Here is a 135,204-nt window from a genome sequence, read left to right on the forward strand (position 1 = left end):
TAGTGGGTGGGGCACAGCGCTGCCAATCTGCTGCACTTCTGTCGGGTGACCATGGACACGCGCTGCCCCACTCTGTGCCTCAGTTTCCCCAGTTACAAGATGGGCTAATGCAACTGCCCTTCTGCGGCACGTTGAGGCCAAGGGACTGGGAAAGTCAAGTGTACTGAACCAGGAGCTCAGTTAGCACCCACTCCCACCAGCATCTACTCATTAGGCTCTGACGGGAGGCCAGGCAGCTGACCGAGGGTGTCAATGAACCGAGCAGGGCTACAGCTGAATACAAACTGACGGGATGAAGCAGGCAAAAGCAGATGCAGTCTGGACTGCTCCCAGTGCTAGAAGCATGTGGGGAAGCCTGTCACGTGATGTAACCCCCACTACAGGCTGGGACCTGCTGGAAGAATACAGTGAAATCCAGTAGAGGGGAAGGAGAGCTGGGGTGGGGGTGGTGAGGCTGGAAAAGCCCCTCCGGGGACCACGCTGTGACAGGGATGACAGACGGGGCCTCCTCGGTGTTACTGAGTCTGGGTTTATCTTGAGGGGAAAACACAGCTCAGCTAAACCCCGGCCCGTTTCTAGATGCAGGACTCCCGTGTGAACAGCGCGGGAGAGCGATTGGTGGATTCTAGGCCCAGCCTCTGCCACGCTCAGTTCAGCTCTATTCCCTTTTCGCTCTGGGCAGCTGGAACTCCCCGATGCGCTGATCTGGGATTTCCAGCCCAACTTGATACCCGCAGTTGCAGAAACCTTCCCAAAGGGGCCTGGTTTCCTGCTTTCCTCAGTGGAAGGCGATGGCACCTGTGCCTGAGCAAGGACTGCAGGATCCAGCCAGATTTCCAACCAGGAGCAGCTTCGTCCCTGAGTCCCTGCCCTGAGCCTTGTCAGGGTGACAAATCACTGAGGTCTCTCCTTCCCTGGGGGAGCTACATTGATCCACACAGGTATGGCTACCCCTTTCCTCCGGCGGCAGCTACAGCTCCGCCCGCCAGCCCCTGGACACAAAACTCACACAGGCACTTCTGGTGCAACAAAAAGCATCCTGTCGGCTGCCCCGATCTCTTTTCCCCCGGGGCAGACCTGGCACGGCACCGCCAGCTCCATACTGGTCCCACCCCAAATCAGGTGCTGCAACTGCTGGCATAGGCGACAACTGCCTTGGGGGCTGCCCTGAATTGTGCCCCTGCTTCAGCAGCCTCTGGATGCACCCAGTGGTGCCAACTCATGCAATTTTCTAAGGAGTTCCGCAATGCTAGGATGTTTTCCTTGCAGCCCCAGCTCCTGGAGTCCTGGGATTATGGGAGATTCGCCACTTGCATTGGAACAGATGTCCATTCCTAGCCCTCCAGCCTGCAGAACTGTGACCCCACACACACACACTGGAGGTTCAGAGAGCACAGAAGGCAAATAAAAGGAACTTCCCACATTTTACTGCTTTAAAATTGTGTGATTTTTAAGCCAATCTCGTGCATTTGGGGCAGGCCAGACTCTTGGTTTTGGAACGCCAGAGGCTGGCAATAGCCCGTCTCTGACCCCTGTCCATCCTTTGGCCAGCTATGGCCCTTCTCCTCCAAACAGCTCCCGGCCTAGAGCAGGGCTTCTCTAGCCAGCTTCCCAACCCGTGAGGTCCTAGGCACTCTCAGGCTAGCTAGCCTACCAGGGACACACCCAGACCCTGTGGGGGTAAGAACACCCCTTTCCGTTTTACTTTCCATCCCCTTTCGAGAGGCCTTTGCATTTCCTGTAACTCAACACACACAGAGCAAAGGTCAGTGGTGCAATCTCTGGGGTTTGCTCGGCACCAGCAAAGCTGCAAACAGCCACCGAGTCCAGCACATACCTCGTACTGAGCTGGGCTCGGCCTGCTGTCCAGGCCCTGAACCCAAGAGTAAAGGCTCCTCTCGGCTAGGGTCAGACGCTCCCTAGAACTCCCTCAATCCTCCTGACCTTCAGCCTCCCACCCCCAGCCCATTGTCCTGGGCTCCTCATGTCCTTCTCTGCCAACTCACCTCGGACCTGACCAACAGTCCTGGACTTCGGAGCCAGACGCTCTTGGCTCTGCTGTGGCTTTCTGATGGCGACAGACGTCCACTGGCTTGAGGATGAGAAAGTCCCAGCTGCTCCCACCCTCTTCTATCACCTTTCTTCCGATGGTTTCCAGCCAGGCGAAATCACATCGCAGAAAAGCGGGACGTCGCGTCCGCTTGTTTCTTGCTGCTGCACGATCCAAGCGCCGTCTGCCCACTGGGCCATCTGGAGAAGGCCGCTGGTTGTAACCAAGCCTTTAAGAGTCTCATGGGCTTTTGCACCCCAACAGAGCGACTGCTCCCGTTCAGAGCTTTCCCAGCCTGTCCACCCACTGGTTTCCAAGCCAAGCTCAGCGGATTGACCAAACCCAGAGTGGAATGCCCCCTCCACGGCGCCATCTGCAGTCCATCAGTGGTATCTCCCTTCATTTCAACCTTGCGTTTCCGCCCCATCGCTCCTTACAAGTGTGGCCATGGGGCAGAGGAATCTCGGGTGTTAGTGGTCGTGGGGAGCGGGTGTCGTATCGCAGACAAGTACTAGCCTAGGGAGAAGGCTATCAGCCTGCCGGAGGAGTCAGAGGGGAATTTCCCCCAGCTAAGCTAACTTCAACCACAATCAGGATGCAGGAGCAATGTGCGGGTGCCTGTGTGAGCCGAGGCTTGCCCTGTTTGTTTGTTTTTCTTGTGCATTTGTCAGACAAAGGAAGAAAGAAGAGACTCCTCCATGTGTCTGGGGTGGCGGGAGCAAATCTGTCACTCGGGGCAACCGTCCAAGATTGTTTCGTTCTCCCAACACCAGGGAACAATTTCTCCCTGGCCCTGGCAAACAAGCCATGATCTAACGCCACATTCTGCCCCGTAGGGCTTGTCTGGGGCAGGACGGGGCTGGGGCCAGGCTGGGAAACAAGGAAAAGGACATTGAGCCACCCTGGGAGCCCCCATTCCTTGCAGGGGCTGGAAAAGGAGCTGAATTCCAGGGCTGAATGAATGAAAGCGATTTTCCAAAGGGTTAATTTCCGGATGCTGCTGGATCTCTCTGCTATTGAGGAAACAACATTAAGGTAAATTAGATCTGATCAGTAGGAATGTCAGACAGTCCAGGCCTCCGGGCCACCAGGTGTTTCAGATCATTGGATCCCAGTGGCCCAGGAATTCTGGGGGCTGTCTCGTAAATTTCTATCCCTGAATCTGCAACCAGACCCAGCTCTGTGTGTCATAGGGACACACATGATGCAGGCATGTGCAGGAGGCAGGGAAAGCTGTGTAAGCAGACAACTTCAGCCTGTCTCTCACACACTCAGGCGTCATACGTGTTCGCAGATGCACGTCAAGCACATGTATGAGTGTGACTCATAGGATCACGCCACTGAGGGCTGGGAAAGACCTGTTAGTCTATCCCTGTACAGGGGACGGATCAGAAACTGTCCCGCACCTTCGCCCAAAAGCTAGCTGGGTGTTCCTCTGCACAGACACCCTGTTAAAGCACATAAGCCCTAAACCCTCCCCAGGATCTAGGCACAGGAGAGCCAGCTGGGTCCCTGTTATACGCAGCCGCATGGGAGCCCAATTGTCAGTCCATCCTTCCAGGGGTCTGCAGGCTCACATGGAACATGGTCTGCCACAGAACCATGCACAAGAAATAGGTGTAAGTGACACTTCGTCCAGGTCTAATGCCTGGAGCCCGTTGTCCCCTGACCCCGGGGCATCCAGATGAGGCAGTCCCAGCACTTTCCTCTGTTTCCCTGTCCCGCCTGCCCCCTGCAGCCAGTTCACCTCTCCCAGGGACACTCGTGCCTTTCTGATCTTTCTCGGGACAGGTAGGATGCTGTGGCATTAGTGACACCCGTTTGCTGCCTTTGGAGATGGCAATCTGGGGTCCAGGTTTCTCAGGGAGTTTTGTGAGCCCAAGGGAGTGTGTGTGTGTGAGAGAGAGAGACACACACACACCCTAAAGCAGGCAAACTGATGGGGACGCCCAATCGGATGAGCAGCAGCTCAGAGGGCTGGATGGGAGCTCAGAAGCACAAGGGAAGGGAGCAGGCAACCATGAGATTCACCTGGCTTTTCCTCTCCCCTCCCATGACCCACACCTGTCTTCCCCATTCCTGCTGGGTGTCATGCGGCTCTTGCTTAAGAGGGTGCAGCCAGCTCCCTGCAGCGCCTAGAGAGGAAGTGGAAAGAGGAGCACTCGCCAGCTGGGATTGGCTCCAGAATAACTGGTCGCTCCCCAGCTGGGTGTAAACAGACTAAATCCCCTTTCTCTTTCTGCTCCAATCAGTCCTACGCGCTGATAGATCGTGGTAACCTGCAGAGGCTGGGAGCCTCATCACAATCAGACTGATAGCCGAGGGTCTTCCCTGGACTTCAGCTTTTTCACCTTGGACCCGGCATTGTGTGCCACGGGGCAGCCTTCCTAGCACAAGCTGTGATTCCAGGGGCGAGAGAAGATGTTTAAATACACCCCGCCGTGGCAGGTCCTCTGTGCCACCCTGGAGCCCAGGGCACAGGTAAGCCCAATGGTGATAGATACTTAGGCTGTTTCTTCATGTGAATCTTCACCGCTGGTGCTAAGAGGAGGCTGTGTGACCTAGTGATTAAAGCAGGGGGAGATGGAACTGTGAGCCAGGACTCCTGGGTCCTACAGCCTTTCGATCCCTGGGCTGGAGTGTGCCCTAGGGTTTTGCTGGGGATCTGGACTCCTGGGTTCTGTTCCTGGGTTCTGTTCTGTTCTTGAGTACAATGTAGAGTTTAGTCCAGGAGTGGGCAACCTATGGCACGTGTGCTGAAGGCAGCACGCGAGCTGATTTTCAGTGGCACTCACACTGCCCGGGGCCTGGCCACTGGTCCGGGGGGCTCTGCATTTTAATTTAATTTTAAATGAAGCTTTTTAAACATTTCAAAAACCTTATTTCCTTTACATACAACAATAGTTTAGTTCTATATTATAGACTTATAGAACGAGACCTTCTAAAAACGTTAACGTATGACTGGCACGTGAAACCTTAAATCAGAGTGAATAAATGAAGACTCGGCACAGCACTTCTGAAAGGTTGCCGACCCCTGAGTTAGTGATTAGAAAAGGGGGGAGACGGAAGCCAGGATGCCTGTGTTTTCTATTCCCATCTCTGGGAAGGAGTGCACCCTCCGAGGTTCAGACTGGGAGCCAGGACTCCTGGGTTCCATTCTTGGCGAGTGTTCTCTAGCAGGTTAAGCAGGGGCCTGGAAATCAGGATTTCAGTGCTCATTCCTGTGCTGGCCCAGTGCTTGGCTGCATTCCACATCAGCTGTTGTTATGTCCAAGTGACCCTGGCTGTCACCAGACAGACTGGTTAGTTCACCGCTCCCCTGGAAGCTGCTGGTGTAAGAGGAGAGCTGGTTGTCCGTGCAGGATCACCTCCCGTGCAGGGAGCCCTGCTGGGATCAGGACTATGCGAACATCAACATCGCACTCACATCAGAGGGACGTGAGAGCCTCAATCGCCTCTCTGGAGCACTGCAGCATAATGGGTGCATCCTTCCTGGACTTACCTGCTGCAGGTGTGTTCTACTCAGACTCCGCTGGCACGCTCACCAGGGCGGCAGGGACCTTCCACCCGCATTCACCTGCTGTATTCAGCCACACACCAGGTACCTTCTGTCTGCCCTACTGTGAAACACTCAGCAGCTGGGAGGTGTCCTCTGCCTGCACTCACCTGCTGCGTTAAGTAGCTGCGCTCCCCTTAAAGCTGTCTGAAATGTCCAGCAGCCACTAGCAGCTTTCTGTGACACACCCCAGGGCTGAGACCCAGAGCATCAGTGACACCTGCTAAGGGGTACAAGAAATCTCAGCACCTGATTTTGAACTAGACACACCCTCGTCCTGAGGGTGCAGTATCTTTCGTACCCATGTTAACAGACAGTGGACTTTGTTTCAGATCCATGAGGAACTAGACCCCATGCTCCCTTCCCAGAACACATCTGCTTCTGCACACTGGAGCCTGAGGCCTGGTCTGCACTACGGGTTTAGGTCCAATTTAGCAGTGTTAGATCGATTTAACCTGCACCCATCCACACGACAAAGCCATTTTTATCAACTTAAAGGGCTCCTGAAATGGATTTCTGTACTCCTCCCCAATGAGGGATTAGTGCTGAAATTGACATCGCCGGGTCGAATTTGGGGTAGCGTGGACACAAGTCAATGGTATTGGCTTCCGGGAGCTATCCCAGAGTGCTCCATTGTGACCACTCTGGACAGCTCTCTCAACTCAGATGCACTGGCCAGGTAGACAGGAAAAGCCCCAGTGAAAAACAAGAGTGACACTCACTAAAAAATCCCTGCCCGAGCTGGGTGAGACCTGGGAGGGGGGAGTGTTTTTTCACCAGGCTCACAGCAGAGCTGGTCAGTCAGAGGGCGTGAGCCTGCCCAAAACACCTGGGATTTTCAACTACAGCTTAGTAAACAAGCCCCGATCTAGGTTTCGGCATTGTTTCTCCCAGGCAAAATGCTTTAAAATGAAAAGGAAAGGCTGGATTCTGCTGTGAGCGGGGATCCTAGCCCGGGAGCGACGCCTAAATCTGATGTCAGCAGCAGTGCTGGGCGCTCTGGGCGCATTGTAGGAAGTGATGGGGGGGCATTGGCTGGGGAGGGGGCATCGTGGTGTTGGTCTCTCGCGCCCAGTCTCTCTCATTTACACACACTGAGAAGAGCTTTGGCCCTGTTTCTCTGCTGAGACGCCACGTTGATGCTCAGCAGTGTCTCCCTAGCCTGGCTGGGGGACGGGTCAGGGCCTGACAGAGGCTGAGGTGTACCTGGCACTGGTCTGAACTTGCTGTTTTCCCTTTCCTCTGTGATGCCCCCATGGGGAGCGGGTTTTCCCCTCTCTTTTTCAGCTTCCAAATGGGGCAGGAAATCAAAACAGGGACGGGATTTTTGTTCAGTGTTTGTGCAGCACCTGGCGCCTGGCTGGGGCTCTCAGGTGCCAGAGTAATAAAAATACTAAGTAATAATCATAATTATAAAGCAACAGAAGAGGCCACAGAACCACCACGGATCAGCTGCTAAGAAACACCAAGCCAGCCCCTGGCCCTGAAGGCATTGGAACATGGGGCTTCTCTGGCCAGGGAGAAGCACAGTGGTGGGGCTGGCCTTAAAGGGGTTAAAGCAGCGTGCCGTTGTCAGGAGGGGGCCCCGGACGGCACTATCAGGCAGCAGCGCTATGTATCAGGAGGCGCTTTGGCTGGTGCCACTGTCAAGTGGCAGGCGGCATGGGGTGCTGCAGTTTACTGCACTAGATGGCACTTCCAGAAAGTGGCGCTGTGAGATTCATGAGGCTTTCCCCCAACCCGGGAACTCAAAGGATGCCAGAGAACACCCCCCGCGCCTGCCCCTGCCGCTGGCTTGTTAGATGGAGGATGCACAGGGGTCCTCTGCAGAGAACGAGGATCAGCATGCCCGTGGAAAGGGGAGGCCTTTCCCCTTAGTCTGACTTCTCCTTTCCCCTTGCAGGTCTTGCCTCCAGGAGATGTGATTTGTTGCCGCGGTTTAGTACAAGCTGCCCAGAAGCACCTCCCGCCAACTGCTCCTTGGCAGAGCAGGGTGATGGTGACAGCACCAGTCCCAGGGGAGGCTTCCAAGTTAGTGCACCATCCTAGGGGGAGGCAAGAGAGGCCAGAGTTTGATTCCCAAGATCCCCAGGATGGCATGGGCTGGGAGCACCAAGGCAGCCAGTGAGAGACTCCTGAGGGACAAACCCTCTCCCAGGAAGCTTTGCAGCTGTTGAGCTGAGTGTTCAGGGGCTAGGGTACCGTGCGTTGGTGAGAGCTCCCATTTCAGCTATGCAAGAGCAAACACTTGGGTTATCAGACATAATACACAGCTGGGATGGGAGGAATCCTGGCCAGAGGGAGACGCCCATAATGTAAACAGGACAGTGCTTGTGCCTGAACCCACCCCACCTCCTCCTGAAGTGTTTGTTAAGGAAGGCCAGTTTGGTACCCTTCAAGGGCTCTTGGACATAGTCCTGCCCTTTCCAGGAATTTGCTTCCTCCTCAGCATTAAGCCATGGGCAAGAAGCTCTGACTACTATGCTCAGGTGTTGGGGCTTTGTTCTGGCATCTCCCACGCACTGGCTGATGCGGCAATGAGCTGTATGATCTCCCAGCCTTTGGGCAATTTATATTACACAGGTGACAGTTACAAGGGTGCAGGTGGCAAATTCCAGATCAAGCTTTGGATCCAAACAACCATCGTCCTTCTCCGGTGCTGGTGCCGTGTGTCGGCGAAGCTCCAAGCACTTTACATAGAGAGAATGTAGCACTTGGCTGGACAGTGGCCACAGGGGCTGCTGAGTAATAGAGGATGTGGTGGTTGGCTGGGCAGTGGCCCCAGGGGCTGCTGGGTAATAGAGAATGTGGTGCTTGGTTTGAGCATTGCACTGATGAACTCACGCTCACAACCCTACTTGTGCGATGGGTCTTCCCTTTTATACAGATGGGGAAACTGAGGCCCAGAGAGGGGAGGGGACTAACCCAAAGTCACAAGGCAAACCTGTGGCAGAGGTAGGGAAAGTATTTTAGCCACAAGATTTCCCTCAAATGCCAGGATGGTTCAGATCTAGGGCTTTGGTAGGGTCAGGATCTAAGAGGGGCTAGTTTGCTGCTGACAGAGAAGGTGATGGATGGTAAGGATGGCATAAATCTTGGCGCCCGTGTCTCTGACAGGGCTGGGAGTAGTTTGCCCAGCAGATGGCTCAGTGCATTCCAGGCTGCAGGACAAAGGATCGAAAGCCACCTCTCGACGCAGCCAATGCGAGGCCTCTGGGAGAAGGGCTGGGCCTGTGGCCCTGGCTCCCGCTCAGTGAATCCCTGCAGTAACTCAACAGCCTGATAGTTCCAGGGTGCTGCAAAGTGCAGGTCATCACGATGAGGTGCACATTGGGGGAGGGAGCAGGGCACTAGCCTCGGGTTCAGCAACCGTTTGCCTCCAACAGTGAGCCCAGGCGAATTCTTGGAATTCCTCCACTGACTTGGGGCCAGGAGCTTATCAGGGCAATGCAGCCCATGGTCTCCTGGCAGCTCCGGCAGCGTCACCCCACCCTGCCTCCAACCCATACCTACGTAGTTCAAAAACGCACTCGTTCACAAACACCAGCCCAGCCGGATGCCCCCTAAGAGGTCTCCATGGGGAACTGGAACGCCGTGCTGGAGGGTCCATTTGACAGTACGTGCATTGTGCTCTCAGTGGGGTGGGAGGGCTGGATTGGGGTGGGGCCTGGATCGGGGTAGACTTTGCAGCTCCTGTATAACTTTCTGCTGCTACTAGTAATATAGCCTGGCTCTTCGATAGTGCTTGTAGCCAGGAGACCCAAACGCTTACACTGTACCGCGTGTGTCGTCTGTACACCAGTCCGGTGTGTGTGAAAATGCTCACATGCGTGCAAACGGGTCTGTGTGTGTGTGTGTGCACCTGTGGGTGTGAGTGTCTGTGTACAGATGCCTGGGGGTGCTCTGTGTGTATGTTTTGGTCAGTGTTCACGCATAAAAGGAGCAAGAACCAAGCCAGTTGTGTTTGTGAAGAGCAGGTGGTGTTAAGTCTGGGGAGGGACCGGGGGCTGCTGGAATAGAGGATGTGGTGCTTGGTCTGGGAAAAGCCCCAGGGGCTTCTGGGAAATACAAGATGCAGAGTTGTGTATGGGCAGTAGGCCCAGGTGGTTCTGGGTAATAGAGGCTGTGATGTTGGGTCTGGGCAAAGGCCGCAGAGACTGTTGGGTACTAGCATGTGCAGCACTTGCTCTGAGCAATGGTCCGAGGGAGTTTGGTGCCATTTCTAATATTCGCAGGGCAGACCCCGAGCAGTCCATGACCGCTACAGAAATGCCAGCACTCTGCCAGGTCGCCCCCTGCTCATCCCTCCCCAGGAACGAGGGGACGGGGCTACTTCTGGCCTCTCCTTGCAGTCGTTCTGCCGACCAGGAGCTGCAGGACAGGAGAAGAGCGCAGTAGGGAGCAGGTCTGGAAAGGGTTGGGTTTTGCCCCACTGCCTCCTTGGTTTCTCTCCCAGGCTTGGGAAGCAGCAATTGAGGTCTTGCTTTTCTTGTCCATGTTGCTGGCAACAATACATTGCTGAGAAAATTATTTCACAGAGTGGGGGCTGCTGTGGGCTGAGTGTGGGGGGGGCCAGTGCAGCCCAGAGCGATGCGCACTGGGTGTCCTGGGGCCACCAGGGCCCAGAGCGATGGAGACCAGGCTGTTGGGGCTAGCGCAGCCCGGAGCAATGGGGACCAGGTGTCCTGGGGCCAGCGTGGCCTGGAGTGATGGGGACCAGGCGTCCTGGGGCCGCAGCAGCCCAGAGCGATGAGCATCGGGTGGCCTGGGGCTGGCGCGGCCCGGAGCGATGGTGAGGAATGTGCTGTAAGAGAAACTGGCCCTGTGACAGGAGGCCCTTTAAATATGAGAAGCCACAATCTCTAATGCTCCTAAACATTCCATGACTCACAGCTGCACCCACCTCTGCCCATCCTGCTGTGCCCCAGCACTCCTGTGGAGCTGCAAGGGGTGAGTCATTGGGCATGCAGTGGTGGGGGCTAGGTCCAATTGCACTGGGATTGACACCCTGTTTTTGCCCAGCACCCATGCGTTATGTCGCACGGTGTGACTCTGCCCTGGCCAGAAGATGAGAGTTTCCCCAGACAGCAGGGTCACCGCCAGGCAGGGATTCCCTCCCTTTTGACTGTACCAAATTCTCCCAGTGAGGGGGGTATGATTTGGTCTGTGGGCTTCTGTCCATGGTCTCTCATCCCCTCCCTCCTTCTTGCCTAGGCTGCCAGTGCTCCGCTTATTCTGCCCCCCAAACTCCAGGGCAGTGAACCCCACAACTAGCAGCAGGGGCAGCTCTAGACATTTTGCCGCCCCAAGCATGGCGTCATGCCGCGGGGGGGCGCTCTGCCGCTCGCCAGTCCCTGGCTCCGGTGGACCTCTCGCAGGCACGCTGCCGAAGGCACCCTACCTGCTGCCCTCCCGGCAACCGGCTGGGGCCTGGAGCCGCCCCTGACTAGCAGAGGCTTGCCCCAAACCTTCCCATCCCCAGCCACGTGCTTTAGTGCTCTCCAGAGAGACTCCTCTTTCAGCCCTGTTTGGAGCCACAGTGCTACCCAGTGACCAGTGCGGGAATCCCCAGGGTGGGGGGGACCTTCCTTGGGGAATCCCACCATCTGCTGGCAATCCCACTCTTAGCATCACCAAACTCCCATTCGCTGTCTGTCCCATCCCCTCTCCTCCTCTCTTCTCATAGGAAGAGCCGAGAATAGAACCCAGGATTCCTGGTGCCGCTGTCCCTTACTGTAAGCATAACTCACATCCCTCCCTCAGCCCCCTGCCCCCAATCCTCTGCTTGATCAGCTCCCCTCACAATGTTCCTCCCTCTGTAATTGAGAAATCTGGCAGGACTAGCAAAAAGCCCTGTTGCTTCCAAAGACAATGGAGGTGGGCATGGGCCTTCCTCGGAGGTAGGTACTGGATCATGAATATCCATCCAAGGGTTAGTGCTTCTTCTCATGCGCCGTTCCCCTGGCTCCCTGGGAGTGGGGCAGGGAGTTTAGGAACCTGACCATTCATTCAGGGGTTGTAGAGGGTGCAGGCCAGGAGTATGGTTGTGACATTCTCCCCTCTCAAAGCACAGAGTGCTGCATGTGTGGCTCCTGTGCAGGTGTGACACATGGGGAGCTGTGTGTGAATCCTGGGTAGGAGATCATACAGGGACATATTTCCTGCCTGCCCACAAGCCAGAAGCAGGGAGCCAGAAGCAGCATAAAACTCTCATGCTCTTTGTTGAGGCTTCCCTTCATAGACCTCACAGCACTTCAGAAAGATGGTTAAGTCTCATTATCCCCATTTTACAGATGGGGAGACTGAGGCACTCAGCTGGGATGTGGCTTGTGTGCAGCCAGCCAGCAGGTCTGTGGTAGAACTGGGCAGAACATATTTCCTGCCATGTCTCACCCCCTTGGCCACACTGCCCCTGGACCAAGATTTCCAAAAGTGATTCGGGACTCCGAGTGCCCAACTTCAGACATCTTACAGGGGCCTGATCTGCTGAGTGCTGTCTGGTAATCGGGCTCCTTTAACGTGTCTAACGCTGAGCACCCCAAATCACTAGTCCCTCGGGTCCTTTCCCATCCAACGCTGCATTGCAACAGTGGGGAATGTTTTCAAAGGCCTGCTTTGGAGTCCCACTGACTTTCAACAGGACTTTACCCCCTGAGGTGCAGATCCTCGAAGGGATTGAAGCACCTGACTCCCGCGCACTTCCCACTGAGGCTCTGGGCTTTGGAAAACGTTCCCGCTCCAGGTGCCTGCTCCAGCTGGCTGCTCACTCCGTGGCAGGGCCGTCGGAGGAACGTGGCGCGTACAATGACGTGTCCTGAGCTGACACCCACACATTCCACAACACCAAAGCCACTCCCAGCAGGGACTTCTGACCCGGGACAGGAGATAAGCTGCAGGTGGGTGATAAGTTTCCAATCTCCGTGGAGTCAGGAGCTATAAAGGAAGGATAATTACCCGTTGGTATGAAATGAGAGAGTCATACAAGAATTCAGCGGAGCATAAACTCTTGGGAACTGCAGGTTGGATTTCAGTTCCTAGTGCACAACGGGCCCAATCCATCCCTGGAGTCAATCACCTTACAGCTGCTGACCCAGGGACTCTCTAAGCAGATCAGTGTCCGTGCAGTGAAAAGCTATGGGAGCCATTCAGACCTGCAAGAAGCTGAGGTGGCTTCAGTGCCAGTGCATTGCCCCACCATTCTCCAGGTGTTGAATTTGACCCTTTCACCTGGGGGCAGGGGCTTCCCAGAAGCTCTGCAGAAATGGCTTCCAAATGAGTCTGAAATAGCTCCAGGGAGTCTTCTGCTCGGAGCAGATGTCCTGCACCAGTCACACAGTAGGAAGGGCTGCAGCTACCATTGCCAGAAAGGGGGTGTTGTAGTTAGAGTAGGGGACTGGGAGTCAGGACTCCTGGGTTCCCCTTCAGGGAAGAGAAGGGGGGTAGTGATTAGGAGTGAGACTCAGCTCTGGGAGGAGAGTGATGTCTAGTGGTTAGAGCAAGACATGAGGCATCCTGGGTTCCATTCTATACCCTAGTATCTTGCGCTACTCTATCAATCTATTTCCCCCACTATAAAATGGGGTGTCATAATATTTACCTAACCTCCAGCTGTATTTGTAAAGCACTCAGCTCCCGCGAGGAACGGCTGTGCAAAGTTCTCTAGTGGCTGGCAGAGCCATCCCTCACATAACTCAAACATGAGGCTTGTTGCTTCTTCGTGCCTGACGTGTTTAAACCCCATGCAATGTCTAGCCTTAGCAGGTGACACCATGTTACTGACTGCAGCAACATCACAGTTGGGAGAGATGCAGCCGCATCAGAGCAGCCCTTTCATTGAGCTGTACAAGGCATTACGAGATTCAGTGGTTGGAAGCTTAAGCTGCAGGCCAGAAATAAGTGGAAATATTTTAAAGTGAGGGGCATTAATCATTGAAATAACTTACCTACGGCGCTGGGGGATCCTCCAGTGCTTGAAGTCTTTATATCAAGACAGGGTATCTTTCCAGGAGTTGCTGGGTGAGTTTCTCTGGCTTGGGTTGTACAGCTGGTCACACTAGATGATCGTAAGGGTCTCTGATGGTGTCAAGACAGGGGTGTAGCCAGGTGGAGGGAACAGGGGGAGTGAGAAAAAAAAAGGTGCCACCCACTGCGGCGCTTTTACTGATGGGGTGGCGCTCCGGGTCTTCAGCAGTACTTCGGCAGCAGGACCTTCACTCGCTCCATGGGTATTTGGCAGTACTTCGGCGGCAGGACCTTCACTCGCTCCATGGGTATTCGGCAGTACTTTGGCGGCAGGACCTTCACTCACTCCGCGGGTCTTTGGTGGTACTTCGGCAGTGGTACCTTCACTCGCTCTGCAGGTCTTTGGCGGTACTTTGGCGGTGGGACCTTTACTCCTCCGCGGGTATTCGGCAGTACTTCGGCAACGGGACCTTCACTCACTCCGCGGGTCTTTGGTGGTACTTTGGCGATGAAGCTTCAGTGCCGCCAAAGACACCTAGAGCTAGTGAAGGGCCTGCCGCTGAAGGGCCGCCAAAGACCTGGAGCACCGCCCCCATCAGTAAAAGCACCACAGTGGGTGGCGCCTTTTTTTTTTGCTCCTGGGAGAGTAAAATTAAAAAGGCGCCACATGTGCTTGGTGGGGGAGCGGCCGCTGCTCCCCCTTCAGCTATGCTACTGCGTCAAGAGCCCATGAACCTTTAGTCAAGGTTGTGAAGAGATGTTGTGAAGGCCAAGACTATAACAGAGTTCAAAAAAGAACTAGATAATTCATGGAGGACAGGTCCTTCAATGGCTATTAGCCAGGATGGGCAGGGATGATGTCCCTAGCCTCTGTTTGCCAGAAGCTGGGAATGGGCGACGGGGGATGGAGCACTTGATGATTCCTTGTTCTGTTCATTCCCTCTGGGGCACCTGGCATTGGCCACTACTGGAAGACAGGATACTGGGCTAGATGGACCTTTGGGGTGACCCTAGGGTGACCAGATGTCCTGATTTTATAGGGAGAGTCCCAATATTTGGGGCTTTTTCTTATATAGATGTCTATTACCCCCCACCCCCTGGCCCAATTTTTCACACTTGCTGTCTGGTCACCCTAGGGGACCCAGTATGGCTGCTCTTATGTTCAAGGTGCAATATACTTACTTTGAGCCTGATGCAAAACCTCCTGAAGCTATTTCTATTAACTTCAGTGGGCATTGGATCAGGGGTTTACTTGATACATGTAATCATGTCTCCTTCTAGTGTCCCCCGCTACTATACCAGCTGGCTACTTACTACCCCTGGATGGAGCGTCCCCTTTAGCTCAAATGGAGAACTCTATTTTTGGTGCTGAACAGTTCAATTCCTGCTAACGTGTGTGGCAAGGTTTGTCACATAGATACATTGGAATCCCAGCCACGCCCCAATACATAAATGAACGCACTGCGTAGATATCTATGGAGCACCCCATCCCTGAGAACTCTGTGCTCCACTAACCGAGCCAGGATGCAATATAGCTCCTGCAACAACAAAGGAGGTAACTCGTTTACAGTCATCGGAGGCTCAGCATAGACTCTCCTGCTGCTGTCGCCACCTTCAGCAGGTTTCATAATGAACAACTGGCATGAGAAGGTATAAAAGCAAGGTCAAGGGCTGGAATTTATTTCTGTTTTGCACGATACTTGGGTTAAAGTTCACTGCATTTTATGAGCCGTTGAACTGTGTTTATGATCCACACCCTTTCAATCATTTCAAATATATATCCTAGTTGCTGGCACTTATCTTTCCCCAGCTCAAGAGGGGGAAATCTGTGAGAGCTACAAAATGTGAACGCTAAATGACGTGCTTTTTCCATCCACAGTTTCATTCCCCTTTGCTGTCTGAGTTTGGTTGTCTTTCCCTGCCTAGGTCTTCTCTGAATATGATCCCCTCCCCTGGTGAGATGCTGTTGCCTGCATTGTGCAGGAGGTCAGACTAGATGATCATAATGGTCCCTTCTGACCTTAAAGTCTATGATTCTATGATTTCTGAACATCCTGTGTTCATAACACACTCATGGGCTAACATAATCATTGTGCTAAGCACCACAGCCACAGAGAACTTTACAGCAGTAGAACGCAGATCCTCCTGCTCCAGACACACAGGTCTGTAGCACTGAGCTAAAGGAGAATCCCTTGTGCCAGCAATGCAGGGCCTATGACACATAGTTGAGCAGTCCTGATTCTCTCCAGTAGAAGGCAGTGATGCTACATACACACCAGCCACTTCCTCAATATCTTTTCATCATATGGTGCCCCAAAATGCCTTCCACAGCATTATGTGGGTTATGGCAGCTGTCACCAGGTGGCGCTGTTCCAAGTTCTGAGTGTGCGAGCAAGTTTTGAGTCTTAAGAAGATATGCAGTGTTGTTGTTAGTTTTGGCTTATGCAAGGTTTTTGTGTAGGGACAGCTTCAGGAGAGAAGGGGCTGTGAGAGCAGCACAAGAATTTGCTGCCTGCTGTGGACTCTGATTTTAGGCAATTCTTGATGCAGAGTTGCTCCCGGGGAAGCAGACATTAGTGTTGGGTTGAGATTCCTGGAGGATTGCCCTGCATGCTCTTTGACCGCCTCTGTTTGGGAACTGCTGTATATGTGTAAATAAGACAAGTTACACTTAGAATAGATCCATATTCTGATTTTGCCTGCACTAGGAAGATGACCTGCAAGGCCCTGGACATCAGCTACTGATCAGCAGAGGAGTAACTCTGGGATCAGAATGGAACACTGGTGTCAGGAGAATGAGCAACATTTTCATACTCATTTGTGACTTCCGCTCCTTGTGTTTCTCTCTAACATGTGACTTCTCTCCCGCTTTAGGGACAGCAAAACGTCTTTCATGCAGAAGACCTTCAGGTGTATGAGGAACCCGCGATTAACCCCACAGGTGAACTGCAGCTCAGAGTCCAGGAAGACGCTTCTGAAGAGTTGACTGAGGAATCACCCCAGGAAATGGACAGAGTCACCAGAAACCTGATCTTCCATATCCCTCACACAACTCCTGAATGCAACACTCACCAAGGCAGCTCGTTTGCAGAACTGAGAGCCGAGAACAGTGATAACGTGTTTGCTCCCTACAGCCAGGGCAACCAGAAGGCTGAAACTAGCCATGACTGGAGACCCAGCTATCTGCCAGAAGACAGATCTGAATTAGCAACAAACTCCCTGGCTGCTGAAAGGGATCTCTGGACTCCACCTCCAGACAGAGAGTCCAAACTAGAGCTCGTGAAGTCGGGGATGTTATATGATGTCAGGGCTTATAGAGAGGAGAGGAAGCCATCCAAGCTGTACTCGGATGATGAAGAAGACCTGAATTACCCACTCACCCATTTGGACATCTCTCCCGAGAAAGCAAAAGAGCTCGAAGAGGAGAGGAAGGAGGTCATCCAAAGCCAGGTGGTGAGGAGAAGCTCCACCGTGGCTGAGAAGCGGAATTGCATGGAGGAGCTGGATTCTCTAAGCACAGGCTCTGCTGGTAGTCATCAGGCTAAGCAGGGAGGAGGCTATGCCACTAGCTTTGCCCTTTGCTTTGATAGCCCTTCCCCAGTGCAAGTGAAGATGCCCGTCAACTCTGAAAACATAGACAGGGAGCAGATCAACTTTGCCGCTGCCCGGCAACAGTTCCTCACGCTGGAAAAGACTAAGCAGCGCTTCCTCTTCAGCCCACGGCAGCAAGTTATGTCTCCAAAGCCAGAATCAATTCAGAACACCTGTGAGGGAGAGTGGCACAGTGCTGAGGCTGTGGTGAAGATGTTTATGGACCATGACGATGCCAACGCACCCAGCCAGAGAGAGATCAACGGGTATGATGTGGTGTACAAGACACCCATGGCTGAGGAGCTGTATGCTCCCAAAACGGCTGGTATAGAAAGGGAAGATCCCAATGGGAGAACAGCCAGCTTGACCAAAGCATCTTCCAGAGATGACCTGGACTCCGGCTTGGGTGAAATGTCCAATGAGTCCAGCGCAGGTTACATTAGCGATGGAAGCATGTCCAATGAGGTCTTCGACACTCAGCTGGATTTCAGAGCCAGCAACCAGGATCCCGCCAAAGAGCTGAAGGCCACGAATGAGACGCCCATTGAACGGGAAATCCGCTTGGCAATGGAGAGGGAGGAAAGCCTACGGAAAGAGAGAGGGATCCAGAGACAGACCAGCAGCAATGAGCTGGTGGAAATCCAGACCAAGCCTCTCCTCTCCACATCTCTATTTTCCTCCAGGAAAGTGAAAGACAAAGGCCGTGTTTCCTTCTACGTCCAGAAGGAGATCGAGCAGGAAACCAAGCGGGAAGAAGATCTGAAGAAAGAAGGGAGGCTACTGGGGATGTATGATAAGGGGACGCAGCAGGAATTGGGTGAGCGCAAGAAAGTGTTCGAGCAGGAGGATGCCTTCCCAGCCCCACACAAAACAGCATTTGCAAAGAAATCAGAGTATCTAATGGGGCCCCTGAATGGCAAATTTGCAGTGCAGCAAGCCATGGATGGCAGCTTCGGCCCCACGGAGAGCACCACAGATGGAAAGAGAGTCCCTAACCACAACATGAATCTAATAAGCTTCCAGGTTTATCAGCCATATTCTATGCTAAACACCAATAAGGGAAGCATGGCGGATGAGCTGCTGTCATGCAATCAGCCGTCTGGCAGCTGCAGCAAATTGGTGGATGAGGATTCCTTCGGGGCAAGGTGCCCCAGCACTACAGAGAGGGCAGATTCCACACCAAATCCGGAGGAGAGGGTCAGGGTGCCCAAGGAATACTTTGCCATTCCGTTCTGGAAACCCAAGATCTCCTTTGTGACTGACCCGGGGACACACGGCCTGCTCGGAAAGGAAAAGATGCTGAAGCCAGCGGGCACCCAAGAGGACCAGTACACCCTGAAGAAGTGCAAGCCCCAGACATCTTGGCTGATCGAGGAGGAGATCCGGAATGCTCTGCAGAGGGAACAGGAGCTGCAGGAACAGCGGAGGCACAGGCTGCTGACTGACAGCTTCTCTCCAGCCCGCAATGACAGCTCTGCCTGGGAGAAGGGCTTCCAGCCTCAGCTTTCATCTCAGAGTTCAGGTGAGGCAAGAGAGACAGAACTATCGGGCTTCGCTCCCCTGGGGTGACATTCACCCCCCTGCAGAGGGCCAGTGTGAGTCCTATGCATCACTAATGTCCTTATGCCCTGGGATTCTTGGTGACAGCAGGGCCCCTTTTATCTGCTCTGGCTGCATAAGGGGGCCTTATGGTGAGTGGAAACAGCCCCAGGAGGATTTTTGCCCCCCGAACACACTCAGGCGACCTCTCCGGCTGGCTCAGTTCCCAGTGTACCAGGTGGAGCCATGGCCAAGAGCTATTATGTGCTTCCAGAGGCCCCTAGGGCACCATGGGAACCATTGGGCAGGTCCCTGCACAGCCCCAGAATTGGGGGAGCATAACCAGCCTATCTCACCTCCCCACCTCCCATCCTTGTCCTAAGCCCAGGAATGGAGTAACTGAGAACCAGGCCTTTAAGATGGTGCACAGAGGTGGTGCTGGCCCCCTGAGCAGAGAGGAGTTTTTCCCTCAATGGACATCCAAGGAGCCTGCAGCCTAAGAGAAGGGCTCACAAGGGGTTAAGCCCTGGGCCCAAACTGAGACCCCAGATCCTTGTTCCCTTACCCCACCCCACCATTTCCCACGTTTGAATTCAAAGTCAAAGTCAATTCTAGAACCAAAGTTCATGGCTCAAGCCCCGTCTCCGGCAAACACGCATCTCCCCAAGGAGCGCCTCCTGGTCTGACTCAGGCAGATGCCACGCCAGGGCACCTTCCCCTGTTTGCTCATTCCTCTCCTGTGTCAGCCTTCTACACCCCTGGGAATCCAGTCACGACTTGCAAACTGCCCAGCTGCGAGCAAACAAACAGAGTAAAGGTTAAAAATGCCATGTCCCCTCACACCTCTGGGACAAACATCCCTGAGAAGGGGAGGGGGGAGCAAAGAAACTCCTCCCTGCAAGGACTTGTTCAGCTCTCCAGTAGGATCCTGTTAGCAAACAATGCCTGGTGTCTCTAGTACACTTAATCCTCCTTAGGCAGGGATTCCATTCCTGCAGCACAGAGCAGCTCGATCCAAAGCCCACTGAGGTCCAAGAGCCTTTCTGTCGATTTCAGTGGGCTTTGGATCCAGCCCAGATTGCCTGGGCGGAGGCTGTGCTGGGGTGGAGAATGCATAGCAGATGGTCTTAATAGAATTAGGGATGGGTCAGAGCAAGAACATCCACCCAAGACTCCTCTGGAAGCTGGGGGTGTTCAGGTGCGGGTCCGAACTCTGGGCCCAGACCAAAGGAAAACTCCTGAGACCTTGCTCCTGTTTTTTATATCCTATGGGCCCAGTGACCTCTGAAAACGCATCCCCTGTATCTCCTCCCTTTGCACGTGTATCTTTCTCTTTAAGCCACCTCAGGCATCGCTGACAGCTACTGGATGATTGAATCCCCCGTCTCTGTCCCTGCCTCGCACCAGTCAGGGACGCCGGGGTCAGCCTCTCCACCTAATGTGCCCAGTCCCTATCAGGGCTACACGGGCAGACACACCTCTGAAACAGCCCATGACGGTCCCACGGGGCCCCCGTGGGACGAGAAGAAGAAGCTGAAGCTGAAAGAAGACAGGAAGGTGAGCACCCCAGGGCCGGCCTGGATCACAGGCACATTCTAGCAGTGGGCTGGGTGTGGGAAGCATGGCAGTGCAGTTGCTCAGGTATAAAAGGCAATGAAATTTTGTCGCCGTCGCTTGTGGTGCTGCCTGTGAGAGGAGAGGCTGAGGCTCCCATGCTGCCCTATTTTATCTGCCACTTGGATGGTTGGACAAGTTGTAGGTTAAGAGACCAGACCAGGGCTTCGGTGACCTGGGTTCTGTTCTGGGCTCTGCTGTGGATTCCCTGGGTGTGACTCAGCTCAGCTCCCTGCCTGTGAAACCTGCCTACCTCCTGGGCCTGCCGGTGCCCATATCAAGCAGGGAGGGAGGCTGGCTAGACGGTGCAGCAGCTGTGCTGCCTGAGGGTCTGTCTGCGCCACAATCAGAGGGGTGATTGCACATGGAGACCTACCCATGCTAGCTTTGATTTCGCTAGCAATAGCAGTGAAGCTGTGGCAGCCTGGGCTAGCCGCTTGAATATGTCCCCCAGGGGCTGAGTGGGCTTGTACCAATGCTGCCACATCATCAGTCCTATTGTTTTTGGAGCTAGGTAGAATCATAGACTATCTAGGGTGACCAGATGTCCCGATTTTATAGGGACAGTCTCGATATTTGGGGCTTTTTCTTATAAAGGCTCCTATTACCCCCCACCTCCTGTCCCGATTTTTCACACCTGCTATCTGGTCACGCTAAGAATATCCTGGTTGGAAGGGACCTCAAGAAGGGATCTAATCCAACCCCCTGCTCAAAGCAGGCCCAACCCCAACTAAATCAGAGTTAGATCAGAGCTAGCTTGGCTACGTCCATGCATGCTGCTGTCACGCCTCTGACGGCAGCGTCGACACACCCTTAGCCACTGCTGCGGTGTGGGTTCTCCTCCACACCCAGAAAGCTCTGCAGCTGGAGCTATGCCTTTGCCCTGTTCCTCCCCACCCACTTTGGGAGGGCTGGCAGTGGGTGGGGTCTGTGCTCCTTTCGTCTGACCCTTTTTTCCCCCTCTTGCAGTATGCGAGCATTGAAGCAAGCAATGACGTCAACGCAGAGGTAAATACATCAGACACTTAAGCCTTGCCTCTGGACTTTCCCTGTCTTCTCAGACCCGCCTCCCTCCCCCCAAATACCCGCTTGGTTCAGACCACGTCTGCATTTGTCTGCATTTCTCCGGCACTCATTTCCACAGCCCCTTCTAGCCAGGATGATTCCAATCACTGAGCAGGCCTCCGAATGTCAGGTCCCGCTCCAACAGGCACTTCAGGAAAGAACTGTGAGGGCACCTCCGTGTGTGGCTGTGGAATGCAAAGGGCAGGGAAAGAGTTAACAGCCTCTCCTTGCGCAGTGTAGCTGCTTTGCTGGCTTTGCATGGAGGAAGTTATTCCATTGTGAGAGGAATAGAATAGAAGTTTTTTTTCTAGCCAGTCTCTCACTCCAAGGTCAGACTGTGCTAGGAGCCAGCCTCAGCCGGGGTGAAGGGAAACTCCAGTGGGTTAACACTAGCAGCGAGTTCATTAGAAATAGGCCCGATCCAAATACCCTTCAGCATTGGGGAACATCAAACAGGAATCCAGCCCCCGGAGGCCGAGAGCCTTCTTGGCCGAGTCCAGGTCTCTGAATGACTTTGAGAAGTCCTGATCTGAGTCTCAATCCAACTCTAGGTTTAATTTTGTGAGCTCAGGCTGTGGGGACCCTTCATTTCTTGGTCCTCTTGGGCATGCATCGCAAAGGCACCATGTTAAATTCCTGAGGTTTCAAGTCATCCGATGGAAAAGGAACGTTACTGAAATATGCCTGAAACAGACAGGGCCTTGAGTCTCTGCTACTCTGCACCTTGTGCTGTTGTTGACATCTGTGCCAAAGGGATGTAAAGGACTACTCAGCTGGAATGGTAGCAGATTATACTCATCGGCCACTGGTGTCAGAGACAGGGCCACCCAGAGATATGGGCAAGAGGGGCAATTTGCCCCAGGCCCCGAAGGGGCCCCCACTAGATTTTTTCAGGGCCCCTGGAGCAGAGTCCTTCACTTCTTCCGCTCCGGGTAGTTGTCAGCAATTCGGTGGTCGGGGGTCCTTCCGCTCCGGGACCCGCCGCCGAAGTGCCCCAAAGACCCGCGGCGGGGGATCCTTCTGGCATTTTGGCCTCGGGGCGGGTCTTCGGTGGCAATTCAACAGCGGTGGTCCCCCACCACCGAAGACCCCAGGCCCCCTGAATCCTCTGGCCGGCCCTGGTCAGAGATGGCACAAGGTGCTGGGCAGCAGTGAACCAGGCCTGTAATGTTCGGTGCCTGTCCACGCAGTGGCTTGGGCCTGACGTACGCTGGAATGTTGCAGAGAGCTGGTCTCTGCTGGGGATGGAAAATTCTTCTCCACACTTCATGGATTACTAAATAGCATCTTCAAACAGCTGAATTGGTCTGACTAAACACAGCACTTAGGCAAGAAAGATGAGAGAGGGGCCTCATGGGAGAGAGGAGTGGGCTCACAGAGACACATCCAAGAGTGAACGCTCCCGGAAAAGAAGAGGAAGGACCTTCTGGTGGTTAGTAGCCTGCAACTTGGGAGTCATGGAGTTTAAAGCCAGCGTGGACCACTAGATCATCTTGTCTAAACTCCTGTATATCACAGGCCAGCACCAACACCCGCACACTAACCCAACAATCGAAATGAGGCCAAAGTATTAGAGCTTACAGGAGACTAGACTGTTATGTGCCACAAGCACAGAAGGAGGAGCTGAGGTGCATCAGTGCCTGAGGCCCTTACAATGGCAGGGAAATAATTAAGTGAGACTCAGAGACAATTTCCTTCTCTGCCACAGACTTCCTGTATGACCTTGGTCAAGTCACTTAGTCTCTCTTTGCCTTAGTTCCACATCTGTAAAACAGGGATAATAGCACTGCCCTGCCTCATAGGGGGTGTTGGGATGATAAATACATTAGAGTGTGAAAAGCTTAGACACTACAGTGTCCAGAGGTTTATAGATGCAGTCACAATTATTCTGACCTCACTTGCTGTCAGTCCATCTGCCCTGTGCAGTAACAGTTAATAGCAGGGTGAGAAATTATTTTGATTAACGCTGTGGATGTAGAAATGTGTAACTAGCCGGTCAGTCTGGCAGATGTGCCTGCTTCAAAAGCAAAACTCCCACCAATTTCAATGGGGACAGGCCTGGCTACCTATCTCCACCTTCCTCTATAAGGGCCTGATGTTGGGATTTTTTAAAAGCAGCCTCCAACTTAACTCTCAAGTGCCCAACTTGAGTCACCACGAGTCACATTCTCCATAAGCTGTGGGTGGTCAACTCTTCTGAAATCAAGACAGAAATGTGTCAAACTGAGCACTCAGAACTTAAGACAATTCAGATCAGTGTGTGCTGCTGAAAATGTTAGGCCTGAGATTTTGGGGGGAGGGTGGAGATGGTGGGAGGAAGGGAAGGTTAAGAAACAAACACAGTCTTATAAAAATAAAAAGCCAGTGCATAGGCATCAGTCTATAATTTTGTGTTTAATTTTAGATTTTAGAAAGCACCAGAGTGACTCGCCACAAGAATGCCATGGCCAAACGCTGGGAATCAGGACAGTTCTTCAACAAAGATAATGCCTGACGAAGCTCTCGCAGCCAAGGGAAGAGCAGTGACCCTGCCAGACTTTGCTTTGTATTTACATTTACTCCGCTTTGGATTCAATCTCTGCTAAGTACAAATCATCCAATTGTTTCTCCACGTGATGATTGTTAAGACTCACGGACTTCTGAAAATTGCATACGTTTCAATCTAAAAAGACTACTGTTAAAAATTTTAGCTTGTGCTTGTATCCCCACCCACCAAAGGAATATTTTTAAGGTGGCGAAATGGATCACTTTAGTTTAATGTTCTCTGCAAGTAGACACAGGCTAGATGAAATGAAACGCGGACTGTAATTTAACTCCAAGCTGTGTCCCCATGGCTGGCAAAAGAAGTTATTTCTGAAGCTGTCTTTAGGTGCTTAGCTACCACGCCATTAGAACTTCCCTTGATAGAGAGATGTCTTTGGATCTTCACAAGCTTCGAAATGGGAACCAGAGAAGAAGCTGATATGATCTGCGGAGATGCAGTGCTATATAGAATATATATATAAATGCTGTTGTTTATTTTGCTAATAATTTATTAAAGAGTCATACCTCCCCTCACTCTTTCCAGCCTGTCTTGTCAATAGAGATGTTCAGGTGAAGTTGTGTTGGGGAATTGAAAGTGTGCGTGTGTTTAGGGAGAATGGGGGGAGGGGAGGGAAAAGTAGAGGAAAGCCCTTGAACTGCAGGGACAAGCTTTCCTGGAGGAAGGGGTAAGTAGGAATTCCCAGGAGGCCTCTTTGTGTCTGGCCCAAGGCATTCAAAAAGTGGAGGTGCTGCCCCACTCACAGGAGTGGGAAAATATAAGCAAACCTCAGAATACTAACTAGGGCTGTCAAGCGCTTAAAAAGAATGAATCGCGCAATTAATTGCGCTGTTGAACAATAATAGAATACTATTTCTTTAAATATTTTTGGATGTTTTCTACGTTTTCAAATGTATTGATTTCAATTACAACACAGAATACAAAGTGTAAAGTGCTCACTTGATATTTATTTTTGATTACTAATATTTGCACTGTAAAAAACAAAAGAAATAGCATTTTTCAATTCATCTCCTACAAGTATTGTAGTGCAACCTCTTTATCATGAAAGTTGAACTTTCAAATGTAGCATTACGTACAAAAAATCACTGCATTCAAAAATAAAACAATGTAAAATTTTAGAGCCTACAAGTCCACTCATACTTCTTGTTCGGCCAATCACTCAGGCAAACAAGTTTGGTTACAATTTGCAGGAGATAATGCTGCCAGCTTTTTGTTTACAATGTCCCCTGAAAGTGAGAACAGGCATTCACATTGCATTGTTGTAGCTGGCATCGCAAGATATTGATGTGCCAGATATGCTAAAGATTCATATGTCCCTGCACACTTCAACCACCATTCCAGAGGACATATGTCCATGCTGATGACAGGTTCTGCTCGATAACAGTCCAAAGCAGAGCGGACTGATGCATGTTCATTTTCATCATCCGAGTCAGATGCCACCAGCAGAAGGTTGATTTTCATTTTTGGTGGTTTGGGTTCCGTAGTTTCTGAATCAGAGTGTTGCTCTTTTAAGACTTCCAAAATCATGCTTTATACCTCATCCCTCTCAGATTTTGGATGGCACTTGAGATTCTTAAACTTTGGGTTGACTGCTGGAGCTATTTTTAGAAATCTCACATTGGTACCTTCTTTGTGTTTTGTGAAATCTGCTGTGAAAGTGTTTTAAAACGAACATGTGCTGGGTCATCATCTGAGACTGCTATAACATGAAACGTATCAGAGGGGTGGCCGTGTTAGTCTGGATCTGTAAAAGCAGCAAAGAATCCTGTGGCACCTAATAGACTAACAGACTTTTTGGACCATGAGCTTTTGAGGGGGGAATACCCACTTCGTCGGATGTATTCACCCACGAATGCTCATGCTCCAAAACATCTGTTAGTCTATAAGGTGCCACAGGATTCTTTATGACATGAAATGCAAGAAAAAAAGAACAGGAGACATACAATTCTCCCCCAAGGTGCTCAGTCACAAATTTAATTAATGCATTTTTTAACGCGCATCATCAGAGGAGAAACATGTCTCTGGAAGGGTGGTTGAAGCATAAAGGGGGCATATGAATGTTTAGCATATCTGGCACATAAACACCTTGCAACGTGGGCTATAAAAGTGCCATGCGAGTGCCTGTTCTCACTTTCAGGTGACATTGTAAATAAGAAACAGACAGCAGTATCTCCTGTAAATGTAAAAACAAACTTGTTTTAGCGACTGACTGAAGAAAAAGTGGGACTGAGTGGACCTGTAGGCTCTAAAGTTTTACCTTGTTTTGTCTGAGTGCGGTTATGTAACAAAAAAAATACATTTGTAAGTTACACTTTCGGGTAAAGAGATTGCACCGCACTACACTACTTGCATGAGGTGAACTGAAAAATACTGTTTCTTTTGTTTATCATTTTTACAGTGCAAATATTTATACTCAAAATTAATATTGTACACTTTGTATTCTGTGTAGGAATAGAATAAATAGATTTGAAAATGCAGAAAAAAATCCAAATATATTTAATACATTTCAGTTGCTGTTCTATTGTTTAACAGTATGATTAATCACGATTAATCTTTTTAATTGTGATTAATTTTTTTGCATTAATCGCGTGAGTTACCTGCGATTAACCGACAACCCTAATACTAACATAACCACTGGCATGTCCATCTTCCAGAAGAAGGATCCCAGTGTGGTGGCCTGACTGTGTTATGTACATCTCACTAGGGGGCTCCAGAGCAGAAGCAAAAGCAGGATTTTCAAGAGGGTGGATACATTTCTTGAAGGAGCCATAGTAGGGAATTCAAGGGCAATAGTAAAAAGTATCCTTACTTAGGGTGAAATTCACCTCTGTGGAGACAGCCCGGTGACAGAGTCAATCTCTCACTTGGTGCTGATTTAAATAACTACACACAGCCCAGAGTAATGGAGAATGGGGCCTGTGGCCCATCCACCAAATTGTCTCACCAGGGAAGGGAGATGGTGGAACAGGCAGAATAATTCAAGATAATTCCTATTGAAGCACTGGCTTGTCACCACTAGAGATTTACATCCAAATTCTGACTAGGGGTAACATTTTCAAAAGCATCCGTGTAATTTAGGAGCCTAAATCCCATTGGTTTTCAATGAGATTTAGGCTCCTAGGGCCCAGATCCTCAAAGGTATTTGTGGGCCAACTCCCTCTGAAATCAATGAGAGGTCGCTGCCTAATACCCTCCAAGAGCCTATGCAGCTTGTGAACATGGGACTCAGGCTCGTGCTACCGGACATCACAAGTGAAATGAGCATGACGTTCTCATTCAAATCAACGCTGCTCCACTCTCTCAAGCCCACCATGCAGCACGACGCTGGCTGTATTTCCGAGGCTCTGGATGGAACTGCTTGGAGGTCAACAGTAGAAATGAATGGGGGAAGCCAATACACCATCTGCTTGGATTAGCCTTTGTCTAAGCCAGCGCTGTCAACCTCAGCTCTAAAGTCAGGCAGAACTTGACAGGAAAGAACAGACTTGTGCGGCTCGGTTACTTTGTGTAACCATTGAGGGCGAACATTCCCTTCTTTCACTGCCCCTTCTGCTTCTCAAGTCTTAAAAGCCGCACCCGGGAGGCCTTGTTTTATTAAATGCCCCACACACAAAAAGAGGAAGGGAAGCTGAGTGTTGCCTGAACTTTTGGGTGTTCTGCTGCAAAGAATGAAATTGTTGTCTCCATTTTGCCCATATTAAACTCAGCAGGGCTCAGAGTGGTAGCCATGTTAGGCTGTACCAGCAAAAACAACGAGGAGTCCTTGTGGCACCTTAGAGACTAACAAAATTTATTTGGGCATAAGCTTTTGTGGGCTAGAACCCACTTCATCAGCTGCATGCTTGCCTCTCCTCTGAGCCAGGAATATGTGTGACCAGTAGGGGGTGTCAAGCCCTATTTATATCTTGCTCCACCACCTATTCTTCCACACACAGCAGCTAGGAAAGCACTGTGTGAGTCCTGTTCCGCATTGTGTGCAGGAGGCTACGTGACAGATCTTTTTTCCATCAAATTCTTGAGCCCTGTGATTTTTTTGAGACATTTGTACTTCAGCCACTTTAATTTGCAACTGTGTACAACTTGGCATGCAAGCAGGTATTGCCTTTTTTAATTTAGATGAGAGCATTTCAGTGATTTGTGTTTTGTTTTTTTAAATACACACAAAATAGAGGGAATTAAATAGACTTTTCAAAAGAAAATAAGGAAGGTAAATTTAATTCTGGGCCTCATAACCCAATCTGAGTCCCTTTAAACCTGCATCCTCATTGCTTTCCTTAAAAAGATGAACTTTCATCAGCCAAGGAAACAGAAAAAAAAATCCCTTGTAATAAATTAAATTTCCTCCTGGAATTCCTCTAGCAATCCTATTAGTGGATCACAAGGATACCCAAATCACCTGTTATCCAAGTACTCTGATTCTCTACATATTGCATGTAGCTCAGAGGCTACCTCTCCTGACTGCGTGGTGTCTGATAGTTCCCCCATCCTCTCAAAAGCTTTAGGAAACCAATAGGGGGGCAACTGACATCACCTTCCAATGCAGGTAACCATTTGTAAACATTCTATCTTGTGTGCACAGAAATCCCATTGATGTCAATGGACTAAGGAGAGAATGTCACGCCCTAAAGAGTAATGTGGTGGAAAGTCTGGAGGTAAGAGATGGTTTGAACAGCATAATGGTTTCTTAGGTATGAGATACAGTATCTGACTTGATTTACTCTGGATAGAGTAACAGAGAACATCTGTGCAACAATCTAAGGGAATGATGTTATTTTGGTCCCCCTGTGTATTCAGAATTGGATGTATTGACATAGACAAATGCATTCCTTTTGCTTAACTTCTTACTCCCTTTAGCCTACAGAGCCAAAACAGCTAGAAGAGTGACTTGGAATTCATTATCGGGGGCTAGCCGTGTCAGTCTGTATCCACAAAAACAAAGAGGAGCCTGGTAGCACCTGCAAGACTACCCAATTTATTTGGGTATAAGCTTTTGTGAGTAAAAACCCCACTTCAGATGACTCCATGCATCTGAAGAAGTGGATTTTTTTTACCCACTAAAGCTTATGCCCAAATAAATTGGTTAGTCTTTCAGGTGCTACCAGGCTCCTCTTTGTTTTTTTAATCCATTCATTGATTGTAGGGCTGGAAAGGACTTTGAGAGGTCATCAGTCCAGTCCCCTGCTCCTTGCTTACTCAGGGCTTGGCTACACTCGAAACTTCAAAGCACTGCCGCGGGAGCGCTTTGAAGTGTGAGTGTGGTCGCAACGCCAGCGCTGGGAGAGAGCTCTCCCAGCACTGCACGTACTCCATCTCCCTGTGGGGATTAGCTTGCAGAGCTGGGAGCTGCGCTCCCAGTGCTGGGGCACTGTTTACACTGGCGCTTTGCAGCGCTGTAACTTGCTGCGCTCAGGGGTGTGTTTTTTCACACCCCTGAGCGAGAAAGTTGCAGCGCTGTAAAGCACCAGCGTAACCAAGGCCTCAGTACCAATCAGTAAATTCACTGACAGCACTGAGACTGCACAGGTGCTAAGTGGCTTAACTGGATGTGTGAATATGCTTATTTTCTCTTCTACAACAAGTAGCAATTAAACTCATGCTATCTACTTCAGCAAATCTAAACAGAATGTGACCAAGGCATGTGAAGTGCACTCAACTAGATGTTTAAGAGCATCATGAGGCTTGAAGAGATGTGATCTGTGACAATCTATATATAACTGCTAGCATATGGAATCAGAAGAAATAAGCTTTGTTAAATGAACCAGTGTTTCTTTCACAACCGTAGCTCCTTTTTGCTACTTCTAGGGCTCTCTTTATGCTATGTTTCCTGCACAAATTTTCTTGCCGATAGAAGTATAAATTATAAAATTCCCATAGAGGTTACTATGTCGCCCCCATCACTGCTGTATCTGAGTGCTATCCAGCCATGCACTAAGTGACATGACTGACATCTGCTACATATGGTTTGTTCTTTCTCTCATCCCATCCCCCAGGGGAGGTTTTGTGTGTGCAGTGTTTGAAGTTTTTTAAATGAACATGCTGCTCTGTGTTTATACCGGAGAAGGTAAGGTCAAAGTGCATCTTGCTCTTGGAGCAGAAGTTTGTGATGATCCTCCAAAAAAATGAATGATCTTTGCTTTCTAGCGCCTTTCTCTAAGTTACCTGTATAGGCTGGCAGTGACTGTAACAGCCTCCATTGTTAAGTGGGCTCTGATGACTCATTGCCCCACCTGGATGTAATGGAGGTAGGAGTGGCTCTAGTCTCTAGGGAGTGGCTATGGAGCCTGGGGAAAAGTTTTGAGCTGCTCTTTATCTTGTTGTTGGCTTTACTTCATTAATAAAGCCAAATCCCCTGGAAAAGGGGGGAGTTTGGATTTCACACTGTGATTGCAGAGCAATTTGGCAAAGGTCCCTGGTTATGCTGCCACATATATAGAATCTATATATATTAACTTATGTTGATGAGATATTAAAAATGCTCCACGCTCTTTTTTTTCAAAATTAAAGGGGTCGAGATTCTGCCATAATGACTCTCCCATCAAGTCTGCAGGCTACGTTCTATAGCATAGGAAAGTTAGGAAATATGAGATATACCCCAAGCTCTGTCACTGATTAGTTATGTATCTTTGGGCAAGTTAGTTCAGTTCTCTTTCAACCCCTGTAGAAAGGGAAGAAAAATTCTTACTCAGCTTTGTAAACTACTTTGAGATCTATGGATTAAAAGCTGCTATGTAGAAGACTGGATCCTACAATGAGATCCACCCACATAGATCTTCATGTCTATGTAGAATCCCACTGCAGTCAGATGGACTTCATATGGCTAGATTCCTTAGCAGGATCGGCTCCAGAGTACAAATAATTGTTAGATATTGACTTTTCTTCAAGTGACTGATTATAGTGATTTGAATGACAGAAATGAAGCGATACCAGTTCTGGGTTACTGGTTTCACCTTCTTGGAACAGACTGACAGTAATGAACTAAAATTTTGTTTATTATGAACAATTATGACTGGACATTAAGAAAATACATCAGTTAAACAACTTTTGAACTGAATTACAGAATTTGATTACTGACTCTAATCCTCTATAGACTATGGTTATCGCACAGAGGAAAATAGCTGCTATAAAACTTTTCAGTGCTATTAACTGCATTTGGGGGGTTGGTAACTTACTAAAACACATTCAGAGCTTCTTAGATGTAATAATTTCTTCCTCATTTAGAAAAATACGAGTTGATCTAAACACTTATGTATAAAACATTCTGATTAGCTATAGATTAGTAGATGGCAACTAGTGGTGATCTTTCATCATTCTTCTTCATTCCCAAAGCCAACTCCACCTGTTTATCTTTTTATTGTAAAGAGAGACAGATAAATTATACATTAGACCACAAGCTTGGTTTACAACAGGATCAATTTCTCCCCGCCCCATCCCGACTGAACATACCTGTAATTCTCAACCAGGGTATTCAAACACAGGTTCTTTCAACATTAACATTACTGAGCTAATTCAGTGGAACATTAACAGTGTTTTAAATCCAGGATTCAGATTTAATTCAGTAAATAGAATGTAAGAGTGAATTCTATGCTTGGTCTTTTTATTGATGGAAGTCCTCCATGTTGAAATGAAGGTGGTGGTCAATTTAACAACAAAACTTTGTAAGTACTTTGGGCAATCTGCTGAGAAGAGAGGTTCCCTCGCTACCTATACTAACTGCTGTCATTTTAAACAACTCCAAAACTGATTTAAAACATACTTATACCAAAACAGGCACAGCAGAAGTCAAACTGGTAACTTATTTCATGGACTTTTTTTCAGATCCTTTAACTTGCTGGACGATGACTTTCATCATTTTCTCCATTTTGGTTTTTGTCAGCGATTTTCTACAGTACCATATTTGGTCCCATATGCAGCACAAAGGTTTAGGAGATAAGTAAAATGGATCGTGGTCATGATGCATATCCAGTGGCCTTCTCTTAGCATACTCTTTATAGTCCCTGACTGGACAGTTGCCTGGATTATCAGGTTTGGCATAAATACATAGAACTGACTCTTCTGTGCTTGCCTGTGTGTTCAGATCATCTTTCCACTCCAAGTACTCTAATCCCTCCTCGTTCTTTTTTAACACAATCTGCCCCCACCACAGATTTGGAGTCTGACTGTGTGTGTTTGTCCCAAAGCCTCGGATGATGTTTACAAGCATGAGGTGCAGAAATCCTTCGGGATGCATTCGACTCAGTATGCCCTTTTTACGAAGATCCTCTACATCTTTATCTGTCAGGTTTTCCAAAATATTCCAATCTCTCTCCCTCTCCTTCCGTGCTAGATTCTGGCATTTTACTTTTAAAGCTTCCTGAGATGCTGTGAACTCAGGCCCTTTAATCACATTATACTCGTATTTGTGTTCCTTGAGGTATCTGTCTATACTGCTCTGAAAGAAGAATAAAGAGTTGGCGGAAAACTCTGTGCCATTCTGCTTCCTGACTCTAGTATAGAAGGAGGCTAGGTAATTATCAAGGTCTGCAGGTGGCAGTGTGAAGATCTCACGCATTTCAGAAGGATAATGCGAAGCCAACCAGTCTCTGAACATTTTTATATCACCAATATTACGAATTCTCTTACTCTCCGACTTCTTCAATGTCTCTAAAAGATAAGAGACAACTCCATGGATAGAAAGAACTACAGAGACTGTCAAAGGCATGTAAGGCAATGCAGAGCCATGTTCACCTTCCTTTTTAAAGCATTCAAACATTCTGAGACTACTATTATCCTGCTCCCTTTTAAGTTTTTTGTGATCACATCCTCCCACCCATCCCACTGTTTTGTCCACCTGTTACATCCTGTCTAACCTCAACTGTAAGTTCTCTGGTGCAGGGAACCGTCGTCTTTGTTATTTTGCTGTGCAGTGCCTAGCACAGTAGGGTCCTGATCCTTGATTGGCATTCCTAGGTGCTGACATATCAAATATTTACAAACTCAGAATTCAAGGGCAGCAGGTTTAGGCCTTAATGAAATTTTACACCACTCACTGAAACTATGAAATTCATCCCTATAGAGAGAGACATCTGAAGTTATATGCCACACTTACGACCTCAAAATAGGGCTTAAGGTGGAACTTTAATTTGTGTGTTGGGAAGGGGGTGAATTTCACCTTGTATGATCTAAAAATTGAGGCCTAAGGCCACAATCTACAGCTCCTCCTTATGGAACTAGTCACATCACTAAGGATTCCATGACTGGACCTGAAATGTGGACTCTGAAACTGGAACAATCCCAAAAGGGATAGCCTGTATAAAAATATCTTAATTTGCAACTATTGTCATGTGTATATTTTTATAGTTAAATAAGACACAGTAGAGAGTCAAATTTTATTCTGTTATGCTCAGGCAGTCCCTGGGAAATCAATGGGAGCTGGCCTGTGTGTAGATCTCAGGATTTGGCCCAATATTAAGCTGCACTTATTTTACATGTTCGATGTGCTGTACAAGCCATTAAGCAGAATACACTTCAAAGTGGCCTCCAGCGCAGAAGCTTCTTTATTAAAAAGGAGCTCTAGACGTGAAACATAAATGTCAGCTGAAAGTTAGCTCTAGGGGCTGAGACTCAGGAAAAGCCCACCTGTTTAAAACAGAACAAGTAAAAATATCTCTTAAAAAGGATTGCCAGGATTCCAGCGGGGTTATTTCTCAGATTGTTATGGGGTTGTCACATCTATATAGTTCCATGTAGCCTAGGAAGAGAATCACTCAGGGTGAAATTCATTCCCTAGGCAGAGGGTCATTCCAAGGTCTATGCATTGCCTAACTCCTCAAGGTGGGATGTAAATGCCTTGAAGAGTAGGGAGAGGGAAAGCAATCTCAAAAAATAGTGGAGATTTTATCGGCACTCCTGTGAGTGGGTATCCCTGGCATCAGCTATACAGGCATATATCCTAGGGGGCTTTTTGGAACCCTGCTCCTGCTGCTGGATCTTTAGGTAGCACTTGGCAAGGAGGCCTTTTCTTTCAGATGCAGACCTCACCACAGTCACCCTCACCTTTCCTAACTAACCTTCAAACTGGATTACTGGTAATGTGCTCTGAGGAGGACACTTTGTTTAAGACCATTTGGGAACAGCAGCTAGTGCAGAATGTAGCTGCCAACCTACTGAGTGGCATTTCTCATATGTAGCACGCTACACCACTCAGCCCATTGATTACACAGTGGTTTTCAGATGAAGTTTCAGGTGGGTTTTCAAACCTGGGCAGCCTTAAATAGTTTGTGGTCCCACCTACCTTTCTCTCTCCTCCTATGACTTCACTTCCCACAGCCCAGGTTTGATTGCCTTCAGGGTATGCTGCAAAGATCCATGTGCTCTCCTGTGGGCTTTTTCCAGGTGTGAAGAGGTGGGTGCTGAGTGGGGTTCTGGAGCTGATGGCTGTGAATGTCTCTTGTTGGCAATGAGTCATTTGGTACATGATTTTTGGTTTCATTACTATTGTTTCTGCACAGAGAGTACGGATCTACAAACCTAAATATTGCTGATGCTTTTTTACGAAAACTATTGCATGATCTACTTGAAGAAATAAATGGGCTGTAAATCAATAAACACTGAGACTGCAAGCTAAGGCTGAGATTAAGATAAAATGGCTTATGACTCATTGTTCAGCAAACAGAATTCTTGCATAAATGTCCCCAGGTGCGTTTACAGTGGCTGTTGATGAGATACACTATCAAGTCAATTTCAAAAATACTCTAACAATATATTCACCAAGTGTAGTCATGCTGCAGAGTTTTAGTTTTGTAAGGGCTTGTCTAAACAAACACCCTGCCTTATTCCAAATTCACTCCCAAGAGTAGACAAGCCTTAAAACACTGTTCCAGTACTCTGTTCAGTCAAGGGAGAATTATATCCAATCTTCTGCACCACAGAATCTTACAGCAGGTTTTTTCTGTCTTTACTGTACTAGCTAATTTAGCAATATGGACATCTACCCCCAACTGGATGAACTGAGACTCATTCAGGCATGTCACAAGCTCTAATAATGGTAGAGCTAATGACTATATTTCTCTTAGCTCAAGTGGCTGGGGATCTGTAACTCAAGAACTATCCATGTTCTATCATGCCTTGCTGTCACTGGGACATCTCACCAGTCACAATGTGCAGTTTACTGGCAACCATGAACTCCTAAAGGGCTCTGGATCTGCCACAAAATCTAGATATACATTTATTCAGTACCACCCTAAATTTTCATATTGCTCTTGATGACCATCAGCCAGATAGAAGGAGTCTTCACACCAAACAATGGTGGAAAATTAAACCTACAATCCCAACTTTTGGGACTGTTTGCCTGAACATTCAAAAGATGGCTCTATATTTGCACCTGCATTTTTGCATGCATAAAAATCATTTGCATACAGATCAGGTAGACATCCAGCTGCCTGATATTTTATGTGAAGCACCGTTTGCAAGCAACAAAAAAATCAGATGCAAATTTATTTGCTCTACTGAATCCTCTTTAAAAACTTGGCCCTTTGCTGCTGCTTTGATGTTTTTAATCACTAAATTAAATCAGTATGTGTGTAACTGGCACTAAAAATCCATTAGCCACACCTATGCTAAAATCACAGTTGTGTTCTGGTTCACGTCCAAAATGAAGCAGATCCATTTATTAATGGTTTCCGATATCTGGCAAGAAGGACAGTTTGTTTAACAGTTTATACATACCCTGTACATCATCCATTTTTTTTCTTGAACAAGGCAGTAACTGTCTTTAAAGGTACTATAATCACATGCCACATTTTAGTTATTCATCAAAGAGCATATTCTTATGAGGAATCTTATGACATTGTCTCATATAAAAATGTGCTCTATGCTGACACATGGCATGAATGACAAGAAGTGAATTTTATTTTACAAATAAAAAGGTCTGTCCATTTTTAGTTACCAAAAAATTTTAAGATCCCAAATTATAACGGGATACACAAGACATAAAACTTTTAAATTAATTGCTTTAATATCTTTAGCGCTTTTAAGAAAAGGGGTGAAATTCTGGGCTCATTGAAGTCAATGAGAATTTTGCTGTTTATTTCAATGGAGCCAGAATTCCCCTGCAGTTACTGCACTAAATTATTTTAGAGATCAGTTCCTCTTTCTCTTTCCTGGGGAAACCTGAGTTCATACTCCTTGTTACAGTTTATTGCAGGGATCACATTTTTAGAGGTACAGTGTGTGGTGCTATTGTGGTAAAATCAACATCTAAAATGTTCCAACTTAGGTGGCTAGCTTTAGCAACCCAAATGTATATTATAGGGCATCTAAATAAGTGGCTTGATCTCCAGAAGTGCTGATTGCTTAAGGCTCCTATTATGTTCGTGGGAGATTAGGGTGTTCAAGATCTCTGACAATCAGGTGCTTTTATTTAGGTGCTCAGATATGGATTTAGGTGGCTAAATGGAGCCACCCAAATCGTAATACTCTGGCTAAAAGAGACATATACTAAAAAAACCCACCCAGGAATAAAACTCCAGAAATTCTTACTTTTGTTTGAAGCCACAGGCAGATTGTCCTCAGAGTTTTCATTCTCCAGAGTAGGCAGGGCTAAAGAATTTGCAGCATTCGGTGGTCCTGGCTGTTCGTTCTCCTCGGTAGGTATTTCAGCACAGTTCCCAGGTAGTCCCATTCCTGATGTGGTGCAGGCAGAGGGGCACAGCTGGAGCTGCTGATGGACAGCTCCAGTGAGTGCAGTGTCATAGAAAGCCAGGACTGGGGTGGGCTCAAACTGGGCCTTTGTTTCCATGCTGGAGACAGGAAATGGTTTTAACTGTTCTTTGGATGCTGTTGATTCACAGGAATTCCCTGCTTTAGAGGTTTTGCTTTTGGATTTTGTAGGATGAAAAGCTGTTAACTTCAAGCAGTTGCTTTCCAGGCTCCTATGATGGCTGTCTTCTAAACTCTCCTGTAAACAGGGAATTACTGCAGCCTTTTCTTTAAAGACAGAAACTGATCTCTGGGTGGTTGCTCGTTCGCTAATGACCTTACTATCTCCATGCATTTGCAGTTCCTCCTCAGTAGATGCTGCTTTATTCTGAAATACTCTTTCAGAATCACAATTACTTCTGCGTAGTTGGTTTCCTGTATCTGTTTCAAATTCTTCTTCATCAGAGATGTCTTGCAGGTCCTCCCTGCTTTCTGGCTCTTCATTACCGTGGTCAGTTTTGGCATGATAGTCAGTTGATGGAAGACTCAGCTCTGCAGCAAAGCATGACCTCATGGAGTAGCTGTCTTTCTGAGGAACTGCTCCACTCTGCTTTTCTTTTGTCATTGTTGTATCAGAGATTACACAGAATGCGTCCTCTTTCTTCTGCATTATTTTGGGGGATCTGCTGCATGAGCCCATGTTAACTGAATCAGCTTTCTTTTTTTCAAAAGGTGAGGCTACCCTGTACTTCTTTTCACTTAAATTATGTTCCATTGACCAAGAGTCATAGCTTCTGGACCTCTTTTTCCGTTCTGCAGCTTCCTCCCTTTCCTCCTGGCTTCTGAAGTATAATGCCCCACAGGGCCAGTGATATGCATGTCCAGATTCACATATCCACAAAACAGAATTGTCCCTGGTGGGATTTCCCATATTCTGTATAATTTCCAAGCTTGGGATTTGACTGCATATAGTTCCATGAGTATGTGCCCAAGTCACTAAATTAGATAGATCCATGGCAACTGAGCTCACATTGTTGTACATGTCATCACAAACGTTCTCGTTCTGAAAAAGGGTTAGAATTATCTTAAGATACGTAAGAAAAAACAGGATGATTTTAGCAACAGTTAGTGGGAGCTGTTCTCAATCCCATCTATTTATATTTTAAATATTAGAATAATTAGCTTGACAAAACTTGTGAAACTTTTCAAATGATTTGTTTGAACAGTTTCTTTGCTCAGCTATAAGAGATGGAAGGGAATTTGTGGAAGTATTTATTAACTTATTTGATGAATTTCACAATAGACACAACATACAACTTGCACGTGTATCCAATGATCTAAGCAAACTTACGGCTGAAGGGTTCTTATTCAATGACATGGGAATACTGAATGGAAGATGCATGTATTGGATGAAACCATTCAGGTTAGCATTCAGCCAGTTTACCATCCTGAAAATAATTATACTCATTCAAAACTAAAAAATATTTTAATTTCTAAATCATCCCCCATGCACCAAGGTGTTCAGTGGCCCTGTACAATAACTTCATAATTTTTATATAATATGTATCTAATTAAAAAAACTCAAAACTACTCACAAGGATAAACAGCAGGGAATTTTTACATAAGAAAAAAGGCAAAGGATTTTTTGAGTTCACATAAATATATATATTTAAGCAAACACAGTTGAATGTGCAATTATCTGAGGTCATTTAAAGTGTACTCACCATGCTGCTGTTTTTATTTGATGGAATATGCTTTCAATGGGGATTCAAGGGATAAATGTCTCCATATATTTAAGCAGTCCTTTCTTTCACAGAACCTAAAATAAGTATCATATATATTTTTACTTTTTTATTTTTGGAGGCAAGTTCCATTCCACTAAACTTTTCAGTATTCACTGAGCACAAACTAAATGGTCTCAGTCCTGCAAATACTTCACTTATGTGAGCAGTACCATTGAGCTTAATGGAACTACACACAGGAGGAGTTACTCATGCCAATTTAAAGGGAAACAAAATATTAATTATGAAAACAGCATTTTTAAAATTTAAACATTCCTCCGGACTACTGGAAACCTGACCACAATAGCACTGTGATGGATCTTGTTTAATTCTTCAAGCTGAGGAAAAAGCAGAAAAAGAAATATAAACAGTGAAAAGCATATTAAATGTTAATAATTTAACTTTTAATAAAGTTGCTAGCTACACAAGTGAGGAATTTTCTGTGTAATTCCTATTTATCCCAACAGACTTAGAAGAATCTCTTAAAAGTTGCACCTGTCTATACATAGCAACAAAGCGTCCCGTGGCACCTTATAGACTAACAGATGTATTGGAGCATAAGCTTTCGTGGGTGAATACTCACTTCGTCTATACATGGCTCTTTTGAAAATCCTAGCCTTAATTCATTAACACCTGTGTGGTGGGATGGAGAAGAGCATCAGTTAAAGTTACTGTTAGTATGTACATGGTGGTAGAGTCAAGAGCAGCAGTTCTCAAACTCTGGGTCAGGACCCCAAAGTGGGTCACAACCCTGTTTTAAAGGAGTCACCAGGTCTGGTGTTAGACTTGCCTGGAGCTGAAGCCAAAGCCCTGACCTCACTGCTTGGGGCCAAAGCTGAAGCCTGAGACCTACCACCAAGGCCAGAAGCCCAGGGGCTTCAGCCTTGGGCAGCAGGGCTCAGGCTATAGGCCCCCCCATTTGGGGTTGAAGTCCTTGGGCTTCGGCTTTGGCCCCTCTCTGCCACCCAGGGTGGTGGGGCTCAGCTTCACTCCCTCCTCCTGGGGTCATGTAATTTTTGTTGTCAGAAGGGGGTCATGGTGTAAGGAAGTTTTTGAGAACCCCTGGTCAAGAGGGTTTATTCAGGAAGAGCCTGTCTTCATGTACTCCTTCCTGCCTATAATGGCTCTCCCAGACCTGAAGAAGAGCTCGGTGTAAACTTGTCTTTCTCATCAACAGAAGTTGATCCAATAAACAATATTCCCTTACCCACCTTGTCTCTACAATGGCTTCAGACACCTACCCATCTACCCACGCTTAGGGGGAGAAACAAGAGCCGTTTGCTTTGATGTTCTACCTCTGGCTCCTTGCTGAGCTCACTGGCCTGGTTTTGGGCAGCAGGGCAAACAGAGCTGGAAAACTGACATCAAGGAGTATTTGCTGGATAAAGGTAACACCCACTCTAGGGTGTTTGGGGGCTGTTCAGGGGAACCAACCTGCACAGACATAAACCGCTGTAGGGCTGAAGATGGTAAGCTGTCCGAGGTTCACCAGAGGGTGGGGATGGTAAGCCTCTAGGTAAGTCAGGCGTGTGTATAGACTATGTTACAAAACCTCTTCCTCTGATGCTTGGTTCCTCCTGCAAAGATTAAACAATACTTTGGGATCAGGACGTGGCGTGGTCACTGTTTTCTGCAGTGACCAGACTCCTGAAGGGGTACCGAACCCAGTCGGACTTGCTGGGTAAGCATGTGCGTAGTATGGTAGCCCACGGCCTGGTCTGAGAGCGGCAGAACTGCAGGATTCCACTGCACGCAAGCGAAAGGCGTGAGGCCTGACAGCTGTGGGTGTGCCCTCAGAGAGGGTTCAGAGGTGCAGCCAGCCCTGTAGTTGTGACACCCTGTACCCATAAAAAGCAGGTACTGGGAGGGGGTTGGGGGAGCCAGGGCCTCTGTGGGGTGGGCGTTGGCAGAGACAGAGGAGCTGGGGACAGGGGGGAAACTGGAGGGAGCCTGGGGCATCCGGGGGAGGCGAGAGGGTTACCAGGAGAGTGACCCTGGATGTGGGGGGAGATCCTGCCCCTGCTCCCCCTTTTTCAAACTGTTCCCTCCCCCACTCGCTGCCTGGCCCCGGCCTCCTCCCCTCTGCCCCTCACCTCCCTGGCAGGGGCAGGGGCTGCCCTGCCAGCCTCCTCCACCTCCACACTGGTGTGGCTGGCTCCAGCCCAGGGAAGTGGTGGGAGAGGAGGCCAGCTCAGAGGCTTGCAATTCCCCTCCCACAGCAGCCCCTGGCAGCTAGGAGGAGGAACTGCCGGGGAGCTCTCCGAGCCCGGCTGCAAGCCATTCCAGCAGAGCTCTGGGGAGGCGCCACTGGAGCTGCCACATGGGAGGATGTCATGCTGTTGGCCTGAGATTTGGCGCAGACTGGGAACAGATGAGTGATAGCAGTGCAGGCTTCCCCACAGTACCCTGCAAATGTGCCTCAAGCATGACCTGAAGGGAGCCCATGGAAGATGAGAGAGTAGCTCCATCTTATTCAGTGGTTGGCCTCTCTCTTGGGACTGCCCAGCAAGGGGCTTGTTAGTGCTGGTGAGGATGAGTTTTTCTGTGATATATGGGCACCTGTCCACTGGGAACTGGACTGAGATCTACCAAACTCCTAACACTTTTTCTTTTCTTTTTTTTTTAAATTGCTGCCCAAATCTTATGGGGCCAAGCCCTGCAGAAGAGTGAGTAATAGATACACATTTTACCAGTCTACAACTTCCAAATAACTTGGTTTTGATGCTCTCGCAGTGTAAGGCTCTGAACTGGCAAGGCAATGAAACGCACATTTAAAGTTAAGCATGTGCTTAAGTCCCTGTGATTCAAAAATTAAGCATGTGCTTTGCTGAATTCAGGCTCAGGGCCTAAAAGAGGGCAAGATCAAAAACAGTGAGAAGTTTTAAAAGCCCTTGGTCACAAGGGGGAAGAAGGCTTTAAAAATGGCCTAAAACAATCAAAAATAATGAGTGATCTTGTTCCAGATGATGGGGACTAGGGTTAATAACCCAATGACAAATATCTGAGAGGAACATTGAATGAGTTTGCAGCAGCTCAGCAAGGTAACTACTGTTCTAACAGGGAGGGAAACAAAAGTGCCACTGACAGTGCTGGGTCAAATTCTCTCTTGCCAAGTTTATTTTGTTGCCTAACAGGGAATGGGTAATAGTCAGGAGAACTCTTCCTTCTTAGGTGTGTAAAGTCCTGTATGTTAGCAATGCTGTAACATTGCTGCACTAAGTCCCCTCGTAAAGCTCTTTTACACAAATGTATCTCACTAGTGTGTCTCCCCAACTTTTCCTATATATGGCTTTCCAATGATGATAGGGATAGCTTTAGCCTGGAATGCTGTTTCTAACAGGGTTTTTGCCTGTGCTGCGCGTTTGAACCACATGTAAGGCTAAGATTTTCAAAGGTGCTTGAGGGAGTTAGGTGCCCATTCCCACTAAAATTCATTGGCTTCTTTGAAAAGTGCTGCCTAAAACATTTTAGCTGAAACTATGTTTAAACTGAGTCTTATACCACTTCAGCCAATGCACTTTGAACCCCGGGCCTGTCTTAATTTAGGGGAGGCATTACATTGAGCCCACCATGATCCTTGTCCCATTCTTGCCTATGGGTCTGCTCCTGTTCCCATTGATGTCGGTAGGAGTTATGACACTGACTTTAGTGAATAGTTTCCTCCTAAAGGGCTGCACTACCTGGACAGAGCAAAAGGAACTTCCACGTCAATACTTTGGCATTTACAGTTACTGTGGAACAAGCATAATAAAAACAGAAGCTCTGCCTGGCTGTAAAGCATGGAGTTATTAACTTGGCAGCTGAACTTCTTGATTGCTATCATGTCCTTCTCGAAATTGGACCTTTTGATCTCCCTCTATCTATAAGCATGTCTTCCCTTTCCTAATCTCTCCTGAAAAGCCTTTTCTTTTGATACTTCGCTCCTAATAAAACTCCAGTGATCAGCTATAGTACCTTCAGAGTCCAGATCTGCTCTGATGTTGGTATCAGAGGGGTAGCCGTGTTAGTCTGGATCTGTAAAAGCAGCAGAGAATCCTGTGGCACCTTATAGACTAACAGACGTTTTGGAGCATGAGCTTTCGTGGGTGAATACCCACTTCGTCAGACGCAGGTAGTGGAAATTTCCAGGGGCAGGTATATATATGCTAGCAAGCAAGCTAGAGATAACGAGGTTAGTTCAATCAGGGAGGGTGAGGCCCTGTTCTAGCAGTAGAGGTGTGGTGTCAATCTGGAGTAACTCCATAGAAGTTAGTGGGGTTACTCTGGATTTATACCAGTGTAACTGAGAGGAGAACTTTGCCTTTACAGTTAAATATTTACTAAATAAGAATGAGTCAGATCCTCACCTGGTATAAATCAGCAAAGCTTCAGCAAAGCCACTAGAGCCACACCATGTACCTCAGATAAAGATCTGGCCCGATGCCTATAATTTAAAAAAAAAAACTTTATAAATAGCAGTTGCTGCTTCAGTATCTCTGTAACTGTGAATACTGGGGCATTTTAATGATACTCCAGCAAGCACTTCCATTTGATAATGGACTTCAGAGTGTGAAAATGATATTCCAAAGTTGTAAGGTAAATGCTCTCTTCAGATGAAATGAGCAGGGGTTAAAATTAGTATTAAATAAACCCCACCCTCACCAAGAAATGAATTTACATAAATAAAAAGAATGAACCTTCTTAAATGGCTATAAGATTCTTACAGTCCTACTCTGAATAACTGAACAGTCAAGATGTCAGTTTCTTATTCAGTAACTTTTTCCACTCAGTATTAAAGATGGCTGACTGTCCCTAGTCTCTGTTTGCCAGCAGCTGGGAGTGAATGACATGGCATGGATCACTGAAGCATCTGGCATTGATCTGACCCAGTTTGACTGTTCTTATGTAAGATAATTTAGGCTTGGCATTTTCAAAGGGGCCTAAATAAGTTAGGCACCCAGTCTCTGTTGAATTTCAATACCAGTTTTGAAAATCTCATCCTTAAAGATTTTTTTGGCCTAATTTTTCAAAAATGGCTAGTGATTTTGTGTGCACGATCATGCCCAATTCAACACATTTCAAAGGGACCCGAATTTCATGGGGTAGGTGCTCAGTGCTTTCTAAAAATCTGTCTACTGCAAGGTACCACAAAAACTGAGGCACCCAAAATCATCAATCACTTTTGAAAATGTGAAACTGTGATTTATCTCGCTTTCATAATTAGATGACAAAGTCATTATGGTTCATAATACATCAAAGGTTCCTTGAAATCTCCTATAACAGACTTATAGTTTCTTTATTTGGTTATGCTTCTTGCATTTGTACAGATCTTAGAAACCTCCTTAAGTGACATTTGCTTTGGTTTTAGTTCCTTTTCCCCCTCCTTTCCTAATAGTCTTGGTTCTGTTTCTCTTTGGTCTTTTATTGTCTATTTCACAGTTTTAATTCAAGAGGCAGGAGCAGTTCCACCTCCTGACAGGACAAAACAGGCAACTGGAACAATCCTAGTAAGAAAAAACAGGATTTAGAGCACTGTCCGCTTAGTCCTGTGAGGGACAGCAGGTTCTCACTGCACGTGCCAGCTTTGGGAGACACTCTGCTGGTAAGTGCTACTCCACAGAAACCTCATTCTGTGACTTGATATATTTTCATAGAATCAGGCACTATTTTGTTTTTACTTCTTTCAGATCCCAGATCATCTTCCCCACAGTTGCCCTGAATTACATCTCCTCTCTCAAGTACCTGTTACAGAGACACTATTCTTGCAGTGCTCCGAGGCAATTATTTATTATTATTATTATTATTATTATTACTCTAATTTTTTAAGTCTGACAGACACTAAAAAACAGATTTATGGGGGAAAATTAATTTCAAAATATCAAAAAACATAAAAACAGAGCCTCGTATTTTATCACACTGAGAAGGAGCATGAGGGAAATTGAAATTAATGGGAAACAAATCATGAAGCAGCTTGTCAAATATTTTTACTAAAAACTCTCAAATGTAGAAAATAACTTCAAGTCCTGATCCTGCAAACACTTACACAGTGAGTAACTGCATTAATGTGAGTAGTTGCAGAAGGGAACAACTTGTGTTATGTAAAGTTACATGCACGTTTGCAGAACTGGGTTTTTTTACATAAGATTTTCTCTGGGCATCACTCTTGGAGTGTTAGGCCCCAATCCTGTACTGTACATGAGCATACCCCCACAGTGCTCATGCAGGATCAGGGCCTTACTTTGTTCTTTAGACCCATATATGCAAATAGTATCATAGAACTGGAAGGGAGCTCAAGAGGTCATCTAGTCCAGTCCCCTGCACTCAAGGCAGGACCAAGTATTATCTAGACCATCTCTGACAGGTGTTTGTCCAACCTGCTCTTAAAAATCCCCAATGACAGAGATTCCACAACTTCCCTAGGCAATTTATTCCAGTGCTTAACCACTCTGACAGTTATGAAATTTTTCCTAATGTCCAACCTAAACTGCCTTTGCTGCAATTTAAGCCTGTTGCTTCTTGTCCTATCCTCAGAGGTTAAGAACAATTTTTCTCCCTCCTCCTGTAACAGCCTTTTAGGTACTTGAAATAATCCATCTTTCATCACTGAAGAACTGGAAGAGGGATGTCAGATGTCAAAAGTCCATTTCTCAAAGACATTAAAGGAGAATTGTCAACTCACAATTTTCAAAAATCTCATGATATTTTATCTGCCTTAAAGCACCAGCTTCTGGAGTCATGTCCTCCGCTTTAATTTATTTAAATAAGCTTCAGTCCTTATGGTAGCAGAAAAACACCTGAGCTCAAAAGGCAAATAAAAAAACCCAAAATGCATACTTTTTTTTTTTTTAAATCATGATTTTGGGGGCTTGACTCGTGATTCTTGAATGCTGGGGTTGGTAATCCTGCAGTAGTAATTTGTTTTCTGAAAACAACAGATGCTAACTTAAATTTAAATTCAAGATGTCTTTTGTATTTAACAATTTAGGTGGCAAAGTCTTGCTGCAATTTACAGCTGAACAAAGCTGTGAATTAGCAGATCTTCTCCACCAGAGGCTGCTACATTGTTAATAATAATAGTGAAACCTGGCTAGGAAGAGCCAATTGATTTCATTCCTATTTTAGGCTCACACCCAATCCAGACAGAAAGCATTCCGTTTTTGCAGGGTAGGCTGACTGAAAAGAGTGTTTACACATTTCCCTTTGGCCTAGGCCTAACAAGGAAAGCAATGTCCTGATCTTGATTCCGAGAAAAATCTTACTACTAATCTATGGTCCACTCTTCTGCTAAACGTAAAATTTGCAAGGGTGAAAATACCCTCCCAAAATACTGTTCTCCATAGCTGCGCAAAAAAAAAAAAGCTTGCTATCTTAATACTAAAACTACGATGCAATTCTAGGTTGACTAGTAGTGTTATTTTAGCTGAATATAGAAGCGACTCCATTTATAATTCTTGTATGCAGGGGCAGCTCCAGGCCGCAGCAGGCCAAGCGTGTGCTTGGGGCGGCAAGCTGCAGGGGGTGCTTTGCCGGCACTGCGAGGGCAGCAGGCAGACTGTCTTCGGCAGCTTGCCTGCGAAGGGTCCGCTGGTCTGCGGCTTTGGAGGACCTCTCTTGGGACCAGCGGACCTCTGTAGGCAAGCCTCCGAAGGTAGCCTGCCTGCCGTGCTTGGGGCGGCAAAATGCCTATTGCCGCCCCTGCTTGTATGTGATGGGTTTGTATCTTAGTTCTTTTGTATCTGGCTAAAACTTGACATAAAATTTCCTCAGTCTAAGACTGCAGATTTTGTCCCTTCAAAAAATCCCTTCTGAATTGGGATAGTGTGCGTGTATGTGTGTATATATAATGCCTACTATTCCTATATATAAATAAAATATTTTCAAGGTATTGCTGAGCAATTTTTTTTTTCAAAAATTCATCTACAAATAGTGAAGTAACACAGGCCACTCCCCAACTAGTCTCTTAACAAAGAAATTAAATGTTGCTTTATATTGGAGATAGCACATTTCAGTGCTTAGGGGACTAGAGTGGGAGCTGGGAGACCTGGGTTCTAGTCCCAAGGATATGCTGTGTGCCCTGGGGCAAAATACTCTTCTCCACCCCCCTCTGTGCTTCACTTTCCCTATATGCAATTTGTGGGTGATACCCTACCATTTTAAGATCTTTTGAATAAAGAGTGTTCTGTTATTTAATGGGGAAGATGTGCCTTGTAACAAAACTTTGTTTTTTCAGTGATACTTTGCCACCTAAATTGTAAAATACAAAACACATCTTAACCATTAAGATTGCATCCTTCTACCACCTGACCCTCCCCAGGATTTTGCCTTTGAAGAGCACTTTTTAAATCGACTTGCTCAGTGGTGGCTCAGTTCAGAGATAGGGTGCAGAAGGCGAAGAGCTCATCCCCCTCTTAGCACTCCCCTAGGCATACAGAACATAGTCATGAAGTAGAACAAGTGATGAAGTAGAACTGGGGACTGAAGGGCAAGTCAGCAGGACACTCAGAGGAAAGCCAGAAGCTTCTATGAAAGTAGCTTTCTGATGTCCATAGAGGTCTTGGAGGAGGCAGAGTTCCTTGTATGCAGGGGTATCTTTCACAAGGTCTTCCCTGGGAGCTCCGGAAAGGATTTGGATGCCTAGTTCTGGTACTGAGGACAACACCGGGAATTTTCAAAGCAGAATGTGTGTGGGAGGGATGTGTGTTCTTTGACAATCTGATCTCAGCACTGGGTGCCCAGGTTCAAAGCCTCCATGATCTGCATGGCTCTATGTGTGACACTTTTATCTGCAGGGGGAGAGAGCCACAGATTCTCAGCTCGAGGGCACCTGAGGGAGAGTGGGATGGCATGAGGGGAGCCTAGCCCTTGCATCCCAAAAGGTGAAGATTGGAGGGAGCCTAGAAAAAAAATGGGGGGCTTGGGGCAGCCTGTGGGTGAGGGAGCCTTGTGTGGTCAGGGATGGTGAATGGGCAGGAGAGTCTGGGGGAGTACCTTTTGCTGGAGAGGACTTGCCTGGAGCAGTCTCCCATACTCTGCCCTTGCTCCCCTTCCCAGCTCCTTTGCCCTCAGCCTATGAGCCTCCTCAGTTCTGTACTTCTCCTGCCCCAACTTCCTTGAGCTTCTTGCTTCCCTGATTGTGGCAACTGTCTTCATCTCCTCCCTGCTGCCAATGGTTTTACAGTTGTTGGGCCCCAGCAGGGGGAGCATTGAGAGCAGGGAAGGAAAATGGCATTGAGGACACGGAGCCTGTGTCCCCACACTCAATGGATGGAGACAGATGTATCAATGCATGACCCTTGGCCGCCTTGCAAACTGGCTCAGGCTTAGCTGTGTGCCTAGGTGATGGGCATTTGGAACCCTCATACCATATGATGCTATAGTGTTCTCCCTGATTATAAATGCCACTGCTTCCCCTCCTTGTTCCAAAATCACCAAGATGCTTCAGCAACCCTCTCACAGGGCAACCATAGCCTTTGGGGAACAGTACAATTGCCTCATAACACACAGAGTGATAGGAAAGCCTTGGAATAAATAGGGAAGAGTGAGGGATTTGGTTACTGTCCTTCAAAAATGACAAAACACCTTTCCCCTGTGCTGCTCAAATGATGCAGAAGTGAAATGGGAAGCAGAAAGGAGGCAGTTTTTCCACCCTATGGCCAACATTTTCAAAAGTGTGAGGAGAGTTGCCCTAATAGAAATGTTTAGTTATTAAAATTTAGTTAGAATTTTTAGTGCCAAAACTGCCTGAGGACACAATGCTGGATATGGTTTTCAAAAGTTCTCTTAGAAATTCCCTTCTTTGGGTTGAATAGAAATGCCCACAAGGTGCATATTCGCTTATGTAACTAATCACTTTACATATGCCATTTAGGCCTGGATCTTCAGTTGTGAGCAAGGCTCCTGAAGATCTGCCTTTCTATCTTTCTCTCCTCAGCTCAGCACAGATGTGCTGGTGGATGGCTTCATGTGTGAGCCTGTGCATCTGTATGACCCATGCCTCAGTGAGGGTGAAGAATGTCCTATGAAGCTGAAAGATCCTCTTAGGAGGGTACAAACACTTCTACCTCTGATCCTTTGCTTGCCATTTTCTTTCCCTGAGATGTCTCATGATGCTCAGCCCATGAGGTTAGACACTGTCCCTCCTAACTCTTGCCTCTTCCAGCTTTATCTGAATTTCAGCTCTGCCTCTCCTTCCCTGAGCTAATCTACAACTTCCTCAGTAAATCCAGTCTGTCAGTCTTTGTCCTTTCATGTCTGTCCCTCCCTTGTGTGGACGTGGTGGCAAAGGAGAGGGTCCTCTCATTGTGATGTCTGTTTTCAGCTTTGCACAGACTGCAGAGCAGTCAGTGAGTGAATATTACTCAAGAACCTTAACCTGCATCATCATGAGATCAATTTAAATTAATTGAGGTAAACCAGTGCAAACTCCTGTGTGGGCACTCTTATTTTGGTTTAAATGTTTTAGAAAGGTTTTATTTTGTTTTTTCAGTTTAGCTTAAGATGATTGGGAGCAGGTTTAAGTAAACTCTAAAACACTGAAATTAATGTCCATACAGGGATTTGCACCACTTTAATTAAATCACTTTGAAACACTGATTTAAGGTAAATGGGTACAGTCTTCCAACGTAGACAAGGCCTTAGTTGTGTCTCTGACGTGACTACCTTTGAGCACCTGGACCAGCCCTTCATTGTCCCAGGCCCTTCAGAAAATACGGTTTGGCCGCTCATTCTTCTGCCCACAAATCCACCCAACCCTGCACCTGGACTGCTTCAGCCAACAGGCTCCCTGATAACAAGGACATAACTAAACATCAGTTTCAAAAATCACCCAGGCACTCTGCTCAAAAGGCTATTTGCTTTTAGAAACACAGGCCTTATTTGTTAGAGGGCTTCACTGTAATCAGAGGGATGCTCTTTCTGTTCATGTAAAAACCTTTTTGTTTTTATGACCACTTGTGTACTGAAGTCCTCACATATGAAATCCAGAGAGAACCATTACCTTGCTGACTGACTTTTTATTGTTGCTGAAGTATCTGACCAACTTACAAGTACAGAATTAAATGTAGTGCTACACCTCTACCCCGATATAACACAACCCAATATAACACGAATTTGGATATAACACGGTAAAGCAGCGCTCCGGGGAGGTGGGGCTGCACACTCCGGTGGATCAAAGCAAGTTCGATATAACGCGGTTTCACTTATAACACAGTAAGACAGCATTATATCGGGGTAGAAGTATATTATAAAATGTAGCACTATTTAAATATAACTCTTATGGTCTGATTTGAAAGTAATTAAAGCAAGGAAATTCAATTAAAATAAATTAAAATTACATTAATTTAGCCTCTTGGAGAAATATTGTAGCACTATTGCATTGGCAAGGGCATCCTGTTATGTGAGAAACCTGCAGAACATAGATAATATGAAGTCAAAGACAGACATACACTGTATTTAAAGATACCATTTTGATTTTTTGGTTTCAACTGTTAGTTATAGTTTCAAAGTTTAATCTTACTGATCTATGCTGTGCCTGCAGAACATGCACAAACATGTAATGGTATATACAAACTAGGAAACCGATCTTACAAATGACAGTTGTGCAAACACATACCAATTTATTGATGCAATTACCTAGTTTTGCACACACAGATTAAGCTCTTATGATTGACATTTCAGGCCCAATTCTGTAAGGTATTAAGTACCTCCTGCATGGTGCTATCTGTCATTATGTTCACATTATACTCATTGCCAGAGTATCTGAGCATCTTAAACATTCAAGAGGATATTATGATGTTTTTCATTCCTTTGGCTGTTGAAGTCTGAGTGCCCCCAATTCCCACTGACTTTAGCATCGTGCAGGATCAGTCCTTTTGTCAATATTCTTTTAATGCTCTAAAGGTATTTTAATACACAGCAGAATTGGAAGTATGCACTACACTAACTTCAGATGAGTTAAAAATTCAGCATAAACTAAATAACAGCAAGGATTCTTAGCATGAGGCAAGTAGCAGCATTCACTTTTAGAGACTATCTGGAAATGTGAAAATAATTTAATGTGAATATATGGCCAGCCTCTCTTGCTTTAGACCCATTGTTTAATTTATTTTTGACACAAGCCATTTCTCTTAATGCACTTCCATCTAGATAGTTCAAGTAAGAATAATGATAAGTTTAATGATCAGACCAAAATTGGAACATTAGCTCTCAACATTTTTCAGCTGAAACATAAGCAAGTCCTCATGCCACAACAGCAAAACTGCATAGCTTTGGGAACGAAGCACCACTGTGTTTTTCCATGACATAACATCCTTCAGGAATATATGGGCCGGCAAATAGAAGACGCCCACTGCATAATTATGGCACTGACAAACCAATTGAACTTCAGCAGCTGCCACTGGGGAGGTTTAATTCATTCCTGGTATTCTTGCCTTTTAAACTTAAGTGGCGCTGGAACAAACCCATCTTTGATCCAAGTAGGAAATCACTTGGAGCTTGATGTTTAATAGCGCTTAAGATCTGGGAAAATTATGTCTTTATTAGCCTGTGTGACAATGCAGGACTCATGGCAGGCATGGTATACACAAAGGTTTTGTGTCTGAACTGAACTCTATTACTCTTTTGGACATACTTGAGTAAATGCGTTACTATGTCAATACAGAGATGATTACAATAATACATTGTGTTTCATTAGCACATGCACTGAGCATCCCTGACTCTGCAGGGAAGCTTAAAGGACCTGCACAACTCTCACAACCATGCCAGCTGACTGCTTCCAAACAGGGCGAAGACCTCTCTGTAGCCTGGACAATAGAAGGAAGGGGCTGGGATAGACCTCCTTGTGGGGACCACTTAATTTCTCCTTTTGTCTCCCATGGCAGCTCCACAGGGGTTACTACAGCATCAGGCTTAGAGCAGCTTCCCATAGGACTTGTACAAAGAAGAGAGAGGGCACCAGGATCCCCATAGTAAGTCACCAGGTGGGAATCGGAGATCACTGGCATCAGCTCCTCACCCCATCCAGGAATTTGGGTCCACCCATGCCCTTTCTATGCCTGCCTAGCCATCCTCAGGATTACTCAGGGCAGTACAGAGCCCCAGTCTGAGGGGTACGACGAACTCCTGCCATTTACTCTGGCAAAGATGTTGTCAGTATTTATCCCTAAGAGAAAGGTGATCTGACTTCATTTTGATGGAATATACTTTTCACACACAACATAAGGATGATACAGTGTGTTGCATTACATAATTCAGTAATTTATGAGGTGCTTAGATACTATGGTAATGAGGGAGCATATAAGCACCTTAGATAAATAGTCCTCTGATGGAACTAAAATGTCTGATCGTAACTTTGTTGATATAATTTCATGCCAAATATTAAATAGCCACAGGATAACTCTTCACACAGCTGTGTAACTATGTAGTGTGTGCTCCAGGACATTCATTATAACTTGCAAGCTTAGAATTAAAATCCTGCCCAGAATGAATCTGGTGTAGGGGAGGCAGTGGTGAATTGCCAACTGCATGATCAGCATGAAGTTGTTCTACCCCATCAGAGCAGGATGTCTCAGAACACATGTTGTTGCTGATGGTAGCATATGATGTACTCAGTCAGAACCTAGCCTACCCCTTTTCCTGCATACCACACCCCTGTAGACCATAGTACACGGCCTTGCGTGTTATGAGTGTATTATGATAAAAAGGAACAAACCCGTTGTCTGTATCCTATGTAACTATAATCTGATAAGGAAGGGAAGGATTTAGCCCTAATACCATAGCAATGGCTTGTTCATTTGCAAGCCTTGCAGCAGTGTAGTTATTGAAAAGCTAATAAATCAGAGCCATAAAAAGACCAGTAATGATTCAGTGAATACAGGCAGAGAGAACTTATGCTCAGAGTTCATTCAGTAGAACAGTTCATCACTCTCTGGTTGTGAAACATTAGGAAAGGTGCCAGTACTCCCCTTCTGAAAAGACAGCATCAAGTGTGTATTTTTAAAAATAAATTTCACTTCCTTCTTGCGTTTTAACAATATTCCACCTATGTACTTGAGACACCATTTAAAAAAATCCTAAATACATTATGTTTTCAAAAGCTGCTTCAGAAATGCTGACAAGCAAGTGCCCAATCAAGCTGTGATTGATCAAATACATTGGTGTATTTAATTTTAAAAGAGATGGAACTAAGTTCTGCTCTTAATTAGTTCAACTAAGAGCATTTGGCTCATGCTCAGGGCAAATTTTGACATCTTTAGACAAGATAGTGAGTAGCTTGCAGATATATTTGTCTATAAAGACACAAAATAAAGAAATTCTCTGTATAGGGTCCCAGTTTCATTTACATTGGCTGCATTCAGATCTTGAAATTAGCCTGTTGTAATCATCTAGCAGCTGTGTAATCCCCAATTAAACAGCAGATGCAATGGGAGGTGACCTGTTGCCACAAGCACACAGGTGATGAGCTAGCATTTCGGTGAATGATACTGCTGACAGGTGAGAGATGGAGAACTGGAAGAAATAATATATGAGCTTTAACTTTGAGTTGTGTTACCCTTCTTGGTGGTGGCCAGATGCTGTTTCATCTACCACTCTGATCACTTTCATACTGTCAGCTTGTGCATTCAGGTGTTGAAATAATTAATATACACTTCTACCCCAATATAACAGGACCCAATATAACACGAATTCGGATATAACCTGGTAAAGCAGCGCTCCAGGGCGGGCGGGGTATGTGCGCTCCAGTGGATCAAACCAAGTTTGATATAACGCAGTTTAACCTATAATGTGTTAAGATTTTTTGGCTCCAGAGGACAGTGTTATATCGGGGTAGAGGTGTACCTCCATGGCCTGCTCAGAGGTTTGGGGAAAACTGGGTTCTCAGAATGACTGAGAACAAACAAGCCCTAGGGTTCTGGAGATTGAGTTTCTGCAAGATACACAGGGACACTGGAATCCTAACCTGCACCAGGACTATTTTTTAAAGGAAATTGTCACCATCATTAGAGGGTACAAAAAAATATAATCGGTGTAGGGAAATGGACCAGAATGCTCTTTCATTTTTTAACAGATTTGCAGCCATGGGGAAGTGACTGAACTGTGCTAATCTTTAATTGAAGAATTGCCTCCTGATAAAATGTCTAGCAATGCAGCAGTGCAAAGAACAGAAAGAAAAACGATGTTTATTGCTCTGCCTTAGGATAGCACACTGAGATGTGCTTGCAAGGATGGATGTTTGTATAAATAAATGTTCATTCTTGACTGTGGAATGCAAACTATGCGGCAGGGTTGGAAATAAACCACTTTGTAAAGTTGAGGCCAGGGTATGGGAAAGACATAGGGATTGCGGGGAAGAAATTCACATTCATTTTTAGCAATTTAGGAGAGTTTCTCAAGCATTTTTGACATTTTTAATTATGTTGTGGAGTCTATTCCAAGAACAATAGTCATGCTTTTCCAGGGGACTAAAGGGTAAACAATTAAGAAACTTAATGCAGATCAACCTAATGGTGGTGGTACTGCTTGTGGGATAGGAAACCTAGCTTCAACACAACTTAATATCTTGTGCTTTGTGGACAAATGGACTTCAGATGAATTGTACAAATCATGTGCAAGGGATAGTGGATTCCCAGGGAATTAGGGCCCAATCCTGCAAACACTTTCTACTGGGATAGTAACTACTACTAAGTCCAATTGCATTAACAAGACAAGGAATGGATGAGTTCATGCTGTTGCTATTTGATCAGAGAATTTCCTGCAAGGCTGGGAAACAACACATTGCTGTGTTTACATTGGCCAAGTTAGGACCTGTAACTTTGCAATGAGAAAAGGCAGAAACTAAAATTTATTTTTTTAGACAAAATATTTAATTCTGCTGAAAGGCATTTCCACAATTTAAAAATCATAGAAGCCACAGGGTTGGGCTTTTTTTTTATGTTTGTGATTTTCTACTAACCTTGCTAGCGCACTTCTCATGGTTATACCATTGAGAAGGGTATGATGGAATACCCATCAACCTTCCTTATGAAAAAAGATAGGGAATTAGAAAATATTGTATATAATATAAAAATATTATAGTTCCATCTGGCCTGACTTTGATTAGGTCTGGCATTGGAGCAGAATGTGCTCCTATTGATGGCTGAGTACAAATTTTACTAAATAGTACCGGTGTGGTTTTGTGCACACACACCTGCTCTAAGTAGCTGAAGTATGTTTGATAGATGCCACATTTTGAGTGCTAACAAATAGAAGACAAGGGCTGCTGTGGGTCCTTGTACAATATATTCAATTTAATAGGAATTTTCATTCTATTACAGTTAATGGAAAGTAACAGAGGAGGTATCCAGCTCTTGTGGATGAATCAATCATTAAGGGTATGAATTATTCAGTGATAATCCACGCAGCAGTGCTATATGCAAACTCAAAAAGGACAGTATCCCTAATCCAACAATTCTATTGTTTAATTTCCTTCAACACATAACAGATGTATGACAGGCAAGTAAACAGGAATATTTAAAAAAAAAATCATGGGAGAAGACTTTAAAAGGGGCAAATCGCTTTGGAGCAACAAGGCATTGTTTGAAAGAGTTGGGACACTGCAGGCTGGGGAGAACACTACTGTCAATTGGGTCACCATAGCAAGGCCAGCGTCTAAAAGAGGGGTCTCCAACGCCGTGCCCGCGGGCACCCACGTCCTGGCCGGCGGTCGAGCATCTGCCAAAATGCCACTGAAATTCGGCGGTATTTTGGCAGCGACGCCTCTCGATGATGCTGCTTGCCGCTGACAAGCGGTGTCATCAAGAGGCATAGCCACCGAAATTTGGCGGCATTTTGGCGGATGCTCGACCACCACTACAGTCCTTCGTCTGGCGCCCGCCAGACAAAAAGGTTGGGGACCACTGCTCTAGAATAAGACATTTTGCCCAAGCTAGCTTTCCACATCATAGTTATAGGGTCGCACTAAGATGAATAATTGGGAAATAGTTGTGCAAGAAATTAAGGGTGTGGGGATGGAGATAAGCTGAAATTATAAAAACAAAATTAAGAGAAAAGAACAATGTCAAACAATATCCTATTTGCATGCATTGAAAATGATTGGATTAAATTAAGAAAAGGTTTTGGTTCTCATGCACTAAGGTATAGTACCATTAAATTTAGAAGTATGGAATTATTTTAATTCCAACACACATAAAAAGGATATTGAAACCCAGACTGTAGGGGGCATACTAATGATCCCAAAGCAACATTGTGACAATCTGGGAATATTACCCTTTCATAACATTGAAATCAACATTCACAGTTCCAGCCTAACTTGGAGGGGAGGTGTCTGACCAAACAATAGATCAACCCACTCAGAAACTTAGTGCTGACTGGTAGAAGAAGTTCCTGAATTCAATAGCCAGGAAATGGCTGGTTCATTCTGCACAGGAAATGAGTCAACCAAATGCGTCCAAGAGGAGCAATGAAGATAGGAAAGAGCTGAAACAACATGAACTGATAAAGACTGGAATAGCATGAACCAGTGGTTTTCAACCTTTTTTTCATTTGTGGACCCCTAAAATATTTTGTATCATGGTGCAGACCCCCTTTGGAAATCCTAGACAAAGTCTGTGGACACCACAGGTTGAAAACCATGGTTCTGTGGTAATGACAGCCTTTTGCAGACACCTTTAGACATAGTCTGCAGACCCCTAGGGCATAGACAGATAGCACTCTCTCAGGGCTTGGCTTCACTCAAAACTTCAAAGTGCTGCCGCGGGAGCGCTGCCGCGGCAGCGCTTTGAAGTGTGAGTGTGGCTGCAGCGCCAGTGCTGGGAGAGAGCTCTCCCAGCGCTGCACGTACTCCACCTCCTCATGGGGATTAGCTTGCTCTGGGGCACTGTTTACACTGATGCTTTACAGCGCTGTAACTTGCTGCGCTCAGGCCTTAGTTTGTAACAGATTAAAGAGGGAAAGAAAAATAGTCATTAGATGCTGTAGTTAAACTTGGAATTTTCATTTGTTCAGTTTTATGCCTACAAATTATATCTAGGTTTGATTTGACACAGTTATCACATTAAAATCCAAAACCCAAAATTTATAATGGAAACACAGACAGATGTTTCAAGAATAGTGCTTGGGTAGTACAATGTTAAAGGCCCTACTTGAATTGCGGGATGAACGTCAAAAAATTGTAGCTGAGTTGTGAACATGCCTTGGAAAATTGGAGAAAAGTAATAATGGATTTTATTATTTGGGGTAATAAAGTCCATTATTACTTTTCCATGATTTTCTATTGTCAGGCGCCTGGGGCTGAGAGCCAAGGATCCTGCTGTCGGCCGCCCAGGGCTCAGATTGAGGATCCAGGGCTGAGAGTGGGGACTCTTGCTGTTGGCCACCTGGGGGTGAAAGCGGGGGCCCGGGCCTGAGAGTAGGGGGTTGGGGTTGACAACAGGGGCTCCGCTTTCACCCCCTGGGTGGCCAGGGCTCCCACTATCAGCCTTGTGCATGGTGGTGGCTCCCACTGTCAAAATTGTGGTGGAAGTCTAATATTGCAGAATCCACAATTTCCACAACATTGCAAGTTAAGTTGTGCCTTTACAATGTATTAACTGATCCCTGAAAGAGAAGTAGCAGGAAGTACTAGCGTTGGGCTGTGCCACCAAAGCAATTCCATTATAAAAGTCTATTTTAGGGAGTTGTTAGCCTGGTTATAAAAAATTCACTCCTCATTGAAACTTAATATCAATATAAAGGTCTCAATTCCAAACCCAATTTATTTAGTAATACAGTGTTGCTACTTGTAAGATGCAGTTACAGAATGCAAGCCCACTAATTTAATTTATTTTCATTTTTAATGCTTCTGTATCCCCAAACTGTTTGAACCAATGGGGAAAATCCTCCACTTTCTATCTAGGTTGCTTCTGAATCCATATCTGAGAAATATGTAAAAAACCAACCAAACAAAAACGCAAACAGTGTTTTAGCAGGACTGACAGCAATACAAAGATACTTCTGCAACAGAAATACATCAGGGAGTGCTCTCTCCACTAGGTCCAGCCTAAGGATTTCCAGAGCTGCACTGTGATATCATTAACAATGCACAAGAGAATGTTCTGGCATCTTAAGTTGCTGCAAAAGTTGCAAATTTTGTTTAAAACAAAACAGCCATATTAATTGTAGGCCCCTTTTAAAAAATAAGGGGACAATTTTTGCCATTTGGCAGAATGATAGAAGTGCCTTGGGGATGATTTTTAAAAAAGTCAAAGGCCTCATTCCTTCAAATGCTTGCAAGCATGCATCTGCACTGGTGCACACCCTTCCACCCCCCTTTACTATCGTGACTAGTTCCATTGATTTCAGTGACACTAGTCACAGCAGTAAAGTTATACAAATACATGTTTGCAGGATCAGGACCTAAGAAACTATTATAAACAATGATGAGGATAAGGAAAAATAGAAAGTGACTTATGTTTTTTCTATAACAAATTGTTTAGGATATTATTATCATTGTGTACAGTATATTTGAATGCAGACGACCTTCTTGGAGAGAGAAGAATTGTTTGTTTCATTTATCTTGAAAAGCAGAGCAGCTGTCAGGAAAGCAAGGTCATGGGGGCTGCTTGTTTTCACAGAAAATAACTGCATGGAAACATTACCTGCACAAAGCATTTTCAGTTTGAAAACCATTTTAAAAAATTCATAGGAGAGAGAGGCAGGTAAAGTTTCTGTGAAGAATGGGTTAAACTCAACAGAAGATAACACATACAGTAAAGGTTTAAAAGGGGGGAAAAAAACCTGGGTGTCTCTCCCAAAGAACCTTCAGCTGAGACATGAACAACCACAGGACTAGGGGTCAGGGAGAGGCTCTTTAAATCAGGCAGGGCTCCCTGCTGACCTGTACAAAAGAGGTTGAATCATGCTGGAGTTTAGCCCATTTTCAGTTGGGTGGCTGTTTTTTGTTTTTTTGGTGGAGAGAAGGTGAGGCAATTCCTTTTTCCATTAAGTTTCCTAGGGAATGGATATTTTTAAAATGCATCATGTTCGCGGCAAAGAAAAATTGTATATTACTAGATGGTATATTTACTAAATGCACTAATGTTCTCTGTCAAAAGAAAAAGATATGATAAAAAAATAATTTAAACAAATTAACTGAGTAACTTTATTACTTGGGCAACACCCTTACCAGTACACACAGGACTGAACAAATGAGTAGCTGAGTGACCTAGGACACTTCAAAATCAGACTTCCTTTTATGTTGTCCACAATCAAGTGCTGTAGGAAGAAAGCTGGTAAAATATTGCTCAATCTGAAAATCTGTTTATCTGATATATTTCTGGAAATCTGAAGAGGAGTGCATGACATTAAATAACAAGTTGCAGTTACATTTCATTCATTCTTTCTGTTTTTTATAAACCACATCATGACCATGTGAAAGATGGCGTGCACAAGCAATGGATTCTTGATGCTGAGTGCCTGTTTTTGTTCAAAATAAGTGGCATGTCTGCATATGTTATAAATTGATTTGTTAATTTTAATAGTTGTCAGTAAATTGAGTTTATTTTGTATAATTAATCAGTGGATTTAGTGCTAATGAAATTTCTCTTGATAATTTGTTGCTTCCACATCTTTCCATATTGTGAAATGAGGATAATAATCCTTTCTTTTCCCCCATCCTTTGGATATGTTTATGCTACAAGCACTACAGTGGCACAGCTTCAGTGCTGGAGTGTAGACACTAGAGTGATAGAAAGGGTTTTTCTGTCACTGTAATAAATTCTGCACCCTAGAGAGGTGGAAGTTGGAAGAATTCTTCCATCAACCTAGTTCTAGCTACAGTAGGGGTTAGGTTGACCTAACTACATTGCATAGGGCATGAAATTTTTCACAGCTCTGAGTGAAGTAACCTAGATCGACCTACATTTTAGATGTAGATCAGGCCTTTGTCATGTTAGATTGTAAAGTCGCTGGAGCACAGTCTGTGCTTCTTGTTCTTAGTACTTATAATAACAGGACTTTGATTTTGGTTGAGGACATTAGGCGCTATTTAATACAAATAAGTATTAGGCGCTATTTAATACAAATAAGTATTAACAGGTAAGAATTTACCTTTTCCACACCTCAGGGGCAGCAATCAACACGGTGATTCATGTGTGAGGAAAAGTGATGGTATGTTCCAACACTTTCACACTTTTTTTGACCTTTTCTTTCAATCTGACAGCAGTAAAGCCTTAGCCTAAGAAATGCACTTATGGTATACCTGATCAATTTGCCTGAAGCTACATGGAATCGGCAGCCTGCAGGATTTGCCTCCAAATATATGCTAGACTATTATTTTTATACATCTATATTTATATATCTTCTGTCATTACAGATCCACTAGTGGTAGCAATGACGGGATGGTTACTGTAGACAGAATTCAGGCATTTCTACCACTGTGTCACTGACATTCTTTTACCCACTTGCTTCCATTTTGCTACCACCAGTGAAGCTATGCTAGTGGAAGTGCAACAGTGAGAACTTTTAAAGAAAAATTTCTAGTGTGGGCCCAGCAAGAGAAGGAAACATGTCATATTAAAGATCCTGTCTACAGGGCGATCAGAAACATGTAAGTTACAACAACCTTTCAAACACCGTTGTAACCAGTTCAGCCCTGATCCCAGGGTGGATGGAGCATTTAATTCAGTGCTGCAAAAGGGGATTTCAGTGAGCTCTGAGCCTTTACTGAAGCATGTGGCAGAGGTTAAGAGATGGGATTATTACAAATAAGAACAATGAAAGTTAACTGCTGCTAGAATTCCAGATGAACAGACCTTATCCACATTTAAGCAGAAAATTATCATTGTGTCTAGGGAAGCATGCCGCTGTACAGCAAAAGAAGCTAGAGAAAGGAAACCAAATAACTAAGGTGCACCATAAACAGGTTAGTAAGGGGGAAGAGGAGTGATTATTATTTGAATTACAGTGAGCACTAGAGGACTTGCTTAAGGTCCCCTTTGTGCTGCATAGAGGCAAAGTAAAAATACAGTGCCTGTCCTAGAAAGCTTACAGTGGAATTTCATTTGGGCTCAAGCAGCTATCTGCATGAATCTCTCTGAAGGAGTGGGGCCTAAATGCACACAGCATGACTGAAAGACAGCTATCTTTGGAGTGGAAGGCATCAACTAATCCAGGGTTTCTCAAACTTCATTACACCTTGACCCCCTTCTGACAAAAAAAAAAAAAAGTACTAAACAACCCCAGGAGAAGGAACCAAGCCTCAACCCATCTGAGCCCCGCTGCCCCAGGCAGGGGGGCCTAAGTCAGAGCCCGATCCCCATCATTCCAAGTGGGGGCACCAAAGGCAAAGCCCAAGGGTTTCAGCCTCATATGCGGGACTTGTAATCTGAGCCCCACCACCCACGGCTGAAGCCCTTGGCCTTTGGCCCTGCACAGTAGGGCTCGGGATTCAGCTTCAGCCCCAGGCCACAGCAAGTCTAACACCAGCCCTGGTGCCCCCCCTTAAAATGGGATTGCGACCAGGGCAGGCTCCAGCTCTTTTGCCGTCCCAAGCAGCAAAGAAAAAAAAGAAAAGAAAAGAAAAACCGGATTGAGCTGCTGCCAAAGTGCTGTCAAAGGTGAAGAGAGGGAGTGAAGGATCCATCATCGAATTGCCGCCGAAGACCCGGACGTGCTGCCCCCAAAACGGACGGAGCGCTGCCCCTTTCTATTGGCCGCCCCAGGCACCTGCTTCCTTCATTAGTGCCTGGAGCTGGCCCTGGTTGTGACCCACTTTGGGGTCCTGATCCACAGGACCGACTTTATGACCCGCGGGGCCCGATAGGAATACCCGGCGGCGGCCCAGGTCTTCGGCAGCACTTCAGCAACGGGGGTCTGTTCTGGGTTTTCTGTGGCACCAAAGGACCCCCCCCCACCGAAATGCCACCAAAGACCCCCGGAGCGGGGCCCGATTCCGGGGAATCGTGTGAATTGGCTTAAAGCCGGCCCTGCTGATCCACAGTTTGAGAACCACTGAACTAATCAATGCAACCCACGATGGGTGGGGGTGGGTAACGAAAGGGGAGATGTTGGTCAAGGAAGTTGGTGCAACTCTGACTCTTATGAAGAGAATCGTAATGTCTGCACTGAGCAGATACTGTAGTTCTTTATCTTTTTCATAAAATATTTCTGTGCTCTCGCACACACAAAGAATAATTTTCTCCCCAAAACACCAACTCCAGTTAAAATAAAGTTGATTTTATTACCTAATTTTTAAAAAGTAAAATAATTTGATGTATTTGTAAACGTTAATTAGCTGCATTAAAAAAATGACAAAATGTGCTAAATATTTTAGTAGGTACAATGTACTTTTATAACAGGCACATGGGCCTTTCAGCTTCCTGTCCACACCGGTTGCCCAGGGAGTGAGGCCTTTTTGGGCTTCCTTGCCCACATTCACTATGGCTGCCTAGCGTGGTCTTTGGACCCATATTTAAGATGGCTACCCCCTGCATGCGTACCCGTATTTAATATAACAGCCCAACAGGCACGTTGGAGATCTTGCCCATATTCAAGATGGCTGCCCACTGTTATTCCGTTCTTTGCCCCAATTCAAGATGGCTACCCAGTGTGACCATTGGGCTTCCTACCCGCTCTCAAAATGGCTTCCCTTCACAATGCCGGACGTTCATCCAATCTCGCTGCGCACCCACTCTTCAGCCCGCCCCTTGCCTCCCTTGTAGCCAATAGACTTCGCAGTAGCCGCCCCACGCCCCTCCCCGTGAGGCGAGTGATCCCCGCCTGTGTCGTCAGGCCGACAACGGCGGCAGCCAATGGGGTGTTGGCGCGGGTGAGGCGGGCCGGACGGCGCCGCCATTTTGTGAGTCTATAACACGGAGCCGTTGGGTTCGTTCCTGCTATTCCGGCGCCTCCACTCCGTTCCCTGCGGGTCTCCTCTGTGTGCAATGGACGGGTGAGTTCCCGCTGGGCCGGGCCCTGGTACGGGCGGAGACAGGAGGGGAGTTGTTGGAGCCCTCACTGGGCCGTGGGGAACTCGGGACCTCCTGAGGGGGCTCGGGCGTTACCTGCGGGGGCGGCGGCGGCGAGCGTGTGGGGGAAGGGTTACCTGAGAGGGGTCCGTTGTGGCGGGGGGGTGCCCGACTGGATCCCCTCCGTCGCCGCCGCCTCCTACTTCCGCCCCGGGCCCCTGTGTCGCCGAGCGGGGCCGCCGTAAGGGGGAGGGGCGGTTCCCCCGATGCCTCCGCTCCGAAAGTGAGGCGAGGCCCGGAGCGCGTGCGGTGCCTCGCGCGGCCACCCCGGCGTTCGGAGCCGCGCGCGCTCGGAACTTTTCTCCTCTTCTCCCCGCCCCCCCCCCAATCCCTCCAGCCGCCTCGCGCTCGCCTGCCCGGGCCTGATCGTCCCCCAGTGCGTCCGGATACAGGGGCGCATGATCCTGGCTTCCTCGTCGGCGCGTGGCTGGGCCCTGCCCTGGGCCGTGCACCTGGGGGTGGGGACGCGCGCTCCCCCCGAGTGGCGCCCCCTTTCCGTGCACCTAGGGAAGGGGGATGGCTCTTCTTTCACTCCCCCCCTTCCCTAAAAGAATCCAGACTCCCCCGTGCGGTCGTGGAGTGGGAGGAGGTTTGCCTTGTTTCCTGTAAATTGTCTGGGTGTGGGCCGTAGCGTCTGCTTGGGGAGGTGCCTGGGAAGCTCTGCAACATGCACCCACTCACCTTAGGAGCAGCAGTCATTCAAGATTGTACCGGGCGGGGACTCTTGCAAGCGGCAAGATTGTGGCTTTGGGCACACCCAGGGCTGCCTCAGTAATGGGTTACACTGCCATTGTCCTGGCCTTTCCACAAACGCTTTTGGAAGTGTAATTTGGCTTATACACGCTAGGCTTTGAGGAGCTTTAATGCCTTCAGACATAGTTCGGGAATTTATTGGAAGTATGGCTTCCCTTGCGTGCTACCTGGGCATCTCAGGTTAAGCTGTAACCACACAACAAACCTTGTGGTAGTGTTTCCTTGCCCTTGTGTAGGTTTTCCAGATAAAATTTGACTTGCTAATGATGTGGCTCCCGTAGTTTTGCAGGGAGCAACATTTGTATTCCAAGTAATGTTGCTTCTCTCTCTGATGACCACCCCATCTATTTTAGATGCATCTGACAAAGTGGGTATTCACCCATGAAAATTCATGCTCCAAAATGTCTTTTAGTCTATAAGGTGCCACAGGATTCTTTGCTGCATGTATTTTAGAGGCAGTTCAAAATGTGATGCTTAATGAAGATGTCACTGAATAACCTGGTTAGTCAACCCAAAATATTTGGCACTTCCAAAGAGACAGTATTTACGTATCCCAAAACCTTAAATTAGAGAGCCTAAATTAATGACTGGCTTCATAAAAATTTTCATTTACAACTCTAGATCTGAAAGGAATGAGAGTCTGGTTCCTTATGTGAAGACTACCTTCCTTTACTCAGGAACTTCAGTTCAGCTTGTTACTCTTCTAATGTAACTGCTCAACATGTTGAGTTGGTATAAACGTTGTAGAAAAACTTTAATAATTTATAGCTGTAACTAATTTGAAAACCTCTTGTTTTTGTGGTGAGTATTCTTTTTACTACTCAGGGTAGATTGCAGGAAAGCTAGCTTAGTTATGTAAATTAAAATATTTATTTAGACAGTTGTAGCTTTTCATCCTGTGTAGTGGAAGTGACAGTATGGGCTGAAGCATAAAATTTTAATTATTCCATGTCAGTTAAAGATCCCAGGACATGGTTCACTTTCCTTTCAGAGCCTAGCTGCTATTTGCTGGGCTTGTGATAAGATGTGGGGAGTTTCTTTCTTCTGGAAATTGTTCCACTTCTACATTGCTAACTGTCCATGACATTTCATCAGTATTTCTCATTCTTACAATCCTGCTTAGTTGCATTTTTTCTTTAATTGTTTTTGGTATAAATTGTTTTGTTAAATGTGCAAGGGGGCTTGATGTGGCAAAGATTGCATATTAGAAAATGGCCCAAAAGTGTGTCATCCCAGATCACTACTTTCGGTTTTCTGTCCATTATTCCAAATGAAGTGGTGTTCTTTCTAAGTGAAATTAAATTTTGCTAGAATTGGTAGCCCATACTGCTAAACTAGGTGAAAACTAGGTAACTGATTTGGTTGCCAGGACCAGTGAAACTTGCTTGAGAAACTGCTATTTAAAAGTGTTTTCAAACTGAAAATTGATGGCATGCTTCTTTTTAAAAAATTGTCTAAAAGCTGTTGATGTGTTGTGTGCAATTCATGTGGCCTCAGTTATCAGATAAATATACAAACATATTCCGGAACTGAACAGTTTTTAGCAGATAAAAAAGCTGCTCTTGCAGGATAATTTTAAATACCATTCCCTGTAAAGGCTACTTCATGTAAAACATTTCCTGTGTGAGGCCCTCAAGAGGAACAGGAAGCAAAAGAAATTGCTCAAGGGTAACTTTGAGAGGTTTGGAACTTTAGATGCTCATTATTTTTCTGCCTCTCTGGGAGGCTTTTCTTTGATTCAGGTGTGCAAAAAGCACTCTAGCAGATATGGTATTTTTTTAAACTGAAGAAACACCAGTATGTTAAATAACTTTGGAGTGGTTACGTGCAGCAGCATTCAGCTGGATTTTCCACTGATGTACAGATGGGTTTAATTACTCCACTAAAGCTCTCCCCCTCAAGATAAAACAAAACCCATCTGTCTTCATTGGTGACTCTAAACGCCAGTGGGATTGTAAAATCCTGTAGTCTCATTCAGAGCTTTTTTTAATAGCAGTCTGAGCTAGAGAAATCATAGTGTAGTTTCCTGGCATCAGCCATTGGAGTAGATTGTGACTCCAGCTGTAAAATTGCTGGGTTATGATGACATGGCAGGCTGGTTTTGAGGAGAAAGTATGAGAAGTCGAGCTGGCTTATGCTAGTACCAGGGATTGTTTAAATCGGTGAAACCTGAATGATTTTGTAATAAGTGTGAGCAGTGTTTGGTTACCTGAAAAATTACTAAAACGCAAGGGAAAGTGTAGAAAATGTGGGTTATGGCAGAATTAAATTGCTTTGAATTCTAAAATTTTTCTTGCTGCAAGTAGTTACTTTTTTCATATTGCTGTGCAGGACTTAGTAGAACCCAACTTTTAGCTGTTTTCTGTGATTCAGTAGTGGGCCGCTGCAGGCGGATTGGCTTGTAACTGACTGCAGGATCCTCTGTCATTCCAAGTATTTGTTCAATGCACCCTGTACTGGGGAAGGCTGACATTAGAATTCAAGGTTCATAGCATGGTGTGTACCTTGAAGGGCTACAGGGTCAATGGGTGTCTTGCTGCCCAACTTTACGTCACTACTTTACCAATTTTTGGACTTCCTGCAGCCGAGTACTTTAGTTATGCTCAACCAGCAGTTCTCAAACTGTCAGGATCTCGAAGTGCGTTACAACTCCGTTTTAATCAGGTCACCAAGGCTGGTGTTAGATTTGCTGGGGCCTGGGGCAGCAGGACTCAGGTTACAGGCCCCCCTGCGCAGGGCTTTGGCTTTGGTCCCCCCTTCCTGGGGTCATGTAGTGTCAGAAGGGGGTTGCAGTGCAATGAAGTTGGAAAAGCCCTGTGCTAGAGAACCTCAAATATAATGAAAGAATTCTCCCTCCATCTTGAATCGTTTTACAAAAAAGGTGTAAATGTTGGTAATGAGTATCTCATTACCCTGAACTGCATTCTCTGTTTGGCAGACTAGTGACTCTCACTAACAGGAGTTGCTATACAAGATCTGATCAGTGGTCCATCTAGTCCAGTATCCTGTCTCTGATAGTGGCCAGCGCAATAGGCTTTGGAGGAAGATGTAAAAACCCTGTGGTAGGCAGATGTAGAATAACGTGTACCCACCACTAGTTGTCATCCAGGTCTCTAATGGTGGTCTACACAGGGATACAAAACCTGAGGCTGGCCAGAGTCAGCTGACTCAGATTTTCAAGGCTCAGTCTCTGGGGCTGAAAAATTGCTGTGTAGATGTTTGGGCTGGGGCTGAAGTCCAAGTTCTGGGACCCAGCCTGAGTCCGAATATCTACATAGTGATTTTTAGCCCCACCAACCTGAGTCAGGTGATCTGGGCCAGCTGTGGCTGTGCCAGGGGTCTTTTATCCCTGTGTAGATGTACCCCAACAGATTAAACCTCATGCATGAGGGCATACGTCAGTGTTCTTTACAAAATTTGTTAAGCTATGTCTACACCACCACTTTCAGTGCTAAAACTTTAGTTGTTCAGGAGTGTGAAAAAACACCCCACTGAGTGACAAAAGTTGCTGAGAAGTGCCAGTATAGACAGTGCTTTATTGCCAGGAGTGATCACCCATCATTTGAGCTGGGGTATTTTATTGCCAGGAGAGCTCTCCCCTGGTAATAAAGCATGTCTACACTGCACATGTCACAGCGCTGCTATGCTGTAATGTAGGCAGGGTAGAAATACTTTAATTATAATCACACTCAGTATTCCTGATATCCATATAACACTGGGGGTTAACAAGGTTTTGTTTTCACTAAACACTTTTAACAGTCATCCTGCTGTTACTCTAATAACTGCTGTCACCAGTGGAGCTGCACTATGGTGGAAGGGCTACTGTAAATCAGGCACGGGCTGTTTTATTCAGTTTTAGATGAGGCAGTGGCATAAAAGCCTGTCTAGTCTACGCAAGCAGTTCCCCTGTTGCTTGCACCATTGGTATTGCATCATTCTTGGGCAAATTCTGGATACATCACTAACCCGTCTTTGTAGAGGTAGCCACCCCAAGAGTCAGCTCTCTTGAATTCTTCTGCTGAATATTTGTGCCAGCTTGATAGTCTAAGTATAAAGTTTTGTTTTAAGAATGCTCTAGATATGGATTGTATGGACTATACAGGTGAATACTAGTGACTGTAGGAGAGTAATTTTGACACTCACTCTTGCTGTGACTTGGCTCAAGACACTGTTTGTCTTACATTCCTGTGAAGAATACTAGCTTTGGTACCTGCATACTCCTTTCTATGGTTCACTGGCAAAAAGGGGGGAGTTCCATTGTTAGAAGTGGAAGAGGTGCACATTCCTAACGCTTTGGGGCATTGGGTCTTCACCATAACCTATTTTTTTTTTTTCTTGTATGAACTCTTTGGCTCACTTGTGAAGATGGGTGCACTTTGACTAGCTTTTTTCCTTACTGCTGGATATTTGTGGCAAACCTATGTAACTTAATCCTCTTCTTTCTTTTTTTCTACAGCATTGTCCAAGATATAACAGTTGGTACAAAGGTAGGCACTTCTCACTTTCTCTTTTTCCACTTGCTCAGCATTTGACCTAGTTAGTGTTAGTTATAAACTTACAAAAAGTAACACTTCAGTTTTAAAGAGTCTGTTTCTTTATAGTACATCTCAATTGTTTTTTAACCAGAAGGCATATTTAGTTTTCATATGTATGGCCTTGTTTTTTACTTTGCTGTTGGAGGACAGAAAGGCTGTTATTGTCAGACAAGATGTTTAAAAACAGGACACAAATGATGTTGGTGTTCAGACAAACTTGTGTTGTATCTATATAATGGACAATACATCCTGAAAGAGAAATTGGCAGTTCATGGATTGAGAACGCTCGACTTCATGTTTTTGTGGATCTCCTGTTCATTTGGATGTTGTGATAATCCTTTTTATGCTAAAATAAAAAGCATTTTACACATTCTTATCTCTTGGGAGTACAGTAAATATGACCTTTACCCTGCTAGTGTCTAGTATTGAAAGTGCAGCCCTAACCGTGAGACTCAGAGTGCTGACAGGAGCCTCCTTATCAATGGAGTATGATAATAGGTTGCTGTTCATAGGAGGAAACTTGGTTCCTGAGAACTGCTAAACTAGAATGTTCAGGGTAGACTAGCACTCCTCAGCTTAGCTCATTGTCAGAATCATAATTGTTAGTTTAAAGAGTTAAGTTGGAAAGATTAATCAGAGGTGGCAAATGTGAAAAGTTGAACTGTCGGTGAAATGATGCAGTTTGGGACAGGACTAAGCATTTAAACTGAGCTAAAGATTCATGGTGAGACAGGTAGCTTATGTTACTTCATTTATCTATTTTATATATTGTCTTAAGCACAGAACCATTTTTGCTACATAAAATCTAAAAGCACTACAGGGAAGCTATTAAAGCATGGTGTCTTTCATATTGAAAGAACAGAACCAAATACTAGTAATGCCATAACTATGGGCAAGTCTGTTAAAGTTCTGCATGGTTTTACTGAGCAGCAGACAGATGGAGAAGAGATCAATTTAACATCTATAGGGGAGAGGTTACTATTTGTGCTGTTATTAAAAAGTATGAAAATGGCTTAGTGTGTGTAGTTTCTGCTGTGACTGAATTTATCCTGGCTTTGTCTGTCTGCTTCAGGGAGGAGTTCACATTTTGAATAGGTTGCCATGCTGCTTTATGGTGAAGGGAGAAAAAACTGAGTTTTGATGTTAATGAGAGAGATTTATAGTTAGATGAATATAATCATATAGGTTAGACTTCCTAGAATGAGTCAATCACCTTACCCCGGAGGATCTTTCCATGTAGTAGAACTTTTCGTGACTTCACTGTAATTCTACTGTAGTGTTAAAATGTACTTAAAGTGCTGTAGCCATAGGAAGATCTCTAGTTATGCAAAGGAAAGCTTTTGCCCAGAAGGGTTGTGAAAGGTTAATTTTTGATATTCAAGCTCCAGTGATGGCAAGAACTTCAGGAAGTGTTACTGCATTTTGGGCATGCAGTTCTTGTATGTTGCATGATTTTAATCCTTAAGGGAGGGTATGGTTTGTCACCTAAATGGGGATTGAAAGAAGTCACATCAGCACTTCCATTTCTAGCACAAGACAGAACTACTGTCGCTTTTATTCTGCAAGTGCCATGGGGCATGAGAGGTGGGCGAGGGCAAGAGGAAAATTATATACACCAGAAATAGTACCTTTTGTCAGTCAGGCACCCTACTTTTAAAAAACCAGTTCAGGTAGAAGATGACAGGAGCAAAAGAGAGGATTGAATTGCATGAACTAGGGTAAGAAGTTGTCTGCTCATAAATCTTTGGAAATTTCACCCTATTTGGATAAGTTTAGTGTCATGCCTAAAGTAGTGTTTGAAGGGATACCTTCCGCAGCAAATAATGCAATATATTCTGTAATGCTACACCAAAATATGCCTTTGACTTTAGAATAAGTGCTTGGTTATTTACTGTTAAATTTGATTTCTAAAGTCTCTTATTTTTAGAGCAATGGAATGCTTTTCTTCTGTGGCCAGTGCTACTCTTGCCCCTGCTTTATTATAGGCAATCTTCTAATTCAATGCTAGCATGTCCAAAGGAATAGGAGTCCTTTCATTAAATCTCAGAAACCATATAACCTTGTATGAGAATAGTTTAAGTTGAAAATAAGTTCATACTTACCTTTAAAAGAACTGACAACAACATGTGCAATTGCTCTTACTAGGGTCCTCACTTCATTGTAACTTCCCATGGGGGTTTTTTTTTGAGTAATTGGGTTACTGAGTAGTGTGCAGAGGAAACTTTCTGTACAATCCTGGAAGCATTTCAGCAGGATTTCAGTTGAAATACTTTTTGAATGAGCTCCGTTCTTCGCTGCAGCTGTTAAGTGAGATTCTTAGGGCATCCATTGTTAGCAATCACTTTATTAACTTCATTTTTTCCTCCTTTCAGAAATAGATGTTCTTTATCATTGTCCAGTAACTTACAGTAATAAAGTTGAACAGCAGCCGAGACTTTTACCACTATTGAATCTGTAAAAGATTAAAATAGGAATAAGATTCACTTGGGAAGGAAAGAAGCTACACCTCTAGCGTCTGCTCCTGAAAACTGTTCTGAGAGATTGTTTGCTGGCTGTGCCCCTAAATTGTTTGCGTGGGTATTAGAGCGAAATATCTTTCTTTTAAATCAGAGGTGTTAAATGATCTCCCTCCTCTATCATCCCAAATTATATTCAGGACATACATGAGCAGAGATAGCAGAAACCATATTCCTTTCAGTTCATTATAAGCTTGAAAAATGGTAGATTTTTAGTGATTTTTTCCAGACTGTCTTGGTCCTTTGGTTAAGCAGCACTGTAGAGAGAGAATGGTAAACATCTCTTGAACTATACTGTTAGTCAATATACTGGGGAAAAAGTGAAGATGAACCCAGCAGACTAATGTGGAAAGGTGGAAGGAGCGAAAAGCAATAGGAGAATGAAATGTTACAAGTTATTTTCCTGAAGTCTCCTTTTAGGTTGTCAGTCCTAATGTTTTAGAAGCTTACAGGCAGCTCTTGTGTGGTGTTCACACTCAGGTTCTTTACATCAGGTGCTTAGATTAGACTGGTGTGCTGTACTTCATCCAGCCCAGGAGGCACATAGTAATTGAGTAATCTCCACCCTTAATCTGTTTTAGATACTTGGGTGGGCTCTTTTTTCATTATTCTGAAGTCTTTGAAATATTGTACTTCAGTAATTTTGCTGTTGAGAACACTGAGCAGTATTTCAGTCTCCAGAATAATAGTCCTGTAATCTAATTTTATTGTGCTTTAGTGCATTGCTGGATGATCTCAAGTATTTTCTGGATCATAGTACAAGTTAGCCAGTCCAGAGGTTTAAAATATGCATATCATGTGTCCTATCTGTGGGTTTCTTCACATCTTAATATGCAGATACAGCTAGTTTAGGAAATGTATTACTGTTCTGTTGCTTACAAAGCCCTGCAATTATTGGAAACCATGATGGAAAAAGAGCTGCAGCCATAAACATGTGATCTGCTTAAGACTTCCTCTTTCACCTAACTGGCTCACTTCCTGAAAAGAAAGGAAGAGGTGGCATTGTGGTTGAGACATTAATTTGGACTTCAGGATGGATTATTTTTCTGGCCATGTTGAAGACTTCGTTTGATTTTGGGTAAATTACTTAATCTCTTCATGCTTCAGTTCTCCATCTGTAAAATGGAAGTAATATAGTCTCTCCATTTTGTTTTGTTTAGATTGTAAGCACTTCAGTTCAGAGATTGTTTTATTAAGTATATGCAGTGGGATGTTGATCTCAGTTGGCATTCCTAGACCTTCTAGTAATACAAATAATTAATGATGGTGATTTACTATTGTGCCAATGCACCGTTCTTTGGGAAGAGAACAAATGGTATTGTATTTCATAACAATGAATTACTGTAAAAATAGCCACCTATTGGATAATCCTAAACATAAAGCTCCATTGTGGATAGGACTAAACACAAAGCTCCAAGTACCAGACCCTGAGCTATGTCTGCACTACCATTTATGTCGCTCAGGCGTGTAGAGAAAACCCCTATGAGCAACGCAAGTTTCTCTGGCATAAGTGCTTATGTGCACAGTGCTGCATCAGCAGGAGAGCTTCTCCCGCCGGCATACTTGCTGCCAGTCGTTGAGGTGGTTTTATTATGTCGACGGGTCCTGTTGGCATAAAGTGACTACACGAGTGATCTTAGTGTCACAGCTGTATCGGTACAGGTGTGTCACTGTAAGTCTACTAGTGTAGACACATGACCTTAGAAATATACAGTTTGAAAACCGAAGTAGCATCTGCAAAATTAATTCTTAAAATATTGTAGAACAAGTTTTGTTAGTGTGATACAGGCTGACTGCATAGAAGTGGTTTTGTGGTTAAGCCAGGCTCTTTGCCATGGGAACAAGTAATTATGGCTTCAGGCAGTAGACCAAGAATGTGGTGAGGAAATTCCAGTCCCCTCTTATGGCTCTAGTTCAAAGGCTGCAACAAGCTGGCTCTTGTGGACTTGTTGTTACAGGCGTGATCACACATGTAAGCCACATGTGTTTAATATGGACACAAGAAAAGCAATATTCCAATGGCATGGTGATCAGAAATTAAGGCAAATAGCTGCATGTAACAGGAATGTTAATGTGTTTTGTGGAAGGAACATAAGGAATCTAATGTCATCTGATAGGATTTTTATGTACAGCTACTTCAATTTATGAATAGATTATTCATCTTTATGAGCAAATAGAAAACTCCCTCTAATGGAGTATAGGAACCCAATTGTTTTATTTGCAACAACAAATTGTACATATTACTTCAACCTGTATTAAGGGTTGTAAGCAAGAGATCCCAGGTAGCACATATTCATCTGCCAATAAATCATTGTGGAGAAGTGCCTTGAATCACATCTAAACCTTAGTTTACACTAAATTACTCATTCATTCTTTTATGTAGAAATTGATTAGAATGACTTGATTCATAGGTTGTTTAAGCTCCTGCTCTGGTTACTACTAAACTTAATTTTTCCATGAGGGGATTCTTAAGAAAACCCCATGTGATGAAATGGTTAAATGAAAACATTTCTCTCCAGATCTGAAACTTGAATTTTATTTTGTAGACTAGCTGTTGTAATTAAAAATACTTGAGACAATATTTCACAGGCATTGAGTAATCCTCCTCACTCCTGTGATTTATCATCTCCATTAATAGGTAGGGAAACTGAAGAGAAGATATTCAGTGACTCATCAAAGGCTACAGAAGGAGTCAGAGTCTGTGGTAGAATTAGAAGTAATGAGTTTTCCTGGTTCCTAGTCCTGTGATCTCTGTACTTAGAGCCCCTTTATCCTGGTCTATCTGAAATCTAAACTCCAAATGATCAGTTTCTTTTCCAGCTTCATAGTCAAAATCTGATTTGAAATTGGTCTTCATCTCTAACATAACGATGTTTTGTTTATAGAAATTCTGACTTAAAGGTTGCCTGGTATTTACCAAAGCAGGTTTTTGACACACCTCACTATTGTGTAATTGCACTTTTTAGGTTAGTCTTTGATCTAAACTGTGTAGGTATTCCTTAAACTGTATGTACACAGTGAAATTTTATAGAATAATTCATGTAGTCACAAGATGTTAAAGCTCTCCGAAGTGATCCCTTATTTTGCTAAGCAAGATGAGTCATTCAGTTAACAATTATTTTCTGGCATGTAGAAAAGCACTAATTGTACTAAGTGTTTCCTATTAATGCTATATAAAATAACTTTTTGGTTTTAATCACTCTCACATAATCTTTAAACATCTTGTCGGTCACAAAGTGATTTAAGTTAGATAGGAAGCCTGGAACGTGATATAATGCTGAAGGCTATTAGCTGGAGTGCGTATTACCCTAAAGAACAAGAAATGACTACCTTACATCGCTACTTTTAGCACAGGAATTTTGGACCAGTTAAAATGGCCACACCTTTTATTCACTCAAAGGTCAGGTTTGTTTTACAGGGTGTCTCCATAGTAGCTGTCAAGACTAGTTTTTGTGAGAATGAAGGTTAGGGAGAGGCAACTAGATGAGAGGATTGAGGAGCAGGGACTTCCTGTTAGTGCAGAAAGTCTTTAGCTTATCATTGAGCTGAGACAGGAATAGAATAGGGGTTTAAATCTTAAAAGGGGGCAGAAGCAGCAAGTAGCCATGGTACCTTTGTAAAAGATCATGACAAAAGGTATACTTTATGATGCTACAGAAAACCCTCAATAGCTGTACAAGTTGCTGTGTACTTAATCTTGTAACAGATTTTAAGCAGAAACCCTTTAAAGCTTTGATTCACTTATGTTAACTATATACTGTTCTGCATTCAGGGCCTCAAGTCAGCTTGTTTGTTGCAAGGTGTAATCTGAAGTAGCTGTTAAAAAGTGACTGAAGTAGAAACTCAAGGATGTGCTAACCACCATAGCAGTGCCTAAACTAGGAAAAAGGTATTTTTAAAATTGCTAGCTAAATATATTTGAAACATCTCTTAAGATCTAATATAGGTGCAGTTTAATCTCTTCAAAGTTGGGTTAGCTGTTCAGAGTGGATCCTAGAGGTAACCTAGAGTTTGACTCCAATTTTTAATGTGTGGGGGTTCTCTAGACAAGGGTACAAATCTTAAAAATGCGTTGAAATGTTTTAGCTACAATTTTTTTTAAAAAAACAACCCTTTATCCTAATCTGCATATGCCTTAGGGTAGTATTAAATAGTGTTTCAAATGGGACTAGTGAGTGGTTAGATTTTTTTTAGAAAAAAAAAAGGTTTTTCTAACAAAATAAGGTTCATGTGGTACCATTTGTGTGCCAGTAACATCTGAGTGCAGCCAACAGGAAAGAGGCATTACAACCACCACTAGTTTAGATTTTCGTTGAGTTATGATACACACTTGATTATGGCTGAATTGGAAGATCACTGGAGCAGCTACAGAGAGTGCCAAGCACTTGTTTTGAGTTCAGTTGGTCAGAAAAGCCTCCAGAAACATCTAAGCTGAAGTTTAGATATTTGACAACTGACACATGCTTTGGAATCATGTCAGCAAACCAGTTTTAAAACTACTGGTCTAAAGTGTTAAATAGACTATAGATAACTTTCATGTACAGGTCAAACCTCTTTAGTCCAGCACCCTTGGGACCTGGCCGGTGCTGAACCAGAGAATTTGCTGAACCACTGGAGGTAAATGCAGTGTGTCACAGGTCTCCATAGGCACAGGGAGTAAGGGTGCGGGGGTGGGGGGTGCTGCAGTACACCCAGGCTTTGTGCCCAGCATGGCCTGTCAACCAGGATCCTGGCCGCCAACTCCCTACCTGGGGGCTCTGATGCTGGTCCCAGCTGCCGGCCCCAGGTCCTCTCCCTTCTTCCTGGAGCTCGAATGCCGCAGTGCTCTGGAAGTGCTGGGAGAGTGGAGGAGGTGTTGGTAAGTATGGGGCTGCAGCAGTGCACAAGAGGCACGGGGAGAGAGGGTAGAGGGGGGAACTCGGCTCTGGTGGAAGCTTTGCACCTGCTGATTTTTCCCCATGGGTACTCCAGTGCCTATACTGGACCAGGGAGTGCTGGATTAGAGGTGTTCAACCTGTACAATCATCACAGTTCATTTGTAAGATCTGATGGCACACGGATAGGTGAACTCATCCAATGTTGAGATTCCAATCTTTAGAATTGGCACAAGATCATTTTGCACCATTTTGTCAGAAGCTGGGACTATCTAACAAGATGGATCACTCAGTAGGTCCCTGTTTTGCCCCTTCCCTCTGAAGCATGTGGCCACTGTTAGAAGATTAGGTACTGGGCTGAGTATACTGTTAGTCTGACCCAGTATGGCCATTCTGATGTTCTTAATGTTAAGTTCTGATTCTCTTTCAATTCTGAGCTCAGGGAGGAAGTAATTCTGTATTCCAATTGTTCTTCTGGTGCATTTTCACATAAATCAGTTAACATTGCTGTTTCAGTGTGACCCAGCCTGTTCTAACTTCCTGTGACATTGATCATCTTGCCTGTAGATTAGTGGGAAGTAGGAGAGAGAGACTATGCGAATAGGAACTTGTCCCTTACTGGAGGCAATCTCCTGTATAAAATCAGGAAAATAGACATGAGATTTGCCCTAGTAATTCAGACAATTCCTTTTTCTGGGTGAACTCACCCTTGAATCTTAACTCCACAAAGAGTATTGGCAGATAACAGCATCATAATTCATGTTCACGCCATTAAGCATTCATTTGTCCTGTCAACTCCTATTCTAATGTATCTGATATGTGAAATCAAATCTCATAGATGCACATCTGGTTGAATCGTCTTACGAAAAAACTCCAGCAGTGATCTTTTTCTGGGTGTTTTTTTTAAGAGTGGGAAAGAGGAGGAGGTAAATCATCCCTGTTGAAAGAAAAATGTTTGTCTGAGACAACCTGGAATTTTCCTTCCCACCTCATAAAGAAGCCTCTAAAAATACTCATTAAAGAGCATGTATATCCAGCAAGTGTTTCAAAATTTGTTCTTGGTAGATCGCTTTGAAAGCTCCCACAGTGGTACAGTTTTGAAGAGCTCACTGTTATGTACAAGACCACCTGAAGCTATGGGGGCTATTACAATTTAAATTTAGTCTCATTTTACTGATGTGGATTCCTCTTGTATCTTGAAAGTCTAACTTAACCCTTCAAAAAACAGATAAATCGGTTATTTCTCCAGGCCTGTAGACAAAATTCCTGTCTGCAAGGAAAATGGCCTGTTGACAACAGCTGTCAGCCACAGTTTCCCCAGGGACCTTATCAATTAGTGTTGAAAGCTGTTTAGCTAGCATAGATATTCAGTGTGTTACAGAATGTGATAGATGGTGGAGCATGGTCTGCGCTATCAGCTCAAACTTTTTACATTGAACAGAGGGCACCTGATTTTTTTAACTATTTTTTGTTTGTAGTTCCTTAGTGCACAGGAGCCCTAGTCATGCAGCAGAACTCCATCGTGCTAAGTCAGTGGTCCCCAACCTTTTTGTCTAGGGAGCGCTGACAAGTGGTGTCATCGAAAGGCATCGCTGCTGAAACACCGCAGAAATTCGGCGGCATTTTGGTGGATGCTCGACCGCTGGCCAGGATGCGGGTGCATTTAGATGCCCCCACGGGCATCGCATTGGGGAACCCTGTGCTAAGTGCTCTACAAACAGAACAAAAAGATGGGCCCTGCCCCAGAGATCTTACAGTCTAATTATGATTCATTTTAGTGAATATGTGACATAGGAGGAAGCTGTTGCAGGGGCATGGACTTAAATAGTCTGTCTCCCTCGTTCTCACAACAGTAATTCTGGTTCTCAGTACCACAGTCAGATGGCAATTTCAGTGCAAGCCTTGCAGCAGGTCTGCACTTAAAAAGCTGCTGCTGTGCTAATGGCATAGTGTTTCCCATTGGTGTCATTAATCCACCTCTGCAAGGTGGTAGCTATGTCGACCTGAGGAGCCCTCCCAGCCACAAAGTGCTGTCTACCGGGATGGCGGGGGAAGGAAGTCTCAGTGTAACTGTGCATTCGAGGTGAGGCCTTTTCACACCCCTGAGCGATGTAGTTATGCTGATATAAGTATATAGTGTAGACCTGGCCTTGATGTGTCTATCAATTCAGGAGTTTTGGGTAACTTTCACACAAAGGTAAAGTACTGTGGTGCAGCAGCAAGCCTTATGTGCTTTTTTAAATTGGTGTCAGTACTGTCTCATTGGCATAAACAATATAGGGGTTGAAAGCTGCATACTTGTACAAAAGAATACATTCTTCATGATGTGTACAAGCTTAACTTCAGACATTTATGCAACGGAAATGGAGTATGGAGATCTGAGTTGTGGCTGGTCACTGTGTTAAAGGATAAAAGCTTTAATTAGAGATTTTCTTGGGATTGTTAAATTTATCAGGTCAAACAAGTTGAATTTACCACTTGACAGTTTTCTCTACGTGGTGGTGCGGGGGGGGAGAGGAGATGTGGTGTTCAGAGGTGTAAATGAGTTATGTGCCCAACTCCCATTGAAAGTCAATAGGAATTAAGCACTTGCCTGCCTTTTTGTGCCTTTGAACATTTCCCCTCCCCCCCGCTGCCACTGCTGCCAGGATCCTAAAGAGAGGCAGCTTAACAAATGCTGTTCCTTCCATCTTCCTATACAGTTGATGGAACAGTGTAAGGCACTTCATATCCAAGGGCTGGGTGTACTGCCGTTTTGCAGTATTTACCAATGTTTGACCCAGAGTTAAATTGATTTTGTATATCTGTATTTTATACTGCCAGTAAACCAGCAGAGTAGCCTTTTTCTAATTCTTGTCATAGTTTAAACATTACCTCTGGCCCCGCTGACAGGCTGTGTAATACAATATTCTGGAAGTACAGGTTTAATTCTGTGTAATAGCTTGAAAATGTGGAGGAGTCCCACAATTTCATGGCCTGTCTAAATGCTTGCTAAAGCTTTATTACAGTTTTCTCTCATTAGTAGCTTTGATGTGGAACATATTGGTATTCAGGTTTTCAATTAGCTACCACCATGAACATCACTAGGTTTAGTCTTTAAATTATTCATGACTAAACAGTCTGTCTAGCTTGGATTGCTTTATAGCCCTTTGGTCAGACAGAATGCAACTAATTTATATTTTGTGTGTGACTAATCTTTAAGTAGATGAAGGATTATACAGATCAGCTGAAAATTTATGGAGTTCCATAAGTGTGCTTTGAGACACATGCAAGGGCCTACCCTAAGATGTTTGTATTCGTACAAGCACTCTGTCTTTGCTCAGAAACTCAAGCTAGCTAATTGGAAGTAAAATTCTAATGAAGACAAGGCAGTTTATAATTTTCACATGAGTTATCAGGTTGAATTAGATTGGGTTTCCCCCATAGTGTTTAACTTGACCCACTAACTTATGTGAAAAATACCAATTGCCTTGTCTTTTACCTTGAGTTAACACACACTTTTTTCTTAGTGAAGACAAGGCTTTGTCTTTATCTCACAAGAAGAGGGGAAATGGGAGCTGGCACTTGAGAATTCAAAACTATAATTTAGAATGTGTGTGAATGTTTATACATTTTATCCCACAGCAGCTTCCACTTTTGGGAGTATAGACCTTCCTTTCCCAACATTTTGAGGAAAGAATTATTTGAAGTTATGTTGTACAGCTAGACTACATGGTGTGTAGGTGCATTTTATTAGATAAATGCTGCTAAATCAACAAACCGGTAGCTATGTGTGTGGTAGACAAAAGTAGGCTGCTGCTATAGAAAAACCCACAGCCAGTATTGAACCTGTTAATATTTTATGATGTAGCTAATCATCAGTGATTTTTTTGGACTACAAAGACAAGGTATACAGCTACCCTGGACAAGACTTATCAACATATTTTAATGCACCTGCTATGCTTTATTTTCAGCAAATAAGAAAAGTAATATTTCAATAGCTATAATAAAAAATATGAATTAATAGGAGTTCTTATACTAGTATTAACACCATTCCTCATGGTGTTCGGTTACTCTTCTGAAATACCAGGTGGGTAAGGGAGATGGCTTTCAGAAATTGCACTGCAAGATGAATAGCGTAGTATTACTTGTCGTCATAAATGTTAACTTCAGTATCTGAAGAGCTTTTTGTGCAGAAATATAATCCTGGGCCTTTGGGAGAGTAGTCTGGGAACAAAATTGGAGGGTTCTTGTAAAAAGTGATGATGCAGCAATTAGAAGGGGAAGAATGCACTACAGTATAAGATCTACAGGAAGTAGGGCTGTTGATTGATCGCAGTTCACTTTTCAGTTAATAACGTAAGTTATTGGATTTAATCACACTGTTAAAACAATAGAATGCCAATTGAAATTTATAATATGAGTGTTTTTCTACATTTTCAAATACCTAGATTTCAATTACAATACAGAATGCAAAGTGTACTGTGCTCATTTTATATTCTTTGATTACAAATATTTGCACTGTAAAAATAAGAGATTTTTAGTTCACCTACAAGTACTGTAGTGCAATCTCCTTATGAAAGTGCAAGTTACAAATACATTTTTTGTTACATAACTGAATTCAAACAAAATTTAAAACTTATAGAGCTGCAAGTCCACTCAGTCCTGCTGCTTGTTCTGCCAGTTGCTAAGAGAAACAAGTTTGTGTACATTTACAGGAGATAATGCTGCTCACTTAATTACAATGTCACCTGAAAGTGAGAACAGGCATTCCTTTGATACTGTTGGAGCTGGCTTTGCAAGATATTTACCCGCCAGATATGCTAAAGATTTATATGCCTCTTCATGTTTTGGCTATCATGCCAGAGAACATACTTCCATGCTGATGACACTCATTTGTTAATGTTATAGCAGTCTTGGATGACCCAGCATGTTTGTTTTAAGAACACACTGCTGATTTAACAAAACACAAAGACAGTACCAATGTGAGATTTCTAAAGATAGCTACAGCACCCAGCCCAAGATTTAAGAATCTGAAACGTCTTTCAAAATCTGAAAGGGATGAGATGCGGAGTATGCTTTCAGAAGTCTTAAAAGAGCAACACTTTGTGTAAACTAGAGAACCCAAACCACCAAAAAAGAAAATCAACCTTCTGCTGGTAGCATCTGACCCAGACAATGAAAATAAACATGAGTTGGTTCACACTGCTTTGCATCGTTATTGGGTAGAACCCGTCATCAGCATGGATGCATGTCCTCTGGAATGGTGGATGAAGCATGAAGGAACATATGAATCTTTAGCACATCTTAATATCTTGCGAAGCGATGCCAGTGACAACAGTGTGATATAAACACCTTTTCTCACTTTCAGGTGATACTGTAAATAAGCAGCAGGCAGCATTACCTTCTGCAGGTGTAAACAAACTTGTTTGTCTGAGCAATTGATTGAACAAGAAGTAGGACTGATTGGGACTTGTGAGCTTTAAAGTTTTACATTGTTTTATTTTTGATTGCAGTATTTTGTACATATGTAAGTTCAATTTCCATAATAGAGATTGCACTACAGTACTTGTGAGGTGAATTGAAAAATACATTCTTTTTTACAGTTCAAATATTTGTAATAAAAATAAATATAAAGTGAGCACTGTGCACTTTGTATTCTTGTGGTGTAATTGAAATCAAAATATTTGAAAATATGGAAAACATCCAAAAAATGTAAATACATGGGTTTAATAGCGTGATTAATCATGCAATTTTTTGTAATCGCTTGACAGCCCTAACAGGAAGTAAAAGGGGAATCAGTTTACTAAGCTTTTTTAGTTTTTTTGTTTTAAAAAACACATGTAAACTTCTGAGTCTTCAGACATCCAGTATTAAGAATCACCCAGTGCTGGCTCTTTCAGTATAAATTGCATTCCTTGGTTCCAAAACTTAAGAAATGGCTGAACCTTTCTTTGTGTTTTTTAATGGCAAGAGACTTTAAAGAGCACCAAATTGATTGGCTGGCTTCCTGAAGTTGCTTTTTGTGGAATAACAGTAGTAGTGCAGCTTGAAGCTTATGCACAGCATAGCATAGCATGTGCTAAACTGAAAAAGGCCACTATTTTCCGAGCAAATGTATACACAGCTATACGGGAACAGTAATCCTGTAAATTTCTCCATGTAGGCAAATCAGTGTAATTGTAGTTTTCCAGTCTCTTCAGTTCTCCCTCTTCATTAGCTCACATTTCCAGCTGGGAAGCTTACAAATAGACTGCTGCTTTTGGTGTAAAACAGTCTCCCCCCTCTACCTTCTGGCTCTTGTCATAGCAGACATTTAGAATGTCTTGAAGATAAGAGGGGTGTAGATTTGTGAAGTTACACTTTGATTAAAGAAACCCTGAAGTGTGGAAAACTAGCAGCAGCAAGCATTTCTTGCTTATATACACCTGACATATATTTTTAAGTGCAAGAAGAAAATAGTGTAACTCTTCAAAGTACTACAAAAGCATCATTCAGGCTGGCAGATTTGGAGGAGCCAAATTCTTTCTGCCATAGTACAGATGTTTATTTTTCCAGTTGATAGTTTCCTAAACTTCTCTCCCACAGAGGGCAAGTAAGTGGCTTATTCTTCTAGTGTTTCTATAGATATCAAGAGGACTTACTGTGTGAGCAGAACCAATCTCTGCATGCCATCAGCTTGATACTGGAGACTTCTGATTCCATAAAACTTTGTCTGGTCTGTAAATAGAAAATTTAGCAATCATGGTGATTTTTTTTTTTCAAAGATACTTGGGTTAAAAGCTGGGATTTGCAAAAGGGTTTCAAGGAATGAGGCAGTCAACCTCCCTTGGAGATTTTGAAAATCCCAACCAAAAGTCTTTTTTTTCTTTTTAAATAAATCTTATGAAGGCCATCATAGATGGACACTTAAACAGTGAAATGCGAACCAAGATTATGCTGCTTTAGCTTGTATTGGACAATGAAAAGAAACTAGATGCACTTGTTAATAACCAGTTGCAATTTGACTCCTAGTTTCTCATGCACTAGCAATGTTGCAGTGTTTAGGTATAGCAAAGGAATGTTCCTGAGAACAGATTTATTGAGATTTTTAAAATGTAATGGAACAACTTTATCTTAAGTTTTACAAAGGTTTATTTTCATTTTTTTTAAATACCCTCTAAATTTAAAATGGTGTAATACTTCAGTTCCAATTGCTGTGGTTCAGGGGTTCCCAAACTTTTGCAAGATGAACTGCATCTTACTAGTGAAGTTGTTCTTAATGCAGTTTATTGGTAGGAAACAACGAGAAACGACCTAGTGTATCTAGTCCACTCTCTGCAGACCCCAACAAAATGCTTTGCAGGTCATCAATGATGCATAGACCACAAACTAGATCAGGTTCTCAGGTTGTCTTGTGGTGTTCACTAAAGAATTGAATTTGGCTTTAGAAAGTAGTTAACAAGTCGCCCAACAAGATATTCAACACAAAGATAAAATTTATTTAAACTATAACTCCAGTTTGTTTTGAGCTTCTTGTATGACCTACTTTTTTAAACCTGCTCACAGATGCAGTGAGCAGAGTGCTTTTGTCTTTACACAGATACTGTTACTCCTTCAATTGTCACTAGATAGCTGCCATGTTAAGAGAGATTGTTTCCAGTAATTGGAGTGTGTGATGATAAAGGAGTATGGTTTCATTAAGATGTTGGAAAACAGAGCAACTTCCCATTTGATTGAGGCAGAGACTATAGAAGTAGATAAACCAAGTTCTCAGTTACCAGGCGAAGTTTTTGCTATGCAGTAATTTCATGTGTGGATCAAGATAAAAAATTGACCTACAGCTAAAAAAAAATGCCCTATTTGGTAATACCTAACTTACTTATTCTAAGTTTTCACATGTCCTATATAATGTTTTTAGACTTCAGTGTTGAGACTGTTTTGCTGTGTAGCACTAACTTAAATTAAAATTAGAGAGATGATTAGCTTGTTCTAAAACTACATACACCAATATGAATATAAGCCAGACTGACAGTTAATGAGTTTGAGGTTATATGCAGTTTTGCTTTTTTCTTCATAGTAAAAATAGTGTGACCAGCCAATGCTGTTTAAGTAAGATTGGCCTTGATCAACAGAAGTAAACTAGGTGGCTGAATCATTTGAATACTTATGTCAGTCACTGTCAACTGTTTCACAGATCTGTCTGGGTTCTCTGACGATGTTCTTTTGACTGTTGATCCCAAGGTATTGGGAGATAAAGTACCAGACTGTTCAGTATTGTAATTGCATTAGTATCAAGGGTCAGAATTGTCATAGTTGTGATCCGTGAAAAATGTGGAATTTTTAACTGTCTCCATTAAATTTACAGTAGCAATCAGAAATTTGTGTCTGTAGTCTCACTGGTAGAAACACAATTTCTGTTAATGAAAGCAACAGTAATTTGTATCCAAACTGATTTTAAAGATTAGCTCTAGAAAGAAATTTGTATGTTGTCTCCTAGAAATGTAACTTTACAATGAGTTACTCAGAAGCTGCAGGTTGTGCCACATTTATGTTCATTGGATAGTTACTTGCTCAACAAATAGCCCTGCTGATTGCACAGTACCTTATGCCTTGAGTAGTCCCAGTGAAAAGTGATGGCATCAGTCTGGCCCAGTGCTTTGGTAATAAATATTGTCTGTATTTCAAATAGCTTAGTCTGTTCAGCATTTTTATTAGACTAAACTTGTACATTATCCAGGTGTTTGATTCTAATTCTCCAGGGCACTTATTTAATATGGAAATTTGGGTGCTCTTTGTTATGCTTTAAACTCTAGCTCCTGAGATACAAATAAAAGGACTTAAAAAGTAAGATGGCAGACAAAGGGCCACAATACTTTTTGCTGAAAGTGTACGTGTGGACTCGGATATCTGGAGATAATTTAATAAAATAAAACATCCCCTAGGCATATATTAGGACTATCAAATAAATGGCAAAAACTATCTGCAGAAAGACTTGTAGCATTGCATTTTCAGTTCCTGATCGGTCTTTGTAACCCATGTCTTCTCCTTGCCACTGAAAAACATGCATCATATGTCTTTAGCAGAACCTCACATAGTGTGTGACTTAATGTCATACAATAGTGTTTTTAGATGGCATGGTTTTAGACCTTATAAGTAAGGGTTTAACTAGCAGTAGCATTTAGAGCTTTTTGACTTGTTCTTTGTAACCTAAGGCAAATATTAGGAAGGGTGGGATAGTTTAATGTTGCTGCCAGGGTGACTGTAATAATTTTTTTTTTTAAACTAAAGAGTGGATGAAAATCTTGTCTGGTATAGGTAATTCTGCCACTAGAGTTTCAGTGCCTGTTATCCTGATAGCTCAGGAAGGTAGGCAGTCAAGCGGTTTTTATTCCTGGTGGTCTTCACACTTTACTCCCCCCACCAAATTTATGTAGCTCTACACATTTACTTGACTTAAAATTACATACAGGTGAATGAAAGGCCAAGTAGATCTACTGTCAAAGTATTTTCCCTTACACACTTCTGCTTGGTTTCTCTATCATCTTAATTTCTGAATTGTCCTCCTGTTCTCAAAGTACCTGAATAGAATTTAGAAAAATGCTGTCAACTTACCCTTTTCCATCTTTTTCTTTTCCAGCGGGGATCTGACGAGCTTTTCTCTACTTGTGTTACTAACGGACCCTTTATCATGAGCAGCAACTCTGCTTCTGCAGGTAAAATTGCTAGCAAAAAAGTATAGCAACCCATGATGAGTATTGAAGGTACAATTAGCAGGGCTACTTTATTCCACTTGCTCTTGGTTTAAAATCTCTGCTTTCATTCTCACTGCTTGTTCTGGTTAGGGTTTGTGTAAGACTATACAAAATATCTGACTAGCTGCTGTCCTACATCCTTAAAAGGCCCAGCAGCTTGAACAAAATTGGTATCACAGGACAACTGCTAAAATGGCCCTTTCAGGGATTAGACCACACAGTTCATAGTATAAACCTCTGCAGTTAAGCATAAATTGATCCTTAGGTTGATTTCGGACATACACCTCTACCTCGATATAATGCTGTCCTCAGGAGCCAAAAAATCTTACCGCATTATAGGTGAAACCGCGTTGTATCGAACTTGCTTTGATCCGCCAGAGTGCGCAGCCTTGGTGCCCCACCCCCGAGCGCTGCTTTACTGTGTTGTATCCGAATTCATGTTTTATCGGGTCACGTTATATTGAAGTAGAAGTATATATAGTCACCATGATGGGTATTACTGCGCAAGACTGTTTCAAGAGGTGAGTTCATAATCCTGCTCTAGATAAACTCATTAGTATTTGAGTGCAGAATGCTGCATTTCATGGTTTGCTTTATTTGCCTCAAATTCTGCAACTTTGAGCTAACACAATCCTCCAGAATTATCTTATGTTCTGCTTAACTTCTGGTCTTTCTGCCAAGCTATATCATCTAGCTAACAATGTATGGCTAGCAATCGGATGATGCAGAATCCAGCTGAGCTAAGATGAAGTCTAGAGTTGCCATATGTTTGTGTTTTGATATTGCCTATTTAAGGCATGAGCCCCCTCAAAAAGCAGCTTCACCACCAATAATACTAGTCAAAGTGAAAAGGAAAAAGCAGACTGTCTCAAACCTCAGAAGAAATATGGGCTGTGACATACTGTAAACAAATGGTAAAATGGCCACTTGAGTTAACTTGTGATTCCATTGCTGCTAAGTCACTCAGCTCACTTATGTAATTTGAAAAAATGAGTAGAACCATGTGTCTTCATATTTGGGTTGCCTTAGACTGAGCATGGAATTTCTCTTAATTTGGTGAGTTGGAAACTGAATGTGGGAGGCAAAATGCAAGACAAAGTGGTAACCTGATGCCCTATCTCAGATCATCTGGAACTGTAACAACCAACAATGCTTGTTCGTTCTTTTCAGCTAATGGAAACGACAGCAAAAAATTCAAAGGTGACAGTAGAAGTGCAGGGGTCCCTTCGCGAGTAATCCACGTCCGTAAACTCCCCAGTGACGTCACAGAGGCAGAAGTCATTTCTTTGGGATTACCTTTTGGCAAAGTCACCAATCTTCTAATGCTGAAAGGAAAAAATCAGGTACTGTCCCAACAACTGTAAGTAGGGATTTTATGGGAGACTTGATTGAAACGATTGTCATAGCATCAGCAAATAAGATGTATCTTGCAAATACAACTTTCACAACTGCCAGATAGTAGTTACTAAGTTCAGATACATTTTTTGTTTCAAGATGATTTTAATTTAAGAGCTATTCAAAAACACCGTCTTTTCTGACTTCAGGCGCTTCAAATGCTGCTTGCGTGCAGTCACATCTCTATATTGATTGTAAAATACAAAGCAGGAGAGTAGTTTAGACAGGACTGATGTGAGCCAGCTCTTAGTCATGCTGGCCCAGTAGCCTCTTTGGACTTCTAACTTTTGAAGTTAAAGGAGGCCTAAAAATGTAACGAATAGTCAAAGCCGAGCCCCAGTTGGACAGTGTAGTAGGTTAGCGCTAAGGTGGTGACCAGGAAATCCATTGTGGATTATAAATTGGAAAGCAAAGAAGCAAACAGTTTTACAGTTACTGTATCACATGAAATACTTTTATACTTGCAAAAAATCAGAGAATAAAGTGTGGATCTTTTAATTTGATACTTATACTGTATATCAAAAGTAATGACTCACTGCAGCGCATCTGCATCTTTGTTAGAAGTAGTATGAGATCATAAGAATAAGCAGATTTGAAGATTAGCAGAGAATTAGTGAGGTTCTACGTTACATGTGTTAATACGTAGTTCATGTGGTTTCATGCAACAGTCATTATTTAGTTTATATGATATTTTTAAAAAGTGGGAGATTTTAGCTAGTAAATTTAAAATATACAAGAGTAAGGCCTGATTTATATCTACAAATGAAAAAAGTGAAAGTAGGCTGAAATCTGGGGTAATGCTTCAGTCTGAGCTAGTGTCACTGTCACACTTTTGGCACTGTCAGAATTGATGGTCTCTTCAGTCTGATTACTGAAATTCTTTTGCAAACTGTTTTTATAGCAGATCTGTTGCCAGAAATTGCAATCTGAAGTCCTAAAAATGAGACCCAAGCAAATGAAGCTGATATTTGTAACTGCATAGTGAACTCACTTGTTTTCAATATGGTTTGTCTCTTGTTAAAACAAGACTTAGTTGAAAACTTCTTGCAATTCTGTTGTACAAGCAAGTGGCCTTGAAGGCTTGCATGTAAACAGACTCTGAACACACTACTGCTGTACATCTTCCTGAATCTCACTTAATATTCTGTATAGAAGACCTTCCATTGGTCACATCATGGTACCATTCCGCGTTCAGATTGTCACCTTAATGTAAGCAGCTGTGCTAATAACCAGGGCATGTCACATTTGTGATCCTATGCAGGCTTTCATAGAAATGAATACTGAGGAAGCAGCCAACACCATGGTAAGTTACTACACCACAGTCACTCCAGTCCTTCGAAGCCAGCCCATCTACATTCAGTTCTCCAACCACAAGGAACTCAAAACAGACAACTCTCCAAACCAGGCAGTGAGTAGTAATTCTTTTTATTGTCCTTCAATAACAACTGCCTAGCACATAAAGATAGATACTTAAATCTGTCAATATTTAGGTGCTTTCATACAAATGCCAGAAGTCTAAATACTAAGATGGGTGAACTTGAGTGCCTGATATTAAATGAGGATAAAACTCGGAACAATGATAATCAACAGGACATGGTAATACCTGGGTACAAAATATATAGGAATGACAGAGTAGGTCATGCTGGTGGGGGAGTGGCACTGTGTGTGAAAGAAAGCTTAGTCAAATACAATGTAAAAAACTTAAATGAATCAAACTGTACCGTAGAGACTCTCTGGATAGAAATTCTGTGCTTGATTGATTTAAGGGTATAGCAATAGGAGTAAACAGCCGTCCATCTGACCAGGATGGCAATAGTGATTGTTGTTAGGGGTATTAGAGAGGCTACAAAAACAAGAAAACCAATAATAAGGGGTGATTTCAACTATCCCCATATTGACTGGGTACATGTTGCCTCAGGATGGGATGCAGAGACACAATTTCTAGACCACATTAATGTCTACTTCTTGGAGCAGCTAATCCTGGAACCCACAACGGGGGAGGTACCAAAGTGGCACACAGGATCTGGTCCAAGATATGAATATAGCTGAACTGCTTGGTAATTGCAACCATAATGTAATTAAATTTAAGCTTCCTGGTAGAGAGGAAAATATAAAAGAAGATTTTAACTTCAAAAAAGGGGAACTACACAAAAATGAGGGAGTTAGTTAAAAGGAACAGTCATGAATGAAATGCCTGCAAGCTGCATGGAAACCTTAAGCACCATAATAGAAGCTTAAACTAAATGTTTTCTCTCCTCCTTCCTCCCCCCCCAAAACTAAAAAAACAAGAGGACCAAACAGATGCCACCATGGCTAAGCAATAGAGTAAAAGAAGAGGTTAGAGAAAGTCTTCCTTGAAAAAATTGGAAATCAGATCCTATTGAGGAATATAGAAGGGAACATAAACTCCAGCAAATCAAGTGTAAACATATAATTAGGTAGGCCAAAAAAGAACTTGAGATTTAGCAAAAGACACACAAACAGGAAAAAAAATTTAAGATCATCAGAAACGGGAAGCCTGCAATCAGGGGGGCCAAACAGTCAGTGGGGCCACTGGGTGATTGAAGTGCTAAAGGAGCACTCAAGGAAGACAAGGCTCTTGAGGAGAAGCCAGATGAATTCTTTGCATTGATCTTCACTGCAGAGAATGACTAGTAACAGAATGGCAGGTGAAATTCAGCCTTGATAAATGCAGAGTAATGCACACTGGAAAACATAATCCCAGTTATACGTACTAAAGGATGGGGACTAAGTTAGCTGTTTTCACTCAAGAAAGATCTTGGAGTCATTGTGGATAGTTCTTTAAATCTGTCTGCTCAGGCAGCAGCTGCAGTCAAAATAGTGAACAATGTTAAGAAGGATTAGGAAAGGGCTAGATAAGGCAATAAGTATCATAATGTCACTATATAAATCCATGGTATGTCTGCACCCTGAATACTGCGTGCAGTTCTAGTTGCACATCTAAAAATAAATAAATAAATAAATATATATTAGAATTGGAAAAAGCACAGGGAAGGGCAACATAAATGATTAAGGGTGAGGAACAACTTCCATTTGAGGAGAGATTAAAAAGAATAGGACTGAGCATGGAAAAGACATTACAGGTGAAGATATGATAGAGGTCTATAAAATCATGACTGGTATGGAGAAAGTAAATAAGGAAGTGCTGTTTACTCCTTCACATAATGCAAGAACCAAAGGTCACCCAGTGACATTAGTAGACAGCAGGTTTAAAACAAACATAAGGAAATATTCCTTTGCACAATGTGAATCTCGTTGCCAGGGGATGTCATAAAGGCCAAAATCATCACTTAGTTCAGAAAAGAATTAGATACGTTCCTGGAGGATAAATCCATCAATGGTTATTAGCCAAGATGGTCAGAGATGTAATCCCATTTCTAGGTGTCCCTAAATCTCTGACTGCCAGAAGCTGGGACTGGATGACAGGGATGGATCATTTGAATTTGTCCTGTTTTGGTCATTCCCTCTGAAGCATCTGGCATGGAGTACTGTCAGAAGCCAGGATATTGGGCTAGATGCACCATTCGTCTGACTCAGTATGGCCATTCTTATGTTAAGTAAAGTGAACATAGATGTGATTCTAAGAGCCCAGGTATCTGAAATAGTAATGTTGTGCATATTCCAGTTTCCAGCCTGATATATAAACAGTCTCAGAACAGGAACCCCACAAAGAGAGACTCTCCATTTAATGAAAGTATTTTTTTCAAGTTTCTTTTAAGTTCACTGTCCTTAAAACATCAAGGATTTGTAAACTTGTTTGAACTTCTTAAATAGTTAAAAAAGGTTTCTCATTAATCATTGTTTTGTCAGTTTCTATAGCTTGTCAAAAGCTCAGCTCTGACTTGCCAGTTGTATTTCTTTACAGCAGAAAACACTTGCAAACACCATAACCAGAAGCCTTAATTCTTGTTTAATTCTCAGTCCTGGGGATGAGGGAGTATTCTTTGCACATTTAGAAGGGTAAAGCCCCAGTGTGTTGTGGTGTTACTTTTAGGATAGTTCTGTCTCCATGCCTTTTTCTGTTTTCCTCACTCCTGTTACATGTGTTTCTAGCATGATCCTAATAACAGTTATAAAATGAAATGTTACTGGTGCAGCTTGTTTGGCATGGGTCCAAGTAATGATGCTAGTAATCCAGACTTTTCATCTAGGGTGTGGGTGTGCTCAGTCAGAAGTTTTTTATTATGGAATAACACAGACCTGGCATCAACAAATGTTGAACAAGATCACTCGGTTTAGGCTTTTGGGAGGGTTGGTGGAGGGGAAGCAATCACTAGTAACGGGATCATAGCAAGGATTAACTCTAGCTGTCTTTTTTCCTGTAAGCAGTTCATGCGTGTGAACGTCTAGTTTGCATTTTTGTGTTGCAATGCTCTTATTGGCTCTGAAGTGTGCAACCACTGCCAGAAACTTTGAAATGTACTGGTACACAAACAGGCTCTTAGTCGTAAGTTTCCTTATACAAACTCCTAGTCTCCAGTTGTAGTGATCAGTGTTGTGTTCTACGATAGTTTCTAAGTGGGGAACTTGCAACAAAAAAATTACACTTGAGTACTTCTACCTGCAGTATTAACCGGACAGGATGTTTCTTTCCACAGCGGGCCCAGGCAGCTCTGCAAGCAGTGAACTCTGTTCAGTCTGGAAACCTGGCACTGTCAGCTTCTGCTGCTGCAGTGGATGCAGGAATGGCAATGGCAGGTCAGAGCCCTGTCTTGAGGATCATTGTGGAAAATCTCTTCTATCCTGTCACTCTGGATGTCCTGCATCAGGTGAGCTTATGCTCAAATTTCCTCTTGCAGATCAATGTGGAAGAAATGGCAACAGCAGTTCATATGGAGCAGTGTTGTTTTATCCAAAACCACCTTCATGTGATCATCCCTTCAATTTTTTTCTCTTATGTCTTAGGTTAAGTCTTTGCATCCCGGAATGTTTACATCTGTAAAGCACCATGTGCCTTTACAGTAATACATAAATGTGTTTTTAGCAATGTAAAACACAAAAGTATCTCTGAGAATCCAGATAAACTGTTGGCTGGCACATCAAAATTTTCACATTGCCAGCTGTTTTTAAAGCTGAATAGTCAATGACAAAGTAATAGCACTTCCTGTAGTATCCCCTAATTTTTATTTGCCAAGTCACATTCACAGTATTGGATTGCATTGCATTAATTTGCTAGTGTTCACTCCCCACCTGAAATCTAGTCCTGTGAAGTCTATTGAAGTGATAGGAGTTCAAGACTTGTGGTCCAATAAACACAAGAGCATCCTTCATGCAGTGAAGAAAAAAATAAGGAATACAGAATAGGTCAAAAATTCTGTCTAGGAAAATTTTGAAGTGTAGACAGTGGTAAGGCAGACTATACTGGGCAAAACTGTCTCAGTGAGACTACTGGTAAAGTTAGGGAGTTTGTCAGTGAAATAGTGTCATGGCTTAAACCAGGAAACTTTAGTTGATGGACATTACATACAATGCTAGTAAAAAGTGCCACATTTAAATTCTTATAGATGCTGTCAACCATAACAAACTAGTGTAGCACAAGTGCAACAAAAGCATACATTTAAAATAGAAACTTAAAATTTTACTTTTGTGCAACTAAACCAGGCTAATTTCTTTAATTGCAGAGGGCACCAGGGACAATAATTTTGTTCTGTTCAGTGTCTCTTCAGTTTAAAATGCAAAGCTTGATTTTTTTGTATGTGAAGCATCCTCTTCCTTCAAACCCTCATTCAGAAATACACTAAGTGCAAATACTACAACAGATGCTTTAACAGCACAATTATCCAGCTAGAAGGTGAGTTTAAAGTAATTCTGAGAACAGCCCAACTTCAAAATAGTAGCTGGTTGTGATTCAGACACACAGGGAAAGGATCTAATCGTATCTTTTAAAAGGTAGCTAGTTATGAATGCATAATGTTTTTCTCATGTTGGTAAGCATGCATGCAGTGGAAGGTACAAACTGTCACAGATGTTTCTATTAGTTGGAGGAAGCATTTGGATCTCTTTTTTGAAGAATCCATATTAAACTATTTGCCATACATGGTATTAGTCACCTTGACTTCAAGACAAAGATGCAAATTAAAGTTACCAGTTTTTTAACCTAACAAAACAGGAAAGTGGCTTTGCTTAACCATCTTTAATTCCAGTGGACGTAAATAACTCTTCAGGGAAACTACTAAAATATTTCTCTTAGCAGGGTTTCAGCATTGTCATACTAAAGTTTTTTACACAGGAAAGTTAAAATCATGCATAATACAGATTTGGAAATTCAAATTCAGTAAGCTTTTGCAGAGATCCACAAGCCATTCATTAAACAGAATCAGAACATAATTGAGCAATGTTTTAACACCCTGTTTGCTAAGTTACTTTTCCATTCTGATCTTAATAAAAACTAGATGAAAAGATGAAAGTGCCTTTATTTGAAGTTTCTTATTGTGAAAAGCGGAGGTACAAAGAGAACTATTAGAAACATGAGATGAGATGGTATGAAAACTTTATCTTGCAGATTTTTTCCAAGTTTGGCACAGTGCTGAAAATAATTACATTCACCAAGAACAACCAGTTCCAGGCCCTGTTACAATATGCTGACCCTGTGAGTGCTCAGCATGCCAAACTGGTGAGTACACTGGCAGCTCCACACATCTAAACCTTTAAGGGATGACTTGTAAAAGAGGGTTTCTACAGATCTAGGAACAGCTGTGTCTTGCTTCTGTTGCATGGAAATGTTTATAATAGTACAGGGTCAAATCCTGCTCTTACACATGTGCAACTGTTTCACTGAGGTTTTCTATGTGTAATTGGGGGAGAGTTTCACCATTAAGTGCATGGAAAGTGAAATTTTAAGTGTCAGGATATTGTTAAATAATTTTATAGCATGTTATCTAAGCAAGCTATTTGCTCTTATTCTTACACCTTTAAGATAACTATCCAGGCTAATCAGATTTGTTCTTTAGCATAAAGGTATTACTTGACAAGGTAAAAGAGCTCTGGTTTGTTTTTTGCAGTCTTTAGATGGGCAGAATATCTACAATGCCTGTTGCACATTGCGCATTGACTTCTCCAAACTCACAAGCCTCAATGTTAAATACAACAATGATAAGAGCAGAGATTACACACGACCAGATTTACCTTCTGGGGATAGCCAGCCCTCTCTTGATCAAACCATGGCAGCTGCTTTTGGTAAGAGAGCCCCTCTAATAATATATTGACTTCTTCCTAAAAGTCTGTGTATTGTGGGCTTCAACATTCAGAACTTGAGTCAAGTAGTGAAGGTATCTGAGTGTTGACACCTCACAAATCGTAATTGCTCATTGCACTGTTGATTCAAACCACTTTCTGTACAGAATGAGATGTTGCTCCCTGAACAATAAGTATCAATCTTTAGTGGAGTACATCTGGTTCCTCCTTTTCATTTCATAATTACCCCCTCTATACTGAAATTAACTGTTAGCTCTGAAACTGCATTTTGCAAAGCGGAAAGTTGGTGGTAACCCATTAATGCGTTTTTCGCAACACTCCTTACTTCCATTCAGAAGAGTTACCCCCATAGACAGTATTTGAGTCTTTTTTTTTTTCTCCTGCTGGTTCGATTTGTGCGGTAACCAAGACTTGTATCCAAAGTTGGATTTATTGCTTAACCAATAGATTATTCTGCATTGGATCAGTCAATTTAATCTCCATTTAGTCTCTTTGGTGGCATATAAGTCTAAAGCTAATAACATGGAACACTAATATGGTTGTACTCTTTATTTTACCATGCATCTTTGATAAGCCATCTTGCTTCCCTTTACCAAGAATCCTTGCAGATGCTTGTCCATTTGCTGTGCCATTAGTGCCACCTGGTGGTCTGTCAATGATTTGGAGTGACTGGAAGTTACTAGTTATATCCCTGGCTCTTTGAGAATGGTGTTATACTGAAATTGACATGACATAGGAAAAAGTAGTAGCCTTTTCAAAAGTACAAAGTAGATAGAACAGTTTTTATTTGCTGCTTCAAAGCAGGAAAGTGTCTTCAAAGCTAAACTTGGAATAGGAAACTGGTTCTTGGCATTCAGTGGTGACACTCTTAAAAGAAATATTTAGTAGCTTTATTGGGTTTTAGAGACAGTTGTAATTTTGTGATCTGTCTAGGAGCTTAGTCTGTACTCTGTTACATGCATTTCAAGACGTGACTATACAAACTAGCTGTCTGAAGTGGGGTTGTCTTGTCTGTTGGAATTAAATTCATAGACTTAACTGTCTTACTCTTTCTTTCATAGGAGCTCCAGGAATAATTTCTGCCTCTCCATATGCAGGAGCTGGCTTTCCTCCTGCCTTTGCAATTCCTCAAGCAGGTACTGTATTCTAAACATTAAACTTGAATTCCTTAGGTTACCTTGCAAATGCTGGCCAGTGCTAGAGCAGTGCCTTTTTAAACATTTGGTCACTGAACAGCCACTTCAACCCAAGTTGTCTTAAGATCATTAGGTTAGAAAAATAAATATTAATTCCCTCTGAACTGTTAAGTCTGTGTGCTGATTACAGGATATGGAATGAGCTGGTCCTGTAATAAGTAGACAAAATAGGGAAATGGAAGATACTGAAGTCCTTGAATCCATCTACATGGACAAGTGTGGCTGTAAATGAAGTAATCAACATAGTGGGAGGGGAAAGAAGCCAAGACACAGTCATAAGTAGTATTTTGAAAGTAAAGATCATTACATCTGTTTCTGAACTCTGTACCAAGCATAGCAAAATTGGTATGTTAGTGGCACTAGAATTTAACTTTATAGCACTTAACATGAAAGCTTCTTCTGAAACTGGAAACCACTTTCCATTCTGTTTTAATACTTCTAATTGAATAAAGATTTAATATTTAAACTTAAGTGTGGTAAATAGACAGCCCTATGAACTTCAGGGATCATTGCAGATATCAAAATGATGCAGATATGACTGATGTGCCAATTTTAATATGTCATTCTCAAACCCTTCTCAGTTTTTGGATAGTAAATACTTGTGTTGAACTTCAAATAGTAGGCTAAGCACTAGGTTGGCTCCTTTTTATTATATATAGTAAACTATGGAATGAGTTACCAATAAACTGTAGAGACAGCATAGCTAAATGGAATTTGAGACGTCTATGGGCAAATTTAGTCATGAACCAGGTGGTCTGTCGGCCATCAATACCTCTTTAATGTGTCATCCCTCTAAGGAGGTTGTACATATGCCCCATAGATGATGATGATCATTTATGAAAGAAATCAACCAGTAGCTCTATCAGTACTTAAAGATTGAAAGTGCTAAATTGAAAGGAGTCAGTGCTGCAAAAAAACCTTGACAGTCTCAGAGCCTGGGTCAGCTGTCCCTGGCTCCAAAATCTGGCGAGGGGGGTCGGTCTCAGAGCTCAGGCTCCAGCCTGAGGGAGAACATCTCTATTTTTAGCTTTGTAGCACAAGCCCAAGTCAGTCAACCCAGGCACTGAGACTTGCTCCTACACAGGTTTTTTTCAGTATAGATGTACCTTTAGAGATGTATGTTTGATATTGTGAGCATCGCATACCTACAAAGAGCACCATAGAAATGCCTGTACATAAAATTAATCCTTTCTCAGATTGAGTAATGAATAACTGGTACTGTATAATATTTGTTTTCATTGCATGCATGGTAACCGAATGAAGCACTTGTGGCATGCATTGTTTGGAATAGTGTTACAAATTCACTGCTTGTAGTACCTTTCCTGCACCCATAGAATTGAGGCTTTGCACTCATACAGTTCTGCAGCCTGTGGAACATGTAAAATATTAAAACCAGCCAGATCGCATCCAGAGGCATCTGTCATGCAGCTGGCACCACAAGAGAGCGAAATAAACTGTTAGAAGAACTGATGACTATTTCCTTCTTAGTTGTATCAGAATTGGAGGCACTTCTCATTATTAGAGTAAATGCTTTTGGACTGTGGTGGGTTTGAAGTGCTCCCTTCTAGTGCAGCAGACAGAGTACATGCTGTTAATTTCTTTACTGGCTAATATTCTTTAATTTCCAGGCTTATCAGTTCCAAACGTTCATGGAGCACTTGCTCCTTTGGCTATCCCATCAGCAGCAGCTGCAGCGGCTGCAGCAGGACGGATGGGCATTCCCGGCCTCACTGGGGCAGGGAACTCCGTTCTGCTGGTTAGCAATCTGAACCCTGAGGTTAGTGGAGTTGTAATTTCACTTTTTTCTCCTTCCAGTTACCTCTGCTTTCACTTTCTGAACACTTAAGATTGTGGTGGAACTTACTGAAAGTGAAATCTTACTGTGTCCTAAAGGAAACGGCAAAACTAGAAAAGCAGATGAAATGTGCTCTGCCAGTCTTAAATCTCAAAGCAGATCAATACTCTAGCCACTAAAAGGGAAACAGGGGGTCTGTCTTTTAAATTGAAATCTTCGCTCTTCCTTGGTTGATAGCCAAGGGTGTTGCCTGTCTGTTCTGGTCCCATAAAGCTACAGTGTGTGTCCCTCCCTTGTTTTTTTACAATCTCCCACCCACTCCCATGGATCTTGTGTGATTTGGGTCACAGAATAGCAAAGTCCCTCCCTTCCTTCCTTGGCATGTTCTAATTTTATACATTAATTCAGAACTACAGAGAGAGTTCATTCTGCCCTCTACTCTTTCTGTTTAATGTCTTGACCCCCGACCCCCGCCAGCTTGGCTTCATTGTACCTCTGCAGTGTTCCCTCTGCCATGTGCTCGCACATGTATTTTTTTCCTTTCCAAGATTCCTTGAAGTTTTTCTTTATTTATGCTCTTAACTCATAAATTTACATTTTCAATTCCATTTACCTTTTCTCAGAGTTGAAAATATTTGTTTTTTTAAATGAAGGCAAGTAAAATTGGAACAATCCTTCTAATAAAAAAGGATGAAATATAAAAGATCATTTGATAAGAATTAAACGTATTTCTATTAAGTCAACTTTTGGCTGCTTGTTGGATTGAAAGTGTAGACTATATTTCAGTTTGTGCATTAGAAAATAAGTCTACTGCCTGAAAAATAATGCTTTACTATATCTGGTAAGACTGCCCATAAAACTTAATTCCTACTATGTGTAATTATAAAACTTTTATCAGTCATGTCAAAGTAACTGTAAAACTTCTTTTGCTTCAAAAGGGAAGTCTGGATGAGATAAGGAATAATCAAAATATTTAATTCATTGATTAACAAATGTAATCAATCAAATTTCAGACTTTTCTTTTCACCTGACTATCATTACTGTTTTCTTCAGGGCATGAGATAATGCTAATGGCACTCTCGGGTGCTCTGATTACAGGCTAGAAATTGTCCCTAGAGTGGAAATTCTTGTTATGATGTTTCAGGAGTTAACAGTGACTTCCTAAACAAAACAAATGGAGAGCCCCTTAACTGGCAAAGGGCTGGCATTATAATTTTCAGATCAATATCATGAAATTTAGATGCACTTTGATTCCAGATGTTATGTGCTATGCCCAAGTGTCAATGACAGGCACAGCAGAATCCATTTTTCTGTATAGGCATTTAATTAGGAATTTTGATTAGTTTTTTGTAAACTGACTAGGCTTCTAAAGAGCCATTTCTGAACAGTATGAACATATGTTTTTGCCTGAATGTAGGAATTAAGCAATTACGTCATGCCTTGCATTTTTGATGGCCTCTTCACTATCCATCCAGCTTGTCTTTGGGTTAGAGAGACTTTGATACCTATAGTGAACTAACAGACTTAAACTTTTTTCACTGCTTGTATAATCAGTATTTTAGAAACTTACCTATGCAACAACTAGATACTTAAGAGACCGTATTTACCTGGAGTGACTCTCTCCCTCTAGTAATGTGTGAAATTTCTTTTTAAATCCTAAGAGCTAAAGTGGGATAGGTAGGGAGAAGTCCAGATTTCTCCCATTTGCATTGAGTTTCCATGTTTATTGTAGACTGTGTGAGCTGGTGTTTGCCTGCAGGTTGAATTATCATTGTGCCCTGGGAGGACAGGCTCTTTCTGCTTACTGCCCTTGCTGATTAGTATTGGCACACTGACCTCTGCAGTAAGATACTTGCTTCATTAATGTGTTGAGTATGTGAAAATCTCCGTTCCCCTCCAGTACCTGTGGTGGTGTCCCCTTACAGCAGACACTTCTCCTTTAGCAATTCATTCTGATGTATAGTTAGTGGTGCAGCAGTTATTCCAGTTAATCTTTGGCTTTGGAAGCAATGATTTATGTTGAGACTGCTCTCCTTTAGTTTAGTTGCAGTGAAGTGTGCAACACGAATCATGTCCACTAAACATTCCTGTGTTAAGCAGATACTTGAGTGTTGTCACGCTGTTTTTAGCTTGACGTTAGTACAGGTTTCATTCTCTTTTAGAGGCCAAAAAAGTCTTGAATCATTCCTTTGAGAAGGACGGTTGGGATATCATTAACGTTACCGTTCTAGAAGTCACTCCGCAGTGATACTGTCTCTTACCTTCTATGTATATCTTAAGTAAAAATGCTTTTCTTTATCATTGTGTTCCACTAGGTAAAACCTATTAACTATTCCTATAAAACAAGTATTGTATGTAGAAATCTGTAAATCTGACTGATGGAACACTACATATTCCTTATGTATTTACTGACCTGTGTTTTTTGCTACTTTTTCTTTTCTCCCCCATCCCTGAATTTTTTTTTCTTCCCCTGATCCGGAATTTCTTTGCCAACTGACTGCACGGTACTTCTGCTTCCTGTTGTTGCTTGAAACAAAAAAAAAAAATAAAAAAAAAAATCCCCCCTCCAAAAACCCTGCTCTTCGGAAACCAACCTGCCCTTCAATATTAACCATCTTGAAAACTTCATCATCCATCAACCAATTTCGCCATTTCCTGCGGGGACTCTGCCCTTCCTCGTTGTGGACGATTTGTGCAACCTCGCTCTCCCCTTCGATTCCTTACCTCTTCCCTGTCCCTCCGCTGCCTTGCTCTGCTGTTCTCTAAAGAGAGTTACACCCCAATGCCTCTTTATTCTTTTCGGTATGTTATTATTCACACTTTATTACCTTGTTTTTCATTTATTTGAGATTACTTTTTTGATACTTCAAAAATGTACAGTTTGCAGTTTGCCATTTTTGAATGCATAATTTCATTTTTTTACATTGTTACATAGTTTGCTGTTCAGTTTAGTTTGCCTTTATTTTTATGTTCAGTTATGCATGGTTTATTGCTTTGCATGTCTTTTGATAGGAGTTTAAAATTTGTGGTAGCATGCTAAATTGTCCAGTTCAATCCTTTGGCAGTTAAATTTTTTTCTTTTTGCTGAAACCCATATCTATTTTCTTTAATGTATTGTTCCATTATTATTCTGCTGTGTATAAGTTTCTCCCCCTAAGTAGAGCAGAATAAATAAACTTGGTTGGAATGAGATCAGTCTGGTTGTGGATGATTTTGGTGTTGAATTGATTTGTTATAAAGTTGGATGAGACTTTTCTTTTCCTGCCTAAAGACTTTTTTCCTTGTCTCCTCACTTTCTGAAGGAGTCTATGGTGATGTGCAAAGGGTGAAAATCTTATTTAATAAGAAGGAGAATGCCTTAGTTCAAATGGCTGACGGAAACCAGGCCCAGCTTGGTAAGCATGTTCTGTTGCATCACTCTGGTAGCACAGAATCATAGAAATATCTGGGTTGGAAGGGACCTCAGGTCATCTAGTCCAATCCCCTGCTCAAAGCAGAACCAATCCCCAGACAGATTTTTGCCCCAGATCCCTAAATGGTCCCCTCAAGGATTGAACTCACAACCCTGGGTGTAGCAGGCCAGTGCTCAAACCACTGAACTATCCCTTCCTCGACCTGTTGTAGCAGTCTTTCATAGCACTGCTGCTTGTTTAAAGGTTTAACATCCAACAAAGGACCATATTATTATGGTAGTCAAGTTAGCAATAAATCAAAATACCTCCTCCATGGAAGAGTGATAGTCAATACTAATGTTGCTCTTCAAAAGGTGCAGAATAAGTATCCACGCGCTGAACTGCTTGCCTACATAATAGGCTGGGGTTTGGTGGTGGTATGCTGGACAATCTGCTAATTGTAAAACAAGAATGGGCAGAGACTATAAAAAGGTGCAGGTTAATAAATAGTAGTGATAGGTGTCTTGGTTTTTGGACAGTCTGTATAGGGGAAGTGGATTTGATTGAAATTCTAGGTTTGGGTTAAATGTCAACCTTAACTAGTCTTTCAGCTTCTGTTCCCTTACTCTATTTTTTAATTGTTGTAGCGATGAGTCACTTAAATGGTCAGAAGCTTAATGGAAAACCCATCCGTATCACCCTATCCAAGCATCAGACAGTACAGCTTCCCCGTGAGGGACAGGAAGACCAAGGATTGACTAAAGACTATGGAAACTCTCCTCTACATCGTTTCAAGAAACCAGGCTCCAAAAACTTCCAGAATATCTTCCCACCTTCTGCTACCCTTCACCTCTCCAATATCCCGTAAGTACCCATGTGAGGAATGTATATATGCTCTGAAAAAGGGGCACACGTTGCAAGTGAAGAGGGTATTGGGTACAGGTTCTGTGGAGCATTAATTTAAGATCTGCATTCTCTAGGTGTAACTAAGTTTGGCCACATTCATCTTAAAATGGGGACAATCAGCTCTTGCACATGCCTAACTTCCATTATGTCAACTCATCTAGATTTCCCCACAGCAGTTCTAGTTCTAAGGTCCATTTCTTTCAGAAACCTGAAGGCACCAGCTGTCCAAGTTGGTCCCTTTAGTCATCAGTCCTGAAGTAGGTTTGTGCTTCTATGGTTGGTCTTTTAGAAAATAATTTGATATTGGTAGCACTTCTTAGTGGTTTGCACATGTCCATTCTACTTCAGGTGCGTATGCATCCAGTGAATTTGAGTCAGATTTTTTCCCCTAATTGTATCCTTGGAGTGGCACATGCGCCCTCTTCTGCCTTGCATTGCTGCTTGGTAGTATAAAAGGCAGAACTACCCCCTTTTTCCCCAGGCTTCAAATTTTGAAAGATGCAAGAAGCTGATGCCTGAAGTATCTAGGAGAAGCACAGATCAGGGCAGGTGCCACATCTGCACCTTATACTTTAAGCCCAGAACTAAAAAGGACTAGACAGTCACACTAAAGCACCTCTTTATGGAAGGAGTCCCTGTTCCCATCTTCATAACCTTTCCTTTGGGGTGGGCATCAGATGCCTCTGCTTCAGTTAGGATTACTCCTCCAGTCATGGCAGAGGCTCGGTGCCAGTCTCCTTCTCCAGTACTGAAAAAGGACGACTACAAGACTGCACCCTGGTATTCAGCATCCAGGATATTAAGGTCCCCATCATGGAAGTCCAGTGAACAAGCTGGAAAGGAGATTAGTGCATATATCCATTCAGCTCTGGCAGGGTCTTCAACTCCAGCATGGATACTGATGCCATGGAGACCACTCGCTAAGGGAGCACCTTCCTGTTGAGTGGTGCTATAGTTTATCTCCTCTTCGCTTTGCAGCAAGAGAATCTCCCAGTGCCATCAATGTCTGAGACATATACCATAGCACCCAGTCTAAGTCTCTTGGTGCTGGCTTTGCCAGTGGTTCAAGAATCATTTTGCATCGTGCCAACAGACACTTGTGGAACTGCCAGCCCCTTGGGTTCAGTCCCAAGTACCATGGGCACCTCTGGCCACTCTGGTACCTCTTGTACAGTGCTGTTGAATGGCAAGCCACCTATGATTTCCTTAAAGCCATCCTCTCCAGACTGCTGGCACAGCTCCTTGGTTCAGAGAGGCACCATGCTTGCTTGCTCAGATGACTCTAGTTAATAGTTCAAGTTGGAAGTGGAATCTTATGTCACAGTTGTAAGCAGTCACTCTCCCAAGGGATTTTCACCCCTGGTATCCAGCAGAGCTTCTCCATTAATCTGCTTCTAGGAAGCCATGGCTTGGAAGAAATTGGGCTCTGGCACCATATTAGTGGCCATATTGGAACCCATGGGGGTTTCCTCGTGCCTCCAGATCCTCTGCACATCCTCCAGTAGACATCACGAAGCTCTGCAGGAAGCCACTCCTGAGCTTGGTACCAAACATGGGCAATCTGCTTTAGTGAATCTCTCTTTGGAGCTTGACCTCAGTCATTCTTGGGTTCTGCCTCATCATCTTAGGAGGCAATAACGTGTAGTGTTTTCTCTTTCCCCGCTCTCCCCTGCTGTTACAGGGCTCACCAGGACCTCTTAAAGAGGGTGACTTCCTCCCTAGATGTACAGTTGAAAGTAGTTCAAGAGGGCTCAGACAGATTAGTTCATGTCTTTGGATCTGTGGGGCCTTCACATGGCGCTCACCATAAATGAAGTTATTTAGGTGTCCAAGTAGAAAATTCCATGTTCCTTGCCTCCTACAGCTGAAAGGACTGAGTGGAGGTATTATCAGGGTGCAGCTTGCTGCTATCTCTGCTTTATATCTCTTGGTTGTCACTTACTTTTCTCCAAACCCATGTCACTAAGGTTTTTGAAGAGTCTGATTATATCTGATAGATTATTTATTTAATATATATATATGTGTGTGTGTGTGTATATATATATATATATATATAATGTCTGATAGATTAGATCCCCAGCTAGGCAGCCCTGTTCCCCCTGGAGACTTAAACTTGGTGAACCTCTGGCTACCTGTTCATTGCTTCATGTGTCAGTGAAGATAGCCTTTTTGGTAACATTTACCTCTGCATGGAGAGTTGGAGAATTGAGAGCCCTGGTATCTGACTCCCTGTAGATAGTCTTCTACAAGGATAGGAGCATATACCTTTGCTCTCATCCAGTTTTTTCACTTCCACATCACACAATATACTTACCAACTTTCTTTCCTGAACCTCATACTCATAAGGATGAGAAGAATGTTAGGAGTGCATTAGCATTTCACTTGGATAGCCCTAAACAGTTTAGGCCCATGTTTGTGGTGGTTGTGGACAGGATGAAGGGCCTTCCAGTCTCATCTCAAAGAATTTCGTTGTGGACTTCCTCCTCCTGTATACATTTGTAACGTGACATGGCTGATGTAACTCTACTGGACAAGGTGCTAGCACTTTCAGCGAAATCACACGCAGCCTTTCTAGGTCAGTTGCTTGTTCTGGACATTTGTAGGGCTGCAATTTGATCTTCAATACATTTGTACATCTCTCAGCAGTCTAGAGATGGTGCCAGATTTGTGTATATAGTATGTCGTCATTCAGATACTCTGATCCCACTTCGAGATTGAAGAGCTAGTGAGTGCCCTGAAGTAGAATAGAGATGTGCATCACTTCCAAGAAGAAAACTATTACTATGTTCTGTAATTGTTGTTGTTTGAGATGTTGCATGTCTATTCCACCACTCACCCTCCTTCCCATCTAAAGAACTGAGGGAGTTGGTAGTCAGGTGTCAACTATGCCCTTTTATGCCATCACGCAGCAGCGCGAGACAGCAGAAGGTGCATGCTCTGCCCTGTTGGGTACTGCTAAGGGGAAAATATCTAACACTAATGCACTGGCCATGCACACAGTTGAAGTGGAATTGACATAGGCAACACATCTCAAAGAACAGTTACAGAATAGGTTTATAACTTTTTGGAGGGGGGGGGGGGGTTAATAAAAAAAAAAGTTACAATTAAATCCCAGTGCTCCTGTGAACTGTTTAGTGGTGGCAATAAGGCAAATTATAGTAACGTAGAGATCAGTTTATTTCTGAAAAATCTGACGGGGGAGAGTCCTACGTAAGTCATGTTTTTGGATCTGTGATTGCTTGTCTGCTTTTATTTTCGGGGTGTTTTTTCTGCCCATGGCAAACCTTAGTGGCTCACTTCTGTGATTCCGAATGTTGCAGCATTTCAAGGGAAATACTTCCAGAGGGAGGAAAATGTGTAATAGTGGCAAGGCAGGAGCACAGTCACTCTGAAAAAGATGCATATGCAAGACAAGCATCAAAACTCTGCAATTCTAAATTCTAGCAGTGTTACCAGAATGTGTCTCATAGTGTAAAGTAATGACTCACTCATCAGGAGTAAGGGAAATGCCATATTCCATGGGTAACAAGAAGAAATGCTTATCCATCGTTCTGCAGTCTGGCATCTTGGATGCCAGTGCAAGAATGACAGTAGAAAAGAGTTCAGGAAAGGAACTTGTAAAATATATAGTTAAGACATACAGTCCTAGTTCAGACCAGTTGACTGGAAAACTGACTGTAATTTCTTGACTCTTTTAGACCTTCAATAACTGAAGAAGACCTTAAGATGCTGTTCTCAAGCAATGGTGGGATGGTGAAAGGATTCAAATTCTTCCAGTAAGTCTAAGATTTTAAAACTGTCCTCTTGGGAGAAAACTGGTAAAGGTAAATGAAATCTACCAGTGAGTTCTCCACGAATTTGAAGATGCTAAAAGCACTGGATAGTAACTGTCTCAGACCAGAAATTTAGCTTGGCTGAATTATTGGTTGTATGGAACTGTCATTCCTGAATATCTCTGGGTTAGGGAATGGGGGCAAGGATAATAGGTGCACATAAAGTGCTGGAGATGAAATTTAGTCTAAGATGACTGGGTTGGTGGCTTGGATGCATGTGTTCATTGCAGAGACTACTCAGTCCTGTGAGAGGAAAGGAATAAACCTTTTAATGAGCAGTTTTTGCCTGCTGAGATGTTTGTTTGGCTTTCAGCATCAGACAAGAAAACTTCTATTGAGTCAGCAAGAGTGAGGCTATACAGATACAGTACCAAACATGACTTAAAACTGACTTGTCTTGGCAGGAAGGACCGTAAGATGGCTCTAATCCAGATGGGCTCTGTGGAAGAAGCCATTCAGTCACTCATTGAGCTCCATAATCATGACCTTGGTGAGAATCACCACCTGCGTGTGTCCTTCTCAAAGTCCACCATTTAAAGCTTTGGAAGGCATGAGACAGAATGGACCTGACTAAAACCTCATGGGTTCAGCCCTGACCTTAAAGGGCTGAATGCTAGGAGACAACTTCCATCATTCCAGAAAAAAAAAAGCCACTTTAAAAATGCAGCTGAAGTGACCTTAAAGACCAGAGATTTTATTTTTTTAAAGAGAAATCAGTTTACCGGTTTTTAAAAAAATTAAATCTAATTCATATTGCTAACCTTGCAGTGATGGGATAACAATCTTGATGGCTGTTCAGACAAAAAAATCACAAGTTAAAGTTTACACTTTGGAAACTGCTCTGGGAATTTTCCTCTTCTTCCCTCCGTCACGTCCCTCTCAAAAAAAAATAAAATAAAATAAAACAAAAACAAACCCCCCACAAAAACTGATCCTAACAAGCTTATCAGGATTCACATTGATGCCTTTTTTATTTTCTTTACCCATGCAAGCCTTGGAAGACCCAGAAACCACTGTGTGAATTCACATTAGCGCCTTTGAGTCAGGATCTTGGGAAGTACATGGTGTGCGGGAGATCCTAACCCACCCAGTGCAAAGGGTTTTAGGGTAATGTTTTCTAAGCTGTGCATCTGCTATCCTGTGCCTTAAATTCTTTTTATTGGGGGAAGATCATCATCTGAACTGTTACGATTAGATTGGGGGGGGTTGAGGAGAACAAGTGAGTTCTGGTTGTTGGATCAACTCGTAATGAAGGACAAGTAAAGCTGGCAGAGTGGATAAAGAAAATATTGGGCTTTAATTCCTTAGGCAATTGATTGTCCCACTGTCCATGAAATGTCTAATAATCTGCATAGTATCATGTATCTTCTTGCCACTTTTCTAGTCCTCGTGTGGTTTTATCTCCATCTCTATACTCTTCTAGGTGGGAGTTAATTATGCTTGGTTTATTTCATTCAAACTAAGCAGAAAGGTCTGCATGGGGAAACATTCCTATGGCCTCATTATATTCCAATGTTGGTAGCAAGGTGACAGGCTCCCTCTTCACAAGAGCCTTGATCAAGCTATAAAATTAACCACTGTTGGAAACTTGTGAAGAAAACAAATCAGTATGAGCTTCTCTGAATTGTACATAAATCTAAACACTTGACTAGGATTTGAAGAATTTTTGGCTATCCCGTGGTTAGAAAGACATTCATCTGTGTCACCTTCATGCCCCTGATTTGACAATTAACAAGACCAGTGTAGCTCCACCGTCATTCTTGTAGCTTGTCTTCAGCGTTTGAGCTTTTGTTTTAATCCTTGTATTATACTTTTTGATGCAGTTGCTGTCATCTGTACCTAGCAATATTTCCAGTTGACCAAATATTCTAATCTCTTTATATGCAAAAGAAATAGTTTAAGTAACTTTTTTATAGATCAATAAGATATAAACGTAATCTAAATTTACTCCTTTTGTTGGTATTACCCTTGTATACTGTACTTATTTTATTCTTCTTTTGTAATTGAAACTGTAGGGCAGGAATTTAGTTTCAGGCTGAGGTCATGACTGAGGACGAGTAATGTAATGAAACAAATACAACATGTTAAGCTAAGCAGAGCTTTTTTAAAAAGCGAAAGGTGTTCAAAGTAGCGATTACGACTGAGTAAATGGACCAGGCTAAAGTTTTTTTTACTTTTTTTTAAACCTATAAGCCCAGATCTTTTTAAGTTATAGGAAGGAAATTTGTTAAAAGTAGTAGAATGCGGCAAGTTGGTTTTTTCCCAAATGACAAAACCATTGTTAAACTGAAATACCATTCCTCTGGCTTAACAATTCTTTCCCGTGCCGTTCTGCCTTCTATTTTGTATAATCCGATGTTGCCTTACATTTCCCTTTAACATGCAACCTGTGTGGATGCAAAAATAACAATAATCTTATACTTTTTCAGGGTTTTTCTGCAAATAGTGGACCAAAGTTTGTTTTTTAATTGTCTCTCTCTGTGTTGCAAGTTGTTTTCCTTGCCTAGCATGGAAGCTCCTGACTTGCCTGTCACTGAGGGGCTGGAAAAGTCTTAACCTTTCTTAGTTCCTCTCTGAGCTCTTGTGGTTGTGAACTATGCTGGAGAAGTGTGTGATGTCTGAGTGAGGGTTCAGCTTGGGTTGCTGGCATGAGCTTGGTAGTACTGGCCTGCCTTATTTCCATCTTCTCCTTGCTTGTGGCTGAAAGGAGTTTGAAGCCATCTTAAATGAAACAATAGTGTGGCCCACAATTTTGAGCTGAAAAAGGACTCAGCTAACAAGTAGATGCCGGCTCCAGTTACCATAGATCCTTATAAGCTTGTTACAGAAAAGTCTTATCTCCTTATCTGAAAAGCACCAGATTTTCTTGGCCAGCATCTTGCACTCAATAGCGCAAATTAACAATCATTCTAGTCATTGCTATCAACCAGAGTTAATTTGCTTCATCTCCCTTTCCTCAGATCAAAAACAGTAAAACAATTTCCCTTGTAGCTAGGGGACACTAGCTATTGAATGTGTACCCTTGAAAACGCCACAGGCAGCATTCTACCTTGAAGAGAGATCCATGCGCAACCCAAGTGGAACAGCTGCAGTTCAATTTTTAAATGCATTCAATCAACCTCACCCAAGAAACTGGGAAGAGGCTTATTGGAATGAAACCTGTTTGCTGGCTGCTAACATTGGATCGATCGGTCAGCAAACAGACTATATATTTTGTAAGATGCAAGCAAATGAATTGAGGTGACCCCAGAACCCAGATAACTGTGGGTTTATCCTTTGGATCCCTATGTTTGCATGTAAAGAATGAGTAACAAAAGGGTGTAAATATTTATAATTTTTTTATACCTGTTGTAAGACATGAGGGGGCAGCAAAACCCAGTTTTTTATGGTGAACAGATGTATTGTATATTTTGATAACAGCTATTACAGGTTCAGTATTGTGGGAGGGTGACCACATATAACATCAAAATTCCATTGCCTCTTTCAAAGAATGTTTGTAATGCAAAAAGAATTGAAATTAAAACTATTTTATAACAAACTTTGTACCTTTCTGTAGATCTATTATTTACTGTTCAGATTGTAGAAAGCAGTTATTGGTCAGTCTGTACTTGTGCTTTCAATAAATTTCTTCTGTATTCTTTGCTTCTGATTTTCCTATCTTTTTATTGTGCTTTTTTTGTTTTTGCTTCTGATTTTTCCTTCTAACGTAATTTCAGCTGCCTCATTTTATATAACTTTGACTTTCGCATACCTCTGGGCTGGCGGAGTGTTTACATTAGCATCTTTGACTACACTGAGCAAAGGGTGATAATGAGAGACAGATTAAGAACCAGAAAGGATGAATATAGCACACTTAAATAATCCACTCCAAACTCTTCACACTCCAGCCCTTCCATGTTTGAAGGGGTGAAGTTCAGAGGTATGAGGATACAGGGTCCTTAACTGATGCTCTGCCTCTGTCAACATTCCAACACTTCTTACTTCATGTTCCTAAACTTTCCATATACTCTGGCTAATATCCATGGAATAACCTAACCTTCAAGTTAAACGTAATACCCTTTGCATTATTCTGCTCTGGAGATGTCTAAACTTTTGGTTAGCTTGATATCAAAGCAGTGAGTGATCCACAGCCTGTGTTCTTGTCTCTAACCCAGTGAGACTCCTGTTCCAGTCACACCAATGTAGCACATTTTCAGAGGTAATACGAGAGATGCTCTTGATGGTTGCATGTGATTTCAGCGTGCACCTGCACGGACAGCCAATATTCTGTGTCTCTGTGTTGATTATGAGAATACAGATAAGAATTTGTTTCTTGAACAACTCAGTGAATTAACAGTTCTGGATTACCAAAGGTAAACCTTAACCAATTCATCTGGAGATGTAAGGATATACAGTGAAAAACATTATTTATTTCTCTTTTGTTGAGTTTACATCTCATTAATGTTAGTGAATTTCCCAGAGGAAGCTGTGGTAACCCAAACACTTAAAACTAGACCATACTCAAAGCTGTGTTGCTATATCGTGGGCAAAATGGGTATTCTCATTTCTATGGAAGTGTGATGGGTGGCTGCTCCATTAATACATCTCACCTAAGTTCTTTAACAATCCCTGGACTCTCAATACAGTGACAGTGAAGTGCTTGAGAAAAACATGCTTTGCATTCTTTTTATTCATAGGTTCAGTACTGTAAACCGCCAGAGACTTGTCACTGCTGCTGTTGTCCATAACAGGAAGGAAGTGTTGGGTGCAGCATGAGGGGGCTGCATTGTTGTGCACTGGGCCTAATAAGTGATGAAAACCCAGTTGCGTTTGACTAAACAGTCCCCAGGGGGAATAAGGATGGTAGAAGATAAGCTCATTGAACTAGGTTCAAAATATGAATTTGGGTCTCTGCAGTTTAACTGTTTTTAGAGGAGGGTTAATGAACATTAGCATTATTCCTTCCTGTGTCTGTTCTGTAGAGAGATCAGTAAGACCAGCCTCCAGGGTTGCAAAGCTGACATTTCAGGAGCTTTAAATGTCTGATAGAAGAGAGAGATCTCCCATGCCCAGGTGTCATGGGATTTTCAGTAGCCTCATTCCCCCACCTGGACTCATGCTGAAGTGGATGTGTCACCCACAAGAACCAGTGAGCTTATCACTATTCATGGAAGTAGTGTGCAAGAGAAGTTCCTGTCCATGAGGGGGTTACCAGGGCTGTAGCCCAGTGCCAAATGTCAGATTTAGTTAGACAAAACTATTCTATGTAGTGACTTCAGGCAGAGTGGATTCTCTATCCTTGCCGTCAAGTTTCCAGATGGTAAAACTGTCTCCATTACTGTCAGTAAGTCCATTATGACCTAACCTTCGCTGTAGAAGAAGAAAGTGTTCCTCAATAGCAAATGCAGCAGAGCTGCTGTGCCCAGGTAATTCCAATATTATTCAACCCAAGCTGAGTAAATTGTGGCTGTGGTACAGACACACACTTCTGGCCCTCAGACCACACCTGTGCTGCAGCAGGCACATATAAGCCCCCCAAGGGGTCCTGCTTTGTCCTGAAAAGTTTTTTTTCTCATTTTAGTTCTTCCTTCCAGTCAGTATTTCTAGAGGGCCATTCTGCTGTGCTGTAAACCTGCCAGCCACCCTCTGCAATGTCTTGTTGGTCTGAGGCCTGTGTTGTTAGGGGATCCCCCTTTTCAGAAAATGTCCCTGAAAGGGACTGTGACTGCCTAGGAGGGGAGGAATCAGGGCTTGTCCTGCATTCCTGTCCTGTCAGCCTTGCACCGTAATGAATTGCTAATTATCAGCTGTCTGGTGCAGTAATTATGCCCTCCCAGATCTGCCACTCTGGGCAAAGCAAATATGGATTGAAGGGAAAGGCAGGAGCGTACAGTTGGGACCACATCTCCATGGAGACGGCTGCGGCTGTCAGAATGGGTGTATCCTGAGCTCCCAGCAGCTATTCCATCTTATTCCTACACACAGTTCCTGTCTCTCCCTACATGTATAGCTAAGCAGCCTGGCTCGTTGCCATGGAAACTCCTTGGCTGGGGGCCCAGCGCATACACAGCTTCACAATGCAGAGAGCTGGGCCTGGAGGGTGCTTTTAAAGGGCCGTTTACTGATGTTTATGTAGTTGGTGGTAGTTACCTGGCACCAGCTTGACGGGTGGTCTGTCCAAAGAGGTTGCTGAGGGATGCTGGTCTAGTGGAGGGTAGGAAAGGCAAAGGGGACAAGACATTAACTTGAGAACAGATGTGCATTCTGGTCTGGGCATAAACCCATGTGTATCTATATGATGGGAGTTTCTATTCTAGGTTTGCTTCTAACCTCTAGAATTAGCTGTTTTTCCTATTCACATGCTCTTCACTGGACTGTCACTCCACCTGTAATAAGCGCCACTAGTCTCTTGTGAGTCTTAGGTTGCTGAGAGTCTAAAAAGAGCTCTGACTCCTGCATCTGCCAGGTGAGACTCCCAACACACACGCTGCCCAGGTGAAGTATAAGACCAGGTGTGACTAAGGCTGAGAGAGATGAGGGAAAGCATGTGAGAGTTGCCACACACATGCGGTTTGTGCTAAAGCTTTGATCTAACCAGTTGCACAATCCAAAAGGTGCAATCTCCTCTGACCATCTTGTGGTGGGCATCTCTCTCCCTGCAGTCTGAATAAACTTCACAATCAAGCACTAGTGGGAGAAGAAACTAAGCTTCCCAAAACATCTAAGTATGTCTTGCCTACAGTAAGGAAACTATGCAAACTTCAGCTAATCAACAAAGCTGTAACTAGTGTCCTCTGAACCTCCTTGGAGCAGGTCTACATGATCCAATGTTAGAACTGGTGCCAATGTTTCCATATGAGCACTTCCAGTGTTGCGAATACCAGTGCAGTCGAACCCCTGTTTACAAAGACAAAATACCCCATGATCAGCTTGTGTTGCCAAGGCCTTGCTTGTTAAAGCTTTTCCAGCTTCAAAGTTTTATGTATCATTGTCTTAATACACCAGTGTGGAGTGTAAGGGTGTGGAGGCGCCAAGGCAGTGGCTAATGCAGCCTCTGACAGCAGGATTTTTCCCCACCAGTGTCTATTGCAGATTGAGATATTGACACAAGAATAAACCTGTCTGCATCAATGACTTTCAGGAATCACTGAGCTATGTCTTTAGAAGCGGTTAAATGCAGATGTGCCTAAAGCGCTGCTGTATGGCTTACGAGCCCCTTGATGCAGGAATGAGCGCATTTCTCAGCAGGCTCTCTGCTGGTCACAAAACTTCACAGCACTAGCGAGAAGAAACATAAGCATTTGAGTGAAGTGTAACCTTTCCTCTTTGCCCCAGGTGGACTTGGCAAGGCCTGAGCAGCCTGCTGTACTGAGGTCTTACCGCATTCATCTTAAGAGATCCACAAGGTGACTTTTAAAACCCCCTTCTCTCTTTTCTAAATGTGTAGAAGTGGCGCTGGATTATTGGTTACTGTTTGTCCTACAATCTTCTACATTTGCCTTTCCTGCCACAAGCTCGTTATCGCTTGGTTCAGCTTTTGATTGGGTTGTCTTAATTTGGCCTTTCAGTCTCATTTCCTAATGGTTTTAAAGAACTAAGGATGCTAATTGACAGCATAAGGTAGATTTCCAGGGTTAACCTTTCAATACAGGCTTGTTACTCTGCAGGCTATAAAAACTTTCTGATAAGTCAGAAAACTGACCTCCCTTTTTAAGAATGATGATATTCGGATACATTTGCCAGATTAGTTTAAAAATGATACTTTTCTCTGTGGCACTTCCTACAAGTTTATTGAATTCTATACCGGGAGTTGGCCTGGATCAATGAGTCTCTTCCATCTCAGTGTCTATGATTTTATGATGCAGGATTCTAAACAGCTGGATTGTTTTTAATCCACTGCTCTTTTTGAGACCTTAAAAAAAATCTGTATCTTAGGTACAACAGGGATCTTTGTTAAACTGCTTTAGGAAAAAAACCTGCTCACGTGTGGCTCTGCAGGAGCAATTAAACATTTCTGTGAAGCTGGGCCCTGAGGAAGGGGAGTTGTTAAAAACACGTGTTGATTTTAAATGTCAAATGGAGGAGAGGAAAGTGTGTGTAGTGGGGAGAGGGAGGGTCAAACACACAGGGAAAAACTTTCAGAAATGCCTGGAAACTTTTAAACCGCATCTCAGAGGGCAAACGCTCCAGCCTGGGGGTTAGGCAGGGGGTCAGACTAGACGGGGGTTCCTTAGCTGTGGTAGGCGAGCTTGAAAGTGGAACTCAAATCTTTCAGTATGAAGGTAACAGCAGTCCACGCTCTGCAGTGTGCCCTGGAACGTCTAGCATTCACCATGCCCTCTGCTGCTTGCTGTCAGTCACGTAATGGTGTGTAACTGGCAGAACGTGCCAGCGTAGTGTTCTAGGTAGTGATGTGTGGAGTGCTGGGGCTGTGCGGGTGGGGGCTGTGCGGGTGGGGGCTGTACTCTCAGCTGGGTAGTGTTCTGCTAGGTGTTTGTACTGAGCTGCTCCCGGCTGGGGAGCAACAGGAACTGATACCCCCCTGGTAGAAATATTGTGGGGTCTGCCCCTGCAGTATGCACACTGTATCTAGGGAGCGTGTGAGATGGGGTAGACTGGACCCCTCTGCCAGAAGAGTAGGGTTGCTGGGAGGTAGGCTGAAGCTGGGCTGGGTGGGGAAGGAGCAGCAGAGTGGAACCAGGGACAGGGGGAGGGCTGTTCCCCTTACAGGGCAGGTGGGGCTAAGAAAGTCACTGAGGAGCCCAATCCTGTCACCCCATTCAAGCCCTGTGACTTGAAGTACTGAGGCCAACTTCCAAGTTCCGTATCCCATCACCTGAGCACCAAGGCACGTGTGTTCAGGGCCTGTTCAGAGCGGCTGCAAAACCTGCAGCTGCAGGGAGCCCTGAAATGAAGCGCGCAGCCCCCACGTCCATATAGGGCATCACTACAGAGCAGGAGCATCCCCTCTTTCCTGTAGAGGCCACAGCCTGACCTTTGCAAGATTGGGAGCCAGGAGGCATATGGAGAATTCCCTCCTGTCTCTGTTGAGGAGCAGGGTTGCTGTATTGCCAACCTGGAGCATTCAAAAATCAGCACTCAGGCTCCAAAAAAAATCGTAATTATTAAAATTGGGCGGGGGGGTTTCTTCACTTTCTGGTTTCTGAGCCTTTCATGTGCCCTAATTCACATTTTCAAGCTTTTTCTGTAACCCCGAGGGCTAGAAATATACTCACTGAAAGCTAAGATCCTCCTGCAAATGTCTTGATTCCCAGAGCAGGGCCTTTAAGACACACACTAGAATTTGCAAGATTCATGACAAAGTCATGACAGCTGGCAATGCTGGAGTGGCCAGTTAGTCTGATGGATAAACACCTGTCTATAAACTAAGGCAAGCTCCCTGCCTGGAATTTAAACCCCGCTCCGGCTGGGTGAGCCCCGCTGGGGTTTGCCCAGGGATCTCCCCTCTTCTAGCCAACACTGGCTCCTGTTTGGCAGCAATTAAGATACAATTAGCAGCAACACTGAATTTAAATTGAACAAGGTAAAAAGTCAAACCATTGACAGTTCAGCCACCCGGACCAAAATACATCACCGTCATTTATGATGTACATAATTGTTGTCATTTGAGTAACACAAAAGACCTTAGTAGCAGCAACGGCCATTTCATTGTTCCTTTTTGATGCACTTACAAAAAACCTGAGGGGCTGAAAATCAAACGTTTTAGGCTTCCTTAGGCAACTGTTTTACAACAATCTGGAGGTGCTTAAGGTAAGCCTATTAAGGCTCAAAATAATTGGGCACTAAAAGAAATTTGCAAAGGGGACTTCAAAGATCAATGTTTAGAGAAGGCATGGCCCAGTGATGCTTGAGAATTACTGGACTGTATGTGCAATAGCCTTGACTCTGTGTAGAAAACAAAACCTTTCAAAAGTTCTCTCGGGGAAGAAGTCGTCATGATTTGAGAGAGAAGTTAATAGAGGCTTTCTGCTGTAGCATCTTAAAGGCACGGGGGCAGGAAGTGGGTTGGAGAAAGCTGTGGGAGATCCATGTGACTCTCTCTCTTCACCCCCCTCCCCATGGGATGCTGTAAGGTAGCTATGAGCTGTCTGGATTTTGAGTTTAAGCACTGGAGAGAGAGAGACATCTGCGAGGGGGTGGGCCTCATCGCTTGGGCTCCTTTGAAAATCGCAGCTGGCGACAGTAGGGTCCAAGGGTAGGATTCAGGTGACGGGAACCTCCCTGGTGAACTTCTGAACAGTAAAGCAACTCCAGTCACTGTGTATATGGAAGAACGCACCCAGCTGGATGCGGTCAGCAGGCTAGAGTACTGCCCTGGGAGGAAAGAGACCTCAGTTCTGTGCCTGACTCTGTCACTGACCTTCTGTGTCACCTTGGGGAAATCACTTCCTTGCTCTGTGCCTGTTTCCACACCCATCCGTGAGCTGCCCTTAGACTGAGTGTCTCAGGCAGTGACTGTCACTATGGGTATGTCTACAGGCAATCAGAGGGGTGAATGCAGCACTTACGGACAGAGACAAGCTAGCTTTGATCTAGCTACTTCGACCAACTAACAACTGGACCAAAGCCATGGCAACACAGGCTAGCTGCTCCAGGGTCATGGACAGGGTTGTACAGTTGCAGCTTTGCTGCTGCTGTTGCTCACGCTAGCTAGATCAAAGCAATTGATTTTGTGTGTGTGTGTGTGTGTGTGTGTGCGTGCGCACTTCAGTCACACCTCTCATTGCAGTGTAGACCTACCTTCCGGATACATACAGCTCCCAGCACAGCAGCAGCCTGATTTCTATTGGACACTACCACATTACCAATGAAAGCCCAGGGGAGACATATTTTCCCTTTCCAGTACAGATAGGGCCCCTTTTCTTTTAAAACTAACTACCAAAAACAAAAACGTTAAGAACAGTTGTACTGGATCAGACCAAAGATCCATCCAGCCCAGTATTCTGTCTTCTGACAGGGGCCAGTGCCAGGTGCCCCAGAGGGAATGAACAGAACAGGGAATCATCAAATGATCCATCCCCTGTCGCCCATTCCCAGCTTCTGGCAAACAGAGGCTAGGGACACCATCCCTGCCCATCCTGGTTAGTAGCCAGTGATGAATCTATCCTCCATGTTATGGTCTTGGCCTTCACCATATCCTCTGGCAAGGAGTTCCATGGGCTGACTGTGTGTTGTGTAAGAAATACTTCCTTTTGTTTGTTTTAAACTTGCTGCCTAGTCATTTCATTTGGTGACCCTAGTTCTTGTGTTATGAGAAGTAGTAAACAACACTTCCTTAAAGCTGAAACTTTGTTACTGAGTTTGTCTCCGTTAGAAATGCACTCTGTTGGAAATCAGTAGTTTCACTGGAGCAACCCCCTAACGTAAGCAGGCTTCAGCCAGTTTATACCTTGTTAAGTTTGCTGACCTCAGCAGATGGATCTTCCTGCTTTAAACTAAATCAACAGAAGCGAGGTTTAAACCAATTGAAGCTCGTCTGCAACCATGTTACTTTTCTGGTATAGCCCAGCCAATACCTGCATAAGAACGGCCATACTGGGTCACCAAAGATCCAGCTAGCCCAGCGTCCTGTCTTCTGACAGTGGCCAATGCCAGGTGCTTCAAAGGGAATGAACAGACCAGGCAATCAGCAAGTGATCCATCTCCTGTTGCTAGGTGCTCTGTCCCCTACTGAAAGGCAGCCCAGATAATCCCTGCTCTGTGCTGCCAGGGGCATCATTTCGGTCATAACATGGTTTGTTGATCCAGAGCTGGATTTTCCATTCTCCTGCACCTTGTCATCATTCTCCACCAAGGTAAAGTGGGTGTAAATCCTACCATCCTGTGCTGGTTGCACTTTATACCCACTTTGTCCTGCTGTAAGCGGTTGCATGAGGGTTGAATGGAGAACTGGGACCTTTGTTCTGCTGTTGCCTGTTCTCCACTCCAGCCCTGCCTGATTCTCCACGGTGCTCTCTGGTGGCAGGGGCTCTGTGCCACTTGCAGCTACAGTGCCTGCCACAAAGGGGTCTGGCTCAGGGGCCTCTAGCCACTAACTGTAATTAAAAACCAGTGCAACATGTAACAGCTCAGTTAGGCAGCAACAGCCTTTGAAATGCTTTAGGAAGCCCCAGGGCAGGTGTGATTTGTCTGCAGTGTTGACAACGTTTTGTGACTCTACAAGAACAAGCCAAGTTGTTTGTTGACTTGAATCCTACCTGCTGGAAGGGAGGGGGAGTTAAGATGTACTGGTTGCTTCCCAAAGAGATAATCTCTGCTGGGAGAAGTTTGCAGACGCATCCTAGCCAGTAAATGGAGCAGGGTGGGGTTGGTCATTACAACAGCAGTGGCACGTGGTTACTGGTGGTCTTATAACTGATAACTTTGTGATCAGTTCTTTGTGCGACCGTAATACTTAGACAAGGCAAGAGGAGGCCCCGTTGTGCCGCATGCTGGGTATATACAGCAGGAGAGAGGGTTCTTGTTGGGTTGGTTGTCGAATCTCTGGGGGCAAGACAGCTAACCGGTGGGAGTGGACGCAGAAGCACAACGGGCAGACAGGGACTTGGCCCAGGAAGTAACTGTGCCTAGTGGATACAAAATGCTCCCAGATCAGGATTCTCTACTCCCACAAGCAGGAACGTTGGACATGCCTCTTTGGACAGGCCGGAATGATTGCGCAAGGGTGCAAGGCCAGAAAGAATCTGCCCCTTCCATCCTTTGAGCCCCTCATTGTGGTCTCCTTCAATCCAGCCTCACTCTGTGATGCTCCCATAGGGCTCTTGGCATTTCAGTCAAAACTATTTACTGAGCGCGGCGCAAGTCCCTCACACCAGCCTCCGACAGTCGGCCCCGTCCGCTCCAATCCACCTGGCAGCCGGAGCAGCGCTTGTCCGCTCATGGGGTTAATAACACCAGGGTTGATGAATGCCCTGAGGAGGTTGTCTTCATTACCTCCCCTGCCTGAGCCAAAGGAGGGTCTCTTTCCCCTGGCTGCTGCAGCCAGTTGTGGCTAGAGGGAGGGGGAAGGCTCCCAAATTCACAGGCAAATGCTTCTTTGAATAAATGGAGCTAGATCCACTCCTCCAGCAGGGTGCAGCTCCTTGCAAGGTACTGTGTGTCTCCCCCAGCTGCCCACCCCCATTTCACCCTAGCTAACCAGGGAGTGGTCCCGCGGGGGTATGTCTGTCGTGCAAGCGAAGATGACTGTGGCACAGCTGTGCTCTCTCTAATGGCGCTACCCCAGTAATAACAGGGGTGGCAGGGCCTTCAGCATGCGCTGGAAAGCAGAGGACAAGCTCACCCGTGTGCAGGCTGGTTGCTAGGGCATGATGAAGTGACACTGTAACACTTATGCTGCGGCTATTCCCTGTGCTACATCAAAGCTAGCACGGGCAGGCAACAATCACATCTTCGCTTGCAGCGTAGTGCCCTGAGCCTCATAGATCCACGGGCCAGAAGGGTCCACTGAGACCTCGTCTCACCCCCTGTATACAGCAGGCCGGAGCACGTCCCTAAAATAATTCCTGTGAGGGGGGGCTCCCTAGTCTAGTCCTCAGCTCTGGCTGGAGAAGCAACAGCAGGGAGCTTGGCCCAGAAGTGGTGGTTTATTGCATGACCTGCCACTTCCCCTCAGCCAGGGGGAGCTGGGACTGAGGGCAGAAGAGCTGTGTGTCCCCCAAGGTGGAAGGATAATGAGAATGTCATGCACGATTCCCCAGCATGGGCTGTACGCTTGGAGTGCCACATGGCTATGATCTAGTGGTTGGAGCAGGGGCTGGACTCCAGTTCTATTCCCAGCTCCAGGAGGGGAGTGGGGTCTAATGGTTAAAGCAGGGGTGGAGGGAGACCTGGTTCTATTCCCAGCTCTGGGAGCAGAGTGGGGTCTAGAGGTCAGAGCAGGAGCCTGGAGGTCTGGACTCCTGGTTCTTTTCCCAGCGCTGGTGGAAGGGTGGCATTTGTGGCTAGCGCAGGGAGCTGGGTGTCAGGACTCCTTGCTCTGCCCGTCCCCTCCCTGTGTCTCGGTTTCCTCATCTGTAAAATGGGGATGGGAAGAATAGGGGGGAGGGGCGGGGTGAGTTGTCTCGCTAAGGATAGCGCAGAGATCTCCGCAGCAGCAGGATTCCTGTCGCCCTGGCCCCCAAGGCATGACTCTGCCCTGGCCCCCACCGCTGTGCAGAGCATGACACTGACCCCGGACCCCTGAGCAGTCCAGGGTCTGGGGGGAGCCAGAAGGACTCATGCAGCTCGCTGAGGAGGAGGGGGAGGAATTAAAGCAGGGGATGGCTGTTGCTATGGAAACTGCGAGGTCAGAGAAAGCATGAAGCAGTGTGTGAAACCATTAATCATTGTAATGAGGGGTGAGAACTGTTCTGGGGAGGGGGAGGGAAGCAACATCCCATCCGGTTCCGCCTACCCCACACACCCAGAGACCATTCAAAACAAATAGCCCCTGTGTGTGTCTCACTCTGCCCATCAGAAGAGATCAGGGGGATTATGCCACAAACACTGTGTAGCTGGAAGCTCCCCCCAAAGCACCCCCACCACACACACACACCCCAGCCCCCAGGCTTAGCACTGGGCCTTCCCATCCCCAGCCGCTATTGTCAGTTTCACGTGCTGTGGTGGGGCAGCTGCGGAGCCAGAGTCAGAGCCCCTCCCTGCTCCAGGATGTCCCCGGGCGGCTGCATGCCCTGTCCAGTTAGCTTACGAAATGTTTCTTTTCCGTAGTCTTTGGACTGACCTTTGAGCAAGTGAAAGATGAAGCTGTAGGGGTGGGTGGGGGGTGGTTACTCCGCTCTTGTCCAGTGTTGCACCCAGAGTAGTGGGGGGGTGGCATAATCGGGGTCAGCTTGGTCTGAGCTGTTGTATGATCTGAGACACCAGCAGCCTGATATTTCAGAAGCGCTGAGCTCCCCGCCCATAATGCCCACCGACCTCCCTGGGCCTGGCCTGTGCTCAGCTCCGGTGAAAATCAGGCTGAAGCAGCACCCAGTGAAGATGCTGCTTTTGGTGCCTGCGCGGGAGCTGATGCCCGGTTATGAGACATGGTTCTGCTCAACGTTGCAAAGCCAAGCTCCATTTTCTGCAGTGATTTAGGCCCCGAGTCCCATTGAAAGTCAGTGCCACTTAGACCTTGCAAATACCTAAATACCTCTTAACAATTGGGGGCGAGCTTCTTGCACCCGCTAGCCTTGGGGCTCTCAAGTTAGGCACCCAGATCCAGTGGCTGCTTTTGAAATGTTCACCCTAGGTATCTATAGGCCAGAGAGCTGCCTGGCCTCCTTGGCATCTGATGTATTAGCTACGCCCCCTCCTTATCAGCAATGAAGTGACAAAGCCAAGAACTTGCTCGCCACCATCGAATCAAACAAGTCCACTGAACAGCCACCTGCTAGCCCAGCCATCCAGTCCATTCATCTACCAGTTAAAGCATTGCATAACTATGCACCTGATTCCCTCACCAAAACACTCAACCAGCAGCCAGCCAGCCGGCTCATGCAGCAGACAAGATCACAACCACGTGAGATGGTGCCCACCCACGCCATCAGGCACCGCCTACAGTCCTTGCGTTAATCCTTGGGTGGCTTCTCCAGTGCGGAGAGTCAGGGCTGTGATGGTTAATCCATATGTTTGCAAGCCTGAAGCTTTGGGATATTTGTTGCTAAGCCAATTGGTGAGAGCAGTTTAGTATGATATTAGTTTAGTCCCTACCAGGCTGGGGTCCGTTCTCAGGAGAAATGCTTCCCACTGCCTCCAGTCCAGCTCCTAGGTTTTCTGTATTTTGCCTCATGGCCCATCTGCATTTTTGGCCCCGATTCACAGTTACGGCATCTCTAAGTTTGGGACAGCAACAGCTGGAGCGTGACATTGGTTTGAGCCACCTCTGTGCTCCCTGTGTTCTGGGGCTGTGAAAGCACCTGCCCAGACCCTGGTGTAAATTAGAGCAGCCTCAGGGCTGTTCTGATTTATGCTCTGGGCCCTGGGAAACAGAGAATAGACCAAATGTAGGGCACTTTGTCTGTGCCTCCAATCTAATCCCCCCGATCCAGGACCTGGGAGGAGAGGCCTCATCCCACTTCTACAACAGTCAGTGTGGATGCTCAGGGAGCCATTGCCACCCCCGTAAGGTCCTTTTACACTGCCAGAGTGGGAGAAAGGGGCTTAGTATAACTGAGATTAAAGCCCTGCCCACTTCCTACAGTGCTGAGCAACAGCTGGGGCCCAATACCCAGTGATAATCTTCTCCCCATGCTCACCCCACGTCATTCAGCCACCAGGCAGCTCAGGGGCTGGCCCTAGCTGGGACGCGATTGCAAACTCACGTCCCACGGTCAGACTGGGGCATCAGCACCCATCCAGGGTGAGGGACTTGATGCAAACTGGTACCGCAGGGGTGCTACACCTTGGTGCCAGGGCAGGGCCTGGCCAGTGAGGGGCTGACACTGGAGGCCAATGGGCTCATGTTATAAGCAGCGAGAATACTGGGCCGGGGCAGCCCTGGGGAGCTTGCCCCCAAATGGAACTGGAGCTCGTTTTCTTTCTATCAGCGCTGCCCCCCTCCGCCATGCACCGAGGGACTTGGGCAGCTCTGCCAGGGAGTGGGGGGTGGCTGCTGTGCTCATTGACTGATTGGCATTAAGAAAATACACGTGCCAGTAACTCTGGAAAGATCGAATCCCCTTTTATCTCCAGCTTTTGGTACCCACCCAGGTCAAGTTGTCTGAGGACATGTAAAGGTCCAGTGCTGGGGCTCGTCCCTCCCAGGCGCGGTGGGGAGCCAGGGCGCCTCCCTACCGGCAGCAGTCCGTGCAGGGCCCAGACCCGTCAGCAGGGGCTGAGCAAACGAATAGTCTCTAAGCAATTCAGAGTCCTGGCCCTTCAGCAGGGGCTAAGCTGACACAGGGTCCATAAGCCCAGCCCTGGAGCAGCGGTGGGGCAACAAGCAGTTCAGGCTCAGGGGCCTTCAGCGCAGGCTGAGCAAGTACAGAGTCTATAAGCAGTTCGGGCTCAGACCTTTCAGCAGGGCTGAGCAACACAGTAAATAAACCCAGCCCTGGGGTGGGGCAGGGCAGCAAGCAGCTCACAGCTCAGGCCTTCCAGCAGGGCTGAGTGAACACAAAGTCTATAGCCCACGCCCTTGGGTAGGGCGAGGCAACAAGTCAACAGTATACAAGCCCAGGCCCTTGGGCAGGGCGGGGCAGCACACAGTTTAAGCTCAGGCCTTTCAGCAGGGGCTGAGCAGCAAATTAAACAGCACAAGATGCCTCCTCAGGCCAGGGGGGAGGGGGAGTCGCAGGCCCTCCCACTCCACTGCGTCCCAGCCCGGGGCCCTAGCAGCAGCAAGGCTTCGCTGCAGTCAGTGGGGAATCCTGGCCGCAACACATTGACATTGGTTCAGGATCCCCTGGAGCCAGACTGGGGTCGGCTTCCCCTGGGCCACTTCCAATCTCCTCCTCTCTAGGTACCTGTCCTTCGCCGGCGGGTCCCAGACCATGGGTTCCTCAGGATACTGGGCATGGGGAAGCTCAGGCTGCCCCTCGGGATAGCAGGCATGGGGAAGCTCAAGGCAGCTCCTCCGGGTGCCAGGCATGGGGAAGCTCAGGCCAGCGTTCCTCCAGGTACTGGGCACGAGGCAGGTCAGGCCAGTGCTCCTCTGGGTAGTGAGCACAGAGCAGGCTGGGCCCGGAGGGAGCTCAGGCACCAGCATCTGTCCTCTCTAGCAGGCTGCAGCCAACTGAGCGCTGAGGCCGGGCTTTTATACTTCCTGTCCTGCCCCTTGACTTCTAGGGGGCGGAGACAGGTGGCGGTGGCTCCACCCACAGAGGCACCTGTTCTGGCTCGTCCCGCTCAGGTGCAGCAGGGAGCCAGGGCGCCTCCCTACAGGACAAAAATCTCTCCTGCATGTCTACCCCCATCTGTCTCTCTATCTCCATATACCCCCCCATAAATCCCCATATACACCCATCACTCCTATCTCACTTTCTGACAGCCAAGCGCTGGGCTTGTTAGACATATGGCTATATTAATGCTGGCCCGGAACTGTGATCTGATCAGATCTGGCTTCACACCCTGGGAGGGACCCAGAATAAATCGCAAGCCAGCTCTACTCCCTGATGGTTTTCCACTCCTTTCGTTTCTTGGCTTTTCTCATACACTGTTTGCAAAACCCCACGGACGACGCTGGATATTGTGCATAACAGCTGGTGCCCCCTGGGCGAAATTATAAACCATGACAAGAGGGAGCAGATGCGCCAATGAGCCGGGGCCGGGATCTGATTCAGTTTTTCTGTCCCAGTCTCGAGAGGAGCGTTGGGGAAATGGAGGTAGGCTGAGTGGAATTTGAATTCGTCTCTGGGACGTTCCTCTGCTGAGCCCAGCCTCTGGGACACTGAACGGAAACACGTGGGGTGGGGGGCTTGCGGGCCCAGGGGAAGGAGCAGCAGAAGGTAAACACAGGGGCTGGCAAGGCAGACTTGATCACTGCATGCAGCCATCGCTGTACTGTGCCAAAGGCTGGTCTTGTAGCTAAGGCACTGGTCTGACTCAACAGCTTGCAGTTCAATTCCTGCCCTCCCCTGAGCACTGGGTGAGGTGGGCAAGTCACTTAGACTCTGTCTGTCTATCTCAGTTCTTCAGTCATACAATGGAGGTGCTGATACTTCCTTGCCATGGTCTGTTTAGATGGCTACGGTCAGTGTCTTACACATTGTGCAGCGCCTAGCACAATGGGGCCCTCATCTCAGCTGGAGTCTCTAGGTGCTGCTATAATACAAATAAATATAGTCCACATGCACCTGTTTGTTCCCGTAGGGACAGTGTGCTGCTATCACGCTGTTTCTGTGTACACGTCTGCAGGATGGGGGGTCTGTGTGGCTGTTGTGTTATCATTATGCTTCAGAGTTAACACTCATGGAGATGAATGCAGACTCTTCACACCTCTCTCAGAGCCACTGCCATGGTTTCTATGGCCCAGATCCTCAAAGATATGTAGGCTCCTAATTTTCATTGATTTAAATTGAAGTTAGGAACCTAAATGCATTTGAGGAGCACGGCCTCTGGGCCTACAGACTGTCAGCCAGCGCAGCATCAGCTCACCTTGAGGGAATTTGCTTTGCAACCAAAAGGACCAGAAATGTGTTTAAAAAACGAAAGTGAAAGCTTTAAATTCTGCAGCAAATGACGGGGCTGGTAGAGCAGTGATTGGTAGAGCCAGCCCAATCTGATCCCCTGGGTTAACTGGGCCCTCTGTGATCTTGTATTCCCAGCATTTCTTTCATCCTCAAGTGCTTTACAAACACCTATTGCTATGAACAGTAGATGTGGGAATTGCATCTTGGCTCACTGCTGAAATGCAGCCACCTCTGGGGTAAAACACAGCAACTGTTTAACAGTGTCCAGCAGCGCTATACAAGAGTTTAAGACAGAAAGGCAAGAATACCTTGGCCTGTCAAACAACAGAGGAGACCTCAGAGGTATATACCTTTTGTGAACATATGGAATGGGTGTGTGTGTGTGTGTGTGAGAGAGAGAGAGAGAGAGACAGAGAGAGACATCATTGCTTGCACTTATATAGTACCTACCATAGAAGCTTTGACCACATTAATGAATTAAGCATTGCAACAAGCCTTGGGAAGTAGATGAATATTGTTATCAATTGAGAGGAAGACTGGCCCAGTGGATAGGACACTAGCCAGGGATCCAGGTTCCTTTCCCTGCTCTGCCACAGACCTCCTGTCTGGCCTTGGGCTATACATGGGCTGCTGCGGCCTAGCTGGTGTTCTGTCTGACCCATTTCCTGTCACTAATGGTATAAAGCAGGCTGCCTAACTCGTCCGCCCTTGTATAATCTCTTCTATCTAGTCTTGAGCAGCGATGCTCGATGATGCAGCGAGAGGCCTGAATGCTGATGTTAGGATATGTTTCTGATCCTCCAGAAAATGATCTAAGCTGAGCAGACGGCTCTCATCCACAAAGGCCTTTGAAGCCAGCATTCATGAGCTGCCGTACGCCGATATCTGTACGCTACAGGCGCATACTCTGCAATTGATTATGGACAGATTTGCGGGGCTGCAGAAAAGTAGAGGCTGACAATCTGAAAGAGACAGAGGTCGGATATCAACCAGCTCCAGGGACACCCTAAACGAAACTGAAAGTCATAATCAACAACACCCAGTGCAACGCTGTTACAGCCTTCGGCTGCCTTTGTGGTATAGTGTCAAAGGAGCTCACCCTAGACAAGCAGCTGCCAAGTCGTATCAACGAAGCCAGTTCATCACCCGGCCGCCTAGCAGGCAGAGCCGGACAGCAAGATGGTGTTAAGCTTCAAACCAAGCGAAAAGCCTGTAGAACAGGTTGTGCTGCTGCACTGGTTGTATGGGTGTGAGACCTGGTCCTGCTACAGGCATCATGTTAAGCTTCTGGATACGTCTCATTTGCAAGATCTGTGCTATACTCTGCATCAGATGGCAGGAAAAAGTGACCACTAACGAGATTCTGGACCGTATTCGCGCCACAGGGACTGAAGCCAGGTTTAGCACATCGCAGTTACATGGGGCGGGTCATGTATTGAGGATGGCCACCGCTGGAACGCCATTTGACTAGAGCCAGCCCAGTGAAACCGGGCAACCGCTTAGGAGGCGGTCAGAAGCGACGCATCAAGAATAACTGGAAACAGGACAACGGATGGGTCACACTGGCGAGCAGCAGCCAGCGGCGGGGTTACCCAGTGCGAGAGCAATCCCCTGCTGGGTCTTGAGGCACAGAGGCTGAGTCGTATACTAGGGCAGGCTCAGCAGATGCAGGCTGTAAGCCCTTCCTCCGGAGCGAGTGAAGTGCGTCAGGTGGAACGTACCGGTTCGCACGCATCAGCCTTTTTAGCCACAGCCGTACGCACGAGACGTAAAACCGTCAGCAGTGTCGAAAGGACAACACCGTACGTGTGCTCGCTGTCCCCCTCTAGTGGCTGGTCTGCAGAGGTTTGAATCTCTCATTGCTTCCCCCTATAGGGCTTCTCAGGTCCAGCTCCACAAAGGTTTTTCAGCTCCTAACTGTCATTGAAAGTCCTATGTCCAGCTGTTGGCTGCCTCGGTTCACGCTCTGGTATCAAACCACAGAGCCCACACTGGCAGGACTAAACAGAATGCTCCCAAGCTGGTCCAGAGTGAGAGTGATGGCATCCAAGTCACCTCTCCTCTTTGGGAGTCTGTCTGTCGATGCTCCTCAGTCATCATTCCCCTAAGGGCCCGGGCTCTGCACGCCGCTGGTCCCCCTGCCGAGCAGCTGGCCTGCGGCAGGATCGCAGCAGCCGGTGTCCCTGCTGGAGACAGGGAGGTCATTGCATCAGATTCATCCACCAGACACTAATGCAGACGGGAGAGTATTTGCTGCTGATCTGATTCCTGGGAACATGATCCTGTCAGCCCCGGCAGCGAGGCGAGAGAGGATCCTTGCGTTGTCCTTCCTCTCTCTGGTCAGGCATGGGGGCATGGAAGGGTGGCTGACGCGCTAGCTTTCAATAGCGAGTCCCTTGGATTTCCCAGGACTAGGAAAGGGTCTGTGTGAATCAATCCTGAGCTGGAGGTTTGGGCTGCCTGATCCAAATGAAAAAGTCAGTCATGGGCTTTGGATCAGGCCTTTAGGAATGGCCATGATGTAGCCACTAGGGGGCAGTCTTCTCTCTGTCCAGAAAGCTGGAGGGTTCCTCCATGTGCTCATATTCCAGTGGCAATGTACCCCATTAGCGGAACAACGGGGGGCACCTTTTGCCTCATGCCCACGGTCATTTAGGCAGCACCCAAGTAGTGAAGAGAGATAGAATGACTAGCCCCTTCAAGGCAGCATTGGGGTGATCTCCCCCGGACCCATTGCACTGATATCAGTGCAACTGGTGGCAGGCGTGAGATCGCTAGCATTTTTTACCACTCCGTTGCCTAACCCCAGGCAGCCCTGCACAACCCAGTGATAAAACCCCGAGTCCACTCTGAGAGCAACGGTGGCAAAGGAATAGGAGGGCTTTTGTGCCATCACCCCCTGCTGGGGAGGGCTATGCCTGCACAAAGGGGATTTGGGTGGTAATCCTGATGGTAGGCTCTAGCTGCTTGCCCAGATGGGACTCAGTGCCACCACTTCCTGCGGAGACATTGCATGGGATGGCGGAGACTGGGCAATAGACGCTGAGTGCAGCAAAATGCCCTGCGACGCGAATGATCAATGTCTGCGCGGAGGGAGGGCGTGAAGGCTGCCGTTCCACCAGCCCCTCCTATACACAGTACCCCAGGAGCCAAGCTCCAGCCCACAGCTCCTTGCTGTTGTCATGGCAAAGTGACAATAAACTGCCGTGGAGCGGGTGTCTCCTGTGAGCTGTGCCGGATCTCTGGGGGTTCACGCGCTTCTGGTGCAGGGGCTTTTCCTGCCTCGGGCCTGCCTCAGCATGGTAGCCACCCGCGCAGCTAATGCAGCCAGGTCGGCATATGCTGCTGGCGTGTTTGGACGGGTGAGCAGCAGCCTCTGTGGGGAGGGGTGGAGGGTGTGTGTCCGCACTATTTGCACGTCATGTGCCTGTGCATGGGGCCGAATGTACATTATCTGGTACAGGAGGGAATTGTGTGTGCACGAGTAATGGTCCCAGACTACCAACCCGACAACTCTGCATTATAAGAGTGTTCAGAAGCCAAGCTGAAATCCCTCCACGACGGCTGGATCCGGGCCCGGGTTTAAGAAGGTCCCACGAGGTGACACAAGACAGCCCGGCTCAGAGCTAGAGAACCAGGGAGAACCACGGGTTCAGGCTGTGTCCAGCAGCCCTTTAGCGGCATTTCAGCCTAGTCTGTAACAGGTGAGACCCTGGAGGGGTGGGTGCAGGGTGTCCTCCACCCACCTCCAGCCCTCTGTGAATTGCAGGGCAGCAAAGGAGGGATTACTCTTTGACAGCAGCAGGAAGCAGCCACTCACCTGTCTGCTCTGTCCCCCTGCAGCCTAACCCGCTCTGCCCGAGGTGTCTGGCTCTCTGTGCGCTGAGCGCGTGGCATCGCAGGGCTTGGGCCAGCCCAGTTTCATAGCTGGGGCTCTCTCCCGCCTTGTTCAAACAGCACAGGAAGGGCTACAGCGATGGGGCAACTTGCATTGCCAGCAGCCGCTAGCCCTCAGAGGTTTCTGGCCATTCCTATCCCCCCCGCCCCACCTCTGTCTAGTAGCAACCCAGGCACTCCTGGCCCCATTCCTCTCCAGCTGGACTGCTCCTTCCGCTGACACAATGCCCCACTGCACGAGCTGCCCCTTTGTAAATACCCGGCGCACCCCGAACAATCATAGAGCAGGACCCAAAACAGATGGGACCCGCCACCCTGGAGCCATCCTGGTGCAGAGGGAGGCAGCGTGGTCAGGGGGCAAGAAGCAGGAACTGGGAGGCAGGACTCCTGGGTTCTGCCTCAGCTGGTGTTGTCCCTGCTCCGTGCCTCAATTTCCCCATCTGTAAAATGGAGATGATGACACTGACCCACTTGTCCGCTGAGGTTGCTGGCACTGGGCACAGCTGGAGGCGGCAGACAGGGCTAGATGGACTCCAGGCTGACAGCAGCTGTGGTCCTAAAGTGCTTTGGGGATCTATACGAAAACTGCTAAGAATAAAGCCTCAATCTGCTGCTGATGCATTGAGCACTGGGCTCCCCTCCCCACCCCTGCTATGTGCCAGGTGCTGAGCTCCTTCAGCTGGGTTAAAAATAAACAATGTGCCAGATGGAGCCAATGAGCAAAACCTCCCCTCTAGCGACCAAAAAAATAGAGCGAATAATAATAAAACTAGACCCAGCTCCTCCCCACAACCCCTGAGAACTCTGTGAACCCCCCCAGCGCCTCCCCTTCCAGCCCAGAGCCCACGTTCTGCCTGGGTGGGGTTATCTTGCAGCTCCTTGGAGGCCAGAAGTGCAGAGGTGGCCGTTGCGAATGAGTCCAGCCCGGGGGTAAGGTGGCCCTGTTGGAGCAGCGTCCCCGGGGAAGGGCTTGGTTCACATGTAGCATATGCACTCACAGCTGGTAGCAGGGCCCCGGAGGTGGCACGCAGGGAGCCTGCTGCTGCAGTGCCCCTCAGCCTCCCGAGAGCCGGGGTCTGGGCTAAGTGCTTGAGAGGCAGCAGGGTTGCTTTTCACTCACATGCTATGGGAGTGTCTGTATCATATCTGCCTATCCCCCTGCAAGTCTGTCTGTGGAACAGCTCCGTGTCTGGCCAACCATCTAGCCACTGAGCCCCACTGCAGCCTCCTCTCTGCCAGGGGCACCGGTTCAGACTGGGGAGGGGGGGAGGCAGCAATTTTAACTATGATTCCAAGGCCTACTTGTGCACCTGAAAACTCTAGAGTTTTTTGCAGATAATAATTTAGACATTAGCTAACAGGAGCACTGTGTCTAATTTCTATATAAAAAAGGAGGATTTAATAACTATTAGCCCCACTCAGTTCTAACACGAACATGTTCTCATCTCTTGTGCCAAGTCACTTAAGGAACACAGGTTTAAAAGTTTAATGTATTTTCTTTGTGACTCACTCTTGAATAAAACAATTGAAACAATTGTAGAAAAATCTAGATGACTTTCTACCACTTTTTTTTTTTTTTTGGCAGTTCCCCACGCATGGACTAGATCATTTAACTTCGGAAACATCCTCCCAGGGCAAGGCCCCCCTGAGTTTATACTGCACCTGCCTGGGGCTCTAGGGGTGTTACCTCACTGCAAATAATAGACTAGAAACTGACCTTAAACAGGAGCAAAACTGACATTTTCAAGTCACTTTCACAGTATGGCCAATCCCAAATGTACAAAAAATCATGAATCAGGCTCACCAAAAATCATGAGATTGGCTTTAAAATCATGAGATTATGTAAAAATAACAGATTTAAGTTTCTTTTTATTTACCTTCTGCTTTTTGTGCCTTTAGGGAGCACTGGGAGGTCCCATTTTGAAGCTTTCTCCACAGCCACGAGGACTAGAAACTTCATTTTTCTTTAAGGAAGAAGGCTGAAATCATCACAGATCCACTTGACTCCAGGAGCTGGGGCTTTAAGGAAAACAATAATTATGGGACTCATGACAAAACCATGGCTTTTACTTCTGTTTAAAGGCTACTTACTTTCCAGGAGGCCCTTAAACGTACCACCACAGCAACTGAGCTGCAGTTTTCACAGGAGAATATTTAAACCCAAACACCAAGAAAATTCTATATTTTAAAGTTGAGAAAAAAACGGATACTTCTGAGGTATCTCAGGGCCACTGCAGGCAGGAAAGGAAAATAAACAGGCCCAGGAGCTCTGGGCAGCTCTTCCTTTAGAAAGAAAATTGGAGGGTTAAATCATCTAGTAGTTAATCAACTAAAACTTCTATTGCCATCAGTGCCTCCACTCATAGCTATAAACATCACCGTGGCCATTTGCTAACATGGGTGGTCAATGACTATACGCTTCATACTTAGATATCTGAGTCATCTTATCCAGAGTCACACAGCTTATGTGCAATGGCTCAGGGCCTGCATTTTCTGGCCTATTCTGAACAGTGCTGAGCACAGAGCTGGTGCCCAGCAAATAAGGCAAATCATGACAATAATCATGGACTCCATGGATGCAGTTTCTGTTCCTTGTTCCGGAATTGGCCTGAACGCAGCTGAAACCCTAAGAATTTGAGGCCTAACCACATCAGATGTTCATGCGGCCCTTTCTCAGTCCTTCCTTTTCTCAAACGCAGAACAAAACAAATGACTGAACAAAATGGTTTTCAGTTCAAACATAAAATTGCACAGGAGCCATTGCTGTACGACCCAGCACGGGGCAGAACTGGCCACCCCTTGGGAGTTATGTGAGCGCCTCTCATCCTCCAGCCTGCCTGAGCTCTGGGCTGCTTTTCATGCTGTCAGCCAAGGCATCCAGCCTGGGACCATTTGCTGGAGCCTCAGAGAACTGTCTGCCTTGGTGTTGCTCCCCTCTAGCAGAGGTCTTTTTTTGGCGGCATGCTGAGACAGGCTGGTCTGCTGGATAAGGAGCAAGACCTGGGTGCTACTCCCTGCCCCCCAGGGATGTCCTCTCTGACCCCAGGCCAGTGCTTTAAGGACTGAATTTCAAAGGTTTTTGGCCCCCAAAGCTGCAGCTACGCATCTAATGAGGTTTCAAAGCACCAAACCTTCTAAGTGCATTTGAGAATCCCACTAGGTGCCTAAATCCCTTTGAAAATCTGGCCTTTAGTCTGTGCGGGCCTCAGTGACCCATCTGTGCAATGGGGATAACAGCCCTGCTCAACTTCATTGAGGGGCAACCGAGGCTCAGTGCATTGCTGCATGTTTTCTGAGACCCTCCCCTCCTCCCTCCGCCACAGAGGGATTCCCCTTTTACAGGCTAAACTTCCAGCTCCTTAATGGAATCATCAGCCCAAGAGCTCCCACTCTCCCCCCAAATGGCACCCTTCTCTCTGCCTGGTTGCATGCAGGCATTCCACGCTCCCCTTGCAGCTCCCAGCCAGAGAGCCAGGCGCGTGGGCGAGGGAGGTGGCACAGGGCTTGTCCGGAGCACAGGAATGTCTCAACACGGTTCTGTACGTTGGCGGCTGTGCGCCGGCAAAGCCACACACCTCTGTCTGGGCACCTGAGTGGGCGTGAGAGCCAGGCCGGGCCCTGCAGAGAGGTCAGGAAGGTGATTGCTGGTGGCACCCGCCCCCGGGCCCAGCTCTGGGCTCAGTTAATTCCCCGCCCCCAGCCGCCACAGCTGTTTATATTAAACATACGCATTGATCCGCTTGCTCTGTAAGTACTAGGGGGGTGGGGTGTGACGGCTTCCTCCCCCTGCCCGCCATAGGTTTCTGCACCTTTCTCCTCCCACCCTGCATTTACTTCAACCCACCACGAGCGTCAGGCCCCGCTGGGGGCAGGCAGCACCTGGCTGGCCTTGCAAAGACACACGCATTCACTCACACCCACGTTCACAGCTTCACCCACGCAGACCTGGCCCATAAACAGCTTAGCAGCTGGCTTTGGGGTAAGGATGGTTTAGCTGGTTCATAAGTCCTATCCTCCCGCTGTGAGTGTGTGTGGGGGGGTGGGGATGAGGGGGACTTTGGGTGGCGGGGGTGTGAGGGGCAGGAGAAACAGCAACTCGCACGGCACCACCGTCATTGGGATGTAGGCATATGTAGCAGCAGCCTGTCTCATCTCAGGGGAGCAAGGACGCACAGGTACAGCTCCTTCTTAATCCCAAGCCCAGAGAGTGCCAGTTCTAGGGTTAGCTCAGGGCATCAGTTTCTACACACTTGGCTTGAGTAGGGGCTAACATCAGAGCCGGGACAAAGCCGATCCCGGTTCTTCCCAATCTGGGAGGAGGTGCTATGGTTGCAGGTGGCACACGACCTTCATCAAGCCCCCGGTTTGTATTGGACTGGGACTCAAATCACATCTCGTACCTCACTCCCGCCTCAACTGTGCGCCCTTTAAGCCTGCATCCCTCCTCTGCGAGACTGCCAACAGAATCCGATCACACGCAAAAACACTTCACAGTGGCGCGCAGATGCCAACGTAAAATAGGCCCCCAAAACTAAAAGAGCACTGAAATACAGTGGCGGACGACAGCATGAAACTAAAGGAAAGCGAGCAAGGCCGTGCGGGAGCAGTGGTGCTGAAGGCCTGGCCAGCCGTAGCGCCGCCACCAGTCACCGCAATGGAGAGCCCATACCCCGTCGTGGGGGTCACCATTTTGGGCTGTGAAAAAGCTTTCCAACGGGCCACGAGACATTAACCAGCACCTGTAAAGCCCTGTGACTGCGATTGGGCAAATCAGCGCCCCCCCTCTGACCCACTGAGCAGCAAGCGATCACCTACGTACACCGGGGGGGGTGCAAATACCGCAGGCGAGGCCACCACGGATGGGACAAGTGGACGGCGGGAGAGGAAAGCAGAAGGGGCCAGGCCAGCACGGGAGCTGCGAAGCCAGCAGTGATCAGCTATTCGGTGTCGAGGCTACCCGCTGGCCGCAGCTGGCTCGAGCATTGCACAATCTTTAATGGACGGCAAGGATCGCAAGTTGGAAAACTGATGGAGCTGAGAACAATGGCCAGCAGCCCACACCGGCCGATCCGGCATTAGACCCCAGAGCGCTAGCACCAAAGGTCAGCCACACCGCCCATCACAAAAGGCGTTCCCCAATAGGGATAACGATCTTTCCCAAGAGTTAGGGGTCGGACAGAGCCCTGTTCTAGCCCAGCTGAAGAAAAATTGTGGGCAATGGTAAAGCAAAAGATCAGCGGGCCTCAACGCGCTAAATATTGCACGGAGGGATGGCTAGTGGTAAAGTACGCCTGGAAACAGACCCTGTCTTTCTCCTCCGAACCAATCACAGATTCTTGCCGGGTACTGAATTCCTGCGGCCGAGCTCACTTTGGGGTCCCTTGCACCAGGGAGCTGGCATAACGATGCCCATCGCCGTCCCAGAATATCCCGCATGAGTAACATCACCTAGCGGAGGAGCGACGATGGGGAGTCAGCAGGGGTTCTCTCTTAGAAAGCAAAACTTTAGCCACATGCACTCACATCGACTCCCCTTGCAAAAATGCCCTTTGAGAATACATTTTATGCGCCCAGGGCAAGCACAATGCACAACGGGCAAAGAGCAGCCCGCAGAGTGATGAGGCAGGGCCATCCACACAGGCAATCCCACAACGAGCAATGGGGTTAACAAGTCCATCATTAATGCTCAAGGCACTAACCAGACTCGCCTTCCCCCACGCCCCAACCAGGCGACGGGAGAAGAGACGTTCAGTCTTATTCTACAAACACACGTCACATCGGCCTACAAGCCTTACATTGGGACTGGGCTAGGATCGGGTGTCCCCCTCGCTGGATCCCCAAGCCGTCTCAGCGTTCCCACCGCAATGATAAGTACGGCATAAGGGTTACATCTCTGCGCATTCCCTACGATACACCTGTAACCCGCCCAGGACTTCCACAGCCACGAACCCTCAAAGGGAACCGCCCGTCCCGCCCGCGGCCGGGACCACAGGCTCCACCCACGGCTCTCCCGAAAGTTCGCATACAAGCCAGAAAGGGCTCCCTGAAATTTAAGAGCACTGAAGGAATCCAAGGAGCCCTTCTTACATTGCAACTGGGACATGGAATAGAACGAGGCCATTATCCACCGTGTAAATCCCGTCACCCATCCCCCTGCGACCCCGCACCCTCCTCCCCAGCTAGACCCCCACTTCTCTGAGATGATTTCCCTCAACCCTCCCAACTCTGTGCATCCTCCCATCACCTTCCACTGCCTCCACTCACGCGCCCTCACCACGCTCCCTGACAGCGTGGCTACAGAGACAGAATCCCAAGGGCTAACAAAGACACAGACCACACACCGGCTAGAGCGGGGGCGGGCAAATCATTTCTGTATCCGCCTCCCCAGAATCCATCACCGTCTCCTGTGATGCGCAACCGCCGCTGCAAAGCCCTAAGTCAGTGGCAGTAAGGGCCCTGGCAGTAAGGGCGGCCATGGCATGGTATGGCAGGAACAGGGAAGGTCGTTTTTCTGGCAACGACAAACGACAAAGCACCGAAGACGCTCAAAACTTCCCGCTCCGCTATTAAAAATAAACTAATAAATATCCCCAGCCAGATACCAAGCTGTGCACGCTCCTCCCCCCAGTTGCGTCTGCTCCAGAGATATGCGAGTACAGGAAAAAACAACCCCCACCCCCGAGAATATAATTGCGCAATCGGTTGCCCCTCCAGCTGGACCCTCTCAAGGCCTTGATGCCGTCGGGACAACCGTGCCTGTACAGCTTGTGCGCGACGGGTGGTAAACGCAGCGATTGGGCAGCCTGGAAGCCGCAACAAAGCGAGCAGTAGTATTTATCAAGGTCATGCTGATGGTGGCTAGGCAAGTGCCCCCCCCCCGCCCCGAAGCTTTGCAATCACCTTTGAACAACCATAGAGTAATGGGTGACGTCATCTGCGGACACCTCTGTAGGACTCAGACGAGGAAGGAGTGGCAGGCCAGCAGAACAACTGAACATAGGCCCTGAAAAGCGTCCAGGCAGCCTTAATACCTTGGACTGGCTGCATGCCTTCCACTGCATGCGTACGCGTCATCGAGGCTATTCCAGTCCCACAGTCGTGGAGTTCAGTCGCTGTGAGGAGCCCCTCCATAAACCAGATGGGAGGCAAGATCTAACGGGACCTGTCAATAGCCGTAGTGGATCCATTGTGCAGCTCAGTGGCAGGCAAACAAATCCACATGTAATTGCTGGAAGCGGTTCCTACCCATGGGTTAGGCCCAACCCTGAATCCGCCTTTTCAAGTTCTTCTCTCCACCCTAGTCGAACAGTTAAACTCCACCTCCGCCAGGACTCCACAGCAGGTTACAAAAATATAAAAGAAACCTCCCTGATGAACGTTGGATCCTGCGGGGGCTCGTTTGTTTACGCCCGAGAATACTGCAAGTCCTGACGTCTTCATCCAATTCTATCGCGCACTTGAATCTATCCTCCATCTGCTCGTCTGAGACTGCGTAATAATCTGGCCCCCGGCCCCAAGATGGATGTCCACACACCTCGGTCGCTACCCAGCACGACACACGGCTACGTGACCTGATGTGTTGGTTCAGCATGTTGGAAAACCATTGAGCAAGTCCCTGGACAGCTGCCCTGGGTCGGGCAGGTGGGTAAAGCTGGGTCGGGAGGGGAGGAATTACCCTTAATCTCCGGCTGATTCTGATAATTTTCCGCCCAGGTTCCG

The 135,204-nt window shown here is 45.3% G+C and overlaps 3 protein-coding genes across 5 annotated transcripts; 2 read left to right on the top strand and 1 right to left on the bottom strand.

Moving 5' to 3' along the window:
* The first annotated feature begins 4,349 nt into the window (after positions 1 to 4,349).
* Positions 4,350 to 24,434, top strand: MISP (mitotic spindle positioning). 2 transcript variants are annotated; one of them, XM_032783283.2, is made up of 5 exons: positions 4,350 to 4,531; positions 16,443 to 18,681; positions 20,038 to 20,255; positions 21,282 to 21,320; positions 23,782 to 24,434. In XM_032783283.2, the coding sequence occupies exons 1-5, from the start codon at positions 4,472 to 4,474 to the stop codon at positions 23,869 to 23,871; spliced, it is 2,646 nt and encodes an 881-aa protein (XP_032639174.1). In that variant the 5' UTR covers positions 4,350 to 4,471; the 3' UTR covers positions 23,872 to 24,434. The 2 variants fall into 2 exon arrangements, with proteins under 2 accessions (XP_032639174.1, XP_032639095.1); XM_032783204.2 differs by lacking the exon at positions 4,350 to 4,531 and adding an exon at positions 9,112 to 9,222.
* A 7,184-nt stretch (positions 24,435 to 31,618) lies between these two features.
* On the bottom strand, positions 31,619 to 62,637 carry LOC116826803 (uncharacterized protein KIAA1958-like). Its single transcript, XM_032783841.2, has 6 exons — positions 62,431 to 62,637; positions 42,722 to 42,798; positions 39,810 to 39,952; positions 38,319 to 38,713; positions 36,436 to 37,657; positions 31,619 to 32,559 (listed from the first exon to the last, which is right to left on the bottom strand). The coding sequence occupies exons 4-6, from the start codon at positions 38,319 to 38,321 to the stop codon at positions 31,712 to 31,714; spliced, it is 2,073 nt and encodes a 690-aa protein (XP_032639732.1). The 5' UTR covers positions 38,322 to 38,713; positions 39,810 to 39,952; positions 42,722 to 42,798; positions 62,431 to 62,637; the 3' UTR covers positions 31,619 to 31,711.
* Positions 62,130 to 108,125, top strand: PTBP1 (polypyrimidine tract binding protein 1). 2 transcript variants are annotated; one of them, XM_032783958.2, is made up of 15 exons: positions 62,130 to 62,277; positions 67,563 to 67,593; positions 84,630 to 84,705; positions 85,915 to 86,087; positions 87,401 to 87,547; positions 90,759 to 90,929; positions 92,663 to 92,773; positions 93,162 to 93,336; positions 94,416 to 94,490; positions 96,179 to 96,327; positions 99,114 to 99,147; positions 99,648 to 99,740; positions 100,385 to 100,601; positions 104,342 to 104,419; positions 104,881 to 108,125. In XM_032783958.2, the coding sequence occupies exons 1-15, from the start codon at positions 62,270 to 62,272 to the stop codon at positions 105,011 to 105,013; spliced, it is 1,671 nt and encodes a 556-aa protein (XP_032639849.1). In that variant the 5' UTR covers positions 62,130 to 62,269; the 3' UTR covers positions 105,014 to 108,125. The 2 variants fall into 2 exon arrangements, with proteins under 2 accessions (XP_032639849.1, XP_032639922.1); XM_032784031.2 differs by lacking the exon at positions 84,630 to 84,705 and having other exon boundaries at positions 62,140 to 62,277; positions 104,881 to 108,014.
* The last annotated feature ends 27,079 nt before the right edge of the window (positions 108,126 to 135,204 follow it).

The sequence above is a fragment of the Chelonoidis abingdonii genome, chromosome 11, assembly GCF_003597395.2.
Source record: "Chelonoidis abingdonii isolate Lonesome George chromosome 11, CheloAbing_2.0, whole genome shotgun sequence".
NCBI classification, from domain to species: Eukaryota; Metazoa; Chordata; order Testudines; family Testudinidae; genus Chelonoidis; species Chelonoidis abingdonii.

What these genes read in the sequence shown, in the direction of transcription:
- PTBP1 (XM_032783958.2), top strand. An exon ending in CTCTGGATGTCCTGCATCAG is followed by an intron (nt 90,930 to 92,662) that starts GTGAGCTTATGC and finishes TTTATCTTGCAG; the next exon opens with ATTTTTTCCAAGTTTGGCAC. An exon ending in CTTTGCAATTCCTCAAGCAG is followed by an intron (nt 94,491 to 96,178) that starts GTACTGTATTCT and finishes TTTAATTTCCAG; the next exon opens with GCTTATCAGTTCCAAACGTT.
- LOC116826803 (XM_032783841.2), bottom strand. An exon ending in GCCTGTGGCTTCAAACAAAA is followed by an intron (nt 32,560 to 36,435) that starts GTAAGAATTTCT and finishes CTTATCTTTTAG; the next exon opens with AGACATTGAAGAAGTCGGAG.
- MISP (XM_032783283.2), top strand. Translation starts at nt 4,472, where the DNA reads ATGTTTAAATACACCCCGCCGTGGCAGGTCCTCTGTGCCACCCTGGAG. An exon ending in GCTTTCATCTCAGAGTTCAG is followed by an intron (nt 18,682 to 20,037) that starts GTGAGGCAAGAG and finishes TTTCTCTTTAAG; the next exon opens with CCACCTCAGGCATCGCTGAC. An exon ending in GCAATGACGTCAACGCAGAG is followed by an intron (nt 21,321 to 23,781) that starts GTAAATACATCA and finishes GTTTAATTTTAG; the next exon opens with ATTTTAGAAAGCACCAGAGT.